At 37.6% G+C, this 144179-nt stretch overlaps 1 protein-coding gene and 1 non-coding gene across 2 annotated transcripts; one reads left to right on the top strand and one right to left on the bottom strand.

Moving 5' to 3' along the window:
- Nucleotides 1-31391: 31391 nt before the first annotated feature.
- LOC150088798 (uncharacterized) lies at nt 31392-116430 on the bottom strand. Its single transcript, XM_090369664.1, has 14 exons — nt 115545-116430; nt 67747-67825; nt 66622-66738; nt 64185-64355; nt 58094-58147; nt 57900-57953; nt 57639-57692; nt 53048-53203; nt 52804-52932; nt 51954-52241; nt 44460-44525; nt 41033-41119; nt 35250-35333; nt 31392-32217 (listed from the first exon to the last, which is right to left on the bottom strand). Exons 1-14 carry the CDS (start codon nt 116091-116093, stop codon nt 31418-31420), a joined length of 2688 nt encoding a protein of 895 aa, XP_090225790.1. The 5' UTR covers nt 116094-116430; the 3' UTR covers nt 31392-31417.
- On the top strand, nt 102235-102316 carry TRNAL-AAG (transfer RNA leucine (anticodon AAG)). Its single transcript has one exon. It is a non-coding gene; the product is annotated as a tRNA-Leu (tRNA).
- Nucleotides 116431-144179: the final 27749 nt, after the last annotated feature.

Raw genomic sequence — 144179 nt, 5'->3', positions numbered from 1 at the left:
TATCATCAGCAAAACTATGGATAGGATTTCTGGTCAATGGAAGAAGGTCATTAATATACAAGAGGAAAAGGGTGGGAGAAAGAACTGAACCTGGGGGAACACCGGCATTAGTGGAGAAGTTAGGTGACAGAGGGCCATCTACCATTATCCCCAGATTAACGAGTAGGATTAACGGTTGAGATCGTTAGCAGATTAGCCTGTTGCTCAAAAATTTGCAGATTTAAGGTTGATCGATAGAGAAAATTGATTGAATAATAACTGTACAATATTGACGAAACAGGTCTAAATGATAAAATGTTGCCTACCAAGTCGATGGAGCCTGACGCACCAGGATACAAAAATCCAAAGAGAGAGATACGCTCCATCACAACCCAATTGTGAGAAACTTAAAGAAGAGGACATAAAGGTCATGTCTTTACCACCGAATGTAATATTCTTGATACAGCCTATGGATCAAAGGAGGTCTAAGATATCCTTTGATCTATATGTTCAAGGATGTCTAAGACATCCTGGAACAGTCACCTAATGCCGTCTCTTTGAGAGAGAGCATTAGGAGAATGGTTTTCAGTTCAATTTTTCTTTTAACAATATTGATTAATTTCAGGTTCTAAAGGTCCAAAGTTCTGTCTGTCGTCCAGAGCAGCTCCTAGGGAGAGCTGCGCATCAAATTTCAATTCTTTGTGATGAATCTTTCTGGATAAAATATAATAATAATAACAGAAAAAAATACTTACCGGGTAGCTCTTTTTGCTAATTATAGAAGCCTTTAATACTCGCTATCTGTTTTATTTTTTAAATATAAATTTTAATAAATAAATAAATAATAAATTATCTTCATTTAATATAAATAATAAACATTTTAGTTTCAACGGTGACGTCAAAATTATTCAAACCCTCACTGTTCAAAATTCTCATAAAGTCTCACACATACACCCCTAAACCTGACGCGTATGGATTGTCCTAAATTTTCTTTGATAGATCGCAGTTCCTATCGCATGCTAAAATCCTCTTCGTTTTAATGCATTCGTGCGTTCGATTCTACAATCCATATGATGGGGCTGTAAATACACGTCTGGAGAGACAAAAAACTCAGTCCATACCCTATATTTTCGAAAACAAATTGTAGATAGGGCTGAAATTTGCTCACATAACCTAATGAAACCACACAGTAACCAGACCACTACGAGTGCTCAATGTCGTATTATCTGAAGAAAAAAGCTCCGTTGTAATATGTCCAAAGTACAGGGAATTCGCTAGGCTGGCATTTTTCTTATCGACTCACTAATTCAAACGAAAAGTGGTTGGAAGATCATCGATTTATTTTCGTTCTTTGATCTCTCAGTAAGGTAGTCTGCTTAATAGCATTCTCTTTCTCTGTCTGTCTATCTATTTCTTTGAAACCCTCTTACAATGTAGCATTTGCATACATTTAATGTGTCTAACTCTCAATCGCAGAAAACTTTCTTTTTTTCTTTTCTGTTTTCCATTCAGAGCATGTTCCCTGTCTAATGAAAATCTAAATTCGAAATTAAATTATACTGCGCTGTTCTAAAACACACACAAACTACTCGGACCAATTTAAGATCACGGTATATTCGTCTATCACTTTTACAGGAATAAATTCGATTCCTGAGAATGATTGAAAATATAAAATACAAAATAAATTAAAAATATATAATTGAAATGGTTTCGTATAGGCGTATATGCTTGGTTCTCGTTGTATAAAAGAACACATAAGACTAAACCACCTTTATTCATGACGTTACCTTTTTTTTTCAGTCTCGTTCTTTGTCTCTCTTTCTCTCTCTCTTTCTCTGGTGACGCATTGCTTTCATATGATGGTTGAAGCCATCTATGCCATGACAATTACTGTATTTCAGTCTGCTGTCTGACAAAATAGGTTTAGTCCATCACAGCTGCCCTGCGCGACTATATGTCAACACAGTCAGCACTTTTGGTCTTCTTGTGATCATCATCACTCACCGAGTAATACAAACACACAAACATAACCAACCCTGATGTTGAGTTTACCGACTTCTATCTTTTTTATTGATGATGTGTGTTAAGAGAGTTGATTTCTCCTTTTTAATCTTGGTTTTCATGGTGGAATCCCTTCGGCCTATTCCATTTCTCTTCCATCCCACTACAAGTTCCTGTTATCATACTTTTTATTACTTCCTGACCTCTTCCTCATTTATCTCTGTCTGTCTCTTTTTCTCCTGCTGACGCTATCTGTCTTCCACAATCTCGCTTCGAAATCCCCATGAAATATTTTTTTCTGCAGCTCTTTCTCTCTCTCTCTCTCTCACCATTACTTTTAAGTGTAATCTACTGAAATTGTACAATTCCTACTTAGAACTAATTGATAAATTATGCCATTGTTAAAAAAAAAAGTCTCACTTCAAAGAAAAGTTTAATTTACTGAGATGGTAATTCCGCCATGTGCTGATTATCGAGAGAATTGAACTTCTCTATTCTGAGACCTGAATGCATTCGAAAATTACTTCGAAGTTGAAAAAAAAATTACCCTTAAAGAATCAGCTAATCGCTCTTTTAAAATTGTAAATATGATTACCTCAAGCTCTACAAACATCGAGAAGGGTACGATTTTTGTACCGGTTCAATAATGTAAATATTTGCATATTTCAAGCCGGGAGTGCTTTTGTCCATAAACAAATAACAAACTGTACCCGCATCAATTCTGAACAGCAAGAGAACACTATGTTTTTACATTTGCATGGTAAAAAAAAAGTTATATGCAAATATATATGCACACCTTTAGTCTAACCTTTATTTAAAATAAAATATTTTCTTTATTTTTGCTAAAATCTTAGAATTTTTTCTTTAATAAGAATTTAAACTTGAATATCTATTATAATTGCATTTTCTGGTTTAAGTGCAGTAAATAGTGCCCAATTATGCCGATTTTTCTTAGTCGTATCAGCTTTTATTTCGAAAATATTATTTGAGTGAATTAGTGGTGTTATCATTTAGAAAAAGAGAATAAATTAATTAAGGTTTTATTGGGATGAAAATCGAAATATCTCACAGGGAAATGCTTTACTTACACCCGATGGTTACGTGTTACTATCCCAAGCGAAAAGACCCTTAAAAAAATTCCGACAATCATCATCGAGATCCCCCTAACTATTACAAAGGTCGAGGCAGCAGAAAAAATCCGAATAGCATCTGGATAGTATAAGGTATTCTACTCCGTTAATAAATGGAATATTTTTTTCTGTTAAGTGCTGCTTATTAGGCTGAAATATCACAATATTAAAGAACTCAAAAGGCCAATGTTGCTTAGTGGAAAATTATCACTAGCCCTCCTGCTCGATAGTCAGAGGTTGTTATCTGGTATGACCAGAAATTTACGCTAATTTATAATTTTTGTATTATAAGCATTCTAAATTATATTTTGACTGTCCCGTCCTTCTTTGTATCGATCCCAAAGTGCCAGTTCAGCTCAAAAGTTGTAAACTTTAAACTTAAATTTGTGTTCTCCAACAGTTGACCAATTTTTCTCAACCTGCCGACTGTATTATTTACTGCTCATCTGCATTCGTAGGTCTGTGTATACTTCAGTAACATCTTAATATCTCTGGGATTATTTTATTTCAACCTGTGAAATTTATTTCGTATAACCTGCTTCGTAGTGATATTTCAAGTTTCCTAATAAGCATTCTTATGAAAATTTTCAGAATTTGAAGCAAAGTACGTTAGAAGACAAAACAAAGATTACATATTGGCCTTTTTATAACTGCTGATGTCATATCGTATGAGGCTTCTCCAATCCAGTCTGTATTCTTTCACCTTTCCCAGCACCCCTGTTATACTCCATTAGGTCCTACTCGATGAATACGACCAGGTTATAATCCGACCATAGTCTTGAAAAATGTTTTGAAATATTTCTCCAGGACTTTTCTTCTTGAAAAGGTTTTCATATTTTTCTCGAGAATTTTCCCCTAGTATAAAACATTCCTGCTTTTTTTCTCCAGGATCGTTCGCCCTGGAAAAATATCAGATATTTCAGTTCCTTTAGACTTTAGACAAACTCGCTATAAAATCTGAAATTCTCCAGACAACAAGCGCTTCGTTGAAGTCCAATATAAAATTCCCCTTCTAGATATAATTATTGTATGTGATTAATAAAACCACTGGCGTTTTGTAATTTTCTTAACGTAAGGTAGTATGAATTCAGAATCCAGAAAAAAAATTACATTTCTAAAATTTTTAATATTTATTTTCTTTCTGGTTACATTTTCGTTATTTAAAAAAAGCGAGCTGCTTTTTCATGGACCCTTAATGTGAAATTTTCGCACCTGACCTGCAAGAAAAATATTTCTCAGGAAGTTTTTCTTCTTCCCAACATCTGTCTGAATCGATTCATTCATTTAAATAGGTTTCTTCTTTATTAAATATGTGTAGCGCCTCCGCATGTGATTCAGAAGTGTCAGTTAAACGGGGTAAGTCGATCAAAATCATTGCGTGTAGTAGGGAAACTATACGCCTCGATACAATGCATGACTGTAGTTTACAACTGAATAACGCTTTCGAGTGAAATGCAAGAGTCCCTCTTTTTAATATTTATGAAACGCCTCGGCTCGAATTCAATATTCTCTCGTATTTCGAAAACTTACCTTCAACTCCAAACCCCGCTGTCTGTTCCTACATTTGAGGTCTTTGAAATGTAAATTCTGTCTAAGTTTCTCAACTTTTTTACATAAAAGTACCGAATCTCATGCGAACTAATAACTACAGGAAACTTTATTTTATCGAATAGACATGCATTCCGTATCCAAATACATATTGGATCGATGGTGAGTGGTAAATGTGCAAAATAAAAACGTTTTCCTTAAAAATAAAATGGCCGAAATCTGTATTAGCAAACACAGTACGAAACTGACAAATAAAAACTATATTGCTTAAAGCGCCCCTAACGGTCTCTTATATAAACTTTGGAAAATAAATATTAAAAAGCTGCTTTGATTTAAGCGCCCCTAGCGATCATTTACATTATCTTTGAAAGAAAATTAATAATAATAATGAAAGCAGCTTCGGTTAAAGCGCCCCTAGCGGTGGCTTGCATAAGATTTTCAATCATATATTATAAGAATAATTGGTATTAAAAAAACAAAGCGCCCCTAACGGTCTCTTATATAAACTTTGGAAAATAAATATTAAAAAAGCTGCCTTGATTGAAGCGCCCCTAGCGATCATTTACATTATCTTTGAAAGAAAATTAATAATAATAATCAAAGCAGCTTCGGTTAAAGCGCCCCTAGCGGTGGCTTGCATAAGATTTTCAATCATATATTATAAGAATAATTGGTATTAAAAAAACAAAGCGCCCCTAACGGTCTCTTATATAAACTTTGGAAAATAAATATTAAAAAAGCTGCATTGATTGAAGCGCCCCTAGCGATCATTTACATTATCTTTGAAAGATTTGATACTAGAGAGCTATTACGTGCTCGATAATTCCTATATTCTATTATATTATGAATCAACAGGGCTTACCTTTATTTTTTGATATAGGAAGCTTCTTGGACAAGGAGAGTTGGAAAAGAAGCTTCCTATATCAAAAAATAAAGGTAAGCCCTGTTGATTCATAATTATCTTTGAAAGAAAATTAATAATAATAATCAAAGCGGCTTCGGTTAAAGCGCCCCTAGCGGTGGCTTTCATAAGCTTTTCAACAATATGTTATAAGAGCAATTGGTATTACAAAAGCAAAGCAATTTAAAAATCCTCACTAATGTCAATGAATTCGGTTGTTCTTCAGATAGACAGGAACTTTTCTGTTGTTTTTGTCAAGACTTTGTCTTTAACAAGGAGAAAAACAGGGCGTTGATACGATCTATTGCCGGGAGGTTGACTTTTGACTTAGCAAGATAACTTAATTGTCTTTTCATCCAACTGGACGAAAGTCTCTGGTGCCTTTGTTAACAAGATGCCCTTTAATAGTGTCAGCAGTGCGTGAACGAAATTAAAGGTGAGGTTGTTCTTCGATTGATCGGGAGAACACGTTCATCCGTGTAAGGATGCAATTACCCTGTCTTAAGAATGAGTCTGTCATCAAGAAACCTGATGGCACCAAGTGAACGCTGTAAGTAGAATCGCGTATATTGATACAAGGAAATTATGCTGGTTTCGAGTTATTCCTTCTTTCTTTCTCCTCCATTTCTGTTCTCTACTTTGTGTAAATAGTTAATTCATAGAGTTAAGGCTTTGACCTCAAACAACGTACCATAATTAGCTTTTGCATTTTGTCTTATGTGCATCTATAAACGATGAAGATTCGTTTCCGTATTCCAATGGAAAGACGTTATTCTTTGGACTTTTTAAAACATCTATTTAAAATTAAAGAACGCACTCCCTTGAAGTTACTTATTTTCCGAATGAGCTTATGCGCCTAATGAAGTATTAAAAGAACATGCTTCGCTGAAGATACCTTTCTTTAAAATGAGTTTACACAACTAATGGGATAATCTGTGATTAAATGGATCTAATTCCAATACTGAAATACATTAAAAATTAAGACGTCTTCGGTATTTACAAAAATTTATATATATTGAAAGTTATCGAGGTTTATTGAACATTTAGAGACCAAATATATATATATATATATATATATAAATGCAAAAAGAGTGGAAATATATTGAAATTATTTAAAATATCTTTATTGAAGCTAGTAGGAAAGATGACTTATTAGCAGAAAAGACTCATGCATATCCAGGACAAAAGTTTAATATGATAATACTATTAATTATTATTATATAATCAATAAAGAGAAATATTATTGGAAAAAGGAGCGAAACCGACCATAGGATACATGTGATGCGCTAACACCTCATGGATTTAATTGCCTTGGAGGCCAGTCTAAATCAAACCAGTCCAACTGAACTTTCTGTCAGCCACATTCCTAAGTTGTCGATTCCGGTTGAAGTACTTTGTGTTGGGATTAAAGAAAAGAAAATGTTTTGTTTGTACTTCCGCACGACCACATAAGTCAGAGGAGTTTAGAATACAATCAATATCGCACTGAGAAGTCACGTGGGATCAAGCCAAAGTCACTGAAACATGGGTACTATTGTACTCTCGCCCTTGGCCATCCGGCTTTGTGAGGTAAAAGGAAGGCAGAGCAGGTCAGGTGCCTCCCTTCCACTCTTCCTCAGAACAACTGTCCTGGTAATCATAGGTTTCAAACTAAATTGATGTTCGGTTTTTTTTCTATGATATTTTCCTGTTAAAATCTATGTTATTTAGTTTCCAAAGAATGTTTCCTAAAACAGTTTATCCCACTGCAGTTAACGCTGAGGCTAAATTATCACCTTGACAAACATCTAGATCTGCAGTTCCTAGAGCATTTATAACTCCACTCTCTGAAAGTAGCCTTTGATCTGCTGATTAGACAACTCAGTGTGTTCATCAAGCTCTTCAGTCTATGCTGACAAGGATGAGGAAAGAGTTTTGCAACTACTAAACCCAGGAGTTCTACCAGGAATCCAAACAAGAAAAAAGAATCACTTAGTCCACTTGTCCTCTTAGGTTCCTGATGAAGGTTTGTTACCAAAAAAATCTTACGAGATTGCAGTTGCTCGATCCTTGATTAGGCCTAAGATCTTCAGTATTTTTCTCTCTTCCTCAGCTAATTAATCTTTTGATGTTCGGTGAGAGTTCATAGTTCATAAAGGTGGATCGTTCTTATAGGCAAGAAGCTGCTTCAATGTAGCAACAACATTTCTTTGACACGTGATATTATTTAGGGCACGGTTCGATCTGCTCCAGGAATGACTTGCAGTGCACATTGACAAAGCATGAAAGAAAAGTGGTAGCGTAAAAAACTTACCAAGAAGTACCCTCAAATTTCGATTTCAGTGTTTGTAATAAGCTGTTGCCGATGCTGACTTGGCTTTAATTTTTTTTCAACGTGTGCCTTATCAGTTTCCAATTCCTCTCTTCACCGCATTTTGCCCTTCCCTCTTTCCCCACTTCAAGTTAAAGTTTTCCGTTATATAAATCTACGCTTTTTTTGTTTGCTCCTACAACGCAGCAACAAAAGCTTTCTCTTCAACATTTATGGTTCCCTTTGAAAAGAGACGGCCATTATAGAGCTAGTGCTGTGTTTTATACTTATTTTTAATTGCGCACGAAAAGCCTGGGATGTAATTAGTTCTATAGCCTCTTGAGATGCATTTTTTGAAGAAATTTCCCAGACTTAATAAACTAAGAAAAAAAAAACTGTTTACAATTTCTGTCTTAGGCTTAATATTTAATTCAATTGTAGGACTTTACTCTACTTTCGATGCAATAGGGGCCAAAAGAAAAATAATTCACTATCAAAAAAAAAAAAAAAAGGAAAAGCTTCTTATAATAGGCTGTAATCTGTAGTAATCAGTTGCCAAGATTTATCATTATAAGAGGTACAGTAATTACAGGGCAAGACACCCACCTCATCCATTCCCTTACCGTTTGTTGCGTGTGTTGGAGGCCTTCAAGCATGTTTATAGTTGTAACGGACATGTGGTTCTTGGGTAGGACGGGACCAACTATCAATGAAGGAGTGTCCGGATATTTCTGGTGCTCATGCCAAACTCATGCCAAATCCTCTCAAATATCCATCACAAAAACATCTAAAATAGCATTGATGCATGCCACATTAAATGGTAACAAAATTTGAAAAGGTCATTCAGTAAGAAACATCCGTCCTTTCTGGAATCAAATAAGGAATCCGTCCTTTCTTTACTTTCCAAGAGCGTTTTGCTCGTACTCAAGGGAAAGCCCCATTTTCATCTGTCTGTTTAGGAACTTATTCGGTGCCAAAATCTAACACGGACCTATAAATGCTTTTAAAGATGTCTCGTACCCATCCCACTATACTCTTCAGTATATAGTCCTTGATCCCAAATTTCTAAAGAAGGAATTGATTACTGGATCCTCAGATGTAGAATGCCAAATTCATATACTTTTTATGTACACCTTTCTTAGACATCTGGTTGTCCATAAACAGTCAGTAGCACCAATAATAATAATAATGGGCGCGATGGCCCAATGGTTACGAAATTGGACTGCCAACATGACAAACCGGGTAAAATAATAAAATATGAAAACCCCAACTTTGCTCTTGAGACTGAACAAGGGTTTCAATTTCAAGCCTCCAACAAGAAAAGTGGTGATATTGCACCGGTTTATTAGTCTGTAGAGTTCCCTTCCCCCAAAATGTAGCAGTTTTCTGACCCACCTAACACTTGATGTTGTTGTTGTTATGGTAGAAGGATTTTAGGAGTATCAGCGACTAAGGCCATATTGATCCGTGTATAATGTCTGTAAATAAATTGCGTGTGTTCTGTGGTAAATTTCTGTTTGTTTGCGAAAAACCTGGGTTTCGGGGAGAAAAAACCATGCTACCCTCACTTGAGACCGAATAACTCAGGCACGTTGTGAAAAAGGGCAATAAAAATTCGTCCCGTCATCGACGAGATTCGAACTCGGGTCTTTTCCACCCGATATGGTGAAGACGCCGAGTCTACAAACTGTACTACCACGAGGACCTGACACTTGATAGCACCTAACACTAGAAATGCCTCATTAGCATCAGCAAATATTCTTGCATCTGTCTATTTAAGTTTATTCCTCCCTGTAAAAAAAAGTCCCTCCCGTAGCAAGCACAAGTGATTATAAGAAAAATTCTGCCCCCATGAGCTTTATGCAATCCCTCCAAAACCAAACTGAATACTCCCGCTTATCATGCCTGCCTGTAAAATTATGTACTCTTTCAAATTTAGATCTCACTCGCAGTTTTTGAACGTTTCCTCATACTTAATTTTAATTGCCTCATGATTTTATCTGTGTCATCATAACACATAGATAAAATGGCTTCCAATGCATGGCTCACAACTGGGACGCTCGTCCCCGAGACTGAAGGATTCATTCTCTCCATCCAAGACCAGGTAATCAACGCCAGAAACTATAGAAAATACATTGCTTGCCAAGGAGCCCGGAGTGTCAGATGACACATGTCGACGATGCCACCTGCCCTCAGAAACGATCCAACACATCACTGCGTGATGTAGGGTGATCACCAAGACTCAGTACACTCTTAGACACGACCAGGTAGCCAGGATAATACATCAGAAATATTTGAGCTGTGGCGCCAATTTTATCGTGCTCTCATCAATTTTAATTTGGGGTGGTCTACGTAGGTCGAGAGAGCCTTTAAGGAGAGCTCCTGAGCTCCTGAGTTTGCTTCCACTGTAAGGATGAGGTTTTCCCAGGTGATATCGTGAGAAAGTTCTTTGCTGCCCAGGTTCGAAGCAGTCGAAGGGCGTGGTTGGCCAGGGTCTCAAGCTGAGCTCATGAGTTTGCTTCCACTGTAAGGATGAGGTCGTCCGCGAGAGCCTGGGATTTGACTTTCCCCAGGTCCATCCTCAAGAACTCATCGAAGACAATGTTCCAGAGCAATGGGCCCAGCACAGATCCCTGCAGACAGCCTCTGTAGATCTGTTTTACTATCTTCTTGTACGGGGTATGGACCTCGACCTTTCTCTGTGATAGGTAATCTTTTATGGTGTTGAATAGATTTATTGGCACCCTGGCCTCCCTCAGCCTGCCGAGGACACTCGGCCACCAGAGTGAGTCAAACGCTCCGACGAAGTCGATGGAGATCAGGAGGAAGTATTTCCTGCTGCATTCCCTCGCTGCAATGAGCAGGTTTTTCAATGCATCTATCGTGGAGGAACCTGGTTTGAACCCATATTGGTTCACCGCTGGTAGTCCTGCTGGGAAATTCTTTTATGCAGTAATCTTTCGTATAGTTTACTTACCACTGATAGAAGTGCAATGGGTCTATACGAGTCTGGATTCTCTGGCTGTTTGGTTGGGTTCTTCAGAATTAACTTAATATTTGCTGTCTTCCATTCAGTTGGGTATTTTCCTGCTTCCATACAGCAGTTAAACAGATCCAATCGATCTTCGCCCATCAGGTACACCCGTTCATGTTGACCATGTTCCCTGGGGGCATGGTGTCTATCAGCAAGACAATGCGCCATGCCATGTCCCTAGCATTGTCCGTGAGTGGTTTGAGGAGCACGACGAAGACTTCAAGCTACTCCCTACTTCATTACTATAGAAGCAGTGCAAGAATCACTTTTGCCTCTGCCTGAAACCACTGTTAATCTTTTAGTCTGTGAATTTCCCCTCCCCCAAAGCTAGCAGTTTTCCGACCCACCTAACACTGCCGCGATAGCATCAGCAAATATTCTTGCACCCTTTCTATTTAAGTATATCCCATCCCAGTCTGTCTCTCTTGTTAACAAGCACAGGCCATGTTGAAAAAAATTGTACCCCATGAGTCTTGCACATTCCCTCCAGGGCCGAATTGATTGACAAGGCTCTCATCATATACTCCCTCATGTGGTGTTTGAACAAGATTGCAGACACCTTCCAATTTAACCCTAACCCCCGTTATAATAATAATAATAATAATAATAATAATGAATTTCTCAAAGCTGTGACTAATAGTATAAAAATATTCGAATACTCAAAACTAAAATGGGATGTATGTCAGCGTATTTCTATACAGTGTACATGTGGTAAAATTGATTTTATGCCGATATAAATCAATTTATTATTTTTTTTTCTAAAATCATTTGTATTCTTTAAATTAATTATCAACATTAGTAATATATAAATTTAGTTTTTTTATATACATAGTCAAAAAAATAAATATTTCTTAAGCCACTTTTTTTCTAAAATATTTTTTATTAATTAATGTAGAAAAAAATCGTGATCAATAGGATTGCTATTGTTAATGGTCAAACTGATTGATTGAGCATATTGCGAATAAATTTTCTCTTTGGAATTTTTTTTAGCAAAAAAATGAGAGTAAAGCAATTTGGATGAAAGTTGCTGATGGGGGTTGCAGTGTTTTCCCTTTGGAATAGGGACAATGACTGCTTTGTGAATTAAGAAGGGAATTTACCAGATTGAAAGAATTGAGTTAAGGACCTTCTTCGGCAGAGCAGGAGCTATTTCTTCAAAGCCAGGGGCTCCCTTTCCTTTCAGTTGATGTCCTGCTTCTAAACTCTCTCTTGATCAGAGAGCGAAGGAGGAAAAACAAGCTCCTGATTGAGCACTTGGCAAATGCTCTCGTTTCATTGTCTCTGGATTCAAATTCGTCTTGAAAAAGGCTATTCACACTTAAAATAAAGTGGTTACAGAAGGCTGATGCTTTTTCCTGGTCATATGAAATGAGTACCTCGTTCTCAACCACATCTCCAACACAGCTCTGTGATTTCGGTTTCCTTCCAGGTAGTATCTTGTCTAACGTTGTCCCTTTTCTTTAATGCGTTACGAATATTGTTTGAGATGAATGGGCATAATTTCCCTCTTGGCTTGTGGTCTTTTTATTCCTTGGGCGATTCATGAGGTGAATGTTAGAAAGTTTGGATTTATTTGCGCAAAGTCATGTATTATTTTCAGTGATTAAATGGCCAGTGTAAATTAATCTTGCCTGTCCACTTGATAATCATCCCGAATTCTAATTACATATAAGTGGTCAATCATCCTCAATTTGTGTATACTTAGCAAACCCTGCATTTAACTATGTTTGTGCCACGATTCTAATAGGCATCTTTATTTTTAATGTATAATTAGTAACAAGATTACACTGGTCAAAACAATTAGAGGATCACTTCACGATCTCTTGGACAATATATGGTATCGATATCAATGTGAGAACACATGTTCACAGACTGAAGGCAGATGTAAATTGCTAAGATCTCCAACTAATACGAGCAGAAAAAATGCAAATTGAGACCTACAATCGTTCAGTCTTCGCAATATCTCTATCCCTCCCATAGGAAAGCGGTTGTCAATCATCTGAAATTGTCGGTATAGAATGGACGTTATGGGAGAAGATCTATGATGTTTATTCTATTGAGTGTCCGACATCGTGGTGTCAGAAGAATGTGAACTCTGGACAGGCTATTAATGACGCTGTGTACTCTTCATAGATGAGTGTAGGTACAACCTACAGTAGGATTCTATGCGGTGGTGTGAAAAGAGATATCGGAAACAATCCTGTGTGGTACAAGAACAGTCAATTTGGCGGAGGTTGATTGTTGCTATTGGGTGGAATTATTCTCCGTGATTGTACAAAACATCCACATCATGAGGAACGGACCCTAACTGCACGCAGGTATAATGATTAATCCAACGACCCATGGACCTATCTTATGCGCGTTGTAGACGAAGACTTCTTTCTGAAGACTGACAATGCTCAACCCATAGGACACAGTTGGTTAGCAGCATGTTGGAAGATGAGGGGATCGTCTATATGGATTGGTCTGCCTGCGCCCCTGATATAAATTCCATCGATAATTCATTTTATCGAATGTATGTACAGCACCCAAAACAACTAAGGCTTTTAGGCGACAGCATATTGTATCTATAATTGTAGTGTATGTACTGTAGTCGATTCGATGCTTGCTGGATGAAAAACCCGAAATTTCGGGTTTTTCATCCACAAACATTTCTCCTTATTGGAATCCTCGAAAACCTTTCGTCTATTTCGCAAATTGTAGAACTGAGTACCGGTTTAAAAACAACACAGTTGAATAACGCCATTCCTTTAAGATGTGAGAACAAATATGGGGTGTTGTGGATTCCTCATTAGTAAACTTCATTGTTAATAAATGGGTCCGGAATAATTCTGTGTAACTACTGACGAATTTAACTTCACCCTAATTACCTTCCTTCGAAGTCATTATGAGGATGGATTGTACATTTGGTTCTGGTTCCTTCATTAATTACTGACAGGCTAACTTTGAGAGAAAATAGATCTGTAAGCTAATTAGTAGACGCAGAAGCTAAATATAGCCCCTCACTTTCCTCCCTTAAAATGAAACACCTGCACAAACACACTTGCTCCAACTACACATAAATATATGAATTTCAAAACGGGTGGATACGCGAACCAGCCATTAATTGTGTGGCAGTCAGGCATACACCGATCTGGGATATTGATGTTTGAGGACTCCACCAAATTACCTTATCAGAGCAATGATGGAATGCGACTTTTAAAATGAGAACTGCATTTTCCCACTATTTATTTCAGAACTTTATCTTATTCATTCGTTTTTTAAATTTATATATTTCATAGTTTTTGTATTCTGTTATTGATTCCATCATTCTTTTTTCTGTGGGTCTGAAAACCGTTCGAAAGGTTGGAAAAATCCCAAGTGTACAAACAGCAAAATCTTTAGCGATACCTTCTGGTTTTGACTGGGATTTTTTTTCTTCAGGGTAAAGCGAACAGTTCTGACAAGATGGAAACTCTTTCTTCATGACAAGCTGTTGCTTCTCAAAAGGAAAGTGCATTCATTTCTTAGAATGCAATACAGACAGAACTAAAATTGCATTCCTAAGGTTTCAAAAGAAAACTTGGGAATAGAAAAATCTACATGGTCCGATAACATTTGCCTGAAAACTGCTTCGAGATTGAAAGAGATTTATATACTTTTTTTTATATCAAAGCCACAGGCGATGGTTTCTTCGTGGAATATATGATTCCACGTCTTTCAAGCAAACAATGATAGATGCTGAAGTGAAGTCTTGGCAAATGGTAAAGCAAATGTATGCGGAGTTGATCAAATGTAGGTTCAAAATTATGCCCAGTACATCAGTAATTCAAAATCATATTTTATATACAAGAAGGCTAAATATTACATTACGATTTTAAAAATTTATAAGTTCGTTTCAACTGTGGTTTGTGTTAACTTATTTTTAATATTTTTTTTTTTTTCAAATTTTATAGCCTGATTAATTGGTAGGATTGGTTTTTTCGTTGGTTTATAGATGAGGACCATAACATAACATATAAAAACAGCCTTGAAACTTTTTTAAGATGAGTCATCAATTAATGGCTGCCCTCTTTTGAATGGAATCTGGAAACCTGAGAAGATGGAAGAGAGATTAGAAGTCATGGTAATCCCAGAAGAATCATTTTTGAGAGATTCAAGACAGGACTGAGTTTTAGAAGGATTGAAATTAACTGGGTTATCTTTGTCCCACTGGTGAATTACCTGGAGGGCTGCATTTAAGGATTGGTGGTGGATATTTCCGACATTGAGGCTACTTGCGTACGGTAATGTTTCACAAACTGGAAGCTGAATGTAGTGTGCTAACATCAATAAAACTATCGATAGCATTTCCAGTCAGTGAAAGAAGGCCATGAACATACAAAAGGAAAAGAGTGGGAAAAAGAACTGAACCAGGATTAGTGGAGAATTCATGAGACAGAGAGCCATCACCCGCAGAGACGGTCAGAAAGAAAACTGGATTCCCAGTTGCAAAACGATATAAAAAATGGCAATCCAGGCGGGAGCTTATTCAGACGATCTTTATGCTATAAACTATCAAATCTTTGGAAATATGAAGAGCAACTGCTTGAGTTTCACCAAGGAATTTGTCCATAGATGAGCAACATATGGTAATACACCGCAAATGAATTTACATTGACGCAGTCCTCATTGGCGATCATTGATGAGATGGATGGTATCTAGATAGTTTCAGAATTGGCTGGTTGTCAGCAAATTTCCATGCAAAGGGGAAAAACACCAATGGAAGAAGAAAGTCTAGAAAAAATGAGGCAAAGATGAATCTTCTTTTACATTTGTTAAAGATTTTTGAACTTATAGGAACAGGCGCAAACTGAGCACAGGTTTCTAGAAGCAGCTGAGAAATGTCATCAGAATCTGAATCTCCTTGGCACCAAGACTGTTCAGAATTATTCCAACAACCTTCCTTCGAAACACCACGACAAGTAAGAAAGACATTGAGTATATTGGGTATGGTACGCGTAAATCCTCGATATAGGAGTTAGAATAAATTATGATGCTAATAAATCGGATAGCTCTTAATATTGTTGAATTGTTTTTCAAGACATTCGAACAAAAATAGCAGTTTCTTTTTTGTACAAGCTATATGGAGTAGTTCTTTGTTGCTGTGTTTTCTTTGCTGAAGACCTGATAAAGAATTTCGCTTAATGTAATTTACTGAGCTCTGTCGCGTGTTGTTGGCCACAGGAAGAGTAATCAGAAAAATTACCGGTACAAAAGAAAATAAACAACACAAAAACAACCTAAGTGTTCTTTTGAAAAGATTGATTATCAAGATCGCCTGTAACAAAGTGCGTTTAGAACAGCGCTAGTTCATTCTGTGGTTTTAGTTCTTCGTGTATACGAATTAGAACGCAATGATGACTTAAAGAAGATTTTCTTTTCTTCCGAGGTTGCGATGAATTGTCAGTGTGCTGTGCAGATCTGTTTATTTTGCTTTTATCCACTTTTCTATATTAAGACTTCCTTCCCCCTTGTTTTTCAAACCATTTTCTTCTTTCATGGTTGAATATCCCAAAGAAAATGGAGATGGGATTACCGTAATTCGGTTTACCTGAGAGCACTTAGCTGTTGTTTGCTTGGGTAAACAGGGGAAGTATTGATTTTGGGTTATTATTCAGTTCTAAGTTTAATAAAAACGCTGAGCGTGGGCAGGATTGCAAGCAATAACAGTATGCTTCTCCTAGCATCGTTGCAAAAACACGTTCAGTGGAATGAAGTAATCCAGAATGTGTAGGGAGTGGACAAAATAATGGAAACACCTGTATGAAGGTAGTGGGTTTTGTAATGGCTGTTGGTGTATTTATGGACATGGATATGGCCTGCACAATCACCAGACCTAAAAGTTTTGGAGCCACTGTGAGCATATTTGAAGAGTACAGTGGGAAGCACATTTTCACCACCTCAAGGAGCTTCAAACACCCTTCAAAAAGAATGGTCCAATATTCTTAAATACAAAACAAAAAGAAAAATCTTTCATCCAGAAGGGGCACTATTCTATCCCTCTCTGGTGCCTCCCCCAAAACTGGACGGATGGACTCCAAGACAATGGATCTCGAAGTCCAATTTTTTTTTTTTTTTGATTTGGTAGTTGTTGGCGCATCGGCTTCTGTGGCCATATTGCACCTCCCAAGGTTTTTGCAGTACTTTGATCCAAGCCCGAGGCGGGAATCGAACCCGCGACCTTTGGGTTGCCGGGCAGGTACTTTACCCACTCGGCTAGCCCGGTCGGCTCGAAGTCCAATGCCCAGATTTACAACCGAACTGAAAATCATTCCAATAATAAGTACTTTAAGGCCATAAGATATTTCTGAAAATATCCTAGATCACATCAAGTTTGAGTTTTATTTAAGAAAAGTAGAAATGAGTAGAAAAACAGTAAGAGAAGAAGAAGAATATGGAAGACTTACATTTATCCAAGCATTTCTGTTCGGGAAAAGCATACACCATCATTCTCTGCCAACAGAGATTAACGAACAGTCGAAGATAAGTTAAAAGAAATATCTCTTGGAACAAGATACGTAATCTCCTCGAACGTACCTCTCCACTTGTCATTAATTACATTCTGAACTTAATGCCACAGAACTGGACTACAGGGGCATCCTATGATGCCCCTGAAACTTAGAACTGATTTCTGCTCTCCTGGATGTACTATATTCAATAGAAGTATTTTTCACTATTTTATTTATTTAAATGAGTCAGAAGTATGCCCCTCACCCAAAAACTGCCTATTGAATCCAACCTGTTCCAACAATTGAATTTCAATTGTTGGATTCAATCTCAGCTGTTCAATTGTTGGATTCAATTCCAACAATTGTTGGATTCAATCTCAGCTGTTCAATTGTTGGATTCAAATCCAACAATTGAATCAATCCGTCCCACATCCAATCGTCTGTAGGTAAGAAAGCAATCCAGTTTAGTTTTTAAATTTAACGAAACCACTTCAATCATTCTTCATTCCTTCAAAATAAATTTACAAATCTCTGAAGTATAACAACGTTAGTCATAGCATGCAAAAAACAAAATTTTTGGAGAAATTTCCGCATTTACAACTCGGCTTTTTCTTTGCATCAAAATCCCATCGCTCTCTGCTTAATAAAAATTCCAGGATGCATACGATAATCATTTAAAACAAAGCAAGTTCTGACAGTAAACACTGACAAGTACAATATTTTCTGAACTGAGCTGACTCGAGTTTTAATAAATACGATCTGAGCACGGTACAAATGACACCACAGCACGCTCCATCAGCAGTCGTAATAAAATGTATCTTGATGATTAATTACACACTCTGAGACAGTTGCTATCATTTACCCAGAGATCACGGATGCTTCTGAATTCAAATATAGTTCTTGGCATTCGCGTGGAGTTCCCTTGAACTATAAATCTGAGCCGCCCCCAGGAAAGAGTATTTATGTCAATGCCAGTAAAGGAAAAATAAGCTCCAAATTAGTAATAGGACATCGCTAAATCAAAACATAAGGATCTTGAACATTTTTAACGCACTATACATTCATTCTTTCAATTTTCTGAGCACCAATTGGCTTTACTGAACATCCATCCACTTAGCTTCAACAAAGATAAGTGGATGGATGCTTTTAAAAGCTAATTCCCTACTTATTTTCCTCGTTCTTTGGATATTCACTCGAAAATATTAAACGTCTTAAAATGATATACAATTCTTAAGAAGCCTTGGAGCTGAGGCTTTCAGAATCGCAAGGGTAATCGACTTTTCTTTCGGTGGTGAATGAAATGCAAATCACCAGGAATGGCAAATGAGAATGCGGCTCTTGTAAGGTACCGTTTTCTGTAGAATTTAGTGGTAGGCTTTTTAGAAAATAAACAGAAGAGAAAATCCAGTAAATACCAAACATGAAGTTGTAGCCAAGGGCGGAGGTGAACTTTCTGTCTCTGAAGTAATCGAATTTTAGAAGGGAAGAATTTATTTTTATCGGGACTTGGAAGAATTACAAGAGAATCTGAATTTTGTTACCATTCCAATTAAATTTCTTTTTTTATTTAAATAAAATATCGTTGCAGCGTGGCCATTGCAATGATAACGTTTTAAAATAAACCTTTTCGATGTTGTAATAGTTTTTCGTTGAAACTTATTTGCGATGCTGCTGTTTGTTGTTTGTTTTTCTTTCAGACTATCTCATTTCCTTATCTCGATATCCTTCTAGAGAGAGATAGCAAACGCATGAATAAGAAAACATTTGTATTCACATTTGCTTTCTTTATCAAAATCTCAAGAAGAAATGTATTAGAGCTATGGTACCGTGCATGGGTTGAAGATTCAGAATACGGATGATTGTATTTGTTGACAATGGACTTCAATTTCTGTAGATTGTAATTTTCGGCAAATGCGTGTCAAGAAAGGTTGTTCCAAAGAACAGAAATAGAATGGATAAATGACGAAAAGTTAAGTTTATGAGTTTTGGAGTTGAAGTAAATGGATGCTGGCTGGTTTCAACACGTATTCGGGCTGCTTGGAAAGAGAGCGGTGGAATTACAGATGCAAAATGAGAACAGTGCCCATGGAAGCATCTACAGGAAAGGCGTGCAGCAGAAATAGAACGTTTATGAGAGAGGGAGTGGAGAGGTTGATTAACCTGACTGCCATCTTTTGAATGGAGTCTAGTAGTCTGAGAGAGGTTATGGGAACACTGCCCCGGATGTGGGAACAATATTCCACGGATTTCATATTTGTACAGAGGGCTTGGTAGACTGTGGTTAGAAATGGACATCATTGAGAATGGAACTGAGACCACCTGTCTTTGTGAAATGAATGAGGAAATTTGAGTTTAACTCTTCATGGGGTATAAAGTAGTAATGAAATGGTTGGGGAGGATATGTATGAAGTAATAAAATAAAGCTGCTTGACAATGCCCTCCTGCACACATACTACTCGGACCCTCCGGTCACTGTCTGGCAGAGTAGAGGTAGCGAGATTATACACTAACTGATTCGGATGCCTCTTAGAGAGTTGCCAACAGGTTCTGTTCTCGTTGTAATGCCCATCCTAACCTTAAAAGACCACCCATACTTTATGATGGAATAGATGGGGTTGCCGAAGCGTTTCTCTAAAGATTAAACATGGGTTTCATCACTTCTAGCCTCCAATAAGCAAATTGGTGGTATTGCGTCGAGTACTGAGCGTTATCTACCACATACTCTGTAGAGTGGAGGACCGTCGAACTATTTTGAATTGCAATGGATTGTACAAAGAAAACATTGACCATTAGCAAACAAAATATCGTTAAAAACTAATTAAAGTGATGCGAGTTCATAACACTGATGTTAAATTTAATATATAAGATCACATCCTTCAAATGCTAAGGGTTCGAGCCATGCGGGTAGGTGGAATTTGATTATCATTCACTTCTATTCTCACACCCGGGGGAAAACATCCAAGTTCTGGGCTGTTGATGACAGGAGGAATTTTTGAATTTTCAAGGGCCTTTTTAACAATGTGGCTGAGTTAGTCGGTCTCAGCGAGGAAAGCATGGTTCTTACTCCTGAAACTCGGGTTTTTCGTCCAGCAAACAAAAAATCGACCTCAGAACACACCCAGTTTACAGACAGTATACACGGAGCAATATGACCTTAGTCGCTAAAAATGCTCCTAAAATCCTGCTCCTAAAACCCTACTACAAAAACAGCTTCTGGCAGAGAGACTTCCTCAAATCCAGTACGCAATACAAAATCGACCAACCACTTCTCAATTACGACTACAATTCTCAATGAATTCCAAGATAATGCCGAAATTGCTGTCCCCTACCTTGACCTCAAATCTCTTTTCGATTCCGTTAATGTATCAGCACTCCTACTATGTCAGGGGCACTCCCACATTTCTATAAATGTCATTTTTGAACTCCTTATTCAACAAACGGACGCTCCTTCTAAACTAGATAAACAAAACCTCACCTGCCAGGAAAGCACAAGCGTCCTACATGTGGTGTGTTGTCGGGCCTATTATTTACTGCTGTGTTTTTTAATTCTGGTACAAGGAAGACAACGTATAATTTGCTATGCAGATGATGCGAAGCTAATTATGCACATTAGATCTACTGATGACATAAATCTTATCATTGCTAGTCTGTCTGGGAAATGTAATGATGTTGCAGCATATTTACGCCGATTTGGGCTATGGCTCAACCCAGCCAAATCAGCTCTTAAGGTCGCAATGAACCATTCGTGATTCCATTGCTACACAATTCCATTGAGATCTGCCACTTTATTAGGTACACCCCTGCTGTGCACACAAATGGTTTGTCCCACAACGTTGCAAGTCACATGACCACAGTTGTGGATATAAATGCAGCAGAACAACTATTCTAGGATCAGTTAAGCGTACAAACCGTAGCAAGAATGGGGAAAAGGAGTGATCTAACGGACTTCGAACGTGGCATGGTAGTAGATGCAAGACGTGCTGGACAAAGAATCTCCGAAACGGCAATTCTCCTGAACTTGTCACGCACCACTGCTCCTGTGGGCACAGCAACACCAGCACTGGACTATCGAGGATTAGAAAACAGTTTCTTAGTCTGACGAGTCGAAGTTCCCGGTGCATCATGTTGATGGAAGGCTCAGAATTTGGCGAAAGCAACATGAATCCATGGACCCGTCATGTCTGACGAATACTGTATAAGGTGGCGGGGGCAGTGTTATGGTGTGAGGAGGAATGTTTTCTTGGCACACGTTGGGTCCATTGTTACCCATAAATTCACGTCTGAATGCCACATCGTTGCTGACCAAGTGCATCCGTTCATGTTGACATTTATCCTGTCAGGTTGTTACTTCCAGCAAAATAATGCGCCGGTGCACAAAGCCCGAATCACTATGGAATGGTTCCAGGAACATGACAATGCCTTTTCTTTGCTGCAGTGGCCACGAAGAAGTGTATCACAACAGTTGTCCACACAGCCGTTCTGTATGGGGCCGAAACATGCGCTTCGGCAGGCTAACAACGCTGAAACAAGCGCGCGCTTCTAAATATTGGCTGCTCAGTTAGACACATCATAAACATTGTGTTCTCCCTGTCAGCAGCACAATAGCACAGGCTCAATCCCTTAAAGCTCCACGGCTGTATCTTTGAGAAAAGATTCGCTGTGACTGGAGGACCCAGTCTGTACTCTTCGGGCAACTCCTTCCTTTACCACTAACAGCCTCCTTCGATGAGCAAATGCTGCAGAAGAACCAGCGAAAACACGTAATCGTGCGAATTATGTACTACAAATTTTCAATTAACAATTCATGTTTACAAATTGATATAATTGTTATTTTTAGAAAAATAGAAGGTGTTTTAATAAATTTTGATTGTCTAACTAAGCTTTTAAAAATATAAATTTATTTTATATCATTTTCAATTAATTAAAAAACAAAATATCGTTATTATAAATAAAATTAAAAAAATAAAGATAATAGTAATCCCTGTCGTTGGGTTTAATGCGCATTAGCGACTTAACCCATAATGGACGTGTGGGTCTGTACATAATACTTCACCCATCGGGTGGAATAAAACCGCAGACCACTTCAAATTAGTGTTCTAATGGTTGTTGTAATATGGAGTTTGGGAGCATCAGCGACTAAGGCTATATCGCTCCATATATCCTTAATTTGCGTGGTTCTGAGGTCGATTTTCAGTTTGCTAGAACTGAAAATCGACTTTTGATTTTGTTTCTTTTTGGATGATGCAATCGCAGCTGGTTATTGCAGTATACTCTATCTAGCCGGTTCAGGAATCAATTGAAATTCCTCGGGTAATTCATTTGAACTCAAATCTTCTGGATCGAAATCTTCGGGAGTTCTTGAATATAATTTCGTGTTGTCGATGGTCCAGCTTCTTGATGAGAAGTCGACGTAGAAGGTTGACGATGATCAAAACCTGGAGAAGCAGATTTTATTAAACTCTGCATTTTTCTTTTCTTCTCTATGTTTTTGAACTTTTTATTTTGTCGACACAAGAGGCTCCCTCTGTAGCTTTGAAGCTTTTATTCTTCCATAATAATATTCCTACCCACATCTTACGTTAGTGACTGACTTATCTTCATTTAGGAAGTGGCGTTATTTGCATCATTTGAAATCCAACAGCCACCTAATAGGAAATTACGTCATTTCCGTCATTTCCGTAAGATAATCTAGCTACCAATTAATTTTACTACAGATTCCTTCATGGGCAAAAGCTAAAATTTGCACAGTCGCTAGATACGGACCTTTGTAAATTCGTTACCAACAGAAGTATCGCCGAAAGATCTTAGACCAAAGATCTTAGACCAAAGACCTGTTCTTTTCAGCTAATTGAGCCAGCGCTATAAATTTAGTCATATTGTAAACAGCGTAACTGAATGATCTCTTGTAACTTGCCATCCTAACCAACTAACTAACTATTTACTAACTCTAATAACACCCGATGGGGTAGGATACTGGATACCTTGGTGTCAGCCTCTTCCTTGCCAGTTATTTCTTCGCTATGTAAATCCCCTGGCCATCTTTTCGGCCGTGATAGGAACTTTACCTTTGTACACATACTTGGCAATATAGATTTATTTATTCCGGCAGTGGTGGCGTCACATCTGTGAGGTTCATCTCGTCAAATAACGACCCCTCGTTAATTGTTGGATGCCGATAGTGGACGTGGTGTGTATCTGTCAGCGGGACAGTGGTCCCCCACAAAACCCCGAAAAATAGCCAATGTGAAGAAGCAAAGTCTGCCAAGGCCAGATAAGCGTGTGGGTAGTGTAGATATAGTGGATAGAGAGTTGCTGCGTTTGGTGTCGATGATGTGGGATTCCAATCCTTTTGGGAGGTCTTGTATCTTTGTTATGAGGATACATCTGAGGTCTTCGTATTGTGGGCAGTCATAAATCACGTGGTTCCAGTTTTCGACCTCCTCACATGTGCAATTGGGGTCATCAGTAAGGCCGAAACCGGAAAGCTTTTCATTAAAGGATTCGTGTCCTGTTAATAGAGAAGTCAGGTGCAATCCCGGGAAGTACCAGGCTGTTTGCTTGGTATATTTTGTTGAGGTCTGGGAAGAATTTGTGAGTGATCTTGCCCTTTTGTCGTCTCTATCCGTCTTTGTTGCTGCTCCCTAACAAAGTGGGCCTGCAATCGCGCGCTTTTTCTGTTTTTAAACTATTCCCTTGATCGATTGTGAATTCCTGGTGGGTGGCGGCTGCCCCCCCCGGTATGCAGAAAGAATAGGCCTGCTTTTATAGCTTCCAGGTCCAGGGAGAGCGTGCCAACAAGTACCTGCAGCGCAGATGTGCTCACTGTACTGCATGCTCGTGTGGCTGTTAGTAGGATGGTCCTTTGAGTCATATCCAGGATTCTTTTGTTGACTACAAGTATCGTTTTGTTGTACCATAATTCAGCTGCATAAGTTATTGCTGGGATGAAGGTAGACTTGTAATATAACGTTAGAGTTCGCTTTTTTTAATCCTCAGTCTTTCCTTGTGACCCTGACCACCAGTGCTGATCATCGTCTTATTTTTTGTCCTTATGTATTTTAGATGGGGTTGGAAGGATAGGTTATTCGATAAATACTTAGGAGTTATTATTGTCTATAGTAAGTCCTAAGTACTTCAGTTGTGTGGCAAGCTTGATGGTCCCTCCATCTATTTTTATTTGTGGTGGACGTCGTACTTGGAGGGTTCCTTTAAGTAGGATAGGTGGTTTTAGTCGGTGAGATTTGTAGCTGGTTTCTTGCTGCAATTTCTGTAATGCTTGGTTGGCGATGCATTCCAGTTGGGCTTTGGAGTGTAGTGAGGATGAGGTTGTCCGCAAAGGCCTGGAACTCGACCAGCCCCAGCTTCAGGAACTCATCGAGGACCATATTCCATAGGAGAGGCTCCAAGACCGACCCCTCCGGACGTTTGGCTTTTGAATTGTTCTCTATCGTTGTCTCAAATTGTACTTTCTTTTTAACCCAGCAGATGCTGCGCCACCTTCTTGTTACAGTTTTTTCAGTGGAAATATCCTAACTAATCTATTCGCGAGAGAAATCGGAAATAGACTTCATGATTATGCGCTAAAACTTTTTAATCAACATTTCCTGTTTGCAGATTGATATTTCTGCCTTCTTTTAGAAAAAATAAAGGCGTTTTAATAAATTTTGACTCTTTAACTAAATTTTAAATAAATTAAATTTAATAAGATATTCTTATATAAAAATAACAAAAAAGCGAAGATTATAGTGAGGCCTATCGTTGGGTTTTAGGCGCATTAGCGACTTAATACTGGGCCGCTGTTTCTGTACATAATACTCCATCCATGGGGGGGGACTAAAACCCCAGACCATTTCAAATTATTGTTGTTATAGGGTGTTTAGGAGCATCAGCGACTAAGGCTATATTGCTCCATGTATCCTTAAATTGCCTGTGTTCTGAAAACGATTTCCTGTTTGCTGGACGAAGCAACACATTTTCCAGGAGAGAAAACCATGCTATCCTTCCCTGAGACCGACTAACTCAGCCACGTTGCGAAAAAGTCCCATAAAAATTGGAAGGCCGTCCTGCCCACACCGGGTGTGGGCAGAACGGCCTTCAAATTAGTGACAAACCATTGTACTGTAGCGGGGGACCAGCAATACCAGCTGATTAGGACGAATTTTGCATATACGTTGCGTACCTTGGCTGAGTTAGTCAGTCTCAGGGCAGGGTAGGATGGTTTTTTGCCCAAAAACTGAGGTTTTCTATGGAGCAAACAGAAAATCGACCTCAGAACACAGACAATATACACGGAGAAATATGGCCTTAGTCGCTGATGCCCCTAAAACTGTACAACAACACCCCCCCCCCACCCGGAGTTAAGACAACATTCAACGGTTTTACATGGATATGCTTTTCTTAGGGAACGTTCATCCCTTGATAACTGTTTAGAGAATATTGTCCCCTCTTCTCACGTACTTTGCCTGTTCCCCTTCTCGAATCATGTGTCACTCTGTCCTGCGAATAAACAAACGTCCCTTACTGTGTAAATAAAGATGTCGCTGTCAGTCTACTTCAAACAGCGCTTTTCTTTTCTTTTTTTTTTTCTAAAACTCCACACTTCCCACACGACAGAAATGAAACTTCTTTTTTTTTCTCTTCAATTCTTGACATCTCCAACATACCAAGTGAGTCTAAGAAAACATATAAACTCCCTTTTGATAAAGATTTCGCTACTGGCGTTATCCCTTTGCAAAACCGATTTACACTTGGTATCAGATAAGCTTTTCAATTTGGATGTTCCGTTGTGGGAAATGTTTCGCTCGCTAGCGTACAAGAAAAGACATCCTCTGAAAAACACATTTTTCCTTTCCTTCCTTCCTTTCTTTCTTTTTCGAACGGTTGTATTCTATTTGCACATATGGAAGTAGAGTCTCTGTACTTTTGTAATTTCTTAAATTGGTTTTGAAACAGCTCGAAAGAAATCCCCAAAATGTATTTGCTGTACATTTATTTTCATTCTTTGCCGTTTCTATTTCGAGTTGCGTAAGAATTTTTTGTCAACTAAAAAAAAGTATAAAAAATTAATCATATTTGTTCGCAATCACCGGAAAAACAGCTGAAGATACTTCCAGAATAAAATGTGCACAAAGAAAGTATGAAGAATTCAAATCATTGGCTCTAAACAATTATCCTTCAACACTTCTTTATTAGACAATCTCAGCGATTATGTTATTAATAACAAAAATATTTTTTATCATTAATAATAGACTGCGTCAAATATTAAAAGAGCAAAAAATGTTTACAACGAGTTGCCTCACAACTCTACTAATTAAAAAAGAGTTACGGAAACGTTGTATATACATATAATCGCAAATAAAAGTCCGAAAATTTAAGTCTTGACTAACATTGTTCCAATAGACTTTCAAGGTTCTCCATAAATTTTGTGAAGATGGGCAGAATTCAAGGTCTAGATGAGCTCATACAAACGTCAGAATTGACGAGTAAAACAGAAGCAAAACAGAAGTAAAACAGAAGCAACCCCAGATCATGATGGAACCACTCGTGCTTGATTGTAGTCACTAAAGAATGTGGCACCATTTTTTTCTTCAGCTGAAGATATTGTTGTTGGGTTTTAGGAGCATCGGCAACTAAGGCCATGTTGCTCCGTGTATATTGTCTGTAAATTGCGTGTGTTCTGTGTTCAATTTGCTGTTCACTAGACGATAAACCCGAGTTTCCGGGAGAAAAAACCACACAACCCTTGTCTGAGACCCAATAACTCAACGTTGTGAAAAAGACCCATAAAAATTCTTCAGCTGATCGTCTCACATAAACTCTACACTTGGATCCAAAAATTTCAATGGATTCATCAGTCCAAGTTACGTTTTTCCACTCTTCAATTGTCCAATGTGGATGGCTCTTTGGCCCAAGCCGAGCCATCCACTTTTAGGCGAGAGTGTACATTTTCCAGTCAAAACATTACGACCACCTTCCTAATAATGGGGTGTTTTCCTTTGCAACTGTATAAGTCTTTTTTTTTTATTATTATTATTTCTTAAGTTAGGGTGGTCCCAAGACAGACTAGCTTGTACCCAGATTTGGGCTTCCTGGGTACGGGAACTGCTGGCATCCATTGCTATTACACTTTCTGCAGTGGATGCAGGATTCTTTGTGGTATTCACCACCATTACATGATTATTAGGAGACTGCTGCACCCATATGACTTGCGCTTATTCCTATGGGTGCTTGAAATATTACATTTAGTTTAGTACGTATATAGTTGGCCCCACCTCCTAGTGGCGTGGACGGGTATTGGGAAGGCACTTTCCATTAGTGCGAATCACTTTCGAAGAATACTGGCAACGTGTCAGGGTGCATTATTCTGTCGGAACACACCACCTTTGGGCAACATCGGGTGAGTGAGAGTCTCGAACTGAGACGGTACGATCTTTACTGGGAGTGGCTAACCTCGTGGTGAGGACGAGTACCCAGAATCATCTCTCGAGGTGATTGATGCTTCTAGGTAGCCAAGTGGCCAGAACAGAACATGCACACTACTCGCACAACCCTACACTACTCACATATCTGACCCTTTTACAGTGGTACTGTTCTTCACAGAGATACGAGGCCGAGTTGAACTAACGTTCTAGGAATCCCCCTTACAAAAAAAAAACATGTCCATATGTTGTTTTTGTAAGAGGCGTCCGCAATCTGGTAAAACAGTCACCATGAAGGGGTATGCATCAGCTACAATGAATAGGTAGTTTTTAGCATTCAGAATGCAGTCTAGAGGCATGGCTCCAAGAGATTTCAGGACGCAGACGGAGGGGGATTCGTTGGATCGTAGTCATGGAAACTCCGCTTGTCATCCCCTCGTTAAAATCCTTAGCCATCCGTTCCACCGTTTCCTGTCTATTGGTCACACACAGTATAGCCTACATTCACCACGATCATCGATGAGGCGTCCTCCATTGACCTAGAGACTGCTGTTCTCTCCACTATTCGTCCACTCACAGAACACCTTAAACCACACTTCAACATTCCACAAGATTCGCAGTTCGTCAGATCACGTTCCTTGCTCTAATCGATGAAGTAATTCGCGTGGACCATATACCACCAACCAGCAGCATCCGATTGCTAAAATACGGGAGTGGTCATAATATCATAATATTTCGACTGACAGTGTATGTGCGTGTAGTAGCACAGACAGCTTGCCTTAACTAAGTCTTTTTGTCGATTCAATTTCTATATAAGATTCATATGAATACGACCAGGTAATTATGATAGTCTAATGTTTTTAGATGTACACTGAAAGGACAGAATTCATAGGATACCTAGTTCCTGGGCAAAGCGACGCTGTCAGCCGTGTCGCTAGTGGACGAACCCACCCACTGCTTGGCAGGTATATTGGTGCACTGCATCCACGTAGACGGTAATTCGATGTCAGTGTGGATAAACGTCGTGAGTTAATAGACTTTGAAAGAGGGATGATAGTTGGTGCCGGACACATGTGTCACTCAACCGCGGAGGTGGTATTCTAATTGCACTGTCGCCGTTCGAGAGTATCAAGAGTGTAGTATCGGGATTGCGCCTAGAGGTATTTCCGAAATAACATCTCATCGTGGACAACGCTGTGGGCGGAGAAAGGTGGTGGATGAACGTGGCCGTCGACCTCTGTCTCGCATTGTTTCAACCAACCGGAGAGCGACAATGGCACAAATCACTACCGACTTGAACAATGGAGGTGCCAGAAATGTCTCCACCAAGACCATCAGGCGATCATTAGCCACAATATGTTATGGGACCCACTAGAGTCCCATTGCTAACACCACGACACAGGACTGTACGCCTCAACTGGGCGAAGAACATCGGCACTGGACCTTGGATGATTAGAGACGGGTCTCCTGGTCCGATGAGTCCCGTTTTCAGTTATTTCGAGAGGACATGAGGGTGCGTATCTGGAGGAAATCGCATTCAGCTATGTATCCGTCATATCAACAAAGAAATGTTCAGGCAGGCGGACTGTCGGTAATAGTCTGGGGCGTGTTCAACTGGCACACGTTGGGACCTCTGGTACGTTTAGACACATCTCATAGCCATCGTGCACCCATAGGGCAACTCTTCCAGCAGGACAATGTGCCTCCCCTCCCCACAGAGCCGTGATAACTAGAACATGGTTCGAAGAGCATTCCGCAGATTTTACCACCATGGAATGACTTTCCCGTTTACTGGACATGAACCCTGTGGAGCATGTTTGGGATGTTATTTAAAGGTTCGTTCGAGCTTTGGATCCTCCACCCAGGAATGAGAAGGAATTATGGACAGCGGTGCAGCATGCTTGGATGGAACTACATGTGGCACGTTTTCGTGAACTATGCCTGGATTCAATCCAGGCGTAGGCATCCCATTATTTTTGTCCACTCAGTGTATAGCGTGTTCAATATGGTGATTCATGGAATTGAATATGTTTCTTCCAATACTTCTGTCGATAGTAACATATGAACTAACCCATGTGCACTAGTTTGAGTAATGTTATGACGTTTTTATACCTGCATAAATCACCACGTGATCATCTTTTTATCTCTCGCACAAAGTATAAGCTCCTGTGTGTTCTCTTACTACGCCTGGAACACATGGGCTGTTTTTGTTAGACAAAAAAACACTTTGAGGGCTCTCTTTTTTGCTGCTAGGTAACAGTGATCAAAGGACATCTTCCACAGCTGTGACTAATTCCCTCCTTTCTTCTGTTCCCTGCCCAAGAAGCCACTACGAAATACAATTCACCAGACTTGTCATCTCATAGATGGGAAAGAAATCGTAGATTGGAGAAAATGTCTTCACCAAAAAAAAAGACATATTTATTAGAATGAAGACAGTAATCATATTACCTATCACTCCTAAAAAACAATTTTATAAATCACAAACAAGCGCCATTATTTCAAAAATGAATTTTTATTGAAAGAAATTAGCCATAAGTTACAACGTACAAAAGATTAGTCATATGTAAATGAAACTCAGATTTTTTTTATTTATTTTTTTTTTTTATTTCCATGGCTACGTAAACAACACATGAGACGTATACAAAGATGTGAATAAGTTACACGCACTCACGCACGCACACGCACACACTTAAAAGTTCTCTAAATGAGGAGTCACCAACATTCAAAAGGCACTACAGAAAGATATGTGAGTCCCGTTACCATGGAGACCCTGCACGTAATTAACTGTACGTAATCTGACGCGATCGCATATTAAAAATATTCTCTTTCTATTACTTCCATCTGTGCTTAATTAGCAGCAATTCATTCACTGAATATTTAGCAATCAATAAAAGAGAAATTTAAAATTTTTGACATTTTGAATTCTTTAATTTGGATTTGATGTAATTCAATGTTCGATAAATCACAGTTTTTATCAGTCGAATAAATCATATTGACTTTTAACTGGTGTATTAATAAAAGTCGATTTTTCTTTTTATTCTTTAAAAACAATCATATATTATTCATTATAAATGATATGATATTTATTTTCCCGTATAATATTAAACTGTTAATATCTTATAAACAATGTTCTGTCTCTCATGTCCTCTTTCTGTCTATAAATACGAACTGCAAATCAATTTTACCACAATTAATTGGTCCATGTAGCACATACTGGTCAATTATTTTCAGAGGCAATTTAACTTTGCATTATTATGGACATACGAAAACTTTCCTCATATATATTTTTCTTTAAAATATTAAACTCCTTTCGAAAATGCTACCACTAGATCCCTTTAAAGAACTGTTACATGCAAACAGTTCCAGAAACTGTTAAACTGTCACGTCACGTGACATGTGAGAACTTGTACAACAGGCTAACTGTACATAAATAGTTCATTTGCCTTTCACTGTGGAAGAGAATCTGTAGAGATTAATCTTTTAAGAAAGTAAATATTTTTCTATCCGATATGTATCATAGATCAGTACGAGTGGTCAATGACGAATTTACCTCTAGATGTAATTAAAATATTAATTTCCAGAAGGCAAACGTCTTTATTTTGTGATTATTTTTCATTTCTTTCTTTCTTTCTTTCTTTCTTTTTTAGGATTGCCTAGCGCCGCCATCGGTGTCTGATTGACCAATATCGATTGTACCCCAAAGAACAGGATAAATTAATTGGTTCCCCCTGTCCCAAGTACAAATTAGTCTAGTCTTAGGATTGTAACTTATCATCGTGTTATATTTAAAAGGATTTGAGAAATCGATATTTACATCGAGTGGTTTGTTCTGGTATAGATCGAAGGCAAACACTATTTGTGTGGTTGCTACAGTAACACTATTAACCGCGTACAAAACTCCGCATGCTATAAACATGTCCCCAACATTATGATGGTTGAGAGTAATGTTCCATATGTACTCTGTAGCCAGGCTGTAAGGGTGTAGCTTCCTCACCATGGTGTTATTGGACATGGTACTCGAATAAATGACCCATAGGCCATTTTCATCCGCACACAGATCCATGTAACTATATTTGGTGGAATACAAGTATTGATCACCTTTGAACGCTGCGTCCGATATATGCTCGGCTTTTGTGAGGTTGTTGGCGATGTCGAAGCGTACGACTTCGTTGGTTCTTTCCTGGTGGAAATAAAAACTACCGTTGTAAATCACGTGACCATTTCCGGTGAAGTGGTAATGAAGGTCGTGCCTGAAGGCGGATTGGTCCTTTCTGAAGTCATCCTTGTTGGAAAACTCGTATAAATGACTAGTGTCTGAGCTCAGGGTAGCGTAATATTTCTTTTCGTTTTCTGCACTGGGTAATGCGTCTTGCATCCACGCGCCAATATCTTCTTTCGAATAGCGTTGGAAAACGGGCTTGCCAATTTGTTCTACCAGACAATCTGAAAGAGAGAAATAATATTTTAAATATTATAAAATGTTTTTTTTTTTTCTTTTCTTTTGGATTGTCAGACAGTGTTATTTAATCCTATTTCGCTGTTTATATGGTTCAGTACCGAGACAACTCGTTATGAACCATAATGAAAACTCGTTTACTCTTAAATTTGCATTGGAACCTACCAGGAAGTAACTTCACTTTGCATGGTAATACTCAATAATTCAAAAATTTATTTACATTTTAATATTCATTTCATTAAATAAATAATATATTTTAAAATACCCATATCATTATCTATCTACTGATTTTAAGGGGCTTTCGTGTAAATTGATTTCAGTGTAAAGGATCATCAGGAAGTAAGTTAAAGCACGTTCATCTTTTTTTTTCTACTGAAAGTTCATCAAGGACGATTTTATAAAAGTTGCGTTCAAATTAAATTAAAATTGAGTGGCAAGACCCGGGTTGGTACCGGAGTGTGTAGTTCATATCCGTTCATATATGTGTACTTCGTGTCTGTAAAAGTGTGTGTGGGCGCATCTGCATGTAAATAATTCACTGGGAAAATCCGACCCCCTCCGCAAGTAATAATATACTAAATACAAAGAGAAGTCTCTTCATAAACACAGTGGGCAAACTGTATATATTGTCATACAAAGCTAATAAAAGAACATTAATAGAACATTTAATGAAAATGCAAATTTACGGACAAAAAATATCAGTTTAAATATGACGTGAAGGAGAAAATTAATTTATTAATTTATATGATGATCAGCTTAAGGAAGATATAAGATTTAACTGCTTAAAGATTTGATTAAGGTTTAACTGCCTAAGTATTGGATTAAGGATTAACTGCTTACAGATTGGATTACACGTAAAGATTAATTTATTAAGGGTTGGATTAAGCTTAAGGATTAACACAACTTAAGGATGGATCAGATTTTACGTTAACTGCTTAAGGGTTGGATCACGTTTTAGGTTAACTGCTTAATGGTTCGATCAAGCTTAAGTATTAACTGCTTAAGGATATGAGTTAGCATTTTCCCGGTTACGCTCCACTGGGGAGAAAATTTTAATGTCGTTAACATAAGTTATTAGTACACTGGTGTGCAAAACTTAAGGACCAACACTATTTCTAAAGGTTACAACCACAAAATCTTTACTTAAGGTACTCTTTACTGATGAGAGTAGATTCAGTCTTAGCAGCGATTCTGGCGAGATGTTGGCACACGGTGTCACCCCGCAAACATCACTGAAAGGGGTTGATATGGAGATCGAGGTGTTCTCGTCTGGGGAGGCGTTATCTTGGATGGAAGTACACACCTCCAGATACTTGAAGGCTGTACTATTACCAGTGAACGCTACTGTGCTGAAGTAATCCTTCCCCATGTGCGTCTGTTCCAAGGTGCCTTTGCCCCCGAGTTCGTGTTTATGGATGATAACGCCACACCCCATCGCACTGCAGCTGTTGATATGCTTTTGGAAATTGAGGACATTGTTCATATGGATTGGCCTGCCCGTTCTACGATCTAAATCCCATCGAACACATATGGGACGCTCTGTGGAAGCCTAGCGGCACGTCCACACCCACCAGAAAATGTTCACCAGCTGAAGATGGCGCTGACAGAGGAATGGACGATGTTACCGCAAGAATTTATCAACAATAGTGTTCTAAGTATGGACAGGCGGTGCAAAGCCTGCATTGACATTAGGGCTGGCCATATCTCCTACTGAGGACCACGTCTTTCTTTTGTTCCATCTTTGGCAGTGATGCATCTGTATCATAGCAGCCAGTGCTATGTTACCAGTCCCTCTGTACCTTTTTGTTTCCTTCATCATTTCTGTACATCACGAGGTTCCTTTGGTATGCTTTTCCCATATCCAGGCCACTCCTATGAGAAGCTACAGGTGAAAACCTGACTGGTCCATAAATTTTGCACACCAGTAATACCTGAAGATGCTTCCAGTCCATGGACATATCATCCAAAAATAATGATATACGAGAGGTTGGTTGTTGTTAGGTTTTGGGTACATCGGCGACTAACGCCATGTTGCTCCGTTTATATTGTCTGTAAATTGCTTGTGTTCTGAGGTCGATTTTCTGATCAGTTTAAGGAGCTTCCGGGAGAAAAAAACATGCTACCCTCCCCTCAGACCGGCCAACTCAGCCACGTTTTGAAAGAGACCCATAAAAATTCCTCCTGTCATCGATGGAATTCGAACTCGGGTCTTTTCCACCTGGTGTTGAGAGGACGACAATTCCATCAACTGTGCTACCCACGAGAGCCTATACGAGAATGGACCGAAGGAAGAACCGTGAGGAACACCCATGTTTAATTAAAAGGGGTAGGAAATTACACCACTGGCGCATACTGAAAGATATGGACAGTTAAAGGTATGCCGACAAATCAAGAGTTGAATCCTGATGTTATAATTTGACAGTTTACGTAAAAGGAAACCAATAGGAACGGTATCCAATCAAGAGAGGACTAAAGGTATTGTGTCAAGTAACAGATTATATTCAGTAGTGTGTTACAAAGGGCAAAATAAAGAAAGTTAATTGGAGCTGATCTGTCTAGCACAAACTGTGTTGTTCACTACGAAAAAATTTAAAGAATTCAGTCGATGTCACGAACAAGTAGTACCCTCAGCATTTCTACCCTCTTCGGATAAAAATTTGATTAGTGGGCGATGTTCGATTTGCTAGAAATTCTTCCTTCTTCCACCTACCAATATAAAACATTTGATTTTGGAAACTACACATACAATTCTTTCTTGTTATTTTATTAAGACATTAAGCTATCAAAATAATCTATTCTATAATTAATTAATACATTTTATATGCCCAGAACGTTTGTCCACTTCTCCTATGTGCTTTGATTGGAAACGCAATTGGAAAAGAGTGTGTATACAAAAATAAATCCACTTCAACTTAACTGAAAGAAAAGCCACCTTAAATTTAAAAAAAGGTATTGATATAGCAAGACACACACTGAAAGATTTAAATTTGTTATCAGAAAAAGAAAAAAAATAACTTACTGTTGGTTCTCGGCAAAGGAGGAGGTAGAAGTGTATTATTCCGAACCGTCACACTAATAACGTGAGAAATATCGGGTTTTCCAACTAGTAAAAAAATAAAGAAAATGTATAAGCTCACAGTGAAGTTATTATTTTTAATTATCTCTAATTTCTGCATTGTCTCAATGGGTAATGATTTCTGTAACGAGCTTTTATGACCATCATTTTCTTGCATGAGCTCACAAGGACTCGAGTAATTATCAGTGATCCAAAAACAAGGGATAATCCACGTTCACAGCGCCAATAATAACACAGGAGAAGAACGAAGATATAATTAGGCGAGCCATTTCTCTTTGCTCACGCTTAGTAAAGTGGAAACAGTCATAAAACACGCCAACTCATTTTAATATTTATGATAAAAACTGTTACAATTCTTTGTCCATACCAGAGACCGTTGAAATCAGAAAATAAATAAATAATTGTTCTTTCTTCGTGTATTGCAGTATGTCACGTGGTTTCGGCCATATTCCCTCCCAATCTTGTTAAAAGAATATTACAAAATTATCAAACATGGGAGGGTCACAAAAGGAAAAGCAGTTCTAATTCCAAAAACACGTCACGATGGATGGATCGTTAAATGTCTTCCACTATCACATGCCTCGCCAGATAAATATATTTGCGTGATCTCTGGTGAATGGCACGCCACTACCACAAGGATGAAAGTCATTTTTGGCAGAATGAACACTGCCAACATCAAAGAACGAGTATTACCTTAATTTAGATTGAGTAGGTCAGCACACCCTTCCTAAATTTTACGTGATAGCATTCCATTTATTAGCGGTAGATTGTTGCTCCTTGTACAAACATAGTTGGCCATACTTCATGGGTCTTTAATGGGAAAAACGACGTTTAAAAGTTAATGTCAACGTAGTTATAGTTGATGAACATACATAACCACAATTATTATATTTTGAGAAACTGTCAGCAATATAATTGGAAAAAATATGATCAGCTAAAGACGCGCAGTTAAAGGTTTGACGTAATGAGTCATCTGGTATCTAACTAGGTAGCAGCTGACTCTTTACGATCATCTACCATCATTAGCAGATCATCTACCATCTGCTACCTAGTTAGGTAGCAACTGGTAGATGATCCTCATCAACCGATGCAATACCACCATTTTTCTTAATGGAGACTTGAAGCCCTCCCCGTGTAAAATCCATGTTTAGTCTCCAGAGTAAACCTTCGGCAACCCTCCATCTATTCCAACATGTAGTAAGACTGATGTCTTTGAGGTTATGATGGACATCTTGGCGAGATCCAATCTTCCTTACATTTCGAGGGTACAGCTCTAAAATGGGGTTTGCAGGCTGACAGCTAAATTGTCCACCGCACCGAATCTATTGGTAACTCTCTATGAGGCTTTCGGATCAGTTAGTGTATAGTCTCGTTGCCTCTACTCTTCCAAATAATAACTGGAGAGAGTCTGAGTAGTGTATATGTAGGGTGCATTGTCGAGACCACGTTTTGTTACTACTGAATACAACATGAATTGACAAAAAGAACAAACTTATCTGCGAAAATATCTTAACCTCCCAAACTCTTCCTCATTCATTTTCCAAATATACGTGGTCTCAGGTCCAATCTCAATGAAGTTCAATTCCACTGAGAGTCTGTCAACCACCACGTCCTTTTTCTAACAGAGTCCCATCTCAGCTGTCCTAATTATTCCCCGTATGATTCCTTTCGTTTAAAAGGTGGTACTTATGCATATCCGCTTTGTTATTCCCTGACAGAGACTTAGTAATTTGAAATCTCTTTTCGATCTTCTCTGGCTTAAAATCTCTCTACCTCATTGTGTCAAATTCATCTGTTGTCTCTACTGTTCTTCCAACTCCACTAATCATTTGAACCTCTCTGACTTCCTCTCGTTGCAACTTGACTTTCTCCAGTCCAACTTTCCTAACAGTGAGGTAATTTTCCTTGGTGATTTTAATGTTCACAACTCCAGCTGACTTCCGTTTTCTACTCACACGGACCCAGCTGGTCGAAAAGCTGAGGTTTTTGTAATTACTTATAACCTCCACAGATTATTCATCTACCTACCAGAATACCAGACAATCCTAACCACACAGTCAACACGCTTGATCTTTTTCTCACAAACAGCCCTTCCAATTACACGGTCGACGTGAGGAACCATTTAAGCACCTCAGATCATAATTGGTGATCTCCTTTCCAACGGAGCTTTCTCTCCTGGCCATTCTCAACCTTGTGTTGTTTGGCTTTACAAGAATGCAAAATGTGATGATCTGTGAGATTTCTTTTAATTGGTCGGATTACTGTTTCAAAACTTCTGATGTCAACGTTTACTCAGATCGTGTCAGCGAAATTATTCTTGTAGAGATGAAATCCTTTATTGTACACTCCACCATAAAATCTCATCTTTATTTAAACCATGGTTTTCCGATAAATGTGCTAAGGCTATTCAAGAGATGAAAGTTGCATATCGTAACTGGCTTGCATCCAAATCTCCAGGTTCATTTTCTGCCTACACCAAAGCTCGCAACAATTGCAAAGCAGTTTTTAATAAGTCCAAACTAGATTTGGACTTATTAAAAACTGCTATCCCAGTGATCGTTGAGCATTCTGGAATCTTGCCAAAGCTATTGGCAACAAGTTTTGCCCCTCTCTACTTCCTCTTCTCTCAAAACGAATGGTTCTATTGCCACTTCAGCTAAAGATAAAACTGACCTGCTAGCACCCTCCCTTTCTTCAACTCGTATATTGATGATCTTGATAAAACACCTCTCACCATTCCCAGTACACTCCATTCAGTGCCTCCTGTGGTCTTCCGTCAAAGGGATTTTGAACAATCTTGATGCTCAGAAAGCTCCAAGTCCTGATGATATTTCCCCACTTGTTTTAAAACCTGTACTCCTGAACTTACTCCTGTTTGTGTTGCTGTTTTTCACTTTCTTATTCCAAAGATGTTTTTCCTTCTGCTTGGATATTTTCTCATATGCAGCCAGTTCCTAAAAAGGGTGACAAATCCCTCCCACCCAATTATCTTCCCGTTGAAATTACTTGTACCCTTTCCAAAGTAATGGAGAAATCTATTAACCGCCAACTCTTAAACTACCTAGAAACCTTCCGTCTGATCAACGATCGCCAGTATGGATTCCATCAGTGTCGATCCACTGGTGATATTCTGGCTTACGTTACCCATTTATGGACAAACTCAATGAAGAAGTTTGGCGAACATCAACCAGTCGTTCCTGACACTTCAATAGCTTTCGATCGTGTTTGGCATAAATTTCTTCTAAATAAGCTTCCATCTTATAGGTTGCCAAGTTTTTTTATTGTAATTGAGTATTCGGTTTCCTCTCTGATCGCTCACTGCTAGTGATGGTAGATGGCTCTTTTTCTTCTAACTTCTTCACTAATGCTGGGTGTTCCCCAAGGTTCAGTTTTTTTTCCCTCCCACTGTTTTCCTCTCGTATATTTATGACCTTCTTCCATTGGCTGGAAATTCTCGCCATACTTTTGTTGATGATAGCACACTGCATTCCATATTCCTGTTTGCTTCTTCAAACCCAGTCCTGTCTTATATCTCACAAAGAGGATTCTTCTGCTCCTACTTATCTTCGACGACGCTCAGATTTCTAGACAAGATCATGTATATCTCTATTAGGGATTACCCTGACTTCTAATCTCTCTTGGCACAAGCACATCACAAATATTGCTTCCTCTGAATCTAAAAAACCTTCGATATTACTTTTCTTCTAAACAGCTGTTCACTCTGTACAAATTTTAAATCCACTTTACCATGGAATATTGTTCCCACATCTTGGGCGGTGCCCCCAAAACCTCTCTCATACTTCTAGATTCCATTCCAAAAACAGAAGTTAGGTTAATGACTCGTCTCTAACAAAGTCTCTCCACTGTCTCTCATTCTTTCTGTTTCTTCTGCATGGTTTTTCTACAAATACTTCCATGGACACTGCTGTTCTGAATTAGCTTCTACAATTCCTGTTCTCTCTTCCAAACCAGTTGTTCGAACACGTGTAACAACCAGTCAACATCTTTTACAGTCCAACTTCAAACTCACATAACCAACTTTTCGCCTTCCTCAATTATTCCTTCAATTTCCATTTTCTGGAACAAATTATTGCCCAAAGCCATTTGAGGAAATTACATCGACGCATTATCCATGACATTACAAAATATCGCCTTTGCTAACTTTGCAGCCTATTTTAAACGAGGAAAAACGAAAGCAAGGTTTATGAAGATCTTGCTTTCATTTTTAAGGTATTAGATAATAATTGATAAGAACAAATTTAAATTTAATTTCTCAAATGCTTTATAAAAACTATTAGACAATATTTCATTTATTAGCAATATATCATCATTACTCCTTTTACAAACATAATGTCCATATTTCACAGGTCATTTATGGGAAAAATAATGTCTAAAAGTTAATGTAACTATAGTTTATGAACATTATATAACTACAATTATTATATCTTTTAAAATTATCAACCATGCCCAATTAAAAATATGCTTAACTACCTTTATGTAGGTGGGTTTGATATAATAAAAAATACGATTATGCCAGTAGCGATCAATGGAGAAATCGCTTTGGTTAAGTTATAAATCTTTTATTTTCCCACTAAGTGCATGTTTGTTGGGTTTAGGATAGATTATCTTTTCTTCTTGGTCTTAGCCCCTGACCTGCCTACGCCAAACTTCATAGTCAGCACGATACAGTCTGGCAGGTAGCTTTCTCAGGACATCTGCACCCAAGCACGCCCGTCAGAGTGTCAGACGATGTACTGTGACACGTCACTCCAAATGACAACCTTCCATTGGTCGACATTACACGAACGGTGATCATTACACCAAGCTAGACGGTGTCTGGCATCAGACGTGACTTGTGGCCAGCTGGACGACAGTGGTAGCCCATATCGTGCAGCGTCCTGTGTACTCTACTGGTATCGACACGTGTCCCAATGATCTCATGAAGATCAGTGTGCTGCGACAACGTTGACCTGAGTTCTGGGCAGACTATTCTTTGTAGGGCTCTCCTGTCATTTTCCGTCGACTTCGGTGGGTCTCTGGAAGTTTCGTGATGGTTCGGGAGCAGTCCGCTTCCATTTGCAGATCTCATCACCAAATGGACATAGGGATCTTCAATGCCGTTGAAATGTGACACACACAGACCGATAGCGTATGTGGCATCTTATTATAAAACATGTCTACAGTTACGTTTGACAAGTGGTGCTTAGGTAGGACGTCATGTGGACGAGCATCCATTATTAATGGTAAGTCAGTGTATATGTTTATTTTTTATTTTTCATTCTTCTATATCCATATTCAGTCCCAGGTATTCCATAAACATCAATAGTCTTATACGAGGTGTTTAGTAAAAACAAAAAAAAAAGTAAAATACAAAAAATATTGGTAAACTTACTTTTACTGGTGAAAAAACTTCCTGATTTTTAATCAGAAAGTTTCCAAAAAAAACTATTTTTTTACAATAACTACCTATCAGTCTTCTTTTAAACATTAGAATAGAAATAAAGAAAAAGGTTTATTAATAAACTTCTGTTTATTAATTAATATATTTAAAATATTAACTAATAAGTTTAAATTTTTTAAACTTAAATTTAATTTATAATTTTTTAATAAAATATTTATAGTATACTGAATATAGGAGAACAATACTACTGTTATTTACAAACTTCACAGGAAGGAAACATTCCTATGGTCCATTAGTATTACGCTCCTATTCCTTTCTTACTCACCTTCTCCCGTTGGCAGGCATGGTGGGGGTGTTTCGCATTTCGGGCAAGGATCGCACACAGTTGTCTCTACAATTCGTGGTGGAGGTCCTGAAAAATAAAACAAATAATGGAGCGCAGCAATTAAGTAAAAAAATTGTCTATATTAAAGGGATTGTTTTACATTATATTCAATTAGTAAACTCCTACCATATATAATAATAAATAGCTTTGTTATTTTTACACGAAAAGTGCTCGGACCTTAATTAATTCATTGGCTTTTATTAGAAAAACAAATCTTGGAAGTTGGTAACCATAATTGTTCACATTCTGATGATTAACAGCGTATTTACCAAATGCATCATTTAGATATCTGTTGGTTGTCATGGCAACAGTGCCAGTGGAGTTAAGAGGAGATTATTTTATACAATATGCGATGTTAAACGATAATCAATTCTGATAGTGAGTACTTGATGAAGAGCATAACAGCGAATAATCTCAAAAGTATATTAAATGGAGGAAATTCATCAAAATAAAGCTTTTTCTACCTGAATAATCTCACGTGGCTGCGATATCACTTGTTTATAATATGAACAGAGAAGGTTAAAGCGTATCCACTGCTTCATTTCCAGCAAGGAAAGAAGAAAAGTGTGCACATTATACGTGGATTGCTCAATGACCAGACCGATAAGATCTCGCAAGCTGTTGCAGTAAATATCACGTTCGTTTTCTACCTAATCGATTTCCACCTGGAGTTATCAGTTTGAAGCTTCCGGAGAATTACTTCTTTATAAAAGGAATGGTGCGTCTTGTTCATCTTCATTCATCCGGAGAATTCTTCATCTTAAAATGATAACCGCCTGACTATCAATTGAAGACAATCCAAGCTCGCAAATCTGCAATTTAAATTTTTCCTCTTACGTGTTTATTTATAATTTCTGTTTATCACCCGAGTCCCAGCTTTGCACATTATTCTATGATCCGAAAATAAAATGCCCTTAGAAACCCAGTCTAAACAACCTGCTCCGTTCCTGAATAGTTTACTTTTAATAGGATCTTTTTTGGCAAAAATTAAATCTTACACTCTACTTAATTATTTAGGTACAGTTTATGATATCAATAAGAAGACTTAAGCAGTACTGGTGTGAGATATTTAATTCTGAAGGATCAACTTTGCATTTCTTTTTTGTTTAATACACTCACTGGCCAAATAAATAGAAACTTTTGTTCAATTCAATATCTATAAAGATCACTTTATGCACAAATTACAGCCATAAACATCGTGGCATGAATCCCACTTCCCATGCAACTTATTCCAATTCTCAACTTGATTCGGATCTGGTGAATTGGGCAGCATTTGATACTAAGGAACTTGTACCATATTACGTCACAACTTACATTTGTATACCATATATTTAATTATCTGTTAACACCAACTGTAAACAGTTTCTAATATTCTGCCCTGTAAGTGTACAAAATGCAATCATTACTAAACTAATATACTTCCACTTACAGAACGTATTACAAGAAATAAATGGTGTCTAAATATATTTTATTTATTATTTAATAAACTTAATAAAATAAACGTTTATTCCATTATTCATGGTTAAATTACAAATTTAAGAGGTTTTTTTATAAGACAATCGAATTATGCAAGTTAAATTACTTATTAAAAACGAATTTTAAAACAGTAGAAAACAGTAGCGGGTTTGTCTTTAAGTAAAGAAGGCTAAATGTGTAAACCAGAACAGTACTGTACAATGAAGTATTTTTAACGATATTCAAATGAATCAGGAATATAAAGTGTACAAAGTACAATCAAAACTAAGCTAGTATACTTCTGCTTATAGACGGTCTTACAAAAAATAAATGGTATCTGAATATATTTTATTTATTAATTAATAAACTTAATAAAATAAAAGTTTGTTCTGTTATTATAAAATATAAAAAAATTGCGTAAAAATAATCGAATTATATTGATTTAATTAATTAAACTTGAAAACAATACAAGGATTTGTCTTGAAAGAAAAGATAGATGTGTACCAAGTACAATTAATCTTTTTAAACAATATTCAAATAGATCAGGAATACAAAGAGTACAATAATACAGTCACTAGTAAACTAATATACTTCCACTTATACATGGTCTTACAAAAAATAAAGGGTGTTTGAATATATTCTTATTTATTATTTAATAAACTTAATAAAATAAAAACAATTCCATTAGTCATCATTAAATTAAAAATATAAGATATTTTTCATAAAAATAATTGAATTATACTTGTTTAATTACTTATTAAAAACGAACTTTTAACAATAGCAGGATTTGTCTTGAATGAAAGGCTAGAAGTGTACCTGGTATAAGTAATGTACAATGAAGCATTTTTTAAGAATATTCAAATGAACCAGGTATACTGTCTTCAGAAGAAGACAAATGATGAAAGAATTCTTCCAGACACTCATTATTATAAGTATTTATTAGAGTGGTATTTTTAATTTTGCTTCTTGCAGTTACTTAGTTCAGGTAATTAGAATTATAGTCATCAGAATATTTAGGTTTGTGGTTTGTACTTTTGCTTCCTTTTGATATAGGATTTAAAGGAATACTAGAGAAACACAAAAACAGAAAAAGAAAAAAAAAAAAAAAACGGTGGCATCAACAGGCTAGTTTCGCAAAGTGGTCGATATATCGATTGTACGTGGCCGACTAAGGTGAGCAATATCATCAAATATAAATATTTTGTGGTCGTTCCTTGTGGTTAGTCATCTAAGGTATATGAAATTATTTAAAAGCAGAAATGAAAAGAAAATAGAAAACCTTGAGAGATAAGTAGATAGACAACCACGATACAGAAAAATGTAAATCCCTTTCTTAAGGTTTCTGTTCGCTTATTTCGAAAAACAGTTTCTTTTTTTCGAAATCTAATGCACATAACAACTTAAACATTAAATTAATGGATACTTTGAAAAGAAGTTTACATGAAATTATACATGTACACGATGGGTATAAAAAAAGTTCGCCAACTCACACATACCTGCAAGGAAAACTAATGGAAGGCGCCTTTATGGATGCGATGCAGATAAGAATCTTAATTATTTTATTTTATTATTAGTCTGCTTTTGAAAAACAGAAAGTCACTGTAATCATGCGTATAGTTCATTTATAATCCCTTTCATTCCATTACAGAAAAATTCTTGTTTATGAAACTCTAAAAATGTCGATTCGTTTATCCGAAGTAGTCCAACACCAATGCAACTCGTTATGGAGTGATTATAGAACTTTTTGCTCTCTTCTAGAGAGAAAGATTTTACAAAGAGGGCAAATTGTTGACTATAATTGAGTTATAATTTACTAAATTTAATGAGTAGATTAAAGTAATTGATTCATTAATCAATTAAACTACCGCAATTTACATTAATTTAGTTAATTAGAAAATTCAGATATCCTCACCTTGCCCATAGACTGTATAATCGGGTTCAACTGGTGGCTTTCTTGTAGGTATATTTGGATCGATCTCTGTAAAAGAAAAAAGAAAGAAATCACTAGTTCAAATCGGTGCATTATATTCGGTTGTTCGCGTTATCAAAGCAAGAAAAATGTACCGAAATTTGACCTTTCCGACCTTCACAGGCCCTGAATTCCTTAGGGGATAAGTAGGGATGGGGGGGGTTTCACAGACAATGTAGTACAAAATACAGGATGCTACAAAGTTATGCATTCTCCTCTTACTTCAAGTCGCAAATCGTAGATATACTCGACCATCTAATTGGATATAAAGTGACTCTCATCTTTCACTTTTATCGATTGAACATCGTTAAAGTCTTACTGCAGAAGAATGTGGCTGCGAAGACGAATCTCGAATTTTTCATGTTCGCGAGCACTGCTAAGAAGAGGCCGAAAACAAAAAAAGAAAGTAGGCAATGTGATTTTGTAAAAAAGATTGGTGTTCAAACTAGTGTTCAATGCACGCGAGTGGAAACGAAGTTGGAAGATTAGCATTTGGAAACTCCGAATGGAAATATCATTTCTTTCTTAAAATTGATAGGTAGAAATATCATTTTGAGAGAAAAACTTTCGAAGTTAAAGAAAAATTTCCTGCGACAACCAGAATATGACATTTTTATTGATTCTTTCTCCGATCAATCACGTATTGTGTGTTATTTTATTTATTTTTCCTTCATAATCAATTATCAGACACTTTAGAACCGATAAACAGATTTATTTACATCGGGTTTACAACAAATCTTACCTCTTACTCCATCCACACAACACATCCATTGGTTTAAATGTATCTTCTCTCCTAGTAAACATCTAGGAGCTATTGGCACGTATCTTTTTCCATTACTGGCACCATTTCTGGCTCATTGTAACTGAAGACAGAATTCTGGGACTTATTTCGAGAGCCGCTCGTGATCTAAGGTTAATCCCCCGGTCATGCTGTTTATCACTCTGAGCCGTAATATCCTCTCGCTGGTAATGTGATGATAGGTTGGCCACACGGGGTATTGGGTTTTGGTTAGATTAAAAGAAAGAAGGAAAGAACGAAAGCCTGCAGCACGTACTCAAATGAATTATACCGAATTCACCTTTGGGATGATTTGTGCAGGATATAATGATTCCGTTTTGGCTTAAAAATTAATTAACCGGTAAAATTTATTTTAAAAAAATAACAAACCCAGTGATTAATATCCCGTTTTTAATATCCCAATGATTCCAAGGCATTCACTTGAACAGGAACCTTTAGAACTTCCTCATCTATAAAGGAATTCAAAACCAGATATCTTCAAATGAATGACAAGTAGGTGAAACCATTTTAATGTTACAAAGGACACCTCCACTATGAAGAAGCCTAAGGGAGAAGAATGATGCCAGATGTCAAAGGATTATTCCACAAGACATTCAGATTGGTTTCATCAATCAAAAATGCTAAATTATTAACATTTTTCAATTCTAATTTGCTTGTATGTGTGCATATCATATACTCATGAACCGACACATGATGACCACCCCTGTCTCGACGAGTGCACAGCGCCTAAGTAACGTCACCGACCGGCGCAGCATATATAGTGACAGCACGGGTAGCATCCGTTAGTTCGTCAGCACGAAGCCCGTGCAAATAGGGAAAGGGAAGGACTTGACCAGACTGTGAACCGGTGGTGGTCTCCCTGGTGAGGAGACGACCACTGGTTCACAGTCGAGGTGGACAGCGATTGTTACATGCTATTCGGGGGTAGAGACGGCTCACGATCCCTCGATTAACGACAGACTGCAAACAGGACGCACATAGAAGCGCTTCTGAGCACACCACCCAGAAGACTCTTGCAGAGAGGTTTACAGAGTAGGTGACCTGTTGACTGACCGTTATGAACACCTCCGCCTGCAGTGGGCACACAGGCACACCATTCCTGGCCATTGGATAACTAAAGAAGATTCGCCTGATCTGATGAACGAAGGTACCATCTTTATCATGCCGATGGATGGGTGCGTATTTGACAGCGAGAAAGTGATCAGATATAACCAGAGTGCGCGATTCGACGACAACAAGCCGGCGGCAGTGATATCATGGTTTGGGAAAGTTTCCATGGACATCACTGGGGTTCCCCAATTCCTTTGAACACATTCTCATCGCCAGATCCTGCCTCCGCATTTTTTCGGACTAAGTTTTGTCCTACATGGCGACCCATGTAGCCAGATGGTACTGGCTACACGGGTCACCATGATCATCAGGTCCAAGAATTTCGTGTGCTCCCACAGCCGGCAAAACCCCCGACTTCAATTCCATTGAACGTATGTGGGATGAGGTGGAACGCAGCATTCAGCATTCACCATCGAAGCCAGTGCCTCGGTCCGTTGACGCACTTCGGGACGTCCTTCTGATGGAAGATACCTGGGGACACCTTCTGCGGTCTCTTGGAGTCGAAGACATGACGAGTGAAAGCAGTTACAGAATCTTTAGCTGCAGTTTAAGATATATACAATTCATCTCATCCCAGCATGGTGGTGCCAGGGGTTTACAAATACATCTTTACGTACAAATAAAACTACAAATACATATTTAATAAAATCACTGAGCTGACAGAAATCATGGGATACCTACCTGGTAACGGGTAGGCCCACCTTCATTCGGATAAGGGCAGTCATATGGCGAGGCATTGAATCCAATAGTTCACGAATGCGTTCCACGGGTATTTCCATCCATACTTGCTGCACCGCTGTCCATAATTCCGCCGCATTGCTGGCTGGAGAATCCAAAGTTCGAACGGACCTTTCCACAGCATCCCAAAGATGCTCCACAGCATTCGTGTCCAGTGAACAGAAAGGTCATTCCATGGTAGTAAAATCTGCGGAATGCTCTTCGAACTATGTTCTGAGGAGGCGGGCGCCTCTGTAGCCAGGTGGGCAGGAGCAGCAGTGCATAGCACACGCTTCTTGATTAGACCGGGGTTTGAGCCCGTGACCACCAAATACGGAGGATGCGAAAAGGTCAGGGAATGACCACCGCATATGCCCGGAGCAATACGGCCTTAGTTGCTAATGCTCCTAAAAACCAAATAACGAACAAACAAACTCTGAGGAGGTGCATTGTCCTGCTGGAAGAGTCCATTGCGCTGTGGGTGCACGATGACCATGGACGGATGCAGATGGTCTGCAAGGATGGACAAGTAACCCGGACCGTTCGGAGATGTGTCTAGACGTACCAAAGGTCCCAGACCATTACCGACCGTCCACCTGCCTGTACAGTTACTTGTTGACATGACGGCTGCATAGCTTCGTGCCGTTTCTGCCAGAACCCGTCCGCTCGAAATAACTGCAAACGGTACTCATAGGAGCAGGAGACCCGTCTCCAATCATCCAAGGTCCAGTGACGATGTTCTTTCGCCCAGTTCAAGCGTAGAGTCCTGTGTTGTGGTGTTAGCAATTGGACTCTGCTAGGTCCCATAACCTGTTGCGGCTAATAATCGCCTAATAGTCTTGGTGGAGACGTTTCTGGCACCTCCCTCGGTGTTTTGTGCCACTGTCGCTCTCCGGTTGGCTGAAACAATGTGAGATAGTCGTCGACGGCCATGTTCATCCATCACCTTTCTCCGCACAGAGTGCTGTCCACGATGAGATGTTATTCCTGAAATTACGTATTCCCGATAGACTGTTGGTACTGTCGAAGGGGATAGTGCAATTTCTGTACCACCTCCGCTATAGACAGACACATGTGTCGGGCACCCACTATCAACCCTCTCTCAAAGTCGGTTAACTCACGACGTTCATCTCTACTGACATCGGATTACCGTGTACCTATATACCTGCCAAGTGCTTGATTCGTCCACTAGCGTGAGGGATGACAGCGTCGAGTTTCCAAGGAACCAAGTATCCCATGAATTCTGTCCTTTCTATGTAATACGTCAACATATAAATGAGCATTGAGATACTCTTGTGGTGGCACAGCTGAACAAGCGTGAGCGTGGTCGACAGGGGTCTCAGAAGCAGGCAGCAATTGTCATCTAGAGAACACATCCATGGTGGTCACTACTGGCAGTTAAAAGCGTTGCTGGATGGAACGTGGAGTTCTAAATTTTTAATGTAGCGAAGATTCAAATTTCCGCTTTGCGTTTCTTGTTGTCCAGCACTTCTTGGAGATTATCATCGATCACTTGGAGTGAGGTTAGCATTTGCTTAGGCAGGAATCTATCGGTGAATGCTCGTCGGTTATGGTTTGATAATAGTGGGCTAAAAACAGAAGATAAGGGGAGGAATGCACCAAGAGCAGAGATCCCAGAAATTATCACTGCGAAAAGCAGCCAATCACGCTATTAGCTAGGTGGTCATAATGTGTTGACTCATGAGTATACATCCAGAGCCATTAATATCAGCTAAAAGTGAATTTGTTGAATTTATTCAAACTATCCACTTCAATAACAACAGATGAAGTTTGTTCCAACTATCAACTACCTGCTGCAGGGCCGTGTTAACGCTACGGCCAAACTGACCATGGCCGGGGCCCTCACCAGAGGAAAGCCCGATTTGCAGTGTAAATATTTTCTAAAGTAGTTATAAAAATTTCTAATAATAATAGTTTAATTTTTACGGATGACAGAAAAATATGTATCAATTTAGGAATAAAGAAAAGTATGACCAGCATAAATGGAATGTGTGAAATTTCAAGATGCTGTGGTTCCTTCTGGGTTTGCACGGCGGTTTCTCTAACTCCCTTGATATCTTTCTCTAGGAGAGTAGAAGAGAATAGTCTGCCAGTTGAATCACAGCTTGATGCATAGATTGAAGTAATCAATCAATTTTAAAGCATTTGATCCTCAAGGAGAATCTTCAGTTGGAGTATCCAATTGAAAATTGTCCTATATGCTTGAAGGATGGTCAATTTGATCCTTCAAAATATGCAGTCTATTTTCCCAAATTGTCTAATGCAAAATTTTAAGGTAGCATCTACCATTTGTGTCCCCTGACTGATCGCGTTGGTCCTTACACCCGTTCCAACAGATCCATGTCCCTATTGAAATGCAGTAACCGATGACGATGGTTAGGCTCTGGATGCAGACTCTCATACAGGTTGATTAAATTCCATATTAAATTAAATAAATTTGAACAACGTTCACCCTTAAAACAATATACTCGTATGCACCATGCTTTATAGATTTAATTTATCGTGGAGCCATTGATAAAACTGTTTTGTTGAACATATTCTTCCATTGTAGTTTCTTCATGGCATTGAATTTCCAACAATATAATTTACTTTCAGTGTTCGAATGTTTCTCTTCATTCTTATAAGGAATCTTCAACGTTTAACAATCCACCAATTGTGACTATTGTAGATGGAATCGCAATGAAAACTCCATGTTGATTGATACACACCACCAAAGTACTTCAGAGTAATCGGCATCTCTTTAGCTGGTTCGATTAGCTTTCAACTTGACTAAAAATCTTCAGATCTACAACTTTGGAGCATTGACCTCTACGAGGTACCATCAGCAAGGTGTCCCTTCTTACCCAAGAGGAACTGCAGTGTGGGAAGTGAGAAAACCATCAAATATCCTCTAATGGAGGTTACCGCTGCTTGCTGTCAGACTGCAACGTACTATTGCAACCATCCATCCGAGGATATTTACTCAACTGGGAGATGATTTCATTATATCTCTTATGATAGTTAGATCCTTTTCCTAATATAGTAATATTAGTTCATAAGTATGCATTTTCTGTTTTTTTGTTTAGGGGGTGTAAATGTGGTGGGCGATGGATGTGTTGGATTCCAACTGAGCAGCAGCTTGCTGTATGGATTATGCTCGTGAGGAGGTTGGAGAGAACGTTCATTATTCCTACACAGGGTGTTGCGTAGTGGAAATCCAACGTGTCCATCAAAGGAGCTCATCGGGAGGGTAGTTAAGGGAGGAAACTGAAAAAATGTGTTTTAAGAACAGGGCGGAGGGTGGGCTTATTCAAGACGGATGAACAGGATCCCGACGATGGGGTGGAGGCATTAGAGCGGCAGACGTTTGCCCGTTAGGAGGTATTCGGTGCACTCATCTGTTTGTGCTGGTGTCCTTCTGTAAGGGCAATCCCGTCCACGGATCCGGTTCACTAATTACGGATTGTTTTCTCCCTTTAGGCATCAGCTGATTGACGGATTTTCAAAGGGACATTTAGAATGAGGACCACTTCGTCCAGGATGCTTGCTTGAATTGGAGATGGACAATTGGAGAATCTGTTGAAGTGATGCAGAGAGGAGGCCAATGGCGTACAATTGTTATTGATCGTATTATTGAGTATTTATGTATCATTAATCGGCTGTACTTGCAATTCGGAATGTAAATTTATTGTTGCTAATAAAATTGATTTTTTTTTCTTCCTTCAAACCAATATGCACTTTACAATTTACTCTGGTGGGCTGGGAACCAGGGTCTAGATGAATAACAGAAAACTTGCAAGTGATGATCCCCTATCACACATTCAATACTTTCCACCAAGATTAAGGAACGTGTTAGGATGCATAGCAAGGTGTTCCTGCTACTGCCTCTTCGTATACAAAAGTTATCGTTGCTTACCCACAATCTACATGACTTCGTCTGGGGTCAACCACCCAAACTGAAAGTAAAACAGCGAAAAGGGGTTCTCTGTTTCTATTTTACTTTCAATTTGGGTGGTAGATGCCAGATGAAGTCACGTAGATTGTGGATAAGCAACAATAAGTTTAGTATATTATTTATTATCCTTTTGTACATTAACTTTTGTACATTAAATTATATTATCCCATGCGTTTTCTATAGATCTATCTAGGTGATTATCGTAAGGTTATAGTAAGACGATTACCTTACTATACTCTTTCCCATAATATTATAAAAATACGATATCTATATAATACAGGAGCCTCAAATTTAAATATGGCTGGGGGCCTATTTCATCCTTAATCCGCCATTGGCCTGAAGGCAAATTCCACACATCTCTCAAACAGCCATCCTTTCTCAATATGAATTTATGTCTCTTCGTGTGTAGTCTGAGAAAGAGAAAAAAGCCATCAATACAGTCAAAGCCTTAAATACCTCAATCAGATCACATCACAGGTATCTAGGCTCTAGACGTCCGGTCCTCTATGCAGTACTCAAAATGTGGCCTTATTGCCATATACAATGGGTTAATCACCTCCTTATTCCTGCTAGCAAAGTTCCTGTATATCATTGACAAAACCCCATGAGCTGTCCTGGCAGCCTGTCTGCACTGCTCAGAGAACTTCATATCTGAGTGCACAATTACCCCCACGTCCTTTTCGCTCTCCACTACCCTGAGTGCGGTACCACACATTTGGCACGTTAATCTGGGATTACCGAAGTATATAATAGTATAAACATTAGTTCACCAGTTAGAGATAAGCATATATCTTCCCTGGAGTTCAAAATAAAAAATTTATCATGGACGTTCACGTATAAGTGATTATTATCTTACCAAAGACAGTGAAAACCCCAAGGGTTTTCCCTCGATCATTTTTGCTAACACACTTATATAAACCATAGTCCAATGGCTCGATGTAGGTAATATTCAAGATCATGTGAGTGTGATATCCGTCATCCTTCTGGGTCATTTTGTACTTCCATGTTGGTTCTACAAGTCTACCATCTCCATGTAACCAATAATTGACTGCTTGAGGGAAAGCCTCGACGAAACATTCCAGAACAGCAAAGCTCCCATTCACGGTACCAACCATTTGGTTCTTGATTTTGATCAGAGGAGGAACTGAAAATAATAACAATAAATGACATTAGTATTGTAGTTACAAAGATCTGTAAAGGCTATGCCTTAAATAGCTAAACAACTATAAGATATGCAATAATCTGTTATCAATATGCTAACAAATAATTTTCATTGTACCGTAATTTTCAGAATATAAGACGCACCTATGTATAAGATAAGACGTACTTATATCAAAAAGGCTATTTTTATATTAAAAAATCCTGCTATGGGTACTCATGCCACAAAATAGTGGCGTGAGAGAGTGGCACTAGGTAGCGCTGGTGTTAGAAATTAGTATTCTGTACTTCTCTATTTTAAATGTTTGGATGATGAATGTGCTTAAATAAATAGTGCCATAAAAATGTTAAACTAATTTCTTGTCTCCTTCAATTTCTGCTATGCAGGATACAATATCATTTTTGTTTTTGCCATAAAAGTGGCTCTTATACACCGGTAAATACGGTAATAATAATTAAAACACTTTCAGCATTTTTTGCATAGTCCATTCTGATTTAAAAGAATTGTACAGAACTATATTTTCGTATTTAAGAATTGATTCACTTACAGGTAACTTCCAACTTGAATTTCTGGCTGGCAGGCGGAGTAATACCATTGGAAGCAATGCAGACATAAGTTCCCATATGATCCCTGCTAACTCTGTTCACGTCGAGTTCTTGGCCTTCAACAGTAGACTCTAACCAAGAAAAGGGGTCTGAGATTAGCAATTATAATACTCCTTTCGATTAATAGATTTATTTTGAGATAAGTTTATCGATGAAAATCTACATTAAAATACATTCTATACATACGTTGCCAAGATCTCCATATAATTGGTTTATTCTCATCACTCCTCCAAGTTACTTTGGGGGTAGGAATGCCTGTGGGGACACACCTAAGACGAACGTTGTCACCTTCTTGTACCACCACGGTTCTTTGAAGCTCGTTATCAACTATGGAAGGGGGAACTGGAATAGATTATAGAATTAATTAATGTGACTGGGCAACCACACTTCCAAACTAGATTGCTACTTAAGCATCCAACTCATATGGTGTAAGACCTTCGCGACGAGTTGCCACGGTATTACACTATTCTATTTTATACCAACAGTTTGTTGGTATAAAACTCTAAAACTCTTAGTTTTATACCAACAAACTGTCAGATGAACCTTTGATCAAGGTGGACACAGTGGTTAGTGGTAGCAATCTGCTGAAAACCTGCAAATTGCATTTGACTTTGAGAAAACTACTGCATTTGAGCAGCAGCAATCCCAGAATAACATATCATCTGGGTGGTACCAAAGTCAAGATAAGGAAAGAGACCTAGGAGGTGTACAGTCTGATATGGAATTCACTGAGCATTGCAAACAGGCTGCTAGGAGAGCCGATGGGGTTCTGTCAATGACATACTGGAATTTTGCCAACAGGGACAAAGCGGTGATTATCTCATTGTATAAAGCAAGGTCAGCCGGATCTTGAGTTTTGGATTCAGGTCTGGAAACCTCATTTTAGAAAGGACAGATCTGTTAGGAAGGGCGTAGAGAAGAGCAACAAGAATAGTTGAGGGCACTGAAGCTTGCCTAAAGATTTCAATTTAAAAATCTGAAAAGGTAGTTGCTGAATTGATGTACGGAAATTTGCCTTCACCCAGAAGGTAATCGATTTTTGAAATAAAATATTACCTGATCTGATTTTAATAATTTAAAGAAAGTCCTTTTGAAGAAGTCCTTTTTTTGGCCGATTCTGTATAATTTTTGTTTCCTTGCATCCTGTTGTCACTCTGTCAGTTGCACATCCACTAATTTCAAGGAACTGTTTGAAATTAGTGAAATACCAAGGCAGCTCGTTGTGAAGTGTAATGAGCAGATACATTTCGGAAACTAGTAGTCTGGGGGAATGTTCCCGAAACCGAACACGTCTGGTAATCCCACTTCAAATAAAAATTAGTATACTTCTCCATTAGAACACTGTAGTGAGTGCAATACCAAGGCAATTCTTGGTGAGTGGCCTCTTTTTATAAGATCGATGCAGTAAGTAGCCAATTGTGCAATTATGCTAAAATTTGTTTCTAATTCTTTGCTCCTAAGTCTTTTTTCCACGTTTCGGTAAACTTTAATTGGATTATCTTAGTGACCACTCGTAGGTTACATTTCTTCAAAACAACTCTGACAAAGTAATCATAATTATCACACAAATAGAAAATTTAAATTAAAATTAATGTAAACAGGAAACGGAAGTTTCTAGATCGGCATGTTTTTTTTAAATAAATTATCCATTACGATTAAATCTTATAAAAGTCAAAGGTGTTTGCATAACATATTAATTTTATAATGTTTAGTTTTAAAAATGCCAACCTATATTCAATTATTAAAATTAATTTAAATAATCCCATTTTATTTTATTATAAAATGCCTTACTTTCAAAGAAAGTCTGTCTTCAGAACTCGGTCATTTTAACAATTTCTAGAGCGCAGTCCGCTAATCTATAAATACTTTATTGTGGTGTGGTAAATTATTTCAGTGGTTATCATTTATTTCTTGAGATAAAAGAAAAAGTTTTCACTGAAACTTGGACGTATTTCCTTACCAAAAGAAGCCTTAAGGCAGACCACTCCAGCTTTCAACGCTGATTATAAATTTATCCTATTAATTTTCGCCCTTTACTTTTCCCCTTATTTTAGAACTTGCCATAGATAAACAACGTTTTCACCCTTCACAATTTCTACCTTAAACAATACAGGTGGCACCTCGATCCAAAATTCGAAAAACGAGAAAAGGAAAAAAACGGAAAATATTTACCCAAACTCAAAGTTGACATGTAGTGATAAGTCTGGTTCACAAAAGTAAACATTGAGCTACTACAAAGCTCTCTTTTATCGATTTTCGCGTGGCAAAGTTAATCCACAAAAGGCAAAGTCAAATATTTGCTCAAGTCTTTGTACATAATTTTCGCCCCATCAACCTTCTCACTGTCCTGTATCTTCTTCTTCTTCTCAATTTTTTTAATAACTAATTTATACTCTGAATGTTATTTTAGATATTCCACTTGGAGGAAGTAATGATATTAATAAACAAAAGATTTCGAAATACAAATGCTATCATTAGTATCACAGTTTTTCTCTTCTTTGGCGTCTAAAAATATTCTTAACAGAAGGGGGAAAAAATTATTTGAATAAAGAACAAACGATAGTGGGGAAGGGGGAAGGGGGAGACACAGGCACGCAGATAGACAGACAGAGAGACTGAGAGAAAGATATCATGAGATTTTAATGACTGCAAAAGAAGTTTGAAGTTGGATTTCGGAGGCTCAAATATGGGGTAATGGAAATTCGATACAACTTGATTTCCAACAAGAGTACAGAACTCTTCATTTACTGGTCAAATAAAATTACTTCAAAGACAAAGCAAGCCACAGTTGCGTTAGATGGACAAAGTTTCGATTGCATTATAGATGGTATCGAAGGAAACCGTCTATAAACTACATCTATGGAAGTGGTTATTTTAGAAATATTTATATACCGAAAACAATCGAACTATTGTTTTAACATTTGGTATTTATACGATGTCTAGTGTACCAAACGCATGCTAGCCACCGTATACATTTCTCCCATAGATTATACATTTGTTTCATAACCAATCATTGTGAAATGAACTCATTGGTCTAATGTACACTATACAGCCAAAAGTACCCGTACACCTTTGCTATCTTTGGGCTCAATTATACACTGTATTCTCATAGGTAGACTCTGAACTAATTGTAGCATTATATTTACTGTGGTTAGGTGGAACCAATAAGTATTTGGCATCCCTGCCATTATCGTACAGATCACTCACTAAGGCAGCACAAAGAGTCATCGAGGATCAGTCGCTAAAGGAGCACAATGAGCCATCATCTAGATTCAATCACCAAGTTATGACAATGGACTCTACTATCTGGAATGAATCACTAGGTGGTGCGATGAGCCACCATCTGTATTGTGTCACTAATAGCGCAATGGGCCACCATTCAGAATCAAGAAAGCGTTATTTTTGCATACCCATGTCTTGAAACCAAGTCACCATAGGCTGTGAAGTATGAGATGGTGCATTGTCCTGCTGAAACAGAAAATGATCCTCCCCAAACTGCTACCACAGAGTTGTAAGAACGGTATTGTACAGAATATTAGTGCACTATATACCATTTATTGTTATATGGTGCTCTTGTATTGCTGCAATGGATTGCTAATATGCCATCCCATGATTACTTCTCGTTGGAAGTCATCTGGGCTCTAGTACATTCCAATGATCTACTTACTTCCATCATCTCAATTCAATTGCTTTTATAACTATTCCTGGCAGGTATGGTTCATTTTCCCTAAATCCCAAAAAGGATCCGGATACTTTTTGAAATATACTGTATTTTTTTACCGTTTTCTTACAATATATAACTGAACTGTAATATTCTTGAATATTGTCTGATACTGGCATCTTACTTTAAAAGATTATTAAATAATTTTGACATTAATTAAATTGGAATAATCACATTAATGCTAAAATATCACATAACTACATTAATATACAAGGTAATTATAAAGTTTAGCCTAGAATAAAAATGAAAATTGAATTGAGATAAATTATTTTTAATGAGTTTGGAAAGAGTAAAAATTAATAAAAAATCATATTAAATAAGCAGCGAATATTTTTTTTAAATAGTAAACAAGACAAAAAACTACTGAAATCAAATAACCTAAAGTGTAAACAATAATTAAACTGCTAACTGAAAAAATAAAAAAATAAATAAATATTTATTTAAATTATTACTTGATGTTTTCTTTCTGCTCAATTATGGAAAACGAATGAAGGAAAACTTTCTGAGCATTTTTAATTATGTAGATTCATTAAAGAATGTATAATTAACCATAAAAAAAAGAAAATTAAAAATACTTGGCCGTGGTATGCATTTTAAGTTTATTTAATGTTTACCTGATGAGATGCATTTTTGTTAAATGAAGGGAAAGTAAAGGTAAACATAGAAGGAATGCGTTATGTATACTGCCTGCCCAAAATATTAGACGCAAACTCTACGCGATTTCTTTATCTGAATGTATTTTCCTGTGCATAGTACAAATATAGTGGACTAAAATACACTGAGTGGCAACTTTATTAGGACACCTACCCTTTTTTATGAAATAGAGCACTAAAGCATCACGTGTTAGTAATTCAAAAAGCCTATGTGCACTAAATGGCGACTTTTTTTAGAGACGTATGCGAGTAGGTTGTGTCTTAGACTGGATTAATAGTGATATGGACTCAGTCAGGAGTTGAAAACGAGCCCCAGGCTGGTTGGCTCAATTCTTTCTTATTATGGGTGATTTTAAGAGAGTGCAAAAGGTCTTATATACAAAGACGTTAATAGTAGGCTTACCCAAGATTTCGCCTTTTTCATCAGTGGTGTTCCACACGTTGACTCCTGGCGATCCTACATGAAAAAATAAATAAATAATAAAGGAATTTCTAAATTTGTAGCCTATATCTAAAATGTCAAATTTATTTTTAAGAAATTAATTAATTAATTAAAAAGTACGGTCGAATAAAAATATTTTCTTCGTCTTGTAAAAAGAAATTTCCTTTAAAAAAAAAATAAATAAAAACTTTGGTAATGAATTTCGTTATACATTTCTCATACCTGGAATCCCTGCTTTTCCTGGAATACCCTTACGACCTCTTGGACCCGGTAAGCCTGGAAAAAAAAAAAACAAAAAAAAAACACAACAAAAAATGCTGTTGAGAAAAAAACAATATTTCTAAAAATGTCACAAACTCAAGCGGATAAGAAACTCATAAACAAGCACCTACCCAACTGTTATCTGTTTTTCTTACCTACTGGCCCTGGTGGCCCTGAAGGGCCCCGTGGTCCAGGAGAGCCTGGAATTCCTGTATAAAAACATTTCAAATTAAAAATAAGAAAATCAAAAATAAACATATTTGAGCATTGTAAATCTAAAATACAAAATATTTTAATATTTAATTCTATCGTTGGTGGCAGTAGTGTGCCAGTAGGATCCGAGATCGATATGCTGGAGCGCCATCTATTGAAAACAGTTGTAATATGAACGATATAATAGAAACTTGCAAAAATAGTAGCTGTTCTATCTGGTGAAAAATTACCAATGCCTTGGATTCTATAAAAATGAGGGAAAAAATCGAATTTAAAGGATACTTAAGAAAATGGGTTTTATGACATTGATGGAATAGAGAAATGCGTGAAGGGTGTGGTAGACCACATCCACAACCATCGGTTGACAGTCGACAGAGTATATTTGTCCCATGGGTAATAGTTCGTGATTGAAGTGGAAGATCTTGCAAAGTAACGCAGAACTACGTTTCCCAACCTTGAACTGACTCAATAGAAACACGCGAAGTTTATAGCAACAAATATGCCGAGAAGGTGACATCCTCTTTGTGACTTCGTGCACAACGGGTAAATTGAAAAATCGCACCAACAAAGGGTTCGTAAAGATTCTATTTTCGATGGCACCTGAAGTGTGTACGTTGTCAGTTATAATAGGATTCAAAAGAGTTAAATTCTTAAGAGAATATCGCGGTACTTTGAAGAAGGACACGAGTGCTGTTTGTGTTGGAATGGTTCCAGTGATGGAAAGACATTGCACACGAATACAACTACTCTACCAATCTCTTCAAATGTTTAACAAAACAAACAAAAAAATCAATTTATGGTGAGGTTTGGGAGAAGATGGGATTTTAGTCTGATTGCATACACTGTTTTGTTGATAAATTTCACCAACTCCTTCTTTTTCGATTGCAGGTAATCCTTTAAGGAATAAATCAAATATTTTACATAACTCTGTAGATTAGCTAGCGTTAATATGAAAGGAGAAACTTCTCCCTCTGGCTTGTAAAGTATTTCCAATACTTTTGGGAAATGAATATTTTTTTAGCTGCACTGCAGCTGGCTGAGAGAAAAAAAAGGAATTTTTGCCTCTCAAAACTCGCTGATGTCGTGTTACATCACTTGAAGTCCATTATTTGAATCATTTTGGGACTTGGGGAACGGAACGTGCTTCAAAGTTTGAAACTTATCGACATAGTGGTGACCTGGAGCACTATCGGTAGCCAAGGGTTACGAAACAGCGATTGGAATATCGAATTTTACAAAATAAAAAAAGCTGTATTTTCTTCTTATTTTGCAAGTAGAATTCGCTCTTTCTTCGTGTGCCAAGAGCAAACTTTTTTTCACACTAAGAATTCTTTAGAAGTCTTTGTTTCAATCCTTGTAATTAAAGAAAGCTAGTGGACTTTGTTCCTTATACAAGTGCGGCTAAAATGAAACGAGAATCGTTGCTTACCAACGTCTTATTACTGCGCATGTTAGCAACATTCATATCGCGTTGTTGCTTGTTTTTGTTGTAATTGGTTGTTTTGATGGAACTGTGCCTCTTTATAGATGCTTTTATCATAACAATGCGCCGTGTCATTCCTTTATCACAGTGAGAGAGTTTTTAATGAAACAAAAGACAACGTTGGAGCACCCGCCTTATTATCCAGATGTGGCACCGTGTGACTTTTTTCTGTTCCTGAATATTAAAATTTTTAATTTTAATATTCATTTAATTTACACTGTCTTTTTTTTAATCTAGTATCGCGTTAAAGAGGCGAAGAGGATAATTTCCTACAAGTATAATGGCTAAGTACTCTACAAAAATTGGCTAACTTTCTTATTTCCTTTCAAACAACAAACCAATATTTGCTGATTGACTTTAGCGCAAAAGGATGTCGTGCGAAATAATGAACATCACAAGTGTAGTGTAAACAGAGTGGATAAGGCTGCAAATGTATTCTAAGCGGAAATGAATGCGTAGGAAACTAAGTAACACGAGAGAAAGTCACGTGATCCGAGCATATCTACGGCGTCGTCGTAATAACTTACGAGGGAGTTGAAGCATCAAAGGAAGGGCAATGTGTGCTCCACTTGCACAACATCGCAGATATGCAGCCAACAGAGAGATGAGAATGTTATGAGAGACATACGGATATCCGATTACCAGATGCGAAGGACAGTTCCTTGTATAGAAATATAAAGGGAATGCGTAATGAGCCTCAGGAGCGTAAAGGACGCCTTCGCAATCCTTTTACCACAATAATGTGCTTACAGAAGTTGACCCTTTCGCTTCAAGACGTAAAGAACGCCACCAGTGTGGTAGTCGAATACCAGATAACCCTTTCTCGCGTGATTTTCTTAATTTTTACCTCATTTCCCATCAACTGGCTAAGAAATCTTTTCCTGTCTTTCTAAAGTTTTAAAATTAAATCGTAAGTATTAAACCGGAAGTGGATCCTTACTTCCGGTATAAGAGTATTTCGCAACTTCCGGTATAAGAGTATTTCGTAACTTCCGGTATAAGAATAATTATTGTTGCCGCATATTGTAATAACTTTAACCGAAGATTTTTATTATTATATATAATATTATAGAGTAATTATATTGATTAATATAATTCATAAATAATTAGAGTGATTTGTAATTATCATATAATATTAATAATTATATATTATTAATAATAATTAATGGATGCAACAGCAGCAATTACAAATGAACATGAAAACTGTGACTTTATCTATTTTCAGCACATATTAACTGTAGTGAACACATTTACAAATATTTATGAACCAATACTTTTTAAGTTGGACAGCAACTTTTCAATTGTCCTTTACTAGTGCCACAAATAATAAAGGGGCCGACCGGGCTAGCCGAGTGGGTAAAGTACCTGCCCGGCAACCCAAAGGTCGCGGGTTCGATTCCCGCCTCGGGCTTGGATCAAAGTACTGCAAAACCCTTGGGAGGTGCAATATGGCCACAGAAGCCGATGCGCCAACAACTACCAAATCAAAAAAAAAAAATAATAATAATAATAAAGGGATCCCCATTTTTCGTAGCCACCCACTGGAGACGTTGTAAGTAACTACAGAAGTAAGGAAAAATCATTTTAGGATCCCCTTCCCTAAAAAGGCCAATGTTAATAGCCTGTGTGGATGATTTCAACTATTATAAAGTGGATCCCCTACCTAAAATACCAACCAGGATCAGAAATGGAACAGTAGGGCATTTAAATTGGCAAGCCATCACAAGATTCGAATCTTATAGAGAACATATGGGACTATCTTTAACCGAAAGTGAAAACCCAAGAGCATCCTCGAAGCTTGAATGAATTAGGGGGCCCAACTGTTTTCAGAATGACTTAATACTAATATAAACTATTTAAGGGGTTGAGATGGATCCCTACAAATGAAAATATCGGCAGTAATTCGTATTAAAGGAGCGGTTACACATTATTAATTTTTAAAAATTACACAGGTGACCAATATTTTTGTCCAGTGCCTGTACATTACTCGTATAAGGACGTACCAGTATCGACAAAGTTAGTATGCGTCCAGTTATAGCTAGAATGTTTCCAGAAGAGAGTTACCACAGTAAATAAGATAATTCTAGGGACTTATTATTAGACTCAAACGTATTCTCGTGGTAGAGGAGAAAAGTCTGGAAACCAATCATTACACTTCACTTGACTTCCCATAGAGCAGAACTGTGCAAACATTGGCAATTGTTTTGCAGCTAACTCCACACGCACACGCACACACACGCGCGCCTTAAGCTTCTCAGACAAGCGGAAGAAAACAGTAGCTAACGAACACTCATCAATCGTTAAGGAAACAACACCACACACAAAAAAAAGGGTCTGATGGTTGTCGTACTTATCTCTCAACAGCGTAGAGCCAAAAAGTAAGAAGGAGAGAGGGAAAAGGATGATGGATAATGCGCACAGACAAGATAACCTCTGCCGAGAATGAGTGACCAAACTAGCTAGCCAAAAACTCGGTTTCATCCTGAGCTTTTCATAGAAGAAGATACCATCAAATTCTGTCTGTAATATTGACAGTTATTGTAATCTATCTTCTTCCCATCGGTGCACTTAGTTTTTCTTTTCTGCAGAGAGACGCTTAAAAGGGTTTCTGATGTTCACGTGAAGACTGTTGTCAAAGGATAGTGTTCGTATATATCTGGAAGGTTCATAACCCTGTATTGTTTATATACATCATATCCATTCACAGAATTCAATTTATGTTCGCTTTGTACGTGTACTTACCGTATTTATCCGCAGAATTTCTCACTTTCTCTTTCCCAGTAAAAAATTCTAAGAAAATTTATTTTTCTTCTTAGCTTCCCTTTCAAGGAAATGATATCTTATATAATTTTTTTGCTTCGTGCAAGTAATAAACCAGCTTTCCACCATTATATAAATCTACCGTGTTTACTCGCAGAATTTTCCACTTTTCTTCTTAATTTCCGTGTTCATCTTACTGTTAGAATACTCAAATAAGTGTCTGTTATAAACTCCTCTTTCAAATAATAAACTCATCTGCCATCATCTCCAACACTTTCTAGATTTTCTGGGAAGTATTCGATGTGAGAGTGTAAAAAATGTGCCTTGACACTCATGTTGCAGCCCGGCTTCTTGAAGTTTGCCAACATGTTTTCAAGTATATTCTTGTAATATGGATCCATGCTGTTCCTTAAGAAGTTCTCAACAACAGACACGAAGCCAATCCGTGCCTGTTTTTCTCTCTTATTCATGGTTCCCACAAAATCTTGGTCCCTCATCAGTTTATGAATTTGAGGACCAACAAAATTACTTTGTTTTAGCTTCTCTTGGGTGATCGATGGGAATTTAGTACAAAGGTAGTTGAAGTAGGGACCTTCCTGAGGTAAAGCGTTCATAAACGGTTTCAGCAAACCCAGTTTGATGTGCAAGAGTTGAAGGAGGACAGTTTGGAGTCCTCCAGTGGTATATGAACTTTGTTCTTTGATCCAGGCAACAAACTACCCCTCTTTGGTCAGACCATGACATCCCGGTGCTCACTTCTTGCCCGACTGTCCCACTCACACAAAAAGCAAGGCATCTTGTGTAGCCAAAATGTTGTCCATGTAACATGTTTATCGCTTTAAAGTCAGCACAGACCAACCAAACATGTTCATACTTAATATTTATCAACAACTTCCAGTTCTCATATGTTTCTTTCAAATGTACAGAATGAGGCTACCGCAATTGACCAATATTTTATGTCCATTGTGGAGAAACACACCTGTCAGGCTAATCTTTGATGAGTCAATAAAAGTATCCACTTGGTAGGATTGTTAACTAATTCCTAAATAGTTCATAAAGGCATTTATATTTCTGCAAAAAACAAAGAATGGTCCTTTCGAAAAGTAGAGGACTACTTTCCGTTCTCTGTGTCTGTACCATTAGAAAAACGTCGAAGGTTTTTTGATTTAAGTTTACAACCAAAGAGTTCTACAGATTCCTGTAAATTTAAATCTCTTACCAGATCATTGAGTTCATGCTGTGAAAACAGTTGAGGGCTGGACTCAATGTCTCCCAGAAACCATTTTTGAAATCAGCATTAGACTTCACTTTCACCTTCGGAAGCTTCACGTTCTGCTACTACATTCTCCAACGTAAGTGGAGAGCATGGAATCGGCGGGTTATCTCCATGTAGAACTGGTCTAATGGTTGATGGAATATTAGGATATACAATGCCCTTCTTACTCTTTGCATTGTACCCCTCTACATTAACTAAGCAAAAGTAATAGTCGCCATAGTGGTTTGTAGGTTCCTGGATAATCATGGGAATTGCAAATGGCATTGTCCTTTCTTATTTTTTTACCATTTTTACCAATTTTTACCATTTTTTAACAATCTCAATGGTGGAACAACGCATAATATTTCTGAAATCAGCGTAAAAAAACTGAGTTCCAAACAGCTATTAGTTTACAGATATCGAAAAGCATGCAAAGTGTTGCAATCAATGAAATGTATTGAAATTTATGTAAGTGCTCTAAACATCGTATCAAGCTACTGGATAGACCAACCTTCAATTTTCAACTATTTCTTACCATTCGTTCCATTAGTTCCTGGCCTACCAGGTGTTCCAGGAATACCTGGAATTCCATCTTTTCCTGGGATTCCATTAACTCCATCTCTACCAGGCACACCGTCTAAGCCAGGCTCTCCAGGAAGGCCATCTCTTCCGTCCAGCCCACTGCTTCCAGGAACTCCAGAATGACCTAAAACAAGAAATTAAGATAGATATAAAAGCGCACAAAAAACCAATGAAAAAAATTAGAAAACAGATGAATGTTGGCTTCCCATACCAGAGATAATCTATTGATCTGCAGCGAAAAGAGAACTGTTTAGGTCGATTGTGGAATAGTCTGATCCACGGTGATACTATCGAGTATAAGCTAGGACTCACCAGGGAGAAAGGAGGAAATGCATAAAAAAAAAAAAAAAAAACACAATCCATACTAAGGGCAGATAGTGAAGCCTTTAATTATACTAATATATTTACCAGAATATTTTTCTGAGAAATTTTATTTTAAATATTCTGATTTATTCTGGTGAACACCAATTATTAGTTTCGTTCTGGGATGCTTAGGTTTGTGAACCTCAAAAGTTGAGAGAGAGAGAGAGAGAGAGAGAGAGAGAGAGAGAGAAAAGAATGATTGAGAGGAAGAAGAGAGAGAGAGACACAGAAAAGAATGATTGAGAGAGAGAGAGAGAGAGAGATGGAGAAAAGAAATAAAAAGGTTATTAAGAGTCGAAAAGAAAAGAAAAATACTGACATAGAAAAAGAAAGAAAAATAATATTATAAAGAAAGAGAAAGAATATTGAGAGGGAAAAATGTGGAAGGAGAGAGAGGAAAAGGTGTGAGGAGAAAAGATGGAAGCATAGAAAGAAAAAAGAAACAAAAATATTATTGTGAGAGAGACAGAGAAAGAGAGAAAGAGAAAAAGGTGGTAAGAGAGAAAGAGAATAAGGTAGAAAAAAGAGGTGGGAGAAAGAGAGAAAACAAGAAAGAAAAAGATGGAAAAAAGAAAGAGAGAAAAAGATGAAAGCACAGAGAGAAAAAAGAAAGAGAAATATTATTAGAGAGAAAAAAGGTGGAAAGAGAGAAAAAGATGGAGGAAAGAGAGAAAAAGATGGAGGGAGAGAGAGAAAAAAAGGAAAAAGAAAAAGATGGAAGGCGAGAGAGAAAAAAAAGATAAAAGAAAAAGATGGAAGAAAGAGAGAGAAAAGAAGAAAGAAAAGGATGGAAGAAAGATGGGAAAGAAGGAAGGAAATAAAAATTGAAAATAAAGAAAAAGATTATTAAGAGAGAGATAAAAGGTGGAAAGAGAGAAAGAGATGGAAGGATAACAAGAAAAATAAGAAAGAGATGAAATAAAGAGGGAAACGAAGAAAGAAAAAGATGGCAAAAAAACAAAAATATGGAAGGAAAGAGAGAGAAAAAAGAAAGAGAAAGATTATTGAGAGAAACAGAAAAGGGTTGAAAGAGAGAAAGATAAAAGGAGAAAGAAAGAAAAGATGGAAGAAAGAAAAAATAATGGGAGGAAGAAAAGAGAGAGAAAAAAGAAAAAGAAAGATTATTATAGAAACAGAAAAAAGTCGAAAGAGAGAAGTAGAAAAAAGGTAGAAAGAGAAAGATTAAATTAGTGAGAGAAAGAGGAGGGAGAGAGAGAGAGAGAGAGAGAGAGAGAGAGAGAGAGAGAGAGAGAGATGAGAAAATGGAAAGTGGGAGACAGAGAAAAAGCGAGAGACATAAAAAGAGAGAAAAAAAGCGAAAGATAGAGAGAACTAGATGGAAAAACGGTAAGAGAGAGAGAGAAAATAAAGACAGCCACACTGAAAACAAAATTATGCGGGTTAACGTAGGTGTTACACAATAGACTGGTTACGTTGAAGAAACTTCAGACCTTTGGAAGAAGAAGCACACTTGGCTCTTTTATCTTCCTATCTTCCCTATTTACTAATCGCCAAGCTGAGACACTTTAAAGTGGGTTTCATCATCCGCTCACTTCTCTTCCACGCGAAACGGACTTTAATACCTCGGAGAGTCCGTCTCCGCGGACACCCCTCGCACAAATCAATAAACGAAATCAAAACGCGGAGGGGCCTCGAGGCATTAAGTCGCCGCATTACAACGCCCGGAACGTATAAAAATATTACCGTAACGACCCAATAAAACGTCCGGGGCCATTACAAGAGTCCCTCGAATGCTTTAAGAAATGTTACGGACGCTGCGTTGAAAGGTTAATAGCGGCTAATAACGGGCCACAAAAATTGCTCCCATTTCCATCGAGGAAGAACATCGGAAAGAAGAAGAGGGAACGATAAAAAGAATAATTAAATCGCCGATCGTAAAAATTAATAATAAAAAAAATTATCGAATTGAAATAATTTCCAATAAAGCTTAAGTCCCTTCGGGGTGTACGTATGTGTGTGTGCGTTTATGATAGAAAATAAATATTGCGAAATTATAATCGACTAACCTTTCGATCCGGGAGGTCCCGGAAGACCACCTATTCCTTGTGGGCCTCTTGGACCTGCTTCGCCTGGTAGTCCTCTGTCTCCTCGTTCCCCTTTATCCCCTTTATATCCAGGCGTTCCTGAAGCAAACAACATTTAAGGGAGTTCACAAATCTCTTGGACGATAACACACAGCTATAGACACTCAATATTTTAATTTACAAGAAATAATTCAAAGAGGGAGGCGGTTCAAAAACGATTGGTATTCACCCAGAAGTAGTTGTAATAGAAGGTAGAAACAACACCATCTATTACACTTCGGTAAGATAATCACCAGACAAAATGACTCATCTTTGCCAACTCAATCCTCAGGCCAGTTTTGTAGAAATCCTCTGAGAGTCCTTCAAAGCACGAATCCGCAACAGAAATCATCTCATCATCAGCAGCAAAGAGTTTCCAGAAAGAAAGGACAGAGGAAGAAATCCGAGGGTGCAAGGTCAGGGGGAATAAGAAGGATTTCCCCTGAAATAATACTTTGTCTTCACAGTACAACCCTTTTGAAGATAATTTGTTAGTATTACACCAGCAGTTGGTTGCACCTTTGCCTTTTTGGGAGGTGGTGATTCTCCCGCATCCATTGTTTTGACATTTATTTAGTTTCGAGATCATAGTGATGGATCCAAGTTTCATCCATGGTGACTAGCCATGAAAAAACTCCTCTTCCTTTTCCTGTAACATTGACACATTTTGCCCTTTCCTTCTAGTAAGGGGTCAGAAGTCTGGGAACCCATCTAGCAGACACTACTCACATGCAATATGGCGTCCATCTAGGATTAATTCCTCAATTTTTGAAAAACCCTCTTCTGTTACAGCAGTTGGGCATCCCGGAATTTCTTCATGTACTGAGGTTCTTCCACATTTGAATTGTTTATACCAATGTGCAATAACACTGCAACCTGGGCAACCTTCTCCATAAACAATTTTCTCTTGTACAGAAAGAGGAATCGAACAACTGATCTGTATTCCACCTTCAAGAGATTTCAAGATATCAAACCAAAAAAATTTAATCTTTCTATCATAACTACTTCTGGGTGAATACAAATCGTTTTCGTACAATTATTAAACCCTAACCATTCTTTGATACTTACCTGGGATTCCTGGTGGACCAGCGTCTCCTGGTGGACAAAATTCTTTTGTAGAAAAGCAGAATTCTTGTAAAACTTGCAGCTATAAATGAAAAAATTATAAATTAATTTGATTGGTAGATGAAATAATACCTTTGCAAGAGATGATTATCGTGTGTATGTGTCTGGATTTTACCCAGACTGCCTTGGGGTATTGGCTAGCGTGTCAATGTTAAGTGAAATCTGAATTTAAATTATTTTGAAAATGCAGAAAACTGCTTCACAAATAACAAAATTTGATCTCTCCTACAAAAAAACAACAACTACCCTTTCCGATCATTTATTTATTTATATTTATTTAACGCATTACTTTTAATTGATTTTTTTTTTCTCTGAAGATATAATTACTTTGAAAATAGCTAAGTTTTCCTTTTCGATTAAAAACGAACTTTTAATAGTAGAAAGTTGTAAAGAATGCGAAGAGTTGTAAAGAATGCCACGTGTACAGTACTTTATAAGATAATGGATGGTCGGTTGGGAACAATATTGGTCAGAGATGCCATACTTATTTCAAAATATATTTTTTAATGGATCCCAGGCGTTACATATTTAAGGAGAAATTTTATTTTTACTGCATGGTATTCGGCGATCAAATTATCAGTTCCATAATGAAAGGGGGGCCCCTCTCGTGGAACTTAAGCTGATTATTTTGCTGATTACATTTCAGTTATGAATGATTTCGAGTCATTAAAATGAGTTTCTCGTAAAGCCACGAGAATTCTGTGATACAATTAATCTTGTTTTCAATTAAATTTGCTCTCCATTTATACCCCAGTTGGTTATATTTGTTTCAGATTCGTAATTAAGTTTGTGCACTGGCTTTGTTGTGGTCTTCAAAAGGGCATTTATATTATTTAAACTCATGCCCGGTCCTAAGTACTATAGATTGTAATACCTTTCTGGTTTTACAATCTATAGTACTTTGCAGCTTAGAGAATTGGAATCTCTTGTTGTATAAATATCTCTTTGCACCCAGGACCAGTCTTGTGCCTTTCAAGTAAGTCGATATTATTCCTCAAATGTGGCTTTCAGACTTGTATACAGTATTCAAGATGTGGTTTGACTATTCATTTGTAGGGTGGGACATTTAACTGTTTATCTCTAGTTCACAACTCTATCTACCTCTGTCAGCAGCATGGTCTGATGATGGGTATAGGTAACATGCCTGAAACGTTACCTTAATGTATAGCAGTTTAGGCGAATAGTTTAATAAACTGTATTATTAATTTCACGTGGTATAACGTAACGTCTTTCCCGAAAGCAAGATTAAGACGATAATACTACAAATCTTTGAAGAGTACAATTTAATTTTGTAACATATCGCAGAAACAAATAAAGGTGTTCAAATAAACTCATCTTTTGTAGCTAATAAAATATGTTTCTAATTAAAAATTGATTCAGATTGCAACTGTTTTCCAAAATGGGATAGATAAATTCTTGAGTCTACAAGACCAGGACTGTACGATCTCAAAGTACACAAGGGTTTGCTTCTATAATCGAACAATAACTTCTCGATAATGTCCACCACTAGAGTATAATCGAAATAATCTAATGATTTACCATAATCGGATGATTTTAGAATTGAGTATGCAACAGGCGCGAAATATGACTATCAGTTTTTAACGGATCACTCAAAATGTAAATCGTAAGTGATATAATCTGAAAATAAAAGCGATAATTAATTAAATGTAATAACTACTTAAAAATAATTAATTTATTACTAATTACATCAATATTAACAACATCGATATTAATCACAATTAGTAACATCGTTAATTAGCAATGAAATAATTAACCATTTTAACTTGATGGATGTAATTACTGATGAAGCTCAGTTGGGTGTTAAATATATTATGCCAGTCAAACCTGAGCATATTAATCCTTTTTAAACTTAAATAGCATTCCTTAGTCTTGACTTTTTTCTTTTCGGCCTAACTGGTTGGCTAAAAGCAAATAGTTGGTATAATATTATACAGAATAAGAATTATTTCCACTTGATAATGGCAGACTGCGTTTCTCGTTTCCATGATTAGAAATGAGAAGCACACAGTCTGCATTAGCTTCAGATAATGAGCCAAAAGAAAACATAAAAACACACACTGCCTTGCCATTAATATCTGGACGCTTACACATCTACAAATAATCTTTATTTATAGGAAAATTATTTAGAGGAGATCAGCTCTGATTTAGAGGAGTTCAGCCCTGATTTTTGTAAATCCAATTAATCCTGTAGGTTCTCTTCAGAGGTTAGGGCTGGCTCTGGGCTGACTAATTCAACTTTGGACGCTCATATCCTCAATCCAGTCCTTCACAACGCGAGCAGAATGACATGGTGTCCTGCTGGTACTGATATGGGCCTTCTCCGACATGCTGCCACACTTTAGATAACGGATTATTGTCCGGGACGTCTAGAGAGACCTCAGCAATCATGTTTTTCTCCAAAACAACCAATGGTTCCTGGACAAACCATGAAACACAACCCTCAAGCCATAGTCCGCCAAAATTCATTGTCGGGACAATGCAATCCAGCAGGTAGACCATGTACACTGACTAGTCACTCCAAAGAACAGCTTTCCACTGGTAGCTATGCTTTGGAGTGCACCAGTAGGGTGCACAGAACTCTGCACGATACGGGTGATTAGTGGCTTTTGGAATTTTTTTCATTTTTGTTTAATTTTACAAGGAAGGGATTTCTTAATTTTAAAAATTATAACTGGGGAAAACTAGCCCCTACAAAATCTACCTAGAGCTGTTTCCTATCGAGTGAGTTAAATAATGCTTATTAAGATAAAATTAAATAACACTGGAATTACTAGTTCAATTTTACCTCATCGTTCACTAAATTACTCGCTCAAATCACAAATGTACCTTATTTCTATGATATTAATTTAATTCTATCCCGTCTCTTTTGTCACGAGACAATTTTACTTCCCAACGCAATTAGTTGTAGCTAAAGAGTGAATAGATTGGTTGTACAGCTGTCAGAAAAGACGCCTGCCTGAGAAAGACATTACAATTAAGAATTCTACGTAATATGTCGCAATTTTATTCTACGTCACACCCCAGAAACGACTTTAATTAACTTTCCAACACAAACATCTTTTTATTTCTCGTTAAATGTGCACAGATTCTTTTTTTTTTGTAAGCTAAGGAATGAGTGGATAGTGAGATTATTGTAAGTAAGCAACGACTTGATGGCTTTGGGGAGGAAAAATAAATAAATAAAAGAAAACTCATTGCGAGGTAGTCGTTTTAAAAAAGCCTCTTCCCAGATATGTCGAGATTCGAAAAGCTTATGGTTGGTCAGTCCGTACATTATGGATTTAAATTACAAGACGAAATGTCTTCGCCTTCACTTTAGGAGACAACGAACACTAACAAAACGCAGGAGTAAAAGAAGCGCTTTTAGTAGAAAACAGACATTTTTACAGAGAGAGAGAATTTAAAAAAATAGAAAGCGTGATAAGAAACAGTACTAGAAAGAAGAAAACTAAGAAATTCTACTTCATTTAGTTAATAAGAAAATGCCCACAAAAAATTAGAAAGATAATGAGAATGAAATTGCCCACAAAAGGAATGAAAGAAAAACTTTAAACGCTATAACTTAAAATATAAAAATAGACTGATGAGAAATCTTAGACATAAAACACAACGTGGCAGAAGAATGTATGCAAATGATTGGATTAATGCAAACTATGTCATTTGACACGACTCACCTAAAGAAACAAAATTCCTAAAAGTATCTCTCAACCAGAAGGGAAAATCAGCCTTCCCTATTCGTCTTTGAGAACATTAGAATTCCTTGAGGTAATGTATCGTCCGTCTCCTTTGATTAAGCAGCCACCCCTTTTCCTGCCTCGTAGAAAGAAAGCTTTGTTATCTGACTCGCCAATAGTAATTAAACTTAATTTCTCATTGGAATGCACGCTCTACTTATGGCTGCTGTAGCAAGAATAATTTTTTAACAAAGAAGACTGATGGGAGCTTTTCCACGTTTCATCTTCAAACAATTTTCCTTCTGAAATCTTACGCTTGCGAGCCAAAGATTCCTTTTTATTGTTTAATATTTAAGAACGTACGCCCACCATCGTTAAATTACAGAAGTTCTATTAAAGTTACGTTCAAAAGAACCTATTTTACAGGTCATAATTTGTCAGCTTAAAGCTTTACGAAAATTTCGGATGGAGCTCATTAAGAAAATCTTAAAGATGTTTTACATTTTTTTTTCTCTCTCTCTCTCTTTTCGGAATTACGCCTTGCTTTTCATTAGAACGTTACGCTGTTCACTACTTTACTTCAATACCCTCCCCTCTACTTGCTTTCCACACATAAAAAGAAAACACTTAAAATTTACAGTTAATGAGAATAGACCGCAGGATTGGTTTTTGATAATGACAAACTTCAATGGCCTCTAGCAATTTCGATTGTTAATTTGGAACTGTGGCGCACCCTGACGGATTTTGTAAGGGTTCAAAATAAAAAAAGAATAAATAAATAAACATTTTCTGTTAATAATAATAAATACAGCTTATCTTTATTATACTAATAATAAGCAATACATGAAGCTGAGCTTCTTAAATAATAATAAAAAATTGGACTAACACTGAGCTGGAGGATATCGTGAGAAAGACAAGGACAATGATCGCCAAGAACCACAAACACCATCCGAAGTCAGCCATGGAGAGACTGACAATTTCTCGGAAAGAAGGAGAAAGGGGACTGATAGACCTGATCGAACAACAGAAAACAGCGATTGCTGACCTGAAGGATTACTTCCAGAAACACACAGCAGCACTCCACCAGGCCATCCATAAGGAAGATAGACAAGCGCTATACCCCACTCAAGCGAGGAGTCCCCTCCCATCCAGAAGGCACAAACGAAGCTAGAAAGATGGGCAAAGAAGACACTCCATAGCAGAGAGACACTACAATTACCTCCATCAAGATCACATATATAAAATTGCTTCCAATGCATGGCTGACGAGCGGGACGCTCTTCCCCGAGACTAAAGGATTCATGCTCACCATCCAAGACCAGGTAATCAACACCAGAAACTATAGAAAATACATCTCCAAGGAGCCAGAAGTGTCCGATGACACATGTCGACGATGCCACCTGGCCTCATAAACGATCCAACGCATCACAGCGGAATGCAAGGTGATCACCCAGGCTGAGTACCCTCGTAGACACGACCAGGTAGCCAGGATAATACATCAGAAGCTAGCGAGGAAATACCAGCTGATCGAAGAAACTGTACCGCACTACAAGTACAAACCCCAGGCAGTACTAGAGACCACAACCCACAAGATGTACTGGGACAGCGCCATAATAACGGATAGGACAATCCCGCACAACAGACCGGACATAACCCTTGTGGACAAGAAGGAAAAGGCCACCTATCTGATTGACTTAGCGGTGCCCAACACTGGCAACCTGCAGAAAACCCATGGGGAAAAAATCAGGAAGTACACGAACCTAGGACAGGAGATCAAAGAGATGTGGAAAGTAACAACCAACCCGATCATCGTGTCAACCACCGGTATGGTGCCAAAGACCCTACATAACAGCCTAGCAGCAATAGGTCTCCCAGCGTACACCTACAAGTAACTCCAGAAAGTCGCAATCCTGAACACCTGTAGGATAGTCAGAGAGTTCCTCGACCAATAGTAACATCAGACATAACAACATCCACCCTGTGTGCTTGGTAGCAATACCCGTCACGAGGTGGAACCCCAATCAGGGAGAATTAATATAAGAGCAATAATAATAATAATAATAATAAACAATAAACACAACTTAATAATAAAAATAAAAATATTTAATCTTAATAAAATAAAATCTTAATAAAATCTTAATAAAAATATTTAAGAATAGGTTTAAGCTTCGTAATAATAATACTTAATAAATACAAAACTTCTTAATAATTTTTTTAAAAAAATCAATAATTAACTAATTTATATAATTAGGATACTCGAATCTCTCTTTTCATGTTTTTGAAGCCAGTAGGATTTAAACTAACTAATTAATTCAATGGTCTTGTCGCTTACACTACAATACACTTTGCCTTTACAACAAGTTGTTCTAGTATTGCACTACTTTTAAAGAAATGGTCTCACCGAAGATTAAGCTACCATTTATTTAAAAAGATAAAGTGCCACTATTACAGCCTATTTCAGAACATACTAGATCCTCATCAGCAATAGGTAATATAGTGATAATACAGGCAAAATAAGATTATTACTATATTTAATACCACTGATATACCACGTGAAATTTTTAGGTTTTTCAGGTTGGTTTTCCAAGAATTCTTCTTCTAATTTTGTCATAAATATTTCTGCCATGAGTGGAGAGGGGGCGTTTCCCATGCTGAGGCGAGAAATTGCGTATAGAATCCTCCAGTGAATGTGATGTGGGATTTTCCTATGGAGAGATCAATGAGATCTAATATTTCTGTGGTTGGTAGAGGCTTTGGGTATCCTAGAAGGATGTGGCTGTCTATTGCTTCAAGGAGGCATATTTTGGCTTCTTCTAGGAGTATGGTAATGACCATGGAGTCCACGTCGCACAATACCAAGATATCGATATTGTTGACTTCCACATTCTTAAGCCTGGAAATTAAATCTTTGCTGTTTTTAAACGATCTCTGGTTCTTTACTACTATTCGGGAGAGAATATGTGTTAACCATTTTGGTATCTTCTGTCTGGGGTAATGTCTATCACTGATAATAGGTCAGGCAGGGCATCCTGATTTATGCGCTTTTATATTTGCGAACAGGTACGGCGCTTCAGAGTTATTGGGACTCAATTTTTTTTGTGGAGATCTTGTAGTTATATAGCTTGTAGTTTCCGTTTGACTTTCTTCTCGAGGCCACTGGTGGGATCTCTTTTTAAGGCTTTGTAGGTGTTGGTGTCCACAGTAAAATTCACAAGTTTTATGCTATGATGAGTTTGTCTTCTTGTCTCACAAGGCTTAAAACATACTTACGCCAATGTTTTCCCTCGTTTTTCTCCCTTAAGGTGCAGTCATACCTCAGAATGCTGGCATTACAGTGTTGGACTGGCCCGGCAACACTCAAGATTTGAATCCTATTGAAAATTGCTGGTACATAACGTCGTCTAAAATTGCTCAGAAGAAGCCAACAAGTACGATTCAGCTGCAGGAGAGCATTGTAAGGGTGTGGTACCACGAAATTGGGCAACCGTATAACCAGAGGTTGATTAACTCTACGCCAGATCGTTGGCAAGGCTGTAATTGCAGCTCGAGGAACAACAACAAAATATTGAGGACTTATTTTGCTGATTTACAGTACATAATACTATTGTGTTAACTTGTAATTTTAGTTTTTACACGAAAATGCGATAAAATGTATGTTTGGTTGTCATGATTGCTAATTGCATGATTTCTCATATTTCCATTAATTACGCATTTTACCCTTTGGGAAGATATTTATGGCAATTAGGTATATCCGGTGGAGTCTTTTTATTGGATTTCATTCACAAAGATATATCCCATCTAAATCTAGGATATTCTAGATTTATGTTATGCCTGCTTTCAGTTTTTAATTTTAATTTTTGCTATTTATTACTATTTCTGTTTAATTCTGAATGAGTTCGTTGTCATCTCATCAGTTCCTAGAACTAAGAATGCTGAGTTTCAGATTAAATCCCACACTTAGCTATCGGCAGTGTGAAGCACTTAATTTTAATGGCTGACTGCAGAACCTTTTGGGGTGTTTATTAAAGAATTTAACAGATATTGCGTAGCGTGGAATTCCGAATTAGGTATATCAATCCATTAATTCCAAGTTACAACGGAGATTACTTCTTTACAGACTGAATCAATCACTTTAGCAACAGATGGATGGTATTCCTATCATTTCAGGAATGTTTTCGCTCTTCGTCTAAATGTCTTTGGAATGAGAAGGTGCATTTAACAATAGAAGGGAGGAATTTACAGTTTGACATTTTCACTCACGTGACTGGATAAAATTAAATACAGAAACTGGTCTCAAAGCACGTTATGTTCTCTCACGATTTCTCCGATTGCTTGACATAGTCTGGGTTCACTAATACCCACGGATACCAAATACTCCAGAGTTTCACTACAAATCAGAATAGTTGTATGGAACTCACCAGACAACCGCTGTGTCTAATTCTTAATTACATTTATAAATATAATTGTTATTGCTGTGACAACAGAACTATCCCGATGAAAACTTCACACCCGCATTCAAAGATCTAGCTCCAACTCAAGTCGCTCCAGAAACCAAACATGTGGTACATCTTCGACTAATCCTAAATTGATTCTGATTACTAATCCTAAAATTTTGAAGGTGGCAACTGATTGAGATGAGGCTATAACCTTCCAAACTTTTGATGGGCAATTTTAGGATTGGTTCAGCGAGGTGAAGTTTCCTCACTGGACCAATGGTAGATTACCTGAAGGAGTAAGTCGAGTGTCTATAAATTTCAGAACAAATGGGGAGGGAAGCATCTAATCCCACAAAAGCCTTACTGGGAAGATTGTTGATGATTTGTTAGATTGAGGTTGGTGGGGGTAATGGGCAAGAGTTTCACTCCTTTTCTTTCGCATGAGGTATTTACATCTTTTGCCAAGATTAGGGAATGTGTTTAAGGTCCATTCCTCAAGGGCAGATGAAGTAATCTTGTTTCTTTATTGGTATGATGCACGGTTTTTCTATGGGTGTGAGCCTAATTGTAAATATTCCCAGCTGTTATAAAATAAGCACCTGTATGGGTAAATTTCCCTATATTCATCTGGTGGGCATTTCTGACAGGCCCTATTTTTTAGTGAAATGGACTTTTAACTTCTAGAGAGCATCAAAGCTTAGTCTAACAGACTTAACTTTGGTTCGAGATCTATTGCAACTTGTATGCAATAATACACCCTGATTGGTGAACTTTGTAAAAAAATATTAACCGACGTGGAGCAGTAGTTGGTTTCTGCATCGTTGAAGAGGAGACTGTGTTGACTGGAACTTCGATATTAATTGGTAAATTGTCTTAAAGGAACCTGAATTGTGTACGAACATTTCAAACTCTGTCCACATTGTGAAATCTCGTATCGAGCGATCTTGTTGACGATATGTCGAGTTCCTCAAAGATATCTTACTCCGTTTTTGTTTTCTTTTCTTTCTCATTACCGGAATTAATGGAATCTCGGAAAGATGCAGGTTGGAGTTACCCAATATGGCAGTGGGAGCGAATAATTTTATCTCATTCAGTGATACAAATAAACAGTTCGCCTCTGTCATCTGGGATGCAGCCTGGGAGAATGTTAGTTGCAAATGGAATTCGATCGATGATGCTTTTGCTATGATACTAAGATGCTTCATGGCTCAAAATTTTTGATTATAGTGTTAAGAATCTATGGATATTTAGAGATACAGATCATTGCTCTACCACCATTCTTTTGGGTTTGTTTGTTTAGTGATATCCATGTGTACACTAAGATGTGCTCTCTGCACGGAGACAGGTTTTAGATAAGCATAGGACAGGAATTCTTCAAAAGAGTACAGCTTTGTACTCGTCTTTATTATTTAAATTCATAGCGTCATTGGTGGGATTCGAACTCAGGTCGTTTCGACCCTGAGTTCGAATTCCACCAATGTGATTATAGAAACTGTGCTACACGCGAATGCTTATATACTGCGCAGTAATTACACAAGCTATAAATAGTTTGCAGGGCATAGTGTTCAACCATGTCCTCAAAAAATAAGCAGAAAAGACCTACCAGCAGTTTTGTAACAAATGTACATTTTGCCTTACAGGTAATGGTTTGATGATCAACTGATACATAGTAGCGCATCTGCTGCGAAATTTCACTGTTTTGTTCAAGTATCAGAATCCGTTGTTTGATTTTTGTGCATGTAGGAGGAGTTTCAGACTAGTACGTTTTTTTGGTTAATATTTGTGGTAAAAGGTAAGTAATCTACATGGTTTGTATATTATTATGTAACTTTTACATTTCTTTATCATCAACTATAAACACGTTTTAAAAATACTGTAACATTATCTGCGTATATTACACGGCAGTATAGGTAGCAGCATAATTGAGGGGAAACCAACAGCTCTATGTAAGGCGCGAGTGGGATTATTGACTTATGCCCTGTTTGAAAACAAAAATGTATACGCTTGAGTGTTTTATCAGGTGTGATTGTTCAAATGTCATTAATGTGTGTTTTATTTTCTTTGGACAGAACATAAATCAGACAAGAAGTCGCATTTCTGTTTGGGATCCAGTGACTGCCGTTTGCGTGTCTCCATGCAAATACATCGTTATTATTTAAAGTCGCTGTATTTCATATTGGTAAAATGACTTTACCAATATGAAATACAGCTTTGTATTTCATAGAATATCTAGAATTCCAAATTATTTAGCGTCCTCTTGATCAATATTCATATAATATTCATAACATCTGCCTTATTACAGACATCGATAAATGAATTCTTCTAGTTCAACCAAGAGACAAAGAATGCTGTATCTCTAAAACTCAGCTGTCAAAGCCAAAGTCAGATAAGTTGGCAACGGGAAAATTAAACACGGTGCTCGCTAATTTTGACCAAAGGCCTTAATCGAAGAATTCTAAAAGTTTTTATTTTTAACTTTGGCATCCGTCAGTCCATTACAATCAATGGATAATGAAGTCATCTTGCGGTGGACAATATAAATTACCCAATCATTAATTAAATCCGTTTAAAATAATAATCATCATCATCAGCCATTTTCAATCCACTGCAGGATGAAGGCCTCTCCAGAAACTTTCCAATTCCCACTGTTTTGTGCAATGGCCATCCATTTACTACCAACAAACTCTTGAATTTCATCTGTCTATCTCAGTCGTTGTCTTCCAGGTTTTCTTCTAGCTCCTCGTGAGTACCATTCTGTTATTTTCTTAGTCCATCTGTTATTTTCTTAGTCCATCTGTCATCATGTCTTCGAGCTATGTGTTCTGCCCAAGACCATTTTAGTTCTTTAGTTTTGATAAGATACTTGAAGCGCACATTTCGAATTAAGTAATCTTTATTGGTGACTTACTGTTTTTTTATTTTTCACTTTTACTGAACAATATAAGCTATAGTGCACTCATTTAGATTGAAAGTGGAACAAGAATAAATATTTCAAACGGGTAACAACCGGATGGATAATTGGAAACACTCGTAAATCACATTTGTCGTGAGGAGGACTCTTTACTAACTATTGTACTGTATGTCCACTCTTGTAAATGTAATTGTCTGAAACTTTAATTTACTAAATGACGTCAGGAAGCATTAACTCCTTTGTGCCAGGTCCGTCCCCAGTGGTCCTCTGGAACACTAGGGACCTTGTACAAATTTATTTGCGAGCTTATTTGTTTATTTATGTCTATTGTTACGTTTGATTCTAGGAACTCATTCTTTTGTTTATCGAGCGGGATAACTTGTCTATAGTTAATCTAGGGGATTGAAAATAATATTATGTACTATACATCCAAATATTGAAGGTTGAGACATTCTGCTGCATACTGAGAATAAACAAATTTAAGTTACTTTTGCGATTACCATCATGTTACCACATCAAGTAGATCTCGTGGGTAGATCACAGTTGGTAGGATCGCAGTCCTGCCCACACCCGGTGGAAAAGACCTGAGTTCGAATCCCGTCGATGATGGGAGGGAATTTTTATGGGCCTTTTTCGCAACGTGGCTACGTTAGTCGGTCTCAGGAAAGGTTAGCATGGTTTTTCCTCCCGGAAACTCTGGTTTTCCTTCCAGTAAACAGGAAATTTACCACTCAATTTACAGACACGATACACGGAGAAATATGGCCTTAGTTGCTGATGCTCCTAAAACCCAACAACAACCACACCAAGTTATATTGTGTCATATTACACGTTATCAATATCATTACATAATAAACGAAACCTCCCTTAGTAATAATCGCATATCCAGCTTGATATTATTCTTAGGGTCCATAATTGGGCAAAGGACTAGGGGTATTAAGGAGTATTACGCATTTCCTTTCTCCAAGTGACATGGCGCTCGCTGTTGTGGTTAATACCTGTAAGAGTTTCACAGGCCGATTTGCGAGTTTAAAAATCCTGTATTCCTCACAGAGAGAACTCTACTCCTTCTGCAGGAGATCGGCTAACTTAGATTCAATTAAAAGGGTCTCTGAATGTTCCTCAGGTGGATCCGATTTGAACCCAAAATCTGGGTTCTAATTGGAAAAGGAACTAATTGGAAAAGGGTCATGAATTTGGCTATTAGTTAAAATATTTGAAGCTTAATTTCTTCTGACACATCTTCCAAGTTTGAGCCAAAAATTGAAAGCCATTCTTGTATAAAATAATTTTGTATATAATAAGAACTGCGTCCATTATTTTTCTAACAGGAGTACACTGTACATGGTTATATAGGCTAAAAGCCGATGTTTTTGTTTAAACTCTAAAAACAAACAATATTTATAGCGTAAATATATAATGGGGAAAAAATTATCAAATGTGACTTGAAAAGTTTGCAGCACAGTCAAAACTTTTTTGTTAAAATAATCTGACAGCGCAAAAAAGGGCATAACGTAAATCGAACGTCGTCAAAACAAAAAGAAACAAAAACGCAGTAACCAAACTAAAAAATGTTTCCGGGCTAACGCTAAATTGCTCTAAAAATAAAATAAGAGGTTGCAAGCTACGGTCACATAAAAGATAAAAGCGTTTCCAAATAAGTGTTTGCTAGACTACGCTGTTCGAGGTGTGGGTTTTCGAGGTAAGAACGCAAGATGCTTTTGTTTTTCTAAGCGATGCCATCGTAGATCGAAATCAAACTGTACAGGAATCTCCCCTGAAGGTCAAAGAAAATCCGAAGCATGTCGACAATTTTCTATACAGAATTGAAACTGAACTCAGTCAGATTCTCGTCTCTTTGTGGTGTATCTCAGTGCTTCGAGAATTCTTTCCACAATAGTCTCTCCAGCACTCTTCACCATCGACAGTACCAAATTCTCAAACCCTGAATGGTATTCAACCAGTCATTCTCACAGCCTGGACTACCTCCATTGTAAAACACGAGAGGAATCTAACTGGAACTCACCCATTGTCACAGCTATCCGGAAGTTCATTCCGATCTCGCTTTGCAGGTCTAAAACTCTGGAGGGGCCAGCTGTTTTCCGATTTTCTTGTTATAAAGGAACCGTTTCTACCTTCGACCGAAGTTAGAAACGGTTCCTTTTTTATTTTCGAACATTGAACTCCCTAAGTATACAGCATCTGGATCTCAAGACACTGACTAAAACTTCCTGACCAATTGCGTCATGGATCTATATGAGGTGTGGCAATATATACACATACCACTATCACACCCTGTTTGTCGAAAAACATGATCAGCAATTGTCTTGATCCTGGACTAAAACTGACAACAGTTATTGGCAAGATGTATCCGCTTCATATATTCAAGAGTTTTGTTGTTTTAAAAATAATATTTTGTGAAATACAATATTCACCAGTGGAGAGAACTTTACTGGGGTCTTGGATAAAGAAAAAAGGGTGTAATTTCGTAAAATCTTTCGTATAAAATATCCTTGAATGTCAAGTGGATTAGAACCAACAGGTATAAAGACACAAAGTGACTTTCAAACATATATACTCTTTATCGCTGTGAAAGTTTGATTATTGAATCTATAATACAGATTCGAAATCTTTATTTTGGATAACCAGGACAGAAGTTTTATGATAATAAAGAACAGTGAACCATCTACGTAATTATGATTGTGAGAGTGAATATATAACTAGAAGCAGGACAGAAATCTGTGGAAAAAAAAAACAAGTTCAATGAAATTTAGAGAGCGTGCTGTTTATAAATTTAATATAAGGTGAACGCTTCATTCTTCACTGATATTAGATCACCCATTTTCCTTTTTCCGATTGAAGATTATGCAATACGTCATCAAAAGGTATTTTTGAAAGAGAGAGAGGAAGAAATTCAAGGAGTAGAAGACCATATACTTTACGACTGACAAAGATCGATCGTCTAAATCTCCTTAGAGAGTTTGTTCTCTAGCGAGAAGCGTGCAGGAGATCTGATGCTCTTGATGTTCTAAGCAAACTATTGTGAAGCGAGTAGGAGATTCTATCAAGTTGGCGGTTAGGTACTGTAGCCCACAAGCATACCTACACACACACGTGGAGGCTATCACAGTATTTCTTTAGTTTCCAGACAGCAGGTTCAATGGTATGACCAAATGGCTTTTCCACTGTATTCCTCTTAAGGTTACTCATATATTTCTTAAAATGCTCATATTTCGAAAATGAATACACCGTTATGGCTGCATTGTATGCCCACACAGGGAGGGGAAGGGAATAAATCCTTCAAGAAATTTGAGAGCAAACAAACGCATTCTTATCCCCCTATCAAATTTTGTATACGTGTCCTATAAGAAGGCATCTCATATATTTATTGTTTATTTATTTCTTTTTTCTAGTTTTTTTTGAAAAAGTTTCTTTTAAGCAATTTCTTGTTTAAAATAATTTCATTATCCGCGAATATATAAGATTTTTATTAAAAAAAAAACTGATTAAAACAACCGCGTGTTTTCAAGAAGCTCCTACTGAAACAAAATTTAATATCACGCCATTACCTTTGACCTTAATTACACACTGTATCCATGTCAGTAGACTCCAAACCAATTAATAACAGGAGGAAGCATTTTTGTCCCTCCTACCCCTATCAATCAATTCGGCTACTGATTGCAAGCCTGCTGGCGTGGCCCGAATCCAATGTTCTAGTTCACCCAAAGGAGTTTAATGGGGTTAAGGTCAGAGCACTGGGTAGGCCAATGAAGATTTTGTGCATGCCATTGTCTATGCTGAAACAGAAAGGGTCCTCTCGCTACTTCTGCCACTGTGTAGGAAGACAGAATTGTTCACGATATCAATATACCTGCATGGCATACATGGTTCTAGGAATGATGACCAATGATCCAAAACCAAACCACTAGAATCAACTCCAGATGTGGATATAATCTCTTCCAGACTTCTGAGTTAGCATAGCACTCTGGTAACCCCATCAGTCCCCACCGAATACTGTCGGTTTGGAAATAACTGTAACATGTATAGTCTAAGACAAGCATGTCTAACTTCAAAAGATATCCAATTAATGCAACAGATCGATGGATGAGGAGTTGTCATGGGCTGTGCCAATTTACGGGTCCTAAACAATTGCCTTATTTGTCTCGGCGTAAATACAGCCCTGGGCGGGATCCATGTACCGCTATTCTTAGAGCCCTCTGATCTCTTTCCCTCATTTCTGCAATATACTTGTTTCTGAGCTGTACGATAGTAGACCTAAAGAGGTTTCTCTTTGGTGATCACGTCAGCCACTGCTGATGTAGGGTGTTGCAGTTTTTCTGCAACAGACTCACTGCTAATATGGCATCGTATGATGACGCCCCATTTAACTGGTAGCCCCATCTACTGAATTTCGTTGATCTCCTTACTTCTAGCGGCCCTCGTGTGTAGCACAGTTGGTATAACCATCGTTCTTCCCACACCGGGTGGAAAAGACCCGAATTCGAATCCTGTCAATGACGCGGGAATTTTTATGCGCCTTTTTCACAACGTGGCTGAGTTAGTCTGTCTCAGGCGAGGGCAGCATGGTTTTACTCCAAGAATCTCGGGTTTATCGTCCAGCGAACAGCAAATCGACCACAGATGGAATTTACAGACATATTGATGCTCCTAAAACCCTACAACGACCAACCAACTTCTAGCGTGAGTGTAAATTCCAGGAGTGTCTTTATTCTTTTGGAAATGCAGTGTATATCACTAAAATGTTTATTTTACGCTTTTATTGTCTTCTTTTCCACTTACTATCTCGTTCGAAATTTATCATAACTATAAATAGCTACCTTGGGATGTCTGAGAAAGTTTAAATTCTGAGTGAGTTCGTCCCCTCAAAAAATAGTGCCAGAGGCCACAAATGATCAAAAGACAGCCCTGGGCGGATGCATTAACTCTCGTGTTTTCCACAGGAGTAACTGCTTACAGAAGCAGAAATCCATCTTCAAGTATTAAGCCGAGAAGCTGCTAATAAAAATTTTTCCCACAGTCGAGTGTCGCTCGCTTTAAAAATGCGTGTATTGCCAACATGTACGCTGGGATCGAGTGCAGAGTTTCTTTGTAATGGAGAAATTATGCGTAATTTACTTCTTCGCGAAAGAGGATGGCATTACTTCAGAAAGGAAGCATAATTCACTTCTAGCTGTCACTAACAATAACAGTTACAGTGAGCGTGCTTATGTCGGACGTGATTTTGTTTTGTTATCTGAGCTCCTACTTATAACCATTGATTTTTATGGGATTATTTCTTTATCAGCCATTCGACCCTTCCTAGCTAAGTATTTCCTTGTCAGACGTTCGCTCTGAAGGCAATATCAATTTAACAGGCATTTGCTTCTGGTGGAGGGAGACTGATTTGAGAAGCTCTCTTTTGAATCGCATTAAACACTAAACTTAGCGCTATCAGAAAATTTCATTCTTGATTTTAGCTGCTGGAGCATCGTTTTCAAATGAATCTCGAAATATGATCACATGACCTCTGTAAAAAATCGAAAGATCCGACCAGAGTGGTTCCATCAACGCTAAGACTGGGCTATGGAAGAGTTGGAAAAGATAATGTGGTCTAACGGGTCTCAATTTACGCTTTATCGCATCAATGGTAGGGTGGAAGTGAGGTGTGAACCTCATGAAGACATGCATGCAGACTGTCTCGTGTCCACTGCTCATGCGGCTGTAGATGGTATCATGGTATGGTGTGTGTTTCTTTGGTACGATCTGGATCTGCTCATACCGTTAGGTCGTGTTGCCTTCTAACGGTATATTCATATTGGAATATACCGTTTTTCAGTCATATCAGACCAACTTTACTCTGCAATGCTTGCAATCGATTCTTTCAAGATAACAATGCAATCATCCACAACGCAAAAGTTGTATCTAAATGGTACCAGGAACATTCACAATCTCAACATCTACTCTGGCCGCTTAATTCTCCAGATCTGATTCCAATTTAGAATGTCTGTGACATACTGGAAAGGCTTCGCAGATCTCTACAGACTATAACACAAATATCTCAATGGAAGAATGGTCAAAGTGGAGCAAGACTCCCTCAAACAACTAGTGGAATCGATGGACCTTTACGGATTATAATTCGGTTAAAGGTGCCCCTACTAGATAATGAATTAAGGTTTCTAATTTTTTGGCCAATGAGTGTGTAATGTTATGCTCTCGAGATAAGAAGGCTGCAAGATAATTTTCAATTAAAATTAATTGAAAATTTCAATTAAAATTTTCAAGATAATTTTCAATTAAACGTAAAGTTTTTGGCTGGACTTATATCTGATTAAGTATGGTTAAAATCTTTTTAATAACGTTGCCATGCGTGAAAATAACAGGGTTCATTATCTTTACATCTTTTATACCATTCTCAACGCCCTTTGAACAAATTTCAGCCTTAATTCACAATAACCGAGTAATTTGTAACTGTCAAAGTACACCAAGGAAAGAATGATTGGTCCAACCTATAATTTCCTATCAAGATACGTATTCAAGTCCATCTCTTTAGTGAGTTTCACAGGGGGCTTTTGCATCACAAATGAGCTCTCTATAGTCGTTAGATAGTTCGAGTTACAAAGGTTATAGCCGGGAGGTCTCCTTTCCTGTTAGATGAGTTGGGGGAAATCTGACATTCCGTGACATGTCTTCACAATGAATCTTTATACGAGCACACATCCTTACAGTTTCTCAGTCATTGATCACAAAGTTCGCTTGACTTGTATTCTACATTTAAATCTCTGTTTAGAATGTCGATGGCTTCATTATTGCTCTCCAAATACCAGACACAGAACGGGACAAAGATATTAAGCGCAGGATGTTAGGACTCACAATCTTCACGCGACAAAATCAGTTCCATCTGATCTCTTAAAAAGTGTTTATCACAATGGAAATAAATCCATGGCCAAATAAATCTTCATCTATTATAACCGAAACTGGAGCATAAATCTCGGGTTTTTAGCGTGGGTTAATTAAAAATCTAGCGTATTAAGCGATTATTATGAACTCTAAAGCTGAAAATTATACTGTCCTACTAAAAGTTATGGAATACTCTTAGTAATAAACAAAAGAACGAAAGATGTATTCGTTCAATGAGAGGGGTGTCCTATGGTTTTTGGTAGGATAGTATATATCTAGGTAACAGAAATTATGTAACTGATTATGAAAGCAGTTTTGAATAGCTCTCCAGGGAGACTTCAGTTGTTACAATTTTTCGGGCATTAAGAAGAGAATTCTTCCTTCTCTTAATTTCTCCTCGAAATATTCCTAACAGCAATGCAGAAGATGGTTTGTTCGTGGATTAGAAATCGATTCATCTGGATAATTTTAACAAACAAGAACAAGCCACCCGAATTTCCATAAAACTTCCTCTACGTTCCCATCAATCACTGTCATGTAAAATTATTTCTTCAGAAGGAGATGCTAAAAATGTAAACCAAGATTAAAAGTTCCTGATAAGGAAAGAAAAGTGCTCATCTCAGTGCAGAAACTTAACACGTTAAACAAGTTATTTTCTAAAAACATTTTAACAAGAATACATCCTAAAGACAAACCGCGTGACAATCAATAGATACAATATTGATTACGACCTTTGGCCCTGACTTGCATCCACTACACAAAATCCCTCCAATTTTTTTAAAGAAGAACGTGTCCTTTCCAATCAACCCCATTAATACCAGATGGGAAAATTAGTTTGTGATGAATCTCGTTCAGCAAAGATGAAACAAGGATGATGACAATCTTGACTGCTTTCCACTTCATCGGACTTGGGGTCCTTAAGCTTTCAGAGTTATGTATTCCATATTCTGCTTACTCTGCAAGATGTTACTTGAAGACAGTCTACTGCAGATAGTAAGTACCTCTTATGATGTTAGAAGCTGCAACCGGATTCAGAAGAATCGATAAACTTGTCCACTTGTAAACTGTAACACATCAAGTTCCGAGCATCTTAATCTTATTTGGTAACTCCCCGTATAATTAGCAGTGTCTTTCATGCTTTGGAGCTCCAACTACTTGCCCATATGTACGATAAACCCATTATATTGCTCAGTCCCAACAAATTTATCCTAGCAAAGAAAAGTTGACCGATCAGATTTCATTAAGTTTTGTTTCGCCATGAATAAAGCTTCTGCTAATTAGAGCTCTGATTGGACGCAGTTTTTAATAAAAAGAAGGAGACGTGTGGATACTCGATAATTGCTGCTTAATTATTATAGAATGGATGTTGACTATGTCTTGTTTTTTGTAGTATTAGGCGGCGTGCACATGTTCCGTTGAAAATCAGTGATGGTAATTTCTGCTAAGACAGCTGTAGTGAGATTAAAAATCCTGGGACATACACCAATCCCATAAGACATTACTTTGTCCAATTAGCCTGAGTTCAGAGTGCGATAATCCATGTCAGTGTGTGCATCTTCAACTTTGGAAAAGGTTAAAAATATATTAATTCATTTTATAAAGTTCTATCCACATCTCAAACACCTGAAATGTACTGGCCCACCTTCCCGTGGTGTGGAAGAGTACCAAGAATGTTAGAAAACAGGCCTTGAGCATCATCTTGTTCCACTTTCGCTGGAAGATCTCTGGACTTGATACCACAAAGTGTGTGAAATACATGGGTTGAGATTAAATATCCCTTTCCAGCATATCCCAGACATTCTCCGTTGAATTCAGAATTGTAATTATGTCCACGTGCTCCAGCAATAACACCCTTCTTGAAAATTGGAAAGATCACCTGTCTTTCCCATGACCAAATCAACTAGGAAGCCCCAGGAAGGGGTAAAGTATTTATCTGATGCCAAGGAACTTTTGATCAAACGCCCTCGTGGGCAGCACATTTGGCAGAATTTCTTTTTTAAAGAAAGATGACCTTTGTCTTTAACTCTTGTCTTCTTCAAGCATCTCTTCTACGAATAAAGTTTAAAAATGGATCGGAGGTTCTATACAAGTTTCTCAAGACTCAGCATACGCAATAATTACAGAAGAAAATGAAACGGAGGATTCACCTTTAGTAAAAATAGATGGAAAACAGACTTCATCGAGTGATGGGCGAGTGCGATATTTTCCTTAAGAATTAATGAATGTTTGCGAAATGAGAGTTTGCTTTAAATCAGCCTTGTTTTCTCAAGTTTGTTCAATTCTTTGAGTTAATATCTAGGCTGACAGCACACCGACGCAGCAGAGGGATTCATTGAGGGATCGAAGTTACTTGACGGATCTTCTAGACTAGAACTACACGCGGTGTTCTTAAAATTCTCTGTGAAATTTCCGAAACTTGTTTATTTTTAGAAATGTAATGCAGTTAAGAGATTACAAAAAATGAACGAAGTTCCAGCAAAAGAAATTTACGCTCTGTCGCTGCTGAACAACAGAGAGAATTAGTGGAGGGACTTGTAACTAGCTCGTGCGAAGCAAAGTATGAAAGTAAGAAATCTAGTGCATTAAGAATAAAATTTCTTAGCTTCTGTAAGCGTCTCTCCACTATCGCATTGGAATCAGTAAAAAGATTTATGTAAGTGCAATTTTGTTCCGTTTTCATTTGAAAAAAAAAAGAATTATTTTCGACTTCCGCAATTGTGATAGGAATGAATGAATCCACTTTCTTTTCAAATTAATCTCCGTTGCTCTTATTCTCCTATACACTACGTTGTCAAAAGTAATGAAACACTATGCTACTCACATAAGTAAAATATCGGCTATGCCAATGATGTATAGATATTGGGCATGGGTGCAAACTGAATGCATCTCTTTCAGTTTGAAATGGCACATTCTAAGGCCACCGGAAGTTGGACACGAAGGCGATTCTAAAGACTACTCGGACTACGTATTTTGGCACACAAGAGGCTTCATAATAGCGAGACCTGTGGCCAAACAAAATTGCTACTACAAGTGCAGCAAAGTCGTGCAGGAGGTCCAGAAGGGGTTCAGGAAAGATTATCAACGCAATTACCTTATATTGGGCATTGCATCAGGATGGTTTTCATGGGGGACTTACGGCCAATAATTCTCTCTTGGTATTCCCATACTTTTTATAACATAGCGTAAATTAAATTCTAATATGTCACGACTGATTCATTGAGCAAGGGTCACAAGGGTTTTCTGGGTTTTTCAGCCCGTACAACATACATATCGACTCGTTAACGCAAGCTTTTCAAAACCGGAGTGCTGCCGTTAAAATATATTTTTTTTTGTCTGCGCCTTGAAGAAAATTTTCAGATGATTAATATTAGTATTGTCCTCAACAGCGCACGGAAACCAATGCTTTGGATGCCCCAGGCAAAAAAAGAAACAGTTATATGTTTCCGTTTTCCCTTAGGGGATGATCTGGCTGGTCTTTGAATTTTTCATACCATTAGCGTCAACTTCCAAGGAAAAAACTTGTCAAAGTGATTAACAATTCGCTAGCTGAATAAAAATTTCCTAAAGTTCAGCTCATAACTCTTTCACCTTAGTCTTAGGTAAAACCCCTCCAACCCTAGTTCTAAGGGTCATTTAATATTGCTATTCCACTTTTATTCATTTTACTACCCTATCTCAGAATCTTAAAAACAAACAACTCGCATCCCATCATCCCATATTCGAAGTCATTTCTCATATGGGCAACCTTTATCAAATTCACCTGGTGCGTTAACCTTCTTTGGACCTTTCCAAAAAAAAGCCTTTCTTTAGGTGCAGCCTCCACACTTAAAGGTAGTTCCAAGTGCGGTGGTTTGGGCTTCCACAGCTTCTCGCACTATATGTAGTGCTTTTTCCACCTTTCTTCACTCCACAGTACTCTTGGGTGTAGAGCCATTAATTACGACAGAGAAGTCATTACTTGTACGTGCCTATATTGTAATCATTCCCCAAATCCCATATCGCTACCACCCACTTTTCTGACGATTCCTGAAGAATCTAGGTCATCTCGAGGCAACGCTGTTTATTACTGGCCAATAACCACTCTCCCAATCTTTATATCGTTAAAAATTTCAGCATCCACCCCGTATCCCTTCTCTAGTGTTATTTCTTCTAATTTTGGAAACTAATACACAATGGGTCTCTTCCTTCCCGAAAACTAAAGGTGTATCTAAAATTAATGGCAACATTTGTCTTTGCAAAGCGACTACCAACATCGATGGATGACAAAGACTTCCACTGATATTGAAATAAGTTCTGCATTATCATAGAAACCTATCAATGTGTCGTGTTTGGATAATTAACGATAATATAATTGCGAGTACTCGTATTCATTTAACATCAACACGAGCGTTGTAATGGCTGTTAATCCGTTTTTAAGCCTAGTGTAAAGCAAGTACAGAGATTATTTAACTGATGGCTTAGCAGCTACCATTTAACTATACCTTCAAAGACCTTAGCTACCATCCATCTTTCTGTTGTTTGTCCAAACCTGTCCGCGTGATTCCTCTTTAGAGAACCGGCTAGTTCAGAAATATTGCAGACAGACACAACACGCTAATAGAGAATGATAAGGAGATCATTAGGCTTCTTTCTTTTATCGTTTAGACTTAATATGGTTAACAGTCTACGATATATAACAACATTATCGTGCAAGTGTTCTTATTCCCACAAAGCAACATCCACCATCATCCAATCAGTCTCACAAACCATCCACGTACACTAAACACATAAAATCACACATAAAGCAACACGAACGTTGCTATTAGGATACCTTTCAGTGAAAGTAAACAAATAATCCCTCTAGAGCAATAAAAGTCTTTATTATCGATCCTTTCGGTAATATTATCATCGTGGACATTGAAAAGAACTTAATTTCTCGGCTTTGTTTATTAATAACAACGTTATTTAATATATATTGAACAACGTTTATAGAAAGAGAATGTTTTGTTAGAGAATAATGACGCAAGAAGCACACAATAGCCAGTGTGTTCGGTAACCATAGCAACAGAGTCTCACTTATTTCAATGGAAATGTAACTTTTATGCAACAGCGATGCAACTATTAGTATTGCCTTGGTATCCATAGCAACAGAGGTTTAGTTTCGCGGACGTTTTTGTTTTCATTTCGCTGAATATGACTAAACGAGCGAGCGAAAACGAAAATATTGACACGTGATCATGGAAGATCTTGCATGCTTTTACAGTGTGTAATTGTGAAGCATTAAGAGTAGATTTTAGTGTGTCACAAACACCTGCCAGTAACAACACACAACACTTAAAAGTTTATTGATTAAACGGGAAATGTAGGTAATAAAAGCCATACTGTAGGGAAAAACATTCTAACGTCGATCATTATCCCCCCTCTGTGGCACTGGGGTGTTTACAAAAAAGGAGAAATATAAATAAGAAAAAAAACGGCGTACAAGTGGGTGGCGTGAAACATTATAAGTTTGTTTGCTGTGGATAATGCTAGCTGAGGCGACAACAGCGCCACCACGCTTCTGGAGGTCATTTTAACAGAATATCGATTACCTGAGGCTTGGTGGGAAGGTGGAAGAGAAAAGGTAAGTCCATGTCAAGAATATTTTACTGGGATTACGCAACGAGGGTTGCTGGCCAGAACGTAGTAGAATTCGCAGCCTAAGGCAGAGGATAAAATGCAACGGTGGCAGCCTTTGAAGGGACAATAGACGGGAGGATTCCCCTCTGAATTGGATGGGATTTGCGATGTGTGTCCAGTAATCGTGTACGAATAGACAGATGAGAAAAAAGAAAATGAAAAATATGAAATAAAACTGCGAAATATTATACAGTTTTTGAAAAAAATGCATTTTTTTTTTTTACAATACTAGCAGCTTTAGGAATCTATGCAGGCGCACTATTGGGCTTATGAACTTTTAAAGTATTTTTATAAAAAATATTGAAAAATTAAATTTAAATAAAAATTTTAGTCTTAATGATTATTATATAAAAATTTAGCGAAACACCTTTTGTAAGTATATATATAGTGACACTGTCAATTTTACGAATTAGGGAATCAGGTCTTAAATAGATTTTTTCAGGCGTCTCTGGTAACAGTCCCCGATTTTTTGAACGAGCCCCCTAGAAAAGTGTCTCACAAGATTTGCAACTCATCACTCTATTGGTTCTCTGTAAAACAAACGATTTGATTTCACATCAAGTTTCCCGGTACTGTACTTCTTTCCAGCACATTTGTTTCAAACACGTTTTCTGTATGAGGCCTACCCGGCCCTTGCCCGATTGTAAAGGCCTCCAAACATAGATATTGTAATTGACAATTAAATGGGATAGCTAGTCTAAAGATCATTCGAATGGTAAGTACTTTTTAGGGTATTCTGAGCTGGAAAATATGTATTTCGTTTTAATGTTTTCAAAGATCATAAGTATATATATATATATGGTTTATAAAATAATACTACTGTATCTTATGTTTTACCGTCGAATGTCTGAGAACACTGTTGTACCTCCAGTCACAGCGCTTGGAATTAGGCTCTTTAGAAACGACTGTATTTATCCAAGTAATTAACCTAAAGAAACCAATATCGTTTTTAAAGAGATAACAGCATCAAACATCCGTCATTTCTTAAAAACTAAAAGGCATTGCTCTAATCAGTTTTGGGACTATTTAATGCTATCATCAAAAAGCAGGTAGCCTCTTTAAGTGACCATTTTCGTAGTAGTGAACAAATGTTGTTGTAATAGGGTTTAGGAGCATCAGCAACTATATTGTCTGTAAACTGTGGTCGATTTTCTGTTTGCTGGACGAAAAACCCGAGTTTCCGGGTAAAAACACCCATGCTACCCTCGCCTGAGACCGACTAACTCAGTCATGCTGTGAAAAAGCCCATAAAAATTCCTCACGTCATCGACGGGACTCGAACTCAGGTCTTTTCCACTCAGCATTTATAAAATATATGCCTCTTCGGGAATCATTGGTCCTGTTCCCATCCTCCCGGGCGCACTCCTGAATAAAATGGTTCATATTTTTATGGACACTCTGTGTATATATATTATCATAAATAATTTGAAAGTAGTTCAATACCAAGAAAACTCGTTATGAAGGAAATTTCAATCTCACGTATTGTTTATTATCTATCATTGGCCATCGTGTGTCACGTGCGTGTGACGTCACTTTCATCTGTGGCTAAAAAGGATATTATAAAACACAATTCCCAAGTTGGCTTCGGTAACAGCACAATGACTGAAGGTGCTGCATATTAAACGACATCCAATCTCAGGTAATAATAATTATTTAATTTAATTAGACAAGTATTGTTGGAACAGATTGTCCCTCATATCCCTGCACAAAAGTAAAGGGGGTTTCCACGGATATTCACTCCATTACAGACAACAAGCTCTGTCCTGTTTGTTCATTTCTCCATAAACAGCAGCACGTGAAGTAATCGATTAGGTTCCTCAGGTTCCACGGTACTCTTGGGTGTAGAGCCATTAATTACGACAGAGAAGTCATTACGTGTCTGTAGTTGTTCGACCATGTGTCGAAAAGTATTGTTTACATGCTGCATAGCTTAGTAGAAGGGCCGGACGTACAACGCGAAAATGAGTCTCTCCAAGCAATTAGAGATTAATGAGTATTGGATGTTTTACACCACCTGATAAACCACTACCTTACAGCAAACACAATGGGATGGTCGACTCTCACAACTACGCAAACATTGTACCGTTACTTTGTTACAACGAAAAATAAATGCGACCAACAAGCTGTTTACCAACTTGATCCAAATGAATCAACAGTGGGTTTTAAATTAACTACTTGTGTAAAGTTATTAAATATACGCATGCGTGTTTGCGCTCTAGAACTGGTAGATGGGAAGCGTTGCTATGACAACGCTCGGATAACAATTCCAGCTTTTGTTTAAGAGAGCAAATTTATTTAATTTTCAACTACATACATTTTAAATAACAGTCACTTCTTATTTGTGACAATTTTATTCACTTAAGGTTACTAGTAATATGACTCGTTAGTGTGGAATAAAAGATTTTTTTAAGAAAAATATACATTTTTTGTCAATCTTCAACTGTATGAGAAGAATAACGATTTTTACTACACAATTTAAATGGCAATGGTTTTGAACGCAGGAACTATTTTATCATACATTTCAAAACTGAGACTGGAGGCAAAAAAGACATCGGTGACTAATGTGCTGTCAGCCTGTGGGGGTTTTGAGTATGTCACAAAATCGACTTCTGTTTCCGAATACAAAAATTCGTACGACTATGGAATAAAATGTCAGATGTTGGAGACGTTTATCCGAGTTTTGCTATGGAAATGTAAGAAATGTTGCCCCAAAAGAATAAAATAAAAGAAAGCACGTTTATATCTCTATCTCGATTCTGATTATGTTGTTTACATCGTCAAAAAAAAAAAAAAATGAATAAAAAATATACCAGAAAACATAAACTCCAATGCCACAACTCCTCTATTATATTATGTAATAACTAAGACATTAAAGTCCATTTTACATTTGGGAAAAAAAGAAAAAGGTGTATAAGTAAATTTTTCTTTTATAGAATGACAAAATTTACAGAAATTAATAACAAAACAAAACTACAAAAGCGCCCCCTATTCAAACCAGCCACATTCTAAGTAATTTTGTAGAAATAAAAACTCCATTGCCACAATTAAGACATCACTTGACATTTAAAGTCCATTTTGCATTTTGAAAACGAGAGAAAAGGTGTATAAATAAATTTTGATTTTAGAATGATAAAATTAAAAGAAAGTAAAAATAAAATTTAAAACATTCAATTTAAATTTCATTATTACTTTTTTATATGAATAGTTTTATAAAATCAATAATAATCGCTTATTAGAACTGTATTCTAAATGTGCATGTCACAATTTTACTAAACGATACCGGCAACAAAACAAAATTCTTAAATAATTGATTTTGTAGAAACAAAACACGTTGCCACAATTCTCTGTCACGTGATCAAATAATTATGACATCACCTGATATTTAAAGTCCATTTGACATTTGGAAAACGAGAGAAAGGTGTATCAATAAATTTTGATTTTACAATGACAAACTGTAAAGAAATTAAAAACAAAAATTATTATTACTTTTTTTATATGCATACTTTTACGAAATCAGTAAACGATGCCAACAACAAAACGAGAAAAGCGCCCCCTATATCACGTAATAAATAACACGTCACTTGATACTTAGTCCATTTTACATTTGGAAAACGATAAAAAAGGTGTATAAATAAATTTTGATTTTACAATGACAACTTTAAATAAAATAAAAATAAAACTTAAAACACTCAATTTAAATTTTATTATTAAGTTTTTATATGAATATTTTTACAAAATCGTTAATCATTTATTAGAACTATATTGAAATGCGAGTGCTCCAATTTTAATAAAATATGACAACAACGAGACTACAAAAGCGCCCCCTATTCAAGCCACATTCTTAAGTAATTGATTTTGTAGAAATAAAAAAAATTATCCCTTCGACCTTTCCGATGTCTGTGGAGTTGTAAGGCAATAGTGCATTGTGAGGCTGATGATTTTGCAAATCAAAAGATTCTCTTTTTATTTATTTTTTCTTCCAACAGAACGCTTTGTTGACAAGGTTAATTAGTTCAAGACGTTGTTTTGGTGCTCAAGCAACTGTTAATTAGGTCACACACTTGTGGGTCCAGAACCTCCATTAATATCCCGTTGTTAGCTGACCCGACCATTGCCCCTGAAATTGTCGTACCAGATCTCATTACGTATTCGTAATCACCGATTACAGAAGATATATTTGCATTGGAGATTCCTAAAAAGAAGAGAAAAAAAAATAAATAAAAGGAGCTGCGCAAGATTAGATGAAAATTCCATACTTTACAGGTGGCGCCCTCTACTGTTAATCTCCTTGGTCATTATGAATCTTTATTTTTATACAAAAATATAAAATTTGATGCGTGTTCACAACGAAGTGGCCATGTTTCCTTTGAAATGCATAATTATGCTAATTAAATGTAAAAAAAAACTAAACTTTAACCCTTTATTTTTTTGCTTCACTGTTCCAGATTTTTTTTAAAAATCGTAATTAATGCATTTCTCTTTAATCACTGCAGTAGAGGAATGGATTCCAAACAAATGTTAATGCTTAAATAGGCTATTCATCAAGCCGATATTTGAATAATGAAGGCTGTGTAATTAAATATGAATCATTAGGTCTTAAATGTGAACGTAGAGAACCATTAAAGAAAACTTTCTTAGCTCATTACTCTAACCACATTCCGGTAGCATCTGATCATGAAATAATGGGTGCAGAGAAAAACCGAGGATGTAAATGATCCGTGTGACCTCCGTAAAACGCCATCCAAACAGCCATCCCCCAAACACTACTTGTATGACTGACGTGGAAAAATGAAAGTGGTCTTTGGAGAGTTTTAATCATTCTTCGGTTGTTCGTTAAGAAAACTTTTCCTTTTACAAATGACAAAAATGTTTTGTTGAGATTTAAACTTTCAAAAATGATAAATCCAACTTTAAGAAAACAATTTAATTAAAAAAACTTTACATTTGACGATAGATGTTTTAATTATTTTGATTAGAAAAAAAAATATATTATGACATCAGAGATCAACGATAATAGTTTGTCTTCAAACGTAGCTTAAGATAAGAGATTCTGGAATGTGAAGTACAAACGGAAGTAGTAAAAATGACGTCATTTCCTTCTTTTAAGGGATCATAACAGTATTGGCAGTTTCTGATTATAATCGAACTTTACAAATCTGGCAATATTAGGACCTCAACGGAAGTAGCAGATGACAGATGTGCAAATAGATAACGTCACTTCCTTCCACTGTAGGGGGCGTAACAGTAGTGACAGTTTCTGATTAGTCGAATTTAGGAAATCTGACAGCAGTGAGGCCTGATCCTTGCCAGATCTTTGGAGTTTATCAGGTGGTAAAAAATACTGCATTTATAGACAGCAATAATTTTTATATTAATATAAATAAATAAATAAATAAAATCTACAAAGAGGAATAAAAGGAAATCAAAATTTACACAATTTATTCAGTCTACACGAAGGTTCCTCTGTTACATCATCGAGGGCTTTAAATAGATTTTTTATCAGAATAAATGGATTTAATCGTATTATCAAATTAGCCATATCATTCTTCGTTTATACGTTACATTTATTTTAAAAAATGGAGTAGGAAAACAAAGACCTTCGGATATACATCCTTATAGTTAATTGATTTAAATTAAAGGTAAATTAAAATTAAATTTAATCTCATCTATTCCAACCTTCACTCTACACAGGACCAATTTTAAATGAACGGTTTGAATTATTTGTCGTACTGAGTGAGCAAAAGAGGTCAGCAAACCCTTGGCTAAGGTTACGACATCCTTGGATTCACGGGAATTATAGAATGGAGATGTGCCATTGTATCTCCAATTCACAAAGGGGATCAAAGGGTGATATGAGTAATTACAGACCTGTTTGATTAAGTTCTGTTCCAAGGAAAATAATGGAGTCACTGGTTAAAGAAGTAATGCAGACCCATCTAGACAGGAATGCAATTGTACTTCAGTCACAGCATTGGTTCGTTAAGGGGAGATCTTGTCTCACCAATTTCATTTGATAATGTAATGCAGTGACAAATTAACTGGATCCAAAGAATAATTTCTCCCATACACTTGGATTTCAGAAAAGCTCTTGATACTGTTGCATATAAAAGCCTGTTGTACAAAATGGGGTAGTTCGGCATTAAGGACAAGTTACTGCTGTGGATAAAGGAATGATTGGGTGGCAAAAGACAGAGAATGGTTTTCAGTGGATACCGCTCTTCTTGGACTAAGGCTATTAGTAGCGTTCCTCAGGGTTCATTACTGGAACCGTTACTGTTTTCAATATGTATTAAAGATATTGATGACGGCATATCAAGCTTACTGTCACGTTTCCCGATGATACACAGGTGGACAGGGCGGTTAGGGACAGGAATCAAGTAATATATAGTGAAAACAAGACATAGTAAAAATTAGGAAGATGGATTGAGAAGTGACAGTTGAGGTTTGACATTGATAAATGTTCATATGGGCAACAGTACTTCCAGAATAACGTACCAATTGAAAGTGATGGGTAATTGTACAGCCGGTCATGAAGTTCTCTGAGAAATGCAGTCAGTTTGCCAGGACAGCTCATTGGGTTTTTTCAATAACATACAGGAATTTTACCACAGGGCTAAGGAGGTGTTTATCCCATTGTTTAAGGAATGTTAGGCCCCATCTTGAATACTGCATAAAGGTCTAGACGTCTCATTTAGGGATATAGAACTGTTGGAACGGATGCAGAGCAGAGCAGAGCAACAAGATTGGTCAGGAACACAAAGGAGTATTCTTGCCATAAAAGATTTCAGTTCTGTAGTTGCCTTTGGAAACTAGGCATCTACGAAGAGACTTGATTAAAGTGTTTAGAACTTTAAATGGATTGAGTAAACTAAATGCTAATGGTATCCTTACCCTTTCTCAGATGATACCCAAAAGGGGGCATAAATTAAATTGAAAAACAGTGGTTGTGGGATGGATATGGGAAAGTTGCTTTCAGCCATAGAGTGATTGATTGTTGGAAAAACCTTTCATCTGGTGTTGTGGAAGTGGGCAGTTTGAATAAATTTAAAGAGGAATTAGACAAATAATTAGATCTGGCGAAGCCTCGTGGGCAGCTCAGTTAGTAGGAACGCCGTCCTCCCCACACCGGGCGCATTATAGCCTAAGTTGCTGATGCGCCAATAAAACTCAACCAATCAACCCCACACCGGGTGGAAAAGACCTGAGTTCGAGTCCCGTCGACGACGTGAGGAATTTTTACGAGCCTTTTTCACAATGTGGCTGAGTTAGTCGGTCTCAGGCGAGGATAGCATGGTTTTTTTCTCCTCTAAACTCGGGTTTTTCGTATAATGTATTTGAAACTGGAATTGCTGCACAAAGTACTGGAGGCAGTCTTTAATGTTCATATGGTGCTTTATAAATCCTACAGCGACTTAGACCGTATTGCTCCAAGTATACTGTCTGTTAATTGCGTATTGAAAAAGGCCCATAAAAATTCCTTGCTCCTTAAACAGGATTCAAACTCAGATCTTTTCCGCCTGGTTGGGTGAAAAACGGTGATTATAATAACTGAGGTACAGCGAGCGATTTTTTCCCATCTGACACGGTCAAGATAATCATGAAAACAAGAGGAGGTTGGTATATTATTTTAGTCTAATAAGAAAAAAAAGGGGAGATGGAAACGAAATTTCCTTGAATTAACCTTGGAAATTTAATCACTACGATTTCACAATTAAATCCATTCTATACTCGCAGAGTTAGTGTCATTAAGAACCTATTATTTCATTGAAGTTTTCTGACCTTCCTGTTTGATAAATTCTAATTATATTGCAGCTCTTGGGATTGTCAAACTTTCTAAAAGTTTGGAAAGTTTAAGCTGGCATCTAACGATGTAAGTCGACTGCATGAAAGTAATAAACAAGAGTAAGCTCATCCAAGAAAAAGACCCTTTCATTCATCCACACATCGCACTCAGTATTACAGAAGCGCTCAACTTTTTTTAAGGCTTTCACTCGATCCTTCTAATTACCGTAATTATTTGAGCTAATTGGTTACTTAATTAATTACGATAATGCGCGCAAACTTGCATTTTAATGGAGAAAAGGGGATCTTTGAGATTTACAATTGAACCTAATGACTGGTCTTTAGTATTTTAAGGTCAATTTGCTTAATGGACTGCAACGTCTCACAAAGCAACTTTCCACAGACGACTACAGTGAAAAGAAAGCCATAAATCAGTTCGTGAATAAATTCTCCTCTTAAAATATTCCAACTCTCCTAATGCTGCATGTATAGTACTCGTCGGGATTTAGTATTTTTAGTTGCAGAAATCCCCGGGAAACTTCTTAATTTAAAATAATTTGCTTAGACAAAACTTTGCAACCATTATTATAGATATAATGACTTTTTTAATCATTATTTTGGTTTAATTATTTTATTTTTTTAAGTAAAAAAACATCGAAATCAAAGGACACCTAAAGAAATTTAAAATGCGTTTTACGTACAAAATCATGCTTATTTAAGGAAATTACAGGTAAAACGTAATTTGGGATTCTACAAGCATGATCATTCAACATTTACGTGAGAGACGTTTTCTTTGAGATTTACCATTGAATCTAATGACTGGTCTTTAGTATTTTAAGGTCAATTTGCTTAATGGACTCACAAATGTCTAACAAACCAACTGTCTACAGTGAAAAGAAAGCCATAAATCAGTTCATGAATAAATTCTCTTCTTCAAATATTCTAGCTCTGCTAAAACTGCATGTTTAAGACTCGTTGGTAGTATTTTCAGTTGCAGAATAATTTTTCCGGCTGAAACTTCTTAATTTAAATTAATTTGCTTAAAAAAACTTTGCAACCATTATTTTAGATATAATGACTTTTGTAATCATTATTTGAGTCTAAAGATTTTATTTTTTTAAGTCAAAAGACGCCCAAAGAAAATTAAAATGAGTTTAACTACAAAATCATGTTAAATTTTAGAATCATGCTCATTTAACGGGATTACGGTTAAAACGTAATTTGGGATTCCCGTATTTTGTTTACAAAGCATGATCATTCGATATTTACGTGAATTTGATTATCTTTACGATAGTGTAGTCCAGTCGTTGTCCTCTCTCGGAATCTGCTTCCATGCAGACAAAATGCCTGTTTCCCGTGATAAAGATACAAAGGCCATAAATGGGGTATTATCTATTGTTGGCGCAAGACAAACATTGTGAATCCCTTGCTCGACTAATGACTGAGTTGGGTGTAGGGGATATCCTATAGCGAGCCTTCCAGTGATGCGACATGTTTTTGCACTTATGTAGCGTGCTTCAGTGATGTAATGCAGCTACATCACTCAAAAGGAGAGACGCTTGACGTCCGTATCATCGTCAGGAAGATTGGAGAATTTGTGATGCAACCTTCTGGCGTGTAAAGAACGAGTTCTGAAAGCTCTGTGACACATTAATCGTTTTCGCACTGAGGAGGGATTTCTACCCGAAATGGATACGAGATAGAATTAGAAGTACACGTTTTAAGTGAAGAGTTAAGACTAGGTAAAAAACGATAGAAATCCCAAACTTTTTCTTTAGTTAAAGAATAAAAAAGCTTTATGTGTATACGAGGTGGAGCAATAAAGTTCCCAGACTGGTGCAATAAAAAAGAACACGAAGTGGAGGAGCTCAAAAACAGTTTTATTTTTATTCAAAGTAATCACCGCCTGATTGACTGCACTTGTTACACCATTCTAAAAGTTTCTGAAAAGAGTCAGCGAAGGCTTCCACAGAGATGTTGTTTAGATCGGCGATTACGTTTTTCTTTGTGTCCTCAACATCCTGAAATCTCTTTCCTCTGAGGGCAGTGTTAACCATGGGAAAGAGGAAGAAGTCCGCTGGAGCTAGATCGAGAGAGTAGGATGAATGGCTGATCTGTACAATGCAACGTTTGTCGTAAATATCTTCACAACAAGTTCGGATTGGGTGGAGGCATTGTCGTACCACAAGAACCAGTTGCCTTTCTCTCGAAATTGCGGCCTCACCCAGAAATTAGCTGCAATAGTCTTTGGAACACTTGTACGTAGAACGCAGCATTGACTCTCTCCTCTTCAAGTACCAATTCCTTGTGAATCACACTCTGTTTGTCGAAAACCAAGACCAGCAACGTCTTTATCCTGGAGTCCTCTCTTTATCCTGGGGGCTTAATGATGATTTTGAAGTCCACTGCATGCTCTGACACTTCGTATTGAAATATCCAAAACTCATCTCCACTAATTTTTCATGACAGTCTGAATGAAGTCTTCTCATGATGAGCTCTTCGTTGCTTCTGCTCATCCGTGAGGTTGGGCGTCACAAATTTTGCGTATATCTTTACTTTTCCCTAAATATTCATGAAGAATATGACGAATCGTCTCCTTATTCATATTAAGCTCATTAGCCATTATTCTGAATGTCTAACGGGGATCTCTTGTCAACTTGTCAGCCTACTGGACAATCTCTGTACCACCACCATCTATCAAAGGAAGTTTGAACTACAACATGCCACTTCCGTTTATTTTCAATCTCTTGGAATATGACTGCAACAGCACCTGTCCGGAACTTTATTGCCACACCTCGTATATCCTGTAAGAAACAGCGCCGAACCGAAACGAAAGTTTGAAACGAATTCGGCAAGCATAGAGAGTTGGAACAATCCATCAATAATTCTACATGATCGATAGCCAATTTTATATTAATTACTTTAAAAGATCTAGTCTTCTCGGAGTTGAATCCAGCAACTCATCTGTATGATCCAGTTCTGGAGAACATGGAATAAAGAGTGAAACTTGGTTTGGACCTATGAACTGCAGATATTGCAGAACTGCATGTGGTGGTAGGGTGGCCGAGCGGTCTAAGGCGCTGGTTTAAGGCACCAGTCTCTTCGGAGGCGTGGGTTCGAATCCCACCCCTGCCAGCGAAAGTTTTTTTTTCCCTTCTCTTTCATTCTATATTTCTTTACAATTGATAGTAGGACATATTGTGACTTCGAATATAATTTAAGGGCCGACCACTAGGCTATAATTTTAGCCTAGTGGTCAGGCGCGCGGGTGTATAAGTACATGCCTTGAGTGACCGGGGTTCAAGCCTGTGACTGCTGAATACGGTGCTGTTTCTTGTATTCTGTCTATCTTGTTAACTCCTCTGACTGTTTGGTCGTCCCGGAGTATAAACAGAATATTTATTTATTTATATTAGTAAATTCAAAGAAATTTGTTTTAACTCAATAACCAAAGTTATTGAATTTTCATCACTTTTTTATTTTTTTTGATAGAAAGTAAGAAAAAATGGTTTCACTTACAATTTATTCCATGGCGTTCCCCTGCCAGGGGAAAAAAACCATGGTCATCTTGCTAGAAGCACTTCCTGAGCCCCTATTTCGCTATCATCCAGTGTCTATTTAGGTATTTATTGGATCTCACTGAGGTTATGGGGACAAATGGCTCACGACTCTGCTGTTTTAAAAGCACGTGAGTTAGTATACGCAATTAATGAAATTCTGAATGATTTAACAAGTCTTTTTAAAATAATCAAACAAAAAATTTTGCGAGAATTCGTTCAATGGGAGTTCAGTTGTTGCATGCGGACGGACAGACAGACATTGGGAAGACGACAGGTGCTCTATATATGCAAACACGTCTAACTTCGAGCGTGGTAAATGTTTCTTTCCTAGATCAAAGAAGTAAACTAACTGTGATGGGTTTTTGAAAGAAAGGGCAGACCATGTTAAACATGTTCTTGATGACACGAAGTTGTTCTTTCAAATCCATTATCGTGGAAAAACGTAGAAACTGTCAAAGATACTTAACACGATCGTAATTGGGGGCACGTACAGAAAGCTAGATGAGAGGACTTAGCACCATATGACTCAAAAAAATCGACTTGTAGTCCCGATGCAATTCTTTGCAGATTTTTCTTTTAAGTCTATGAATTACTGATATCGTGAGGTTGCAGAGTCCATTAAAAGAAAATTATTTCATTTACTTTGTTTTGTGTATCGTTAGAACTATAAAGCAAAACACTGAAAGACAGTCGAATTCACTTATATGAAGATTGAGAGGGACTGCAATGTCGAGTGGTTGAAAGTATCGCTGTTTGCTTGAAAGTTAACGTGACATATGACCTCTGCGAGTAACCCAGCGACATTTACTAACAACAAACAGACGTTTCTATCAATATCGCTTTCAACGCTGACACCACCGATTTTTTTCTTTATCAAACGGATCTCAGAATGTTCTTGCTTTTTGTTATTAAAAATACATTATTTCGTACTGAGGTTCTGTTAACTGACAACTTTTATTGAGCAATGCACATTCACTGGCCAAAATATTAGCAACCTTTTGCAATTGGCATCAACAAATAATTTGTCACATAGTGTGATTAAAGTTTCTTAGTATCAGAGAAATACTGTATACTTTTGTGGGGCTTCTTGGTCGATCCGGTCATGGGAAAGACAGGTGATCTTTCCCATTTTCAGAAAGGTGTTGGAGCACGTTTGAGAAAACAAAGAAAATCCGTGATGTGGTGCTAAAGAAAATCAAAGAAAGAAGTGCTGCTGAAAGTTGGTATTGCAAGAATGTGACCGCAGGAAATTAAAGCAAATTGTGCGTCGGAATAGAAGGTCCAGAACGCAGCAAATTACTTAAAAATTCAAACTAGGCAAAGAAACACCTATTTACAACCTAACTTTGCAGCGGAAGTTGAAGAATCTGGGATTTAGTGGTTGTGTGCATATACGAAAGCCACTTCCTTCTGTAAAAACTCGAAAGATTCGACTGGGATGGTACCTCTGGCATCAGGACCAGAGAGGATGAAAGTTTGCCGTGAATCTCATGAAGACATGCATCCTAACTGTCTCGTGTCCACCGCTCAAGTGGCTGGAGGTGGTATCGTGGTGTGGAGTATGTCTTATTGGCGCAGAGTTGGTCCGCTCTTATCGTTATGAGGTCGCATTACCTCTAATGAATATCCTTCTGTTATATCTGCCCAACTTCACCTGATGTGCTTCATTTTGACCAGGATTGCTATGGATTTTTTCAAGACAACAGAGCAACCATCCCTTGCAAAATTGTTTCTGAGTGGTTCGAGGAACATTCTCAAGATTTCCAACACAGTTATCTACTGACTATAATACAGCAACTGGCAAATATCTCGATGGAAGAATGGTCAAAGCTGAAACTAGACGCTCTCAGATATCTAGTGGAATCAATGTCACAACGTGTACGGCCGTACATCGGGCCAAAGTTGGTCTTACTATACATTAACTGGCTGCCATATTAGGTCCACCCAAGAACTAACTTATATGCCCATGTGTATTAAGTCCATAAATTATATGTCTGTGGTCAATTTGTCTGTTTTACTGAACGAAAACCCCGAGTTTGTTTCTAGTGGGGGAACCCACCTACCTAACCACCTACGTGGGCGACTAATTCAGCCCTTGAGTGAAAAAAAGCCCATAAAAGGTCATTGATGGAATTCGAATCCAGGCCGTTCTCACCCGATGTTGGGAGGACGGTGATTATAACTATTGTACCACCGCGCAGACTTTTACTATAAATTACATAAAAGTTTTTAATGTTTTAGTCAGTGAATGTATGGGATTATGAGCAAGTGTGGTCACAATCCACAGTCTAAAGCAACTGTGAGACAACTTGGAATACTGTACTCAAGTGTAGAGACCGCATCGAAAGAAACATCGTGCTTTGAAAGAGTCCAAAGACGGACAACCCGTTTGGTGAGGTCTGCAAAAGACCTCACCAAATACGCGCCCTTATGAGGAAAGACTTCGAATATGTGGAGTACAGAGCTTGTCAACCAGGCATCTTAGACCGAATCTGATTGATGTGCAAAATGCTCTGAGAGGGGTTATTAAAATTCAAAAATCTTTTAATACAAATACTACCTCGCCTTTTATTTATAGTACAAGAAAAGAGACAGAAAACCAAAGCAGAGCCACGATAATATGCAAATTAAAGAGGTTGCAAACATCAACTTGCTGCAAGTTATTAACTGAAGCTAATATTCTTGTACAATTAAAGTTACCTTGTTTCTGATGCTCCAAATTCAGGATCATTAATTTTCAGAGAGCATTTTCCTTTAATGAATGACATTAAAATGTTTTTTTTTATTACTGTTTTCTTTCAAAAAATTAAGAGCGAATTCTGTTCCTCCGGGAAAGTATTTGTAAAGGGTTACGGATCTGCCTTTGGGTACGATACTTATTTTTATCATTTATATATTCCCACCTAAAAGTTTAGAGTCACAAAACATGGCAACAGTTTTCGTTAATTTTTTTTCACTGTCATACATAGACGTGGCATTCTGGTGATTAATTTTATAATCGGGTCTTGACTAACATTATTCCAAGCGATCTGCAAGGTTCCCATTAATTTTGCGAAGATGGGCAGACTTCACGAACTTGACGGTCTACATGATCCCATAAAAGCTCTATTGGGTTTAAGTCAGGCGATTGGGATGGCTCCACCATGATTTGCAATACTTCCTCCTGTTCTTTAGTTGCTAGAAAATCCATGCACAGCTCAGAACTGTGTTTCGGGTGATTGTCTTGTTGTAATACAAAAAAGACAATTTCTTCCACAAAGTCGAAGTCCAGAGGATATTGCATTATGTTCAAGAATGTTTTTTTTTATAACCTTAGCCTTCTTTTCTTAAAATTCCTTCAATTCTGACGATATCACCCACTCCAGAAGCAACCCCAGATCATGATGGAACCACCACTATGCTTGACTGTAGGTGATAAACAATGTGACACCATTTTTGCTTCAGTTGATTGTCTCACATAAACTCTACGCTTGGATTCAAAAATTTCACATTTGGATTCATCAATCCACAGCACAATGTGTCTAGTAATGCCCACATATTGTCAGGTGGATGATCGCGTAGCACTGAATGTCTTTTCCAGATGGTCCCAAACATGCTTAGTTTGGTTGGGATTAGGTGAAGTGGAAGGCCATGGGAAGACGGGGAATTTATTGTGATGTTGCTGAAACCAGTTGTCCACCTACCGCCCTTGAAGTGTAGCGCACTGTCTTCCTGTATGACATCGGAATTATCTGGATACATTGTCATCATGAAGGGGTACTTGACGGCCACCACAGAAGTCGACCACACGTGACTGTCCAACGTGTGGCCTTTGGCTGGTTGTTAGACGGCTAAGATCGACTAACTCAGCCACGGAATGAAAAAAAAAGCCCATAAAAGTTCGTCGCGTCATCGACGGGATTCGAACCCGGGCCTTTTCCATCCGGTGTGGGGAGGACGGTGACGATACCACTGTCCTACCAGCGCAGACAATATTTTCTTAATGATATATATGCATTCCATGGCTTCTGTGATTTTTGCTTTAAAAGTATTCCATAATTCAAAAGTATTTGCCATCCCACGACAATCTGCCCAATTGCCAAATAGTGCCTTAAACTGTCAAAGTTCCCTCTTCTGAAATTAAAACCTGTGCCTTTATCTTTAACTCCTGCAATATCTTTCTTCATCTTCCAACTGATGATTGCTTGATCACTTCCTGACAATGGTTGCTGTACTTTAAGCCCCGTGATGTCATTCGATTCATAGTCATGATGAGTTCAAGAATATTCTCACTCCTAGTACTTTCTCTAACACGCTGGTACAAATATTAATCATCTAGTTTATTTATAAAAATTTGTTCCCCAAGGTGAGATAATTGGAATAAGTTTTAATTGCAATAAGAGTTAATTGGAGGGGAATTTTTCCCTCCCACTTACTCCAATCAATCTGGGGCAGATTAAAGTCACCCATAATAAGACTCTCGCACTTGCTTGTCCATTCTATTTGCATATAAAGGCTTTGGTTATACTCTTCGCAATCTTCTGCTCTGTAGATTACTTCCATTCTCATTATACCTTTGCTTCCAACTAACTCACACAACACACATTCTATGCTGGAAGTCGTAACTTCAGCCTCAACAAAACTTTTCCACCCTCAGGCTGTTTTTGATAAGAAGCATGACACCACCATCCCTTCTGCCCTCTCTATCGTTCCTAAATAAATTATGCATAGCGTAGTGGAACTCTTCATCTCCAATTTCCTGGTGAACCACGATTCTTTTAGCTCTAATTATGTTAGCATTATTCTAACCAAGAGTTCAAATTCAGCCATTTTATTGACAAACTCTGAGATATTCCTGTAGACACAGCTAAGACTAAATGACCTTCTATAGTTTACTACCCTAACACACCCTTGAAGTTAGATTTGTTTCTCTATCTTTATAATCCCTCTCATTTGAAACTTTGCTACTCTGTCCTCAGAAGATCTTATTAACATCGACTGCTGTGGCAACTAACAAAAATCCTTGAGGTGAGTGCAAGCAATACTTTGATCCATATCATCAGATAAACGCGAATTTAAATTACCCTTCTCCCCCTAACTAGCAGTTTCCCTGATCCCATAGGGTATCCTCAATGATACTGGCAAAAATCGTTACACCACCTCAGTTCAAATGAATACCATCTCTATAAATTAGATTTCTTCTACCTACAAATGTGGGCCGCGCTGATTAAAATCCCTCCTCCCCAGAACCTTGCAGATTCCCTCAAGTCTTGAGTTAATCCACAATGCTTTCAGCATATAATCCCGCTTTTCGTGTCTGGGCAGAATTGCAGAATCACTCTGACTTAACTCGAGGCATCTGTTCATCATGATCCTGTACAGATGGTCGGGTGGTGTATGTTTAATATTGTTAGTCCCCACATGAATATTAGTTCTCTCTATACCTCCCTTAAAATCTGAAAATCTTTTGGTAACATCAAAAATTGTCGCTCCTGGAAAATACACTCTCAATAAAACTAGATCACCTTCGACCAGAGCAGTCTGCACTTGACTGTTCTTTTCTGGACAGCCGAATTCATAAAAACACAGCAGTGCTCTACCAGGCCATAAGGAAGATAGACTAGCGGTATACCCAGCTCAACATAAGCGAGGAGATCCCTCCCGCACAGACGGAACAAACGAAGCTAGAAAGATGGGCAAAGAAGACACTCCATGGTAGGCACTACAATGACCTCTATCAGGATCACATAGATAAAATGGCTTCCAATACATAGCTCACACCTTCGTGGGTAGCTCAGTTGGTAAGAACGCTGTCCTCCCTACACCGGGTGGAAAAGATCTGAGTTCGAGTCCGGTCGATGACGTGAGGAATTTTTATGGGCCTTTTTCACAACGTAGCTGAATTTGTCGGTTTCAAAGGAGGGTAGCATAGTTTTCCGCCCGAAAACTCAGGCTTTTCATCCAGTAAAACAGAAAATCGACCACAGAATACACGCAATTTACAGACAATATACACGGAGAAATATGGCCTTAGTAGCTAATGCTCCTAAAACCCTACTACTAAAACAACAACAACATGACTCATGAGTGAAACGTTGTTCCCCAAGACTGAAGGATTCATGCTCGCCATCCAACACCAGGTAGTCGATACCAAGAACTGTAGAAAATGTATCGCCAAAGAAAAGGTAGTAGCACATATTGACGATACCACCTGGCCTCAGAAACGAACCAACACATCACCGCAGGATGCAAGGTGATCAAGTAGCCAGGATAATACACGAGTGTGCAAAATTTAAGGACCAACACTATTTCTAAAGGTTACAACTACAAAATCTGTTGTGATATGCATAATTGTTGCCGTTCAGTAGAAAGCTGGTGCACATGAAAAAATATGAATCGTGATGAGAGGGCTCACATAAACAGATAAAATAAAAGCAGCAGTACAGCAGTTATCTGCAAATTACCGAATTGGGAGCACGATTGTTACAGACGTTCCATTGGTTTCATAGAGTGCTACAGACAACGAAATGGCCAGTAGACAACATCTGGATGACTTTAACCCGGGGTCGAATAATTGGGAAGCTCGAGGAAGGTCGAAGTGCGAGGAACGTGGCCGCAGAGTGCGGCATCATCTCACGTGCGTGGTCGGCCTTCAGAACGAAGGCATAGCTCTTCTAAGGACCAGTGGTGGTCGTCCACGAAAAACAACGCCCAATGATGACCGCTATATACTCCTACAGGCCAAGAGAGACCGACACCAGACAGCGGGATCCATTACAAACCAGCAGCACAGGAGCAGAGGACGCAGGATATCGCGGTTTACTGTGACCAGGCGACTCCAAAAAGGTGGACTGTTTGCCCGGCGGCCAGTACCCTGTGTCCCTTTAATACCTGCCCATCGGAGACACCGTTTACAGTGGTGCATCGAACACAAGGACTGGACAGCAGCGCAATGGGGTAGGGTACTCTTTACTGATAAGAGTAGATTCAGTCTCAGCAGCGATTCCGGACGTCAGCTAATCTGGCACACGGTATCACCCCGCAAACATCACTGAAAGGGATTGATATGGGGTTGAGGTGTTCTCATCGGGGGAGGCGTTATCTTGGATGGACGTACACAACTCCAGAATACTGGAAGGCGGTAAAGTAACCGTTGCACGCTACTGAACTGAGGTAATCCTTCTCCATGTGCTCTGTTCCGAGGTTCCATTGGCCCCGAGTTCGTGTTTATGGATGATAACGCCACACCCCATCGCACTGCAGCTGTGATATGTTTTTGGAAAGTGAGGACATTGTTCGCATGAATTGGCCTGCCCGTTCCTGCCGATCTGAATCCCATTGAACACATATGGGACGCTCTGGGTAGACGACTAGCGGCACATCCACGCCCACCAGAAAATGTTCACCAGCTGAAGATGACGCTGACAGAGGAATGGACGATGTTACCGCAAGAACTTATCAACAACATTGTTCTAAGTATGGACAGGCGGTGCAAAGCCTGCATCGACATTAGGGGAGGCCATATCTCCTACTCAGAACCACCTCTTCCCTTTGTTCCGTCTTTGGCAGTGATGCATCTGTATCATGGCAGCCAGAGCTATGTTGCCATTTTTGAATAAAGTCCCTCTGTACTGTTTTGTTTCCGTTGTTGTGTCGGTGTTGTTTCCTTCATCGTTTCTGTACCTCATGAGGTTCCTTTGGTATGCTTTTCCCATATCCAAGCCACTCCTATAAGAAGCTACAAGTGCAATCCTGACTGGTCCTTAAGTTTTGCACACCAGTGTACATCCGAAGCTAGCAAGGAAATACCAGTTTATCAAAGAAAGTGTGCATCGAATTACAAGTACGAATGACAGGCCGTACTAGAGGACCGCATCATTAAACAGACAAGACAGTCCTGCACAACAGGGCGCCTCTTTAGCCAGGTGGGCAGGAGCAACAGTGCGTAGCACATGCTTCTTGATTAGACCGGGGTTCGAGCCCGTGACCACCAAATACGGAGGATGCGGAAAGGTCAGGGAATGACCACCGCATATCCCCGGAGCAATATGGCCTTAGTTGCTAATGCTCCTAAAAACCAAATAACAAACAAACAAACAACAACCTGCACAACAGACTGAACCCAACTGTTGTCGACAAGAAGGAAAAGGCTACCAATCTGATCGTCAGAGTGGTGCCCAACACTGGCAACCTCTAGAAAACCCACGAGGAAAAGATCAGGAAGTACACAGACCTAAGACTGGAAATCAAAGAGATGTGGCATATGAAACCAGTAATGACTATCGCGTTCACCGTGTCAAACACCGGTACGGTGTCAAAGACCCTACACAAGAGCCTAGCAGCAATAGGCCCCCAGAGAACGCCTACAAGGAACTCCACAAATTCGTAATCCTGAACACCTGTCAGAGAGTTCTTCGACTACCAGTAACACTGGACATAACAACCACCCTCTGCACTTTGTACCAGTCCCCGTCACGGGGTAGAAAAAATCCCATAAGGAGAAAAGTAATAATAATAAACTATGGGGCTTGGCTCGCCAACCCCCCGAGCACGCTTTTCTATGTATAGCGTAGAGGTATACGGAGAAAGTCAAATCTTCTCTACATAAAAGACACACCTGTTGAAACGCACTGGTCGATATCTAATCAGGAAATGAATAGGTAATTATTTACCTGTGCATTTGTAGTGCGCGGCATTCTCAAGGTCGAATAAATATCACAGTAAAATTCCAGAACGGTGTACACCCTCCAATATGGCGGCAAGCAAAACAGTGGGAAAGCAGTGATTGACAAGTTGTCAATCCCATATTTCGACAAACGGACAGGAACAAAGCAGTGATTGCAGATGCCACTGCTTTCCCCGCCCACTGTCCTCCTTTGTTGATATGCCCAGGGTGCTTTTCCCCACATTTGCCACTGTTTTTAAATCAGGAACTCGTTTGCCCATTTTAAAACAGCCGGATGGAGGGATAAACACTCTACCTAGGCCAAGCCCCCCTCCTCGACAACACAAAACAATCAGAAAAGGGTGGTGTGGTGTCTTCACCTGTCAATTATCGCCGTCTTCCTCGCTTTCATCGGCATGTATACTATCCTGGACTTCAGCCAATATCACTATGTAATTATTTACCTGCGTTTACATAGGTCACTTAAGAAAAGGCCTTTTGTTTCGGGTTCCATAATACATGAGGAATATTGTTGCACCCAAAAGAGCAGGACCAAAATATTTAACTGAAATATTTAAAAACTATACAAATATTTAAAATATTTAGAAAAATACTAAACTATTTACAAACATGCAATATGCATTAATATACAAAAACGTTACAATTGAACATCAAATGTTAGACAGGGAAGCACGTGCATAAGGTTGGTGAACGTTATGGAGGCAGTTGTCAATAATTAATTGCATTTTAGTGACGTAATTGCCCCGCCCTCTTCTCCCATTGGCTCGAATAAATATCACTAGAAGGAAAACTTTTTTAATGCATAGAGAGATATACCTCAGTTCAATTATATTGCAATGGTTTCATTCACCTTTTGAAAACTCTAAGCGATTCGTTAGTTAATAAATCTCTCCCAGTTCATTAATTTTCGGTCTTTGCCTCAGAAATGGATTTTGAAGAATAAAATCGTCAGCTAACTCCATCAGTTGGATTAGAATATACACTGCGCTACCATTAAATTCAGACATCCCTCCATGGACGGGGAAACGGGTCCTACACGTCACAGAACGTGCTATATATATGCACACTGGGCTTCGAACAGACAATTGCAAAAGTGGGCATGCAATGACACGTTCAACAGTATTACCTGAACAGTTCAACAGAATTGACAACAGAAACATGGTGTAAGGAGCGCGAATCCTGGACTGTAGAGCAGTGGAAAACAGTCCTATGGACAGACGAGTCGAGGTTCACACTCTACCAGTCTGATGGCCGTTCCTGGGTGTGGCGAATGCCAGGGGAACAGTTCCTTCCAGATTGTATCCTCCCAACAATGAAGTTTGGTGGAAGCAGTGTCATGGTATGGGGCTCCTCTCAAGGTTTGGCTTGGGCCCATTAGTCGTTATCGACAAAACCATGAATGCTGTGCAATATCAGAACAACCTGGACAATTATGCACTTCCAACATTATGGAAATACTTCGGGGAAAGACAATACCCGTGCCATACTGCTCGGGTCGTAAGAGAGTGGTTTAAGGACATGGGTGAGGGAAAGTTGGATTGGCCAGCCCAGAGTGCTGATCTGAACCCCACCGAGCATCTTTGGGATGTAATGGATCGTCGGGTACGTGCAGGTGGAGATCACCCAAAGAATAAGGCCGAACTGGTGGCTGCGTTGTTGGCCGAGTAGAGGAACATATCACGGGACATTTATAAAAAGCTGGTTGTATTACTATTATGCCAAAATGTGATATATGTACATTATTATTACAAAATACTTCATATTCAGAGGAAAATCTGATAAAAATTCCATTTGGGAAAACCCATTCCAATGGTTTACTCGTGCAAACACAATAAAAACAAAAAATATTTAACTATAAACAAACGCTCGCGTCCGCTGGCTGTATTTTTGTCGCCAAGTCCGTATACGGAGTACGCGCCGGTAATATCTCTCTCGAACATGCGGCTAACGAAAACATTCCAACTCCAGAGAATTTAAACTTCTGCGCTCACACTTTCTCTACTTTTTTTTCTTTTTTAATTTACAAGCAAACATTAGGGTTTCTCTATTACAAGGAAGTTTTTGCTCAACGACTCATCGAATCTCATAATTTAATGTGAAGACTTGCGTGGGCATATAAAACTGCTAGCAAAGTTTAGCGAGATTTCGAGACCTCCAGCTCGCGCCACAACTTAAAAACTCGACCGGTTTCCCCGAAATAGAAACACTACTGTGGATTTTCATTTTCATCTGTACCCGGCCCTATTTCCATGGCAACACGAGATTTGCTGGGTTAGCGGTTTAGAGTAGTACCGTGTCAGCTTCTAACCAAAATAACAAATATTTCATTAAACTATGTTAGAAATTAAAGAATTCTTTTTATAAAATTCAATTGTGTTAACTGAGTGATTTGGAGAAAAATAAATAAGCCCAAAGTTCGTTTTAAAATAGATAAATCAATAAAAATTAAAACATTAAGTATTAGCGGAAATACATCAATACAGACATGCGCATTGGATTTCATTTAGTTGATTTGACTTCCGCTTATATTATTGTATTATTAAAATATAAACAAAAATATTTGTTAATAATTTTGAATATAACGAATTATCTTTATTTATTTTACTTTTGTTTCTTTTAAAGAAAGATGATAATATAAATGTCTCATAAATTTTTAACTATTATAAATATTATTTAAGACTTTGTTTTTAAGTATGATTAATATTGGTGTTCTTTATTTATTTCAGAGAAATTAGTTATTTTAATTATATTATTAAATTTCTTTAAATATATTATCGCATTAAATAGTTCCTTCCTTAAAATATAAACATTAATTTTTTGTTTTGAGAATTTAAGCGAAGATCGAAAATAACACAGAAAAAATGATTTGTAAGTGAAGTTGCCTTTGACTATGGAAGAAGTTATTCTTAATTCAGCCAGAAAAGTTTACAGTGATGGATATACATGAAACAAACCAAAAAGTTAATTAAAACATCCACTAAGTGGATTAAAAAGGTATTCTCCCCTTTTCGCTTCAACAGCCCACCTAATGGTCGATTTAAACCCCACTGTAGGTCCAACTGATTCTTAACCACCCTTCAAACGCAGTACAGTACTTAGGTTTGATAATTGTAAAAATTGAATTTATAAGCCCAAATCTAAATTTTAAAACCAACTAGAATGGAGTGTGGAGGAAAAATGCTTTCCATACATGCGACAAGTGGTAAGACTAGTGTGTTTGTGAGAAATATGTAACTATGCAAAATAAGGTATACGTTGTGGAGCGTTTTTTTTTTAGGGGGGGAGGAGAGAGTGGTAAGAGGTTAGAACAGACTCCGGAATTTTTTTTATTAGCCTATATGCAGTGAAATTTACGGAAATCGATAAACTGCCGTAGGTAGGTCAGCGGATGTCGCTTTCTGTTCTGCAATGACGTATGAGGTCATCAACAATTCATTCTGCCCTCCCTTGTCAACAGCAGCGCGAATATTGTGTGAATGATTACGCCATGTTTAGACAGTATTATATTCGAAATTATGTACGCTGTTATATGCAAAATAATTTATAGTTTTACGCGCTTTAGTGACAGTTGAAGCAGAGAGAGAAAATCTAAGAACAGGGCACTGGTTGATGGATGCTTTTATTGCATGGCATATATAAAAAAACAAGGTAAAGTATATAAATTACACTCCTATTTCTGGCTTATACTTATAAAAATTAAATAATAATTTATAAAAGTGGATGTAAATGTTTAAAATTATAAAATTAAACCGTTACTCTCTTATACACCTTTATATATCATATATAAGGTATTAATCGAGTATACTCATTATGAGCGGATGTGATGTCACGAGCAATGTACTATGGGTACTTTTAATTTATCTACTATATTTTAATATAGAAGATAAGCTTTCGTTTATTGGGGATAACTTTTTATTTAAAAGAGAATGGAGGAGATAAAGTGTTTTACAATTTTCGATGCGAACTGATTGTACTTTTTGGTATCTAAGCTTGGGCAGAATTCAAATCGGTTTATTTTATGATTCATTTGAACAAATTAGGGAGGAGAAGACACCATACAAAGAAGAAATCAATGCCATGGATAGCTGTTGTTGCATACACACAATGTTGTATCTTAAAAAAAAACAAAATTACTCACCGGTATCCTGGAATACGAGGTTAACCAAACGTAGCCATCAGTTTCCTCCGTAGGTTGAGGCTTCGGGAAGAACTCCACGCTGGGAATTGCCGTGTCTTCCGGTGTATTGTATTGGCGTGGGTATCGCCAACTCCTCCGCTTCACTCTAACCAACGGAGGCTGTGTCACAGATAATTTCACATCCTCCATAAAGAGTTCACTAAATTCCATTACCCGATCCCCTTCGGACTGCCACGAGCCAGCGACATTGCCGACTCTATCGCTACCACTCTCCGTCTGCGTGACAGCGGGGTTTAGCGTTTGGCCGTCGTCTGCTACACTACGGGCGTTGGCGTCGACAGAAGCGAACGCTTTCGTTCGCTGGTCACTGGTGTGCACACCACCGGAGGTTTCGCCACACACACGCACTGAGGGATTGCCGTGGTCGCCGTGTAGAATGCGGAGGGTGAAGTAAATATCCACGAACAGACCCCCGTACAGAATTCCGACCAGGATGTAGAGAAGCTTCAGACGGGTAAAGACGCGATCGAACGCCGAGCTTGCTGCCATGTTGACAGCGAGGGCCACATGGTCTGCCTGCGCCACGTGCCTTATTTCTTCCCAACTTCCAGCCAATGAAAGGTCAAGCGTCTTATGTTACGACACCTAACAAAACGTCGCTGTTTTCCGCAGATCATTAGTTCACTTGTTTTAAACCCCCTCAAGTAACCTACCGGAAGGAGAGGGGGAGAGGGACTAGGAGGAACTGTAATGGGAGTCCACATCATTTGACGTAACACACAGGACACTGTTAGAGCGCGCACCACCAGGAGGGCAAGCGATAGGAGCGACTTCTTCTGCGTCTTTTGAAAACGTAATTCCTTAAAGTGTGCACATTCCGGGCATGTCAGCTTCCCGTTGGTTAATGCGAGGATTTTAAGGAACTTTGTTTCGTAAAGCGTCGTGGCATTCCTCCCGTTGTGCAACGAAAATAAAGTATAAAAATAAACGTAAATTCTGACTAATAATAATATTGCGTTTAGCGACCTCACTCGTCAGAATTCGGAACTATAAACGTGTTTGCTTTTGCGTATTCAAATGTTGGAACATGGAAGTGAGTTATGCTTCACTGGCGGTTTTATAACTATTTTTAATAGATATTCTCAAAATAACCGCTGTTTTTCGACAAATTTATTAGCGAGATGCTTAATTTGGACTTATTTATTTTTAAAATTCATTCTGTTTTCTTGCGTAGTGTCACACAACTGCCTTAAGTTGGCTTTTAATCACAGGTATTGTTTATAATTTTATTATCGGAGGACTTTTATATAAAAAAAGTTTGTATTCTTAGATTAACTTTAAATATTTAAATATTTATTATTTTATTAAATTTATTAGTTAAATAAATACAGAATAGTTTAAGAACCTTTTATTAAATTACATGGAATATTCATTAAATAATAATTGCAAATTATTTAAGGTTTTATGTTCATGATTGAATTGATTATGTTCATAATAGTAGTTATGTCCAATCCTGTTGATGATTGGATCGGCTGATCCAATCATGAACAACCCGGAAAATCATAATTTATGTTCATGATTGAATTGGTTATGTTCATGATGGTAGTTATGTCCAATCCTGTTGATGATTGGATCGGCTCATCCAATCATGAACAACCCGGAAAATCATGATTTATGTTCATGATTGGATCATGAACAACTTAGATCATCCGATCCAATCATGAACATAAATCATGATTTACCGGGTTGAAAACACAAAAGGGCTAGTTGTTTAGTTCAGATTGATGCTGATTCAGAGAACAGTGCTCGTGGAGTGAGCTTCTATAAGAAGAATTGTTAATTTTTTTGACTGCTTTCTTTTGAACACAACATATTTTATCCAACCGGAAGCAAACTGACCAGAGAACACAAACAATTTATGGACATAAGACACGCAGATAGATGAAATAATTCTCGGATAGCCCTAAGATCACATTTTTTATTATTCAACTGGAAAGTGGAATGCAGTAACTAGAGAAAAGATTTCCAGAAGGTCATTGACATACAAGAGGAAATGTGTGAAAGAATAGAACTTTGTGGAGTACCAGAATTAGCTGAGAAGTTAGAAAATAGAGAACCATTACGCGCAGTGAGTTTGGAGAGAAATCTGCCTACCCACTTCTACAGAACAGAAGGCATACCATAAGATGGAGGCCTGCTTATAAGACTTTTATGCTCAATATGACCAGTGAATATGACCAAGCCACTGCATGGTCACATTCAAACAGAAACATAAAAAAAAAACAATCAGAAAGAATTTAGAGACACAGTACCCTAACATCCTTAGTCGCCTTAGTGCACACAACAAACCTAGCTTTGGTCAAGAGTGGATCATAGAGCAACAGAGGATCCATGCTACCGAATTTCTTTTCTTCTAATTCTATTTCTCTTAAAAATTCTTCTCCCTAACTATACCTGTACCTTCTCAACTATACCTGTTATAAAAAAAAAGAGTTCGAGAACTTTGTATCTTGAAATTTAAGGATGATAAAGAGTTTTGACTTTTCGAAACATAAATACTCCATTTTCTAAATTTGCAATTTTCATTAGACACATTAACAGAAAAAATAAATATCTCTGAAGCTTAATAAATTATCTCGACGAATATTTCGGATTGACTTAGGTCAAGCCCTCATTTCGCCCGATTCTGATACCCTTTTTTTTTTCCCTTTTGCTACACCCAGCTCAATTTTGGCTGCCACAGATGAGTTCATTTAGCCTTACGGTATTGATAAAAGCAAGCTGTCACTTCTGCGGTATTTCTGTAGTCAGTTGGCACGGGGATGATCCTTGTCTCCATCACAGATAAATCAGGAGGTTACGCGGAAGATTTCTTTTTAAATACAGCAAAACTTCCAGAAGATTAATATGATGTTGAGAGACAACAGACTCGCTGAACTCTCCACCCTTGTAAATGTTCTAAAATTATATTTTATACGGTAACATAATTATTTTAAACAATAAAATCTTACCCCAGAATATTATATTATCCTAGTGAATGAAATAAACAACAAAACCAGTGAAGAATGCAGTTAATGGGTTATACCGTATTTACTCGCAACATTTTCTAAGGATTCCAGACAGCGTAATGTTCATTTTTTCATCTAAAATACGTTAGATTTGTTAACTACTTCTGCTTTGTATTTCTTCTATCAAAACATGAGAAGTTTGAAAAATAAACTGAGGATTATTTAAAATAAATATATTGTTTGAAGGTCTTTAACGATGATCTGTACCTGTCCGTGGCTGTCAACAGACGTTCCATAGATTTTTTCCAGTTTTCCGAAGGAATTTTTCAAATTGTGTACAGGCTGAATACTGGATCCTTAAAGCGTTTAATCATAAGATTGGTGTTCATGATATTTCCTCGAGAACTGTCTTCGAAGAAAACAGTTAACATCATATCCGGTAGAGATGGTAGGTGGCACTCTCAGAATGTGTTCTTAGCAATTAGCTTGCTCATTATGAAAATCATATGATCTCTTGTTTCCCTCAGCCATCTGTTTAATGTCAGCCATCACAGTAATCGCACTTCGCACGATGTACCATTTGGTGATGTTCAGCATATTAATCCGTTGCTTGATTCCTCAGCATATACCCATCAATATTTCAACACCTCTCACGTATAACAGTGTTCGGAAGATTTTCAGACCAGAATCAATTCCACATTCTATCGTGCAATCATACTGTAAAAATAGCTGACTGCATTTCTGTTTGCTGGATGAAAAACCCAAGTTTCCGGGAGAAAAAACCACGCTACCCTCGCATGAGACAGATTTACTCAGCCACGTTGTGAAAAAGCTCATAAAAAATTCCTCCCATCATCGACGAGACTCGAACTCAGGTCTTTTCCACTCGGTATGGAGAGGAAGTCGATTCTACCAATCACTCACGAGGGCATAAAAAGCACTGAACTAGAATGAATTTCGTTTTAGAGGTTGCTCCTACCCCTCCATTAGGTAGGAGCAACCTCTAAAACAAATTCGATATCTTATCCAAGTAGAAAGCGCCACAGCCAGGAGCTGACAGTAGAAGTTGAGGATATTGTCAGATCTGCACTATCTTCCTTTAGAAAGCTTGTTTAGGAAATTGGGAAGACCTGAAGAGGTGAACTTCAAGACTTGAACAACCATTTGAAGTTGTGTTGTTGAAGTTCAAGTTGAACAACAACTTGAAGAAATGAAGTAATCTTGAACACCATCACATCATTGGCCAAAATAAGAAAAAATCACCTGTCCATCCCCTCTAATAATTTGTCCATTTCCCTCTTAAATTTCCTCAAACCACCCACAGTTCCACAGATGGAAGTTTGTTCCAATAGCCAATTGCTCTCTGTCCGAAAGCAAATTTCCACAGATCTGTCCTGCAACCATCCTTCCTCAGTTTTAATTCACGCCCCTTCATTGTGCTGTCCAAGAAATATTAAAGATGCAATAAACACAGCCCTCAATCCATTAAGCCAGTTTGCAGAACTGAACTCTTCATTGGTAAGAGTACCCTTTTTTGTTGTTCTTTGAAATATTACAAAAAAAAAAAAAAAAAAAACAACTTCTACGCATTAAGAAGTCACTGATATCTTACAATCCACCGAATTATTAAAATAATGCACCACCAGACAATCCTCTTTCTTTAGAAAAACCAATGTACAGAAGGCAGGGCCGGTAGACATCCAAACAACAGACAAAGAATCCTTAGTAAAGTATCTGGGACAAAGAGATCACGAGCTCTGCACGTAATATCCATCTGTGTGGGATGTTCCTACTTACCAGACGTTACTATGGTATCGCAGGGGCAAATATATGTGGATGAGAAGGGAGAATTGGATTGGATTTGTAAAGGTTGTTCTTTGAAGTCAGTAATTAAATTCGGAAAACATAAAATCTCTCTCGGATTTCTTTGAATAAACTTTACAGTTTGTTCAATACATTTCTAAGAAATGTATAATGAAAAAGAATCAGGAGTTGAACACACCTTCATCACGTGATAATTTAAAACAATACGAAGGAGGCAATTTAGTTAAGGATAGTGAATATGTTGCTAACGTAAATTTACCTAGTTTTAGTAAGAGGGCTGTTTAAAAAGTAGTGGCAACATTGCCGCGAACACTATCCTGTCAACAGGAATCACTTGATGTAAACTACGGAGGCGCAACTTTTTCGCGAATACGATGGTTATTTCGCTGGACTGAAAAGTGTAAGTGCGTGCTGCTGGTGCTCTAATATATGTTTACGAAGAAGATCAGCGCTCTTGATAAAATTAAATTTTCAAGCGGTGAAATTCAAAAGTATGTTTCCTTTCTTTCCTATACCACTCCCGAGAGTAGAACGCGAAAGAAAAAATACTTCTTCCACGCGAGGAAGTGTGAATTGGTAGTCTCAGACTAAAGATCCCAGCTACTGTCTGCGTCGATACATCAGTCAACTCCTCCTTGCTTTCGCTGAGCAAGCAACAGTATCATGCATTCTGTAAGATCGCGCATGCCTCTTTCCTACGATACACTGCTAATGACCCCACTGAGGTCATGCAGGTATTCTTACAAATCTTACCACGTTACTCATCACATCACTGCTATTTAATTTGCCTACAACGAGAGGCATGCATCCTAATTTTATATATTTCTTATTACTGACTTCATTGCTGGCGCTGATGGGCTGTTTCTATAGCAACATTAAACATTCATCTTATTTCCATCTCTATTAGAACTGTTGATGTGAGTTCAACTGAAATTTTTTTTTTCGTCTGATAGAACGAGAGTTTCATAGATTTGAACGATAGATGGTAATTATTAATTCTCTTTAGACTTCGATGAAATCCAATTATATGAAATTGCTATGCGTAGTAATTATTCGAGATTCTTAAAGATTTAGCTTCATAACGAAGGCAGAACTGTCAATGATTCTAAAATCATAAATTACTACACCAAAGTCAATTAAAAATACACGAGTAATTTCCCTGATTGCAATAAAAGCAAGTTTTGCGCCTGCGCAAAAGAGTGTACGTAAATAAGCATATTATAACAGTTTCACCAGTAGAGTATTGGATAAGACTTTCATCTGCGCCTTTATTACTCCTGGTATACGTGATCACACCCACACATATCCGGGTTTTTTTAACTATTTCTTGATTATTTTGAAAGGAGAATCGAACGAGAGGGATATAAATGAAAGATAACCCTCTCGTGAAAAAAAATTCTCTTTTAATCAGAATTATTAACTGCTGTAATAAATGATCCTAGCTACTGTCTGCGTCGATACATCAGTCAACTCCTCTACCTTGTTCGTGTAGAAGGACTTTGTACATTTAAAGGGCTGGTTTGGATTGAACCAGATGACCACTGCGTGACGTCTGGTCTTCATATGTGTACCAGAAAAAGTAAAAGTCAACTGAAAAACAGAGAACAAGTACTGATACAGGTAGTCAAATATTGGTGACATGCGTCAGTTTCTGGATATCCAAAAATGTGGACATCTATGGTGAGATTGGTGCAATAACCGAAGAACATCTAGCCAATACGGGAAGTAATTGAATGAACATTGACCTGTGTCCCTGTACCAAGGTTTTGAGCAAAAAATATGATACATTTTTTCATTTTACCATCAGGGATTTTGATTCTTTTTCTGTTATTCCCAAAGGAAGTTTCATTCCAATAGTTGGTACTTAAGATTATAAAAATTACAAAGACTGCACCAAAGGTCTTACAGGGATTCAAAAAAACGCCGTAGAAGATTTATCTAAAATTAAAACGTCGATAAATCAGTAAGGGAAATCCATCTTGAAGGCTAAATGAAACAAATTTGCCCTTACATAACTCAAGCTGTTCTTTATGTGAATTTCTACCAAAGAAAACTTAAGTCCGTCTTTTGTTGTTAAGCTGTAGCAAAACAGAAATCTGGCCATTGTTATTAGGATTACTGTGGATTATGTTTTCTAAATCACAACAACCGTTTTTGTTTGTGAATATCGGAGGAGCCATTGATTGGGCTTTAAACCTGGAAAGTAAGGTATGCTGCCTCACAGAATTTCCAAAAATAATTACCTCTTTGTCCCTATTGTCAAACTTTTTGCACCTTATGTGGATATCATGAGACACAGGGAAGTTTAGTTTGGATTTGAAAGCAGCTACAGGTGTCCCATAACTTTTTTTTACGACAGTGTAAGCCGTTGCATTCTTCTAAATACGTTCTTTTACCCTTTTGAAATTGGTGTGAGCAGATAATTATATGCGCGGTATACAAATAGAAGTTGATATGTGGTATGGTCGCTAGTTCCTTGATATCAGATAAATCCTGCATCCTGAGGCTTCTTAGACGATCCCGTTATGGGGAAGACAGGTGATCTTTTCGATTTTCAGAAAGGTGTTATCGTTGGAGACGTTCAGCAGGAGCAACTTTGAAAAAGAAAAGAAGTCATTGGTGTGTTGACAGCAACCATCTCAAAGGTACATGCAGAAAATCGATACTATAAAGAACGAGACCACAGGAATTTAAAGAGAATTGTTGATCAGAACAGAAGGTCCAGTGTGAAGCAAATGACTTAAAAATTCATTTTAGGAAGAAAGATCTACTTCCAAATGGAACTATTCATGTCACACCTTCATCCTACCACTGGTGCAAAGACCAGTGGTAGGATGAAGATGTGACATGAATCTCACGAAGACATGAATCCAGACTGTCTCGTGTCCACCAGTTAAGCAGCTGGAGGTGGTTTAGTGGTATGGGGGTATGTTCTGTTGGTACTGACTTAGTCCAGTGTTACCTTCAATGAATATCATTCTGTTATATCGGACCAACTTCGCTCTGCACTACTTCATTTTTACCTGGATTGCGATGGATTCTTTCAAGACAAAAGCGCAACTATCCACCATGCAAAAATTCTGAGTGATTGTATATATCCTGGCTGCCTCATTCGCAGATGAATCGAACTGAATTCTTTCATTGAACTCAATTGAAAATGTCTGGGATATGCTAGAAAGGGCACTGACCACAATACAACAGCCGACAAATAATCTGATGGAAGAATGGTCAACTCTGAATCTAGACTCCCTCAGTCACCTAGTGAAAGTGATGGAACAACGTATTACTCCATCATTTTCCACTTTTTTTTACAAAACGTTCATTATACTCCAAAACACCTGCACATAACAATCTGATCCTAGAAACTCATCCCGAAGAGCAATATAAAAAAAGAGTCTATCGATGTCTTCTTATTTGTAAGCCGAATTACGCATAGCTTCGGGCCTTCAACAAGTTTACGATGAAAAGGCGAATCATTTTCTTTAAGAAATATATATTGCGCCTTAAGGGAGGAGATCATTAACTTCAGTCGCCGGCGTTGCTGTTAGAGCCAGTGCTGTTCGTCTTAAATTCATGTTTTTATTATTCCAGTCTTCTGTGAAGGTCTGTCTACAACACCCTCACGTTTCGTCAGCTGGGAAGATTAATACTGTGTCATGATCTCTTAATCATTTTACAACACTTCGACTAAGGTTACACTTTGCATCCACGGCCGTGTCAAGATAAGATTTATAAACCTTAAAGTAATTGATAGCCATTCCCGATAAACACCCCTTTATGTTGCTATTGGATATTGATTGCATTAGTTTCTCTCTGGAAATTTGATCGATTGATGGAAGCTCAGTAGTGGTGATATCCTGAAAGATGAACTTCGTAAAAGGTCCAGCTCATCAATCTCTGCTATTAAATGAATCACCAAAGTTTGGAAACAATGAACAGTCCCGGAATTCTTTAAACCATCTTGGAAAATAGATTCATTTTAAAAGAGGGAGTCTGGATCGCTGTTTTTCATGCCACCATCATAAAGTCCTCCATCCTGGGCTCCTTTTAGAAAAACAAGGATTACGACCGATGTTTTAAAGTCAAAGGTCACCGATGATGGCGTTTTAAAAGGTGGAGTACCTATGAACATCCTCGCAGTGAAACGACGCGGGGTTTCTACTGAAAGATAGCAAACTTCTGGAGCTCTGTTAGGCCGAGAGATTTATTACTTCATACCCATCAGGTAGCCATTAAATTCGACTGTGTTTTCTCTTCTTCGAGACTGAGACGTCACCTGGTAGACGTTATTTGAGATTTAATGTGAGCATTAGGGTTCATTCAGTTGTAGCGTTTGGCTGTTTCCGATCTCGTGGTGCTTCGAGAAAGCAGTTAATGTCACCTCTTAACTAACACGACGATAAACGATGCGTTGACCTCCCTACCTACGCATGCTTCTTTGGAAAAGGTTAGGATACGTACTAGCCTTGTGCTACATGGTAGCTTGGAGAAATCGAAAGGCTGCTCATGAAGTTCCGTTAAATTTTCTGACAAATAATATACAAAGTTGGTTATCGGAAATATTTGTTTTCCACCCCAGCAATAAAATATATTCGCTTTGCTGTTGTTGGGCTTAAACTGAATGTTGATTTGAGAGACACGGGTTGAAAAATGCGTAATAGCCATATAGTACAAGGAAGTCACAGATAATCAGTTGTCTCCTCCTCACCCAGGTAACCAATTGACCTTTGAATTTATTCAAACTGTCATCCTCGAGTACCTGGGGAGGAAACCTGTTCCAGCAATCAAAGACTCGCTGAAAAAAAAGAACACTTCCTACTAGTCTAAACCTCTTCCCCTATAATTTGAATTTATGCCCCGAGTTCTCTAATTTTCTATAACACAGTGTACATAGTGTTTGGGGACAAGACACCACTGGTGGTTTCGCACCGCTGCGCCATAGGTGAAGTATATCTGTAAAAGCCAGTATTGTGTGTTGAATGTGAGAAGTGTTATGTTGGGTTCTGTTGTTGTGTCCTGGCTTTTGACAGTAGGGACCCTAATGGGACCACACGTTGCTCGTACACACCGCTAGGAGGTAAGCCAGACTGCCCATTATTCTCTTGCAGGTCCTGCCACCTAATTGCCTGAGCTTTCGGTGACCGGTCCTATACAAAAAAAAAAGAGGCGAGTGGGGAAAGGGAATGAGAGTCAAAGGATAACAGACAAGAGAGTCTGGTACTGATCGCCACTTAGCGCACAAGTCGTGGTCGAGAGGCAAGGTCCTCTGTGGTCCAGGTGTACTCCATCTGTGGTACACCAACTTTAACTGTCCGTGTGAAGGATTTTTTATTCACGGTCAGATGAAGAACTCTGAAAAGGTTGGTTGCTAGTAAATTTGTTATGGTGGATCTTCGTTTCAGTGCATAATGGGTATAGGGAGAATCACGTAGTAGAATTTGGTTGGTTAAGATACGAAGTAGGTACTTCTCTATCACTCTTTGAAGATATACGAGACTTTCAGTACTGGACAGAACTGTGTCGCTGATGTGACTTCTTGTGTTTTGGGTACGGCCGCACTGCATATTGGTTCCAGACTGTTGGGAAGACTTGGGTGGTGAGGATGCCATTTAGGATCAATCGGTGTGCATCTATGATGTGGGCGCTTAGGCTCTTTAAGATAAATTGTGGAATTCCATCATATCCAGAACATTGGTGGGAGATCACTGATGGTATGAATTAGCTCTCTCTTTGAAAAGTTTCTGGATTTGAGGGCATCTCAGATTCATCCGAAAACTGTTCTATAGATTCTACCAGGACATTGTACTTTCTGGAGTAAATCTTGAAGTCTTTCATGGATAACTGTATCAATAGTTTTACTGAAGCCAAGGTCAATGTCAAAGTTAACCTTGTAATAATAATTAACTATCCTGGCCAGGCAAGAGTTCGTTAGCTGAATATTCGCTTAAATGTTATTTCACTTAAATTAAATGGATGATTTATGATTTTTATGATATTTTTGATTAAAATAAAAGTTAGGACTAAAGCCTATCAAATGATATTTTATTTTTATGATTCTTTCTTAACATTTCAAAACAAATGTTCTTTACCAAAAAGGTCTCTGACAGAACCAAAAAAAAACCCTCAACTCAGAGGAGGTTACGACAGAGTAGAAAAGGACATTGTCCTATCCAGTACTTATAAAGGTTTGAATTTTAGATGTTCCTGAGTCAAAGCACTTAAAACCCACTCCTTGAAAAACAAACACTGGAGAAGTAGAACTGCTCTGAAATAAAAATTATTAGAGAGAGAGAGAGAGAAATGGTACAAAAAAGATTTAAGGAAGAAAAGAAAAGATCTTTCCCCATTTTTCTTACTTAAAAATTCAACTCTCTTTCTATCTCCTCAGAGGATCTTTTTTCATTTAAAAAAAACTTTATAACGCGAGCAAATGTTGCATTATTTCATAAGAATTTAAGGGATTTAAAAGAAAAGCGAAGGTATAGAAAATCTATCTAGATTATTCCTTCTGCATTTTAATCACAGTTCGGGATGCTAAGAATCCAACGAATTATAAATTATTCATAATTTACAAACACATTCTCCATTCTGAAAAATAAATCTTCAAAGTTTGTGCACTCAGTGTTTCTTTAATCCTGCATTTTTTGTATTTATTTTCTTTTCGGCTTAAAAAGTAAGAATTGTATTTCTCTGTCTTCGTAGGATGATCGAGTTTGATAAAGTAAATATAATATAGAAACTGTTAAATAATTCAGATCACGGGTGATGTTTATTGTAAAGTGTACAGAATGACACAGGTGATCATATTTATTATGTAACGTATCCAGAATAAAATTTAACTTTTTTAAATGTCCTATTTTTGTCATCACAACTGTCAATTATGTCTCATTCCATCCCTAGACTATCAGCCTGACAACTTCTTAAATATTTAAACTAGATCCTTCTGAAAAGCTGCTTCTTAAGATGCTCTTTGACGCTGGTAAAATAACTTAAGATGTCAAAACAAATTCTTTTTTGGTTTCAGCTACCAAATGGATTTCTCCTTCTATGTTGAAAGAGAAGCCTTATGTATAAAAATCTTCGACGATATATTCAGGGTTTAGGGCTGTGTTATTTTTTAATTGAATTGAGCAACTCTCCCCAAGGTCCATGGCATCAATATATAACTATCATATTTCGGGCGGTTTTCAATCCATCTAAATTTCAAACAAAGATGTTAAAATCGTCTATTTTGAAATTCTGTTGTTGTCTTTTTTCAGATGAGGTCTGCATCTGAAGCAGTAGGATTATGACCTCCCTATTTCTACAGGATAATGTTCAATAAATCATCAATAGGACACCATGGGCTTTCCTGGCTGCCTGTTAGCATTGCTTAGAAAACTTCATATTTGTCTGTATTACAACTCCCAGATCCACTTTCTTCCTCTACTGATTTCAATTCAATCCTACCAAATGTATAATTTATTTCGGGGTTATTGTTCCCCAAGTGTAATGGAGAAACAAATGGAATACATGCCCATAGAAGACCCATAAAAATTCCTTTCGTCATTGATGGGATCCATCAGAAGATCAGTGAGACATGCAGAAGTCCCAATCCAAGAAAAGAGACGCCCTGTTTGGTTGAAAGGGATAGGAAGAATTGGTATTATTAGTAGCAAATGATTCACGAAAGCAAGTTTATACAGCAGCAGCCAAAGAAGCCCTTTGGCTGATGCTGTATAAGCTCCATTCACTCTAATAATTTGTCTAGTTACTCCTTAAATTTATTCAAACTACCCTCTTCTACAATACCAGATGGAAGTTTGTTCCAACAATCAACTACTCGCTAGCTGAAGGCAAATTTCTGCGCATCTATGCTGCAACTGTCCTTCGTCAATTTGAATGTATGCTCTCTCATGTGTATATTGTGAACAAGAAGGATTCCATCGGCATTGAACCTACTTAGTCCATTCAGAGCCTCAAACAGCTCAATCAGATCTCGAAAATGCTTAGTCACCAGACAATGCAATTTGCAGTACTGAAGCCTTTCTTTGTGTGTAAAGTGTAAAGTGTGTTTAGGGTCAAACGGCACCAGGGGTTTTCCCCCATCTTCGCGTGGTATACATTGTCTTGTGATACAGAACACTGTAAAAGCCAGAGATTTAAAAGTATATGGGTATTGTTTACGTGTAGAGTTTTGTACCGTTGTTCCTCTGGCCATTTAGCCGCCAGACCCCTACTGAGGCCCGACGTTGCCCGCACTTCACCCCGTGGAGGCAGACCAGGTACACTAGTAGTTTAAGATAGTCACTCTGGCAGGTCCTGCCACCTAATTTCCTGAGATTTCAGTGGCTAGGACCTAAAAATAATAAATAAATAAAATAAAAAAAAGAAGCTCGCACACACGTGGAATGATCGTGGCAGGGATAGCGCTAGAATTCGAGGGGCCGAAAGTTTTGTGGGCGAAGCAATTTGAGTGTAGGTAAATTTGGATGTGTAGGGCGTTCGCTGGCATACAGATAGAGTGGGGGAGGCTGAAGGCTGGGGGGAAGAGTTAGAAATATGGGACGATAGAGAAGGCGATCCCAGAGAGTCAGTGAGACAAACCCATGCCTCACCAGGCGAAAGGAGGGGGACAGCTGAGGGGAGGAGACGGGGAATCGTCTCCTCCTCCCTGCCCAGGGAAGGGGATTTGAAAGGGAACCAGGCAAGAGAGTCTGGTTCAGATCGCCAGTAGTGGCGTTGGGCAGTGTTGCTGCACTGTCATTTATGTCTGGTCCGGTATGTTGTCATGCTTAAGATGCAGGTCTCAACTTGGGATGTTGTCTTCTAGTCTAGTTCTTGATGTATGGTATCTTTTGAGTTTCTTTTATGGTCATTCGTGAGTGTGGTCATGTGCGATGTCTTCGATCCTGCGCATTGCGCTTGTTTGATGACTTTTGCAGAGTGACGTCGCTCATTCGTTGTTGGCTAGGGCCTGTCGATCCGTCATGCAGTTGCATTAGGTTGGGTTTTACGTTCGTTGTTGTTGTTGTCTCGGTGGGATAGTCCAGCGTCACGCAAAGAGATTTTGGGCAAATTTTGAGAAAGCTATGTATTTTTCTTCTGACTCCAGTAGGTAGTGCTCTTGGTCTCTTGGGATAAGGGCGTGGAGTGCATGCGTACTGACGGTGCGGCACGCGCGTGTGGTAGTGAGCAGCATGGAGCGCTGTATCGTGTCCAACTTCCTTTGGTTGACTGTAGTGGTTGCTTTTCTGTACCAAACGGCAGCAGCGTAGGTGACGGTTGGTATAAATACTGCTCTGTAGAATAGGATGAGGGTTCTCCTTTTTAACCCCCAGTCCCTTCTTGTTATTTTTGCAACTAATGAGGTGTATCTTTTCGTCTTCTTTTGTATGTAGAGCAGATGAGATTGAAAGGAGAGGTTTTTATCCAGGTATACGCCCAGGTATTTTAGCTGTGCTACGAGTTTGATCGTTTTATTGTGAATCTTGATTTGTGGTAGTCTGTTCAAGTCGAGATGGCCTTTCAGGAGGATCTTGGTAGGGGAGATTGCTGGATGGTGGTGCATTTCCCAGTCCTGCAGGGTGGAGATTGCCCTATTGGCGGAGGCCTCCAATTGGGCCCTGTTATCTGTAGCCAGCATCGGTACCAAATCATCGGCGCAAGCCTGGGTTTTTACATTGCCCAGGTCCAAGTTGAGGAACTCATCAAAACTATGTTCCAAAGGAGGGGACCGAGAACAGAACCTTGTGGGCAGCCTCGATGGACTTGTCGGTTTACTTGGCAGTAGGGCGCTCTTACTTCGATGCTCCTTTGGGAGAGGTAGTGTTTTATGCAACTATATAAGTTGCTTGGTAGTTTAGCCTCTCTGAGTCTGCTGAGGACGCTTGGCAAAATCAATGGTTATCATTAGGAAGTTTTTTTTTTTTGGGTTGCAAGCGTTGGCAGCGTTGATTATGTTATCAAGGGCAGCTATTGTGGATTTGCCTTTTTTGAAGCCATACTGTTTGTCAGAGGAGAAGCCTGCATTGTTGTAGTGGATATCGATACGTTGTCGTAGGATGTGTTCCAGGGTTTTGCTTATAACAGAGAGAAGGGCGATGGGACGGTAGGATTTTGGACAGTCTTGAGGTTTCGACGGGTTCTTCAAAATTAGTCGTACATTGGCGTTTCTCCAGTCAAAAGGGAAGTATCCGTTTTGGAGGCAGTTGTTAAAAAGGTTTAGGAGCAGGCGGAGTGCGTGTTCAATAGACTTCTTGATAATCTCTGGTTCTAGGAGGTCCAGTTCCGGGGTTTTCCTGTTCCGTAGTTTGTATGCTATCAGGGCGAGTTCGGTCTCCGTGAAGGAGGCCTCCGTTTGGTCCTTGTGGTAGTTTTAGTTTTCTACGCATAGGGTGTCTTGTCCCAATGTGTTGGGGAGCATCACCGGTTTGTAGACAGTGTCCAGGATATTTCCAATCGATTCTTGCCATGTTTTAGTCATGCAGTTTTGTGAGGGTTTTGTTGAAGGATTTCTTGGTAAGAGCACCCCCCTTGTTCCCCGTACCAATCTCGTTGCCGATCTCTGTACTCGTTCCAGAAGTTCTACATCCTTCCTAAAAGAGGCGCAATATGGCCCTTGTAGCCCTTGAGCTAGAAATAACAAACCATACCAATACCTTCCTAAAATGAGGCCTTGAGACCTGTATGCAGTAATCTGCATACGCATCTGCATAAGATGCTGCCCGGGTAGTTAAAAGATATACTAATAAGCTAAGAGACGAATCACTGATGTCATAATTAGACAATTCAATTAAAAAGATCAATAGATACATTGTACTATTGATCAATTCAGTAAATAATCTCGTCATCAAATAACCCGGTTGAAGGCACACCTGTTGATAGAACCCACATTGATTTCAGTGGACAAACGAAAGCCTTCAGCTGAAAGTTTGTAGTCAGGTTTAGAAACGAAGATAAATCGATGGGGAAGCGCTTGTGGAAAGAATTCACATTAAAAGACCCGTTAAATTTGAACAGCAACTGGAGCCGCAGTATTTCTGAGGAAACTTAAGTGTCTTAAAGTAAGAATACTACAAATCTTTCCTGGAGTTTACCTCAAATATTTGTCTTTCGTTGCTTTTCCCTACCAAACTACATCCATCACAGTTTACCTCAGTTAAACAGACTAATGGGTCCCAGTGGTAAAGAAAATTGCTGCTCTTAATGCAAAGTTTGGTAATAATCAAACCCCACGAGTGATCTTAATAGTAGCGGACAGAATATATCAAATTAATTAGCCACAGTCTAATCGGGTGATAATTGATGTAATTGCGCTTCTAAAAAAAATAGAAAAAAACATTTACATCCTTTAAAAGTCTCTAGATTGGAAATGAGTGAATATCATCTGACCACAATTTCCAGATTATATGACGTCACGTATTCACGTGACCAGATTCGGTCACGTGAATTGAAACGTCATTTCTAGCGAATATTAAAATCATAAAACAAGAAATGGTGTCACAAGAAGTCTTCATTTACTAACTATTACATGAAAGAAAAGGCATGAATTTTTAAGATATAATAATTCAATTTTATTTTATTTTGTATTATAGAAATTATCCCAATAAAAACTAATATAAATTTTTATTTTATAGTTTTGATTGTAGGTGACATGATGACGTCATGATATCTTTAAGACATTATTAATAGGTTCCATTTCTGTGTTAAATATTTGCAAAACTATTGTGTAAAAATATTTTTACTTCTTTACTAATGTTGCACGAAAAACGTAACGTAATAATTTCACTAAAAAAAAAGCAACGGAAGTACTGTTCAAATCCAAACATGATTAAAAGAAATCGTCGGCAGAGGGCGCTCTTACCAGTTTTCCATCTCAAGAAGAAACATGAAAACAATAACAGCATCTTATTCATCACAAGCATTCGTTTCTTAATCTCATTGAAGCAATCGAACCATGTCTCATCACCAATTCCCACACAATTTCTGAAACATTAAAGCCTACATTACCCATCGTTTCTTTTTATTTCGAGAAATGAGAACTGCTCGCCCGCTTCCTCTCAGCTATCTGTATTGCCCAACATTTCCGCTTGAAGAAACATTCAGAAAACCAATTAAAGGACCATTTCCAGTGCCTGACTTCCGGAATATAGGTTTGACTCGCAAATTTCCAACTAATAACTCCCAGTATGTGGGGGAATAAGAGGGGGAATCAGTCGTTTTACGATACAGCAATGATAAATTAGCGAGAAAGTTCGTTCGGGGTTATTCTAATAGAGAATCCCAGACTATCACCAACAGCGCTGGGAAAGTTAGGATAAACGTGGAAATATCAGACTGGCTGACTTGCGTGGAAAACTATTTCAAATGCGGCGTCTGGTCCTGTCAAATAAACTAAAAAATGGGCAGAAGCTCATTCCAGTTACTGAGAAGTAAACAGGCGAGGTTCTTAAAAAAGACTTTTGAAAATTCTTATTTCTCGGGACGTTAATTCAAAACGCTTCTCTTGCCAGCCAGCCGACATCTTTAGATTGTTTCATGTTTTAAATAATTTAAAAGAAAATTTCCCCATTCCTTCTTTCCTTTTTGGGAATGGATAGAAAATGAGAATTGCGTTTATATAAGACACTTTTATGGATAACATACTCTACTGAAGTGTCTATCCGAAACAGAGTGCTGTCTGCTAGCAAGCAGTTAGAAACGACCAGACTTCGTGACCTCTACGAAGCACAGAACTAACGTAACACGAATAAAAGTGAAAATCAGATTTTTTAAATATTGTAAAAATAACAGGAAATTTAAAATTAAAACTTAAACTCGAAAATTAAAATTTAAAAACTCTGGGAGTGTTGAAAAAATTCCTAGTTAAGAAATACTCTGCTATTAGATTTATTATAGCTAAACTATGATGCCTCTTATTTGGGGGCAACGATGCCAATTGTCAATGATGTTAAGCCCTTAATTTTTCTTTTCTTTTTTTCTGTATATCCCTTTTATCATTTTAAATGCATTAGAACTTAGCGTGTTCCTGATTAAAAGCCTCTACCTTAGTGTGTCATTTGAATAAGAATAAAAAAGTTTTCAACACTTCCCCTAAAAAATAAGGAATACACATTCCTCTTTTCAGTCATTTAGTCTGCGATCCCAAGTAGCTGACTGTACCATTTAGGATAAATAGTGTATAAAAAGTTACACTTTGGCTACGTATATCTGCGTATTTCTCTAATTCTTCCTTAAATTCATTCAAACTACCCACTTCCACAACACCAACTGGAAGTTTGTTCCAACAATCAATTACTCTCTGGCTGAAAGAAAATTTTCCTCAGATCTATCGTGCAACCATTCTTCTTCAAATTAAGTTTATGTCCCCTTATTTGTGTTGTCTGAGAAAGTCCCACAGAACTTAATTTCCCCAAATTTTAAAGCCTCGGGCTGATTCGTTCCTTCCTGCATCAAATACTGTTTTTCTGCAATCCTCAAACTACACTATATTATCAAAATATTGGAATTCTAAAATAAGATAAAACAGCAGTTTACAGATTAGATTTATCACCCACTGAAATTTCTCCATTTTTCCAGAAAAACGATTTTAAAAGGATAAAAGAGGTTCACCTATATGAACTATCCTCTCATTAATCTTTTAGTTCATCCCACAATAGTTCAATTGGGCTTAGATCGGTGCTGTGTGCGGGCCGGTCCAGTGTTATATTATTGTTAGTTGCACCCGGAGTTTTTTTTTCAGGACATTGTCGTGTTGAAAAGCGTAAAAACCTCTGTCTTTTTCTTTTCTCCAGGCGCATCCTTCACATCTTCCACCCTTTAGGAAACTAAAGCTTCGAATATCGCCGAGATAAAAGGTTTTTTTTTTTTCTTTTTATTCTTAATGAAAAAGGACACACGGTAAATCACTGTGAAGGTTCGAAATTGGTATTTGATTTAGACTTCCAAACAGACACTTCTGCCTATTTAAATGAATTGAATCTGAAACTGCAAGGGAAAGCCATCTCATATCGGAACTTTCTGGAAACAAAGCACCTTCCCAAATTACAGCTTTTAAACAACAACACTTGCCACTTTTCCAATTGTCAGAGAATATATCAAACAACAGAACGAATAGTTAGAGTACGCCAACCACATCGAACATCTGCAGTCCCTTCTAGATCAATTTTTAGGTTTCAAAAGAGACAAAAATACTCAGAAGATTTTTCTGGCTCTTTAAACTCCTTTTATGAAGAGTTGGTTCAAATTTAGAAACTGCAACTCATCACCATTCATAATAATGATGAGCTGAAGTCGAAATTTAAGAAGGCAAACTTTTATAAATGCCTTGCCAAGGACTGGTGTCCCATTGCAACAACTGTGTGCGCAGGTTTATTTAGAAATAGAAGGTTTCTAAGGTTTCGCTCCCACTTTGTTGAAGTAGTTTTACAAAGAAAGATGAATATAAAAAAAAATGAAAAGGTAAACAAAATAATAAAATACACTGGCTAACAAAAGTTAGTTTAAATTGCCCGAATGGATCAAGTCAATACAAATATAAATTAGCTCATGCGCACATCGTATATATACAAATATGAATTGTTTTGAGTAGAGCGGTCTGACAGTGCACCATTTTTTTCTACTGTGCAAGGATAAGAAGTGCCTTTCTTGGTTCATGGCACAGAGACAGCTATGAGTGATTCGTTGAGGTAGAGAGCGGTTGGCAAGAAAAGGACCAATCAGATGCAATGGTTTGGTCTGATGGTTTGGCTGCTTTTATCAGTTTGTTTTCTTCGGGTCGTTGGATAAATCTGCAAAGGTATTGACTACTTTGAGGAGAAGCCAGTACTATATTTTGTATTGAACTTTTGCAATGTGTAAGTCTAGCGTATGAACTTCTTAAGTGGAGTTCCACTGCTACCTCAATAAAGAATATTCTACCTGATAATTCGATTTAGAGTTCGATTAATATAAGAGAATTTTATTAAACTTCTTTTTCTCCCATTTGTTCCGTGTAAAAAAGCAATTCCAACTCTGCCGACAGCTATCTGTGGTACATAACATTTCCGGTTGGATGAACGTTGAGAAAACCAATTAAATGTTCGCTGGAATGTCCAACTTGGTGTAAATTCATCTCTCTCATAACACCTAACAACGTTAAGCACAGGAGATTTGATTTCCTTCTACTGAAGAAACATTAGCGGTTGACTACATTTGATCTGATTCCAATAATCACGTAAAGTTACTCATTACCTTGGATAAATAAGAAGATGGATATGCTCTTTTTCCTGCTTAAAGCATTTATCGGGGATGGAGGTGAAGAATTGGTTTAACTATTTTTCAAAAGGTTACATTTTTTTGAAAGATATATAATAATCTTTATATAAAACTAATTGTATTATTTAAAGTTATGAATAATTACAGATATATTTAATAAAATATTAGTTCCAAACAAATAAAGTAATTTATAAATTAATTATACGTGAAATTAATACAATAATATATTTTTTGTGACTGTGTTATGTGCACTGCGGAAGTGCTTTAGGCTAGTACGTTTTTTGTTCATAATCGTGGTAATAGATAAATAATCTACATGTTCTATACATTATTATGTCGCGCTTATTTCTTTATCATAGTATTTAAAACGATTTTTTAAAATATTGTGGGTAATGCAGTAGAGGGTAAATTAAGGGGAAACCAAGAGATGCCTATTCTTTTTGGAAAGATGATATACAAGAGTATTCATTCAAAGAAAGTCTGCTTATTTTCAAGAATTTACAAATAAGTAACATTAATAGGTATGCCCAGAGGTTCGTAGTTCTTTTCCACTGATCCGTGACTTCACCATCAATGATGTACAGATTGTTTTTATATTGAAAAGAGATCATCAGTATACAGAATACAAGCCTGACATAGCTAGCGAACGAACTGGGAAGATAAAGTAGCTTTGCTACACACTTCTTTCAAAGTGATAGGAGAGAAATAAACAACGGAAGTTTCCCTTTCGAAAAAAACTTTTCTTTTTTAACACGATTTCTAGGGCGAATTCAGTCTCCCTGCAAAGATATTTCAAATGGTTTTTGCTACTTTGTAGCTAGGGTAAGGTGAATATATGTGATCACTCAAGATATCGCCTTGTGAGCTTCTTTTTATTCGGAAAGGACAAGATATCTGCATCACAGGATTGTGCTTTGCAGACAAATCTAGAAATTCAGTACTTTTGATTCTTAAAAAAAAAAAAAAAAAATGTAAATTTAAACAACGAATTTGAATACGTATATAAAGCAATGGTTTTTAGGCTTAACACGTTCATGAATTCGATCGTTGTGGTAAAGACAATTTTTATTATTTTTTTTATTGATAAACAGAATTACAATACAGAAAGTAGACACAAAAATACAAATTTGCAATATTTCGATATAGAAAAATCAATAAAAATGAAAAAAGAAAGAAAGAAAAATAGTAATATCCTTCACTTTACCTGCACGAGTATTCAAAGTATTTTTTAATATACGGTTAAGTACTGCAACCGTCTCTTCGTACAAGAACTAATATGGTCTGAATATAATTAAATAAATATATCTTTATATAGTTGTTTAGATTTTTGTCTGTACCTAAACGATTTCCAATTGACTTGAATTCCACATCTCTTTGTAAGGGCTGCTGTTTTTCTTATTATCGATCCTTAATGTCCCTCTAGAGATATTTCTCTATAAAACGTGGTCACGATTTCAACTGAGGCTTGACATCGTTCAAGATAAACTAAGCAAAAACACCAGCAGTTTTCTGGTTTTTATTAAGAACTCGCGTGCATTTGTGACACTAGCTAAGCGTTGTAGTGTGTGTACTTGACAATATGGCTCCTATTAACTTTTATCTGACCCACATTGCTTGAATTCTTTATGTCCTCCTGCTCTAGCTGTTTGCAGTGTTCACTACACTGTAATTTTATAAAACTACGAGTTACTGCTTCTTTACAAGTTGAAGTTTAAAATAAGGCGCTGTAGGTTGTAAACAGATAAGTGCTTTTGTGAATATTCTTTTTTATTTCCCTGGATGGTGGTGAAAAGTAAGTTTTCAAAACGTGCACCAAACAACGAGATAAAACACATAAAGTAGCTTATCGCCGAAGTTAAGCATGTATTGGAAGTCAATGGGTGTACAGAATGGACACAGGGAGCAAAATAACCCCACAGGGGGGTTTTCTGCAGAATACAGCAACGCAAAGATCATAAAAAGTGAAAACAAAAGTCTCAGAATATTATGTATTTTACAAAAAACTGCTTTCTCTTTTTATAATATAGCTTATGGAAGTTAAAAATGGATTTTTTTAGTAATCTAGTGCCTGACTGAAAAACGTAATTTTCTCGAGAGAAAAAAAATGTGTTTTATGCATTGCTAGTACATTAGGAATTGTATTCTATTCACAGGGCTGGCGCTATCATTTGTGGCGCCTGAAGCAAAACATGTAACAGCGCCTAATTCATATCGTATCACGCATATATGCAGTAGCGCATTTAACAGCGCCTATTTCAGGACCGCGCCTCTGGAAGTATCTCACTTGTCATCCCTAACACAGAGCATGTCTATTCAATATGTATTTTAATGCAATATTGCTGCTATATTTGTATATTTGAGGTAATATTTAAAATTTGAGGTAATATTTAAAATATTACCTCAAATTTACTAGCTAAAAAGTACTTTATTATTATTATTATTTTTTTTTTTTTTAGTATCTACGCTGCCTGGAATTTGTGTTCTTTTGATTTATTGTAGTTTCCTGTTAATGTGATCACATGATCAATGACGTCATTCGAGACAGAAACAGTCAAACGACATTCGAAAAACTGTATGTGAGTTTGATGCTTTCATCGATATTAATCAGTCAAAAAAGTAAATGATTAACTAATTAAAAGTTAATAGTTCTTAACTTTTAATTATAAAAGCTTTTAAAAGTTTTTTTATAAATGTTTTCTATTTTTCTAATTATAAAACGAAAATTTTACACATTTATTAGTTTCTTTCAAGTGTTTCAACAAAGTGTGCACGTGACAGGCTAAATAGGTGATCGCATGATAATAACAGTGACCTCTAGTGAACAGAATTTTATAATTTAAAGCTTTTGGATATAAACGCTTTTAAAAGTTTAAGTTTTTTTATAAAATTTCTCTATTTTTCTAGTTATAATGCGAAAATTTTACGCACATTTTTAGCTTCTTTCCTAAATATTCCAACGAAGTGTCCACGTGACAGGCTAGTTAGTTGATAAGACGATTATCAGTAACCTCTAACATTATTGAAATACAGAACTTTTATATAAGGAAATAATTTATAAAAGAATGATATATATTTATTGTCTCAAATTTCGAGTTTACTAGCTAGTAGGTTTTTTTAGTAATTACGCCCAATGGAAGTAGTATTATTCTGATTGATTGTAGTTTCTAGTTAAAGTGATCACATGATCAATGACGTCATGTGAGACAGGAACAGTCAAACCATATTTATGGAATCGTATTAGATGCTCCTATCGACATTAATCAGTCAAAAAGTAAATTATTAACTAATTAAATAGTCAAATTTTATGAAGTTTCTCCAAATGCACTTTAGATATTCACCAAAAATAACTTGCTCACGCCGAAGTTATTTAAACTACGTTTTAAGAAACTGCTGAAACCGAAATACCATAGCCAAATATACTCCTTGTAATTAGAAGGCGAAAGTTTGCAGAAAAATTCGTTTCTAATTATAACAACGTGTTTCTTCCATAATTATGAGCGCGTGTCGAGAGTTAATAATTCACTCCGCCCTCGCTTTATCGCTTCCTCGCTACGGCACTACGGTAAAATATTATTCTACGTGTCAATTTTGATCTTTAAAACTTAGGAGATTATTCGTCTCGAAGCTGTGTGACTTGTGACATTTTCTCTCATTAATATTAAATAACGAAAAATTGTATATTTTATAATTAATATTAAAGATTGTGCATTTTATATTAAATTTTAATTTAATTCAGTCTTCGTTCAGATAAGCTAGTTTTAATATTAGACACATGCTTTCATATCAAATTATTATTCGTGTAGCAAATTTTAAATGGCTCCTACTTCAGGTTGGGTATTACATCAGGCTTCCACAGGTATTTTTAGCTCTACGTCATCTTTGAAATGAGTTCCACGTAAGATCGAGGTTTCTAAACGAGTAATAGTCAACTAGGGTTGGTTGGTTTAATTTTTCAAATCCACACTCATGAATTTCAGGTGCAGTCTGGGCTCTGTGCACGGGTGCACTGTCACGGAGAAGCAAAACCCGATGACCCAGCTTTTCTCATCTTACACTTTTCCAGGTGATGGCAGAATTCGATGCTTTTTCGTGGTGTGCGATCCCTTGTGCACTGCATACTTTCTAATTTCGATTCAGATCATAAAAATGTAGCCAAGTTCCACCGCCAGTCACCAAATGTGATAAATATCTATCTGGATTAGTGAGAAGTAATTTTAAATCTCCTTTGATGACTACACCCTCTGTTGTTTGTCAAGAATCGAAAGGATTTTGGAAACCCATCTTGCACAAACTTTGTACATTCCCAAATGCACATTATTATAATTAAAATGGTTCCACGGGAAATCTTAGGTCCTTTTTCAAGTTCAGACTCGTTAATTCTGTTTTATAACTTTTTTTTTTTTTTTTCAATGATGGCAACCGTTTCAGAATCCACTGTTTTAGATGGCCGACCAGACCTGGGATCATTCTCAACTGACTCGGTCCTCTTTTGAACTCTGCCGACCATTTTTCAACAGTAGCATGGTACTTTCCAATCTTTCAGGGATTTCTTTAGCATTTCTATCCTTTTTGGTCAAAAATTTGATTACTGAACAATGCTCGATTTGTTAGATATTCATCCTTCTTCCACCTCCAACTTAAAAAATTAAAATTTCAGAAACTCGTGTTATTTTATAAGACAAGCTAAAATAACCTATTCTGTAATATATTAAGGCATTTTATATACCCTGTTTTCAGACGTTTTGGCCATCCCTTGTACCATTCTAAATAGAGTTTTATGTAATAAAATTATTATAACGTATGTTTCTACTTCTCTGCTAACTAATATGACTTTTTAGAGTTAATTAATAACATTAAAACTTATCTTTTATCTTATACCTTTTGTTAAGTTCGCTTATGTCAACTATAGAACACAATAAAGTTCATTTATCCTATGTAGGGTTGTTAATCTTATTCCCAGTTTTTCTCTCCCAGAGTTCGATATGTGATTTTAATACTCCCAGCAGAGAAAAACTAATTGATGATCCCTGATCTAAGCGCAGGTCAGCAGCTGGAAAGATGAGAACAGGAACATCTGTTCTAAACATGCAGTTATCGAGAAAGGGAGGACTAAGACTATGGACAAACGCTCATATTTAACAAGATAATAACTGGATATGTAAGAATACACCTTATTCAAATATTATCTACATCAAAAGAAAACAAACTCCTTAGATAAATCAAAAAAATGCATATTTGGCGTCTGATTTTCACAATTCCCAGAGACTTAAAGAATTATTTAATAAAAATGGAAACGTGTATTGTCATTCCGTATATCGATGCAATAAGAAAATCGAGATGAAATTAAAATACGACATGACCTAAGTAAGATATACACGAGGATTAAGAAACGTCTCAGTTCCACACCTTCCTGTGCCTCGCTTAATTAACTTACACGCTTTCGCGTATTTTTATTTTTCTGTTTCTTGCCATCGCTGTTTAATTACTACTTAGATAGTTCAGCTGAGTGCGACCAAAAAAAGAAAAGAAAAAAGCCCTTTATGTCATCTACTCATCGGAAGATAGCTGCCAGTTGCCTCCTTCAGAGAAAATCCTTCGTCTCCGTGAGCAGTGAAGTAAAAAACGTTCTTCAGTTTATGTGCAGAACAAAAGTAAACAGGACAGAAAACTGCGAATTTAACTTCCATTTTGACGTCTTGTTAAACAGACCAGAGAATGCATTTCCTGTTTGTATGTCTTACTTTAATTTACATCACAGTTTGGAAGGAAGACGCGAAAAGACAAAGCGATGTGTCTAACAATCCCTTGCTTGACAGCAATGGAGGCTAAGATGAAAATGAAAACTCGAAATTGAGACATAACCTTCAATGTTTTTTTGATAATAAATTGTGTGTTTAAGTGGCAGTTCGAACAGTGAGAGATTGAAAATCTCTCAGTAAGATTGAAATTCCTTTGAAGCAGATAAATATCAAACTCTATTTTATACTAATGTCGAAAGAGGAAAATTTTCTCATTAGTGCTGTGAGAAGCTTGAGGCTGTTTGCTGTTGCAACATATTCAACTGAGAAGCCAATGTCCTCCAAAACGAAATATATACACTGTATATATATATTTTTTATTATCTAAAGACGAAGTCTAATAAACTGATATGTCAGATTTATTCCGTTTCTTGGTGAGGTTATTAGTTCCAGTATAAACTACTAGAAAGTATAAAATATTTCGCGATTCTCAGTACACTATCTCTTAATAAGAACCAAACTTGTTTCTTCTTCAGTTTTAAAACTCCGTACAGTGTAATAGCTCTCAGATTCACTAGCAACTGAATAATGATGAATTGGATGCTAAATTTAGTCTTTGGATGTCAGAAATCCGAGTTTCATCTGTCTCTGATGACTTTTTGGATCAAAAAGTCTTATTTCCTGCCACATAAGATAAACTACCATTAATAGTAATCTCTGGAGAAATCAGAGAAAACTTCGTTTGCTAATAGCATCATTATATCATGGAAAACACTATTTCGTTTGCAGCGACCTCTAGTGGTCGTTCTAACCTATCACACACAAAAAAATAGAAATATTTGCTTTTCTTTTATATAATTTATGTAAGGTGATTGTTAGAAAGGATTATAACGTTTTCTATGGATTTAAATCTGTTTCATGATGATTTTATATTTTTCTGCTCCTATGAAAGTATTCATTTGCTTAACAGAACCATCATAACAGAATTTAGAGTTTCAATTATAGCTTTTATTGTCTAACCCGTTATTAAAGTTAATGTTTCTTTACAAACCGTTCTGTGCAGCTTTGCTTGTGTAAAATTCAGAAACACGTTTGATTGAGTTTGGAAGAAACTTTCTCCACATTCATAAACCCTTAATTTTACCAATTAAACTGGTAATTAGGTATTATATATTATAATTTACACTACTAATCTACAGCTCATAAGTTTATAAAATATACGATGGGATAGATAATATTGTTACAACTAGGGAAGCATTAATAAATGCAAACGTTATCTTTTTATGACACCTTTTGGAGTTGTTGTTGCAGTGTGGTTTTAGGAGCGGCTAAGACCATATTTCTTCGTGTAGAGTGTTTGTAAAATGGGGGTATTCTGTGGTCGATTTTCTGTTTGCTGAATGAAAAACCTCAGTTTCCGGGAGACAAAACCATGCCACCCCTCGCCTAAGACCAATTAACTCAGCCATGTTGTGAAAAAGGGCCATTAAAATTCCTCACGTCATTGACAGGACTCGTACTCAGATCTTTTTCACTTGGTGTGGGGAGGACGGTGATTCTACCAACTGTGCTATCCACAAGGGCACCTTTTGGAGTCTCTTATATAGTCACAGCTCTTAAATAGCTTCGAAACAGTGCCGTCTGGGGCAGCATGAAGGTATCCTTCGTTTCCGAGAATAGATAACAACAACATTAATCCCTCGAATAGGAAGCGTTACCTATTCGAGGGATTAATGAATGAACTACTTGAATGAGTGTGAGTTTCAGGAGTCACTGCCCTTTTCCTTTTCCGACAGCATTTAATCTTCCTCTCCTACTATAACTTTCCTCCACCTTTTCGCTTTTCTATGTCTAATATGGACAGAGATGTGGATAACAGCGTTCATTATCCCATACACTTTTACAAAGAGTGCTGTCTGAGTGGTGGTAGTCAACCGAAAATAAGTAACAGTAGTCTTCTCTAATGGGAAGCGTTATTTGAGTACAAGGATGGCAACTCGTTGTGATATATTTCACAATATGAGATGATTCAATAACGATGTCTTAGACAAACTTCGGTTTATCTAAAAAAAATTTGCCTTCGTGGGTAGCACAGTTCGTAGAATCGCCGTCTTCCCCACACCAGATGGAAAAGACTTGAGTTCGGGCGCTGGCGTGACGAATTTTTATGGGCCTTTTTCACAACGTAGCTGAGTTAGTCAGTCTCAGGCACAGAAAGCGCTTTTAAGTCTCTCCTAGTCCATCTTTGAATTCTAGAACTACTGGACGAATTACTTATTTCCAGTTGGAAATCGATCGTGCCACAGAAACAATGTTTTGGTCATATTTCTGTTGTGATTAGAGATTTTTATATGTAAGAAATGTTGAGATGAGAAAGACAGTAAACGGAAAATGTACATGAAACGTTTTACCTTTCGTGGTGCTTAAGCTACCACCCATTCAGGGTGAGTGGTAAGAATTATAAGACATTCTTAGAGCCACTGATGGAGAAAATTACTCATTGAAATTTACAAATTACAGCATGCCAAAGACTTTTTAATCATTTTTAAAACTTCACTATAATTAGAATAATATGTTGTGTATACTCTCCTACTAAAAGTATTCGGACGCTTTTCCCAGTGTAGTGAACGGTGTGATGCAAAGCAGGAACAGCTTTAAAAGTGTACAGGCAATAGCAGGGAGATCATAAGCAAATATAAATGACTAGAAGTTTCAAAGAGGTTTAATTGGCGAATGTGATATCAGCAAATTGGCAATATGCATGACAAACTAGCCTTTGAACCTCACAAAGTCAAACGGAGCCGACGTAGTGAAAAGATGGAAGATTA

The sequence above is a fragment of the Mastigoproctus giganteus genome, chromosome 3 (assembly GCF_048544385.1).
Source record: "Mastigoproctus giganteus isolate SK-2022 chromosome 3, ASM4854438v1, whole genome shotgun sequence".
NCBI classification, from domain to species: domain Eukaryota; kingdom Metazoa; phylum Arthropoda; class Arachnida; order Uropygi; family Thelyphonidae; genus Mastigoproctus; species Mastigoproctus giganteus.
Note: the sequence above shows the minus strand (reverse complement) of the source record. Positions and strands in the feature narration are given on the sequence as shown.

Coding starts and splice junctions, on each gene's coding strand:
- LOC150088798 (XM_090369664.1), bottom strand. CDS start 116,093: ATGGCAGCAAGCTCGGCGTTCGATCGCGTCTTTACCCGTCTGAAGCTT. Junction 64,356..66,621: donor GGGACCTCCCGGATCGAAAG/GTTAGTCGATTA, acceptor TTCTTGTTTTAG/GTCATTCTGGAGTTCCTGGA. Junction 52,933..53,047: donor TATATGGAGATCTTGGCAAC/GTATGTATAGAA, acceptor TTTCTTGGTTAG/AGTCTACTGTTGAAGGCCAA.